At 44.4% G+C, this 103,168-nt stretch overlaps 2 protein-coding genes across 5 annotated transcripts; one reads left to right on the top strand and one right to left on the bottom strand.

Annotated features, from left to right (window-relative positions):
- Positions 1-34,668: 34,668 nt before the first annotated feature.
- On the top strand, positions 34,669-74,851 carry ABHD2 (abhydrolase domain containing 2, acylglycerol lipase). Of its 3 annotated transcripts, none has more exons than XR_014504586.1 (11): positions 34,669-35,021; positions 44,372-44,453; positions 46,673-46,874; positions 54,321-54,496; positions 55,671-55,838; positions 58,409-58,592; positions 62,308-62,400; positions 64,117-65,354; positions 66,717-67,243; positions 68,055-68,139; positions 68,985-74,851. XR_014504586.1 is itself a non-coding variant. In XM_083412165.1 (11 exons), exons 2-11 carry the CDS (start codon positions 44,405-44,407, stop codon positions 69,176-69,178), a joined length of 1,332 nt encoding a protein of 443 aa, XP_083268291.1. In that variant the 5' UTR covers positions 34,670-35,021; positions 44,372-44,404; the 3' UTR covers positions 69,179-74,851. The 3 variants fall into 3 exon arrangements, 2 of the variants coding, with proteins under 2 accessions (XP_083268291.1, XP_083268292.1); XM_083412165.1 differs by having other exon boundaries at positions 34,670-35,021; positions 64,117-64,227; positions 67,174-67,243; XM_083412166.1 differs by lacking the exon at positions 34,669-35,021 and adding an exon at positions 42,103-42,163 and having other exon boundaries at positions 64,117-64,227; positions 67,174-67,243.
- Positions 74,852-78,890: 4,039 nt separating this feature from the next.
- On the bottom strand, positions 78,891-96,627 carry RLBP1 (retinaldehyde binding protein 1). Of its 2 annotated transcripts, XR_014504601.1 has the most exons (9): positions 96,332-96,627; positions 94,794-94,833; positions 92,901-93,029; positions 90,118-90,322; positions 87,155-87,333; positions 84,670-84,828; positions 81,281-81,391; positions 78,962-79,645; positions 78,891-78,931 (listed from the first exon to the last, which is right to left on the bottom strand). XR_014504601.1 is itself a non-coding variant. In XM_083412284.1 (8 exons), the coding sequence occupies exons 2-8, from the start codon at positions 94,803-94,805 to the stop codon at positions 79,487-79,489; spliced, it is 954 nt and encodes a 317-aa protein (XP_083268410.1). In that variant the 5' UTR covers positions 94,806-94,833; positions 96,332-96,627; the 3' UTR covers positions 78,891-79,486. The 2 variants fall into 2 exon arrangements, 1 of the variants encoding a protein (XP_083268410.1); XM_083412284.1 differs by having other exon boundaries at positions 78,891-79,645.
- Positions 96,628-103,168: the final 6,541 nt, after the last annotated feature.

Below are 103,168 nucleotides of genomic sequence, written 5' to 3'. Positions count from 1 at the left end.
CTGCATTCAGATTCTCTAAAGCCCACGTGGCCCCATTATCTCTCTCCCTAGCAATCTTCCCCTCACCCTCCCCGCTTGGTTGCCGCCAATCTGACCTACAATGCTTAAGCAGACTAGGTCACACCGCAGTACAACGAGGTCTACATTTTATAACTCATTTATCTGAGCTCCAAGGAGATTTGCCAAGGCCTTCAAATTAAGCCTCCAGCAGCTATGTATGTGCTTGTGACATGGTGGGGGAGGAGGAGCTGCAATTTCCCAACAGTCTCAAAAAAGATTAAGTCCAATGCCTGCTACTAATCCTTCGGCTGGGACAATCAAAGCCCGCACTCAATTGCTGGTATCTCTTTCGAGGGACCAGCTACGCATCCTAGCCAGTACTAAAAATAACCAGGTACCACCAAGCAACAAGTGCCAGGAGGATAAAAGTTTAACAATGGCATCGTATGGGATGTGGAGCCAGTAGCATACAGTGGTACCTCGGGTTAAGTACTTAATTCGTTCTGGAGGTCCGTTCTTAACCTGAAACTGTTCTTAACCTGAAGCACCACTTTAGCTAATGGGGCCTCCTGCTGCCGCCAGGCCGCCGGAGCCCAATTTCTGTTCTCATCCTGAAGCAAAGTTCTTAACCCGAGGTAATATTTCTGGGTTAGCGGAGTCTGTAACCTGAAGTGTATTTAACCAGAAGCGTATGTAACCCGAGGTACCACTGTAGTGGCAAATTCAGAAGTCCAGGGTCTGTTCCAGACATAGGTGCCAACTCCCTGGAGGCCTTGTGTTCCTGAGCACCCACAAAATTCCCCATGAAGGGGCCGGGCACCCACAAATTTGGGTGCCAGGGCAATGCACACTGCATGGCATCCATGGCCCTGGGCACCTACAGTCGTGGGGCCAATGTGGCACTCCTGCTTCAAGATAGTCACACCATGCCCCTCACAGCCACGAGTCCTCCTAAGATTATACAGTGGTACCTCGGGTTAAGTACTTAATTCATTCCGGAGGTCCGTTCTTAACCTGAAACTGCTCTTAATCTGAAGCACCACTTTAGCTAATGGGACTTCCTGCTGCTGCCATGCCGCCAGAGCACGATTTCTGTTCTCATCCTGAAGCAAAGTTCTTAACCCGAGGTACTATTTCTGGGTTAGCGGAGTATGTAACCTGAAGCGTATGTAACCTGAAGCGTATGTAACCCGAGGTACCACTGTACAATAATCTTATAATTATGCAACAATAATAATTAGGGAGACTCCAATACTTTGGCCACCTCATGAGAAGAGAAGACTCCCTGGAAAAGACCCTAATGTTGGGAAAGATGGAGGGCACAAGGAGAAGGGGACAACAGAGGACGAGATGGTTGGACAGTGTTCTCGAAGCTACCAGCATGAGTTTGACCAAACTGCGGGAGGCAGTGGAAGACAGGAGTGCCTGGCGTGCTCTGGTCCATGGGGTCACGAAGAGTCGGACACGACTAAATGACTAAACAGCAACAATAATTAGGGATGCACTGCAATGATCAATGCAGATCTCCATGTGTTGCAGTATCATACCACTTTAAACAGTCACAGCTTCCCCCCAACAATGTTGGTGAGTGTAGTTTGTTAAGGGTGCTGAGAATTGTTAGGAGAACCCCCATTTCCCTCACAAAGTTACATTTCTCAGAGTGGTTTAACAATCACTTGTCACAGCGGATTATGGGAATTGTACCATCTGCACCATCAATTTAAAGCAGGCTTCCTCAACCTTGGCCCTCCAGATGTTTTGAAACTACAATTCCCATCATCCCTGACCACTGGTCCGGCTAGCTAGGGATCATGGGAGTTGTAGGCCAAAAACATCTGGAGGGCTGAGGCTGAGGGAGCCTGCTTTAAATTGATGGTGCAGATGAGGCAGCTTCCTGTGTTCCTTTTGGCTCTGCCTGTGATTGGCTCTAGCGCCATCTACTGTTTGGCCTCCCTGTCTTCCACCCTACCAGGTTCCACTGACTCCCAGCTACTGTTCCACCATTGATGTGACTTGACCAAAACTAAGAAGATAGCCAGCTTGACTCCAGCACTGGACTTCTTTACAATGCCATAAAACAGCAGTCACAGCTGGGAATAGCACCTCTTTCTCCTTCTCTCCAGTCTTAACCTCAAAACTGGAGAAGAAAATGCGAGCAAACGTTTGAAAAGCCAGATGGAGATGGGAAGTTCCCCAATAGTTCCACACACATTCCTTCCTCCGCAACACATGGAGTATTCTGTGCGCTTGAGAGAAAGTAGTCACCCAAACACAGCTGTACTGGGGAAATATTTCCGAGAAGAAAGGCAAGAACGCTTGGGTAATAAGCTTTCATTTGACATTCTGAGCAGATTTAATGCAGAGGAAACGATACGGCTCAATAATCCGATTCAAATTCCTGTTATTCTTTTTTTTAAAAATAAATAAATCATTTTTATTAATTTTCCAAATACAAAAAATACAGAAAAGAAGAAAATAGAGGGAGGGAAGAAAAATACAGAAATATCAAGAAATTCCACAGACCAGACCAAAGCATAGCTGTCAAGTGTCCCTTATTTGAAGGGACAGTCCCTTATTCCAGCGCCATGTCCCGCTGCTGTCCCTTATTGATGGATGTCCCTTAAATGTCCCTTAAATGATGTCCCTTAAATTTCAAATGAAGCAGCTCCTCTCCCTCCCTCCCTGCCGGCCAGGGAGGAGGGAGGCTCCAGCTGTGTTGCTTGGCTGTGTTGCTCACCCAATAAGAAGTCTAAGTACGACTGGGGGGTGGAGCTTGCATGCCTTGTGTGTGGTTAGTTAATGCAAGTTGAGTGGTTTTTTGAATGCTGGACGCCATTTTGTTGCACGTGCTGCTGCAAACTTTGCAGTGCAACGCCAGGCCGGGGAGCCATCTTAAGTTGAGGCTGCATTGGCCTTGTGGTGCACGTGATTCAGATTCTATTCATTTGAACTTCTGGTTACAAAGTTGGTTGGACAGTGTTCTCAAAGCTACCAGCATGAGTTTGACCAGACTGCAGGAGGACAGGAAGACTGGAGTGCCTGGCACAGGTGAGGCTGCAGGTCCCTTATTTTGGCTGCTGGTCCCTTATTTTCAAGGCTGCTGGTCCCTTATTTTAAAATCTGTGACAGCTATGGACCAAAGATCCCGCCCCCTTTCCCACCCATACCTTAACTTATACTTATAACAAATTTTAAACTAAAATATGACTTCCTTCCATCAATGCTTGACCTTATTTTACACTCTTATCTTTATTGTTGTGTTGGGTTTTTTTTAATTTCTCCCCCCCCCATGTAAGTTTTGTGTAAGCAAATTAGGATGAATACTCAATAAATAGGTCATCTGCAGTCCCCCTCCCTTGGATTTCCACAGGCACTCTTCAAATAGGAGCAGCAGCATGCAGAAGACCACCAACCCACGCAGGTGTGTGAATCATATAGATACTTGTATGTCCCCATCGCCTTGTCCTACCATGGAGCAGAAAGCAACTTGAGTTGGTAGCTGTAGATAGGAGAAGAAAGGGGCTAAGCATCTCCTTCCCCAGCACCACTCCCCCAGTCCTATCCGCCTTGCCCTTCCAAACTCATGCACCACAACTGTTTCAAATTTCAAAAATACCCACAAGAGATCTGATCATAGTTTACCAGCATCTCTCATCCGGTGTGGTTCTTCGAGGTCACAACCAAACAGGGAGCTGGAATCATATGCGGCCCAACCCTCCTGCAATTGACAAAGCCAGCAACTCAAATTGTGCCCAGAAGGCAATAGGGACCAAGTGGAAACTCTGAAATAGCCATTCCCCAGCTGGTTTCAAGCTAAATCCTCCCCCCCCCCCCCCGTAGATTCCCATCTGCAGCTTCATAAAATCACATATTTTGCAGGGCACTGAAACTGCAATTGATTCTGGCTTGCAGGAGCCCCATATTCAGGAAAGGCTTTGCCAGTGGCTCATTCTTCCTTCTTTATGACTACTCCTTTCCTTGAACGGAAAGGAAAATCCCCTCAAATAATCAAGTCCTCTCGAGCCAGCCATGTGTCCTAAATAAAAGCCATGTGTGGACTGCAGACGTCTCCCAGTGGGGCTCAAGCCCCTGAGGCTCTGACGCTTGTTATGCTGAGATTAGGGGTGGGGGAGAAATTTGATTCAGTTTGTGTTTACAGGCAAGCCTACCTAATTTACCTAATTTTCAAAACAGTGTACAAGCTGAAATACAGCTTTGCTTAAAAACTCGCATTCCCCCCCCCCCCCCGGACTTCTGCAGCCAAAAATTAATATTCTAGGGGAAGCTGCCAGGAGCAGACAGCAATAAAACACCCAGTGTCTTTAAAGTTAACTATTTATTCAAAGAAACTAAAACAGCACAGGCTTCGTGATGACAGCAACCTGTCCTGGTAGGTCTTGCCCCAATGAGGCAGCTGAGAGGATTGAAGGTCTCTGCCTTCCCACCGCTCTCAAAGGCTCTTTCCCTGGTTCCTTCATCTGCAGCCTAAGGCTCTGTCGCTTTGCATCTCATTGCTCAGTCTGCCCTCTTCATTTATCGGTGTGTTCTGGGAGACCAGGGGGGAGGGGAACTGGTCACATCAGGAGGCTGGCTTCTTCAGCAGCCTGCCTCCACGCTGCCTCTTGACCCACCTCTGCTGCCGCCCCTGGTTCTGGAGTGCTCTCTGCCACAGCCTCTTCCCACTCACTAAACCTGGCCACCTCTTCAGCTTCTGAACCTCCTCCCAATCTGCCTCCTTTTCTCCCTCTGACCACTCATCGCCATCCCACCACCAATCTCCTGGATCTGAGCCTTCTTCCCCCAGGGGTTCCCTTGGGGATTCCCCAGCTGGTGGCGCTGTGGTCTAAACCACTGAGCCTCCTGGGCTTGCCGATCAGAAGGTCGGCGGTTCGAATGCCTGCAACAGAGTGAGCTCCCGTTGCTCTGTCCTAGGCTCCTGCCAACCTAGCAGTTTGAAAGCATGCCAATGCAAGTAGATAAATAGGTCCCATTGTGGCAGGAAGGTAAATGGCATTTCCGTGTGCTCTGGCTTCCGTCACGCTGTTCGTTGCTCCAGAAGTCATGCTGGCCACATGACCCGGAAAGCTGTCTGTGGACAAATGCCAGCTCCCTCGGCCTGAAAGCGAGATGAGCACCGCAACCCCATAGTCGCCTTTTACTGGACTTAAGCATCCAGGGGTCCTTTATCTTTACCTTTACCTTCCCCAGCTGCTGCCTCAAACCACTCCTCTGCATCCAGCCAGTCCGTGACGGTAGCATGTGCACAAAAATGCACATATTTGTGGAAATAGCACACAAACAAAGCATGACAATTGGGGAACACTGCTTTGCAAAAAATGTGTATATTAGAGAAAATGACATGAAAATGTGCCCATGAGGAGAATTTTGCACTAAAATCCTGGTGGTTTTTTTATTTACCTGTCTAAACGGTTCATGCACCTGCATTGGTTTGTGGTCTACATGACGCAGGGATTGCGAGCCTTCCTTGCTGCTGCAGCTGTTTGAGCGGTGCCTGCGGAAAGCCAAGAGAGGGGATCCTGCTGCAGATAACCTATTTATTGTGCACTCATTCTGATTTGCTTAAACAAAGCTTGCATGGAAGAAGAGGGGAGAAATTCTGTTCAGATTTCATTTAAGGGAGAATCTACCAGCTCCACACTTATTGAAGCAACATGCAAACCACAAGGCAGTCATCCTCCGAAATACACACTTCCCTAAATTTTGCAGTGCAGTTCTCCAACCATGTAATGTGTACAAAAATGTCCAGATTCAGTGTCTATATATGAATGCATGTATTAGTGAAAATAATATACAAGATGCATTGCATCAGGGAAAGCAGTAGTTGCCAAAATGTGTGGAATAGGCAAAATTGCATATCAAAATGTGGATATTGGAAGACATTTGTGCTAAAATGCAAATGACTTTTAAAAAATAAAGAATCGCAAACTGAGGAGGGAATGTGGAGAACTGAATTAAAGATGGGGAAAATGAGAAATTGGGAGAGACAAAGCTTATGGCACATTTCAGAAGATGGTGTGTGTGCGTCTCAGTGTGTAAGGAAATGTACAGGATGTTTTCCATAGGCAGGAAAACTATAGTGTGCCATGTAAGCAATTAACAGAAATCCCCTTTCTTTCTACACTTCAAGTTGAGAAGGGATGTTTATAACTCCATTACACTCCTGTATGGCTCAGTTTGTCCCCCACCTTTCAACCGAGTAATCCTGACCACTTCTTATCATAATTGCCCCCTAGCAGTGGTGTAGTGGCAAATTTTGAAACACAGGGGCTTGTAATGACAGCCTACACAGCTGGGCCCCCACAAAGGCATATCCACAGGCACCAGACCGAAGCTGTCAGCCTAAACCTTTTTATTTCCAACTTACGGTACTTCCAAATGACGATGGTTAAATCTGAAATGCAAAGGCAGTAGTTACAAAAACTACATGTCCTTTCCTTTCTCTCTAGTGTGTATGTACCCTGAGTGTGCAGCATAACTGTCAACCGTCCCTTATTTGGCAGGAAACTCCCTTATCCCAGCGCCATGTCCCGCTGCTGTCCCTTATTGATGATGTCCCTTAAATTTCCTGGGTTTCATGCTCACCCGGCTTGGGAGGGAAGCAGCGGCTCGGGGTCCTCCACCGTGAGAGAGAGCACGAGCTGCCGCGTCTCCGTCTCTCCCTTTTCCTCCTCAGGGGCGCATTGTGAGGAGACGGGTGGCGGCTGGCGGGCAGGCAGCCCCTCTCTTGCGAGACTTCCACCGCGCTGCCAGGGGAAGCCGGAGGCGGCAGCTGAGGAGGCAGCCTGAAGGAGGAGGAAGAGGAGCAGATGGGGAGGGACGCAGAAGGGTGGCACTTCAGGGCCGCGGCGGTGCTGCAACCGCCTCATGCCGGGCTTGCGGGTGGCGTGGGCGAGAGTCTCCCTCCCTCCCTCCCTCTCGGGTGGGGAAGGGCCAAGGGAACTCCTCACACCAGGACGACAGCAGCCCGAAAGTGCTGCTTAGCATAACCTCCAGCCAGTGCAGCATCTTAATGCAGTGATTTTCCCCTCTGCATCCCTTTCATAACTCTATTTTTATAAATCATATGTCCATCCATAGTTCAAATTTTTACTACAAGTTTTCTGTCAATCCTACCAATGTATGTAACTCTTGACAATAGCTTTTCAAATAAATTATGAACTTTCCCTATTCTTTATTAAAGAGGTCCTCTTCCTGGTTCTAATTCTGCCTGTAAGCTTTGCCATCTGGACGTCGTTCATCAGTTTTGTCTGCCACTCTTCTTTGGTCAAAGTTGTAGACCCTTAGGATCATCTAGTCCAACCCCCTGCAAAACACAGTCAGTCACAGCAAAATCAGCATAGCTTCATCAGTGCTGGATGCTAAGCAAAATCCTTTATTTTGGCTGCTGATCCCTTATTTTTGAGGCTGCTGGTCCCTTATTTTCAAATCTGTAAGTTGACAGCTATGGTGTGCAGGCTTGACTTACTTACCTGAGTTGCTAGGGCTACTTATTGCACAGCCTCCCCACCCCACCCCCCACCCCGTGCATTCACTCTCTGTTTGGGCATGCATATTACTTGACGGATAGTCCTTTCAAGGATGGTGTTTCAGGAGAGGTGTTTATTGTTGCTCTTCATGGATGCAAGGATTTCCCCCTCCTAGCACCCATACAGTATTGCTGGCAACATGCTCCGAGGTCATGAAATGCTGACTGAGCTTTGGGGAAAATAAGAAGAAGAAGAGTTTGGATTTGATATCCCGCTTTATCACTACCCAAAGGAGCCTCAAAGTGGCTAACATTCTCCTTTCCCTTCCTCCCCCACAACAAACACTCCGTGAGGTGAGTGGGGCTGAGAGACTTCAGAGAAGTACGACTAGCCCAAGGCAGTGGCGTAGCGTGGGTTGTCAGCACCCGGGGCAAGGCAAGTAATTTGCACCCCCTAACCCGTGGATTTGCGCCCCCTACCCCTACCCCCCAGATGTTGCGCCCGGTGCGGCCGGCCCCCCCCTGCACCCCCCACGCTACGCCACTGGCCCAAGGTCACCCAGCAGCTGCATGTGAAGGAGCAGAGACGCGAACCCGGTTCACCAGATTACGAGTCCACCGCTCTTAACCACTACACCACACCGGCTCCCAGGTGGGAACCAGGTAGGAACCAGGAAATGAAATGGAGTATCCTGCAGGAAGACAGCTGACTGAAACCCTGAACACAAGCACTCCCCCACAGTGCAACTGTAGTAGAAGAAGTAGCAGCAGCAGAAACAACAAAAATAAATAACTAAATAAAATTCGCATATAAAGAGCATCTCTCAAATATCAGAAGTCTGGAAACTTGTTCTAAAAAAATAAATAAAAATGTCTCCAGCACTGTATCTCTGAAAGCAGGGCTTCCTTTTTCCTCACTATTTGTTCTAGATAATTAAGATGGACTTATCTGAAGTTCCGGGTGTGATACTATGACAACTAACAAAAGTAGCATCTCCAAATCAGTGATGATTCCTTCTCAGCCAAGTACCTATATAGTCATATGGGAAAAGATTAGCGTGAATCATAGAAAAACCAACAGCAATTCTGGGAATTAAGATTCCCTACGAGATTGTGGGCCAATGTGGAAATATGGCAATGTGCACATTAGCAGCATAAAATGCAGTGCAGTTGTCTTCCCAGCTGCATTTCAAGTCATTTTTTATTTTACTTTTTACGTTGCCCAGAGAAAAGACAATGGTGTCTTCGTCTAATGCACATTGCCAGTTTCCCCGCACTGAAGTCCTTCCTCGTCAATGAAATTGTCATTTGCGCACAGTGCCGGGTTTACGTATAAGCTAAAGAAGCTATAGCTTAGGGCAGGGGTAGGCAACCTAAGGCCTATGGGCCACAAGCAGCCCACGGGGGTCGTTTAACTGGGCCACAAGCTGGCCCCAAACTGAGCCACCCACTCGGCGAGTCCCCGTGCGCTGCGCTAACCTGGCACAGCACAGTGCAGGGACTCGCTTCTGCGGTGCTGGAAATCGCGTCTGCGCAGACGCCAATGCCAAAAACTGCATCTGTGCAGACGCAGACTCCCGAAATCATGGACGCTTACATGCGCTGGATCTCCGCTGGAGTGAACCGCCCCAGGCAAGGTAGACCTTGCTGACCCCTGGCTTAGGGCCCCACTGTCTCGGAGGCCCCCCCAAAAAATCGAAGGAAAAAAATGGATTTCCAAAATATAAGATAAAACAAAAACCTACATACAGCAACAGTGTTTTGTGTTGTGTAGGCTCCCGTGATGTACGTAATTACCATTTATAGCATATATTCAACACAAAACACAGCGACAATTTGTTGTTGGCAAAGGACAGCTGGACATATAAAGTGCCCCATTATCTTCAGTAGCTGAGGGCCTCATCAAACCTAAATCCGGCCCTGTCTGCGCATGAGCAAGAGGTGTCTTGAAAGCACATGCCACATCTTAACCGCAGCTTACCTTTTCAAATCAGATGGAAGCTGGTTTACGGGTAAATGCAGAAAACAGCAGCATTTCTTTAAAAGCTGCAGGATACATATGGACTGTGGCTACACACGGCTTCAAACACCAGAGGCGGGAGCACACTGGAGCCAAAGTAAAGTTGCAATGTGCGCACAGCCGAAGAAGGGTAAAGATGGCATAGCAGGGTTGGCTCTGTCCTGGAGTGTCAACACAAGGGGGCTTGTGAAGAAGGCGCAGCAGAGACTGTATTTTTTGAGAATACTAAGGAAAAACCATCTTCCGCAGAAACTGCTGCTTGCCTTCTATCACTGTGCCATTGAGAGCGTGCTTACTTATGGCTTATGTGTGTGGTACGGAAGCTGTACAACCCAGGACAGGATGGGGTTGCGCAGGGTTGTGAAGGCAGCAGAGAGCATTGTTGGCTGCCCACTTTCCACCTTAGAGCGGATTTACGCCACAAGGTGCTATAAGAAGGCACTGGACATAGTAAAAGATCCATCGCATCCTGGTCACTGTCTCTTCGAGCTCTTGCCGTCGGGACGGAGATACAGGACGATGAAGACAAGAACAAGCCGTCTTAAGAACAGCTTCTTCTCCAGAGCGATCTCGGCCCTGAATGGGAAGCCCGGACTTTGAAAGTCATCAAATCTCCTTTGCTGTATTTTACTATATTTTTTAATTGGTGTTTTATGTATTTTACTATATTTTTTTAATTAGTGTTTTTATGGAGCAGCCAAGTAATTTCGTTGTCCCCGAAGGGGGCAATGACAATAAAGATATTATTATTATTATTATTGGCGACTCCCCACCCTCACCTGCCCCGGGTCCTCTTTCTGTGCCTTTAATTCGCAGACATTGCATCTCTGTGCTGTGAAAAGTATTGTCGGGTTATTTCTGCAGCGCAAGGTGGTGTGAAAGGACGAAGGGCCAGGCAATGTGCAAAGCATCTGCCTCCCACGCGCTGCTTCTTTGGGTGCTTCTAGACAGGGGCTTCACCTGCAAAAGGGTCACTGGGATAGATCTCTGGTGTGGGGCAGATAAAGCCGCAGCTGCAAAAGGAACAATTGGGAGCGCTAGAATTCATAGAATCAGTGGTGTAGCGTGGGTTGTCAGCACCCGGGGCAAGGCAAGTAATTTGCGCCCCCTAACCCGGGGCAAGGCAAGTAATTAGCGCCCCCCCCCCCCGCTGCACTGTCCCTCCCCCAGATAGTCCCCCGCTCTCTCTCCGCACCGCACCGCACCGCACGCCTGGCACCCTCCCCTCCACAGTGGGCGGCAACCCGGCGGCTTGGATCGAATTCGCACAGCCAGCACTGCAGTGAGAGAGAGTGAGTGAGCCAGGTAGGGGCAGAGAGCTGCGAGTGCGAGCGCCCCCCCCCCCCAGATGTTGCACCCGGTGCGGCCGGCCCCCCCTGCACCCCCCACGCTATGCCACTGCATAGAATCATAGAGGGACGCTTAGGATCATCTAGTCAGACCCCTGCAGTGTGGCAGTATCAGTGGCGTGTGGTGGAATTTTTCGTAGGGGAACAGGGCCAGAGGTAGCAGCATGCGAGGGTGATTGGACAGGATGACATCCTGACATTTCGCCCTCCCTAAGCCGGGCAGAAGCTTTCTGGGCTTTGGGGCGGAGGTGCCAGGCTTTAACACTTTAATACTTTAATTTACCGGGAACATTTAGGGGGCTAGCTTAGTCCACTGATCGCACACCACTGAGGAATATGCAGCTGTCCCTTGCAGGGATTGAACTTGCAACCTTGGCATTAATAGTATCACGCTCTAACCAACTGAGCTATCAATTACAATTCAACAGCAAAGGCAAGTCGGCTGAGATCAATCCTTAGCATTTTCCCAGATGGTGCGAATCGAGACAGGAATCCTGAAAGGCAGAGCATTTAGAAAAGGCGCCTCTGTTCGAAATATGTCGAAGAAACACGGGCGTAATGCTCACCCTGTTTCTCTACGCTCTTTTCTCTTCTTTCATCTCTCATATTTCCTGTATCGTTGCTTGTCTTCCTCTCCTCCTCTTTTTCTTCTGTTTGCTTTTCTTTCCCCCTCTGCTGCTGCTTGCTGTTTTGTTTCTTTTACTTCTCGTTTTCCTGCTTCCTGCTTTCATCCCTGGCTGCTCCTTCCCAGGCCCTCAAGTACATCCTTCTTTAAACTTGTGAGGGGCTGATACACATCCAATGGATGAAACAAGAAGCCGTGTCCCCGGCGGCAGCAAGAGTTTTGATCGCAGGAAAATGGAAGAGTAATGAAATCCCCTCTATTCAAGATTGGATCCAAAAGCTGACAGAATATGCTGAATTAGATGGTTTATCAGAAAAAATAAAGAATAAATCAAAACAGGAATTTGTTTCTAAATGGGAGGTTTTCAAAGAATATCTGAAAAATAAATATAGTAGTTTAAATTCTGTTGCAGCATTCGAGGAACTTCAGTACTAGTTGCAAGGTAGATATAAGAAATTAGATTTAATGAGAATAAGTTTAATTATAAAAAAAAAAAGTGTATTGGCAATAAGTAATATGAATTTGAAGTATGGAATAGACGCGAGGTTGGGTCTTCAGTGTTAAGACCAACAGATGTTTTATTGTTTGCTAAGAATATTATGTGTCTATGGTTATTTTTGTAATTTGTGTATAATTTGGTATTTGTGTTTTTTGTTTGTTTGTTTTTCTTGTTGTATAAATAAAAAAACTTTAAATAAATAAATACAAAAGAAACAAGAAGCCGTGTCCCGAATGTCAACCTCAGTCTGCTGCTCATCTTTAGGGATATTTTTAATGTTTGATGTTTCATCATGTTTTTAATATTCTGTTGGGAGCTGCCCAGAGTGGCTGGGAAAACCCAGCCAGATGGGTGGGGTATGTATGTATATATGTATGTATGTATAAATAAATTATTATTATTATTATTATTATTATTATTATTATTATTATTATTATTATTATTATTGAAATGTATGGAGCAACAGTGGTTCCAAAGGTTGCACAGCAACAATCCCCAAATCCCCGCGACGGGGTGAGCTCCCATTGCTCGGTCCCTGCTCCTGCCAGCCTAGCAGTTCAAAAGCACTTCAAAGTGCAAGTAGATAAGTAGATACAGTGGTACCTCGGGTTACAGACGCTTTAGGTTACAGGCTCCGCTAACCCAAAAATAGTATCTCGGGTTAAGAACTTTGCTTCAGGATGAGAACAGAAATAGTGTGGTGGCGGCGCGGCAGCAGCAGGAGGCCCCATTAGCCAAAGTGGTGCTTCAGGTTAAGAACAATTTCAGGTTAAGAACGGACCTCCAGAACGAATTAAGTTATTAACCCGAGGTACCACTGTATTCCCCACTAAAATGAGACCTCTTAGATGCTTTAAAGCTGGTTGATGGTGGGCTTGCACTAATAAAATAATTGTTCATCACATTTGCATCCAGACTTCATTCCAGTGAGCTCTGTGCTAAGCATACTGTGTTCTTTTATTTGATCCTCACAGCAACCCTGCGAGGTACGGGCAGCTGAGAAACTATGATTAGCCAAAGATCAATTAGCTTCCTCCTGAAGGGCAAAGTACACATTGTGCACAAATTTTATTTTTAGAAAAGGGCGCAAGTTAAAGTGGAAAGGTGGCGAAAGAGAAGGCACTCTATTTTCAAGTGTTTAAAGCATAACTCAGTTTCAGTCAAAGTGCAAGTAGATAAGTAGATACAGTGGTACCTCGGGTTACAGACGCTTTAGGTTACAGGCTCCGCTAACCCAGAAATAGTACCTCGGGTTAAGAACTTTGCTTCAGGATGAGAACAGAAATTGCACAGTGGTGGCACAGCGGCAGCAGGAGGCCCCATTAGCTAAAGTGGTACCTCAGGTTAAGAACAGTTTCAGGTTAAGAACGGACCTCCAGAACGAATTAAGTTCTGAACCCGAGGTACCACTGTAAGTAGTGCAAGTAGATAAATAGGTACCACTCCGTCGGGAAGGTAAACGGCGTTTCCATGCGCTGCTCTGGTTCGCCAGAAGTGGCTTAGTCATGCTGGCCACATGACCCGCAAGCTGTACGCCGGCTCCCTTGGCCAATAAAGCGAGATGAGCGCCGCAACCCCAGAGTCGTTCACGACTGGACCTAACGGTCAGGGGTCACTTTACCTTTAAGTTAGAAATATGTCTCTGTTTTATTTATTTATTACATTTATACAGTGCTTTTTTCTTTAAAAAATGTTTAGGGGTACTCTCATTTTGACTCAGTAAAATCACCATTTTATAGTTCACATCGGGGAAAATAAATACAGTTAATGGACAAAAGTACAAAGATTCACAAAATATTTAGGGGTATGCGCCCCCCACAGAAAAAAAGAACTGCATTTATATCTCGCCTTTCCTCAAGGAGCTCAAGGTGGTGTACGTAGGTCTCCTCCTCTCCACTTTATGCTCACAACAACCCTGTGAGGTAGGTTGGGCTGAGAGGCGGGTCGCCTGGTGAGCTTCATGGCTGAGTGGAGATTCACTGGCAGTGAACATGTCTTGGGGGCTGGACTAGATGATCCTCAGGATCCTTTCCTGCAATTCTATGATTCTATGTTGGTTGCCTAACAATAGAACAGGAAGTATCATATCCCCCACTGCTGGTGTGGTATCTCAAGTCTAGACTAGAGAAGGGATCAATGATTGGATCTCCCACCTCACCCAAATTTTGATAAAAAGCAGTTGTGAAATGCAAGAGGAGGGATATGGATTGGGACTTTGGCGCTGGGGGAGAGGGAGTTTAATTCACTTCTCCAAAGCAGTTTTTCCTATGAAAATTGCCTCACAAAACTGGCGGGGTTTTTTTTGCCCTGTTAAAAGAAAATATACCCATCACCGCTCCCTTAAAATGAAAGTGACAAGAGTATGAATTATGGATCTCTGTTCTCTCACCAACTTTGTTAGTTTTTAAGGCAGTAGTTTCCAAAGTTTTTTAATAATAATAATAATAATAATAATAATAGCTTATTGGGATGAAAAATTGCCACAAGATAATATATTTATTTATATTTATTTTTTGTCATTTGAAGTACAGTGGTACCTTGGTTCTCGAACTTAATCTGTTCCTGGAGTCCGTTTGACTCCCAAAACTGTTGGAAAACCAAGGCGTGGCTTCCGATTGGCTGCAGGAGCTTCCTGCACTCAATCGGAAGCTGCGGAAGCCGCGTCAGACGTTCAGCTTCCGAAAAACGTTTGCAAACCGGAACACTCACTTCCAGGTTTGCGGCGTTTGGGAGCTGATTTGTTCAGGAGCCAAGCCATTCAACTACCAAGGTACCACTGTAATAATAGATTGATGGCGATGGTGATAATGATGGAAATTTTAATTTCAATTATTTCTCCCGGCAGCCAGTTTAGTATCGAGAGAGCCGGTAGAAATGTAGGATTGTACAAATTTCCGGTAGCGTATTGGGCTTCTAATGTGCAGGCTGTTCTAGAATCTGTCCAGACCTAGTGGCACAGTACAAAGAATGCAAACAGCATATTGATATCTCACTGCAAATTAAAAAAAACCAAGACCAGCGAAGTCTTGCATAGAAGGGAAATCACTGAGTCACCAGCATTTCCTGTGCCACAGTGCCCCCTAGCATGTGTACATGGTATTTTGTACATTATTAACTGGGCTTACCCATTTTAATTATAGATGCTAGCAGTTCTTTGGGCGTGGGTTGTAGGATTTGGTATTCATGCCTGACTTCCAGTTTCCTCTCCAAATATTTGCCAAATGTTACCCAGTGGCGGTTCTAGGGTATCTGACACCGACAAGGAGTGCTAATGGTGGACTAATTTCAAGGAAGGAACTAATTTGCCAAAAGAGAATCTTGTGATACTTTTAAATACTCGCAGTAATCATCCTCATTATTATATCATTATTATGTTTGTTGCCCACCCTTCGCCATGGGCAGCGTTATAATTTAAAACACAGTATTAAAAAGAGTTTATAAACAAATTACAGATGCAGAAATAGGGCAGGTCCTGAAATCACACACCTTGGGTGTCAAACAGACAGGGCAAAGAAGTGAGTCTTCAGCATTTGCTAAAAACTGTATAGTGAAGGTGACTCTGTAGGGAGGGAATTCCACAACTTAGGGGGTGCCACAGATAATGCCCTCTCCTGGGCTGCTGCCACCCTGAGCTTCTGAGGTTGGTGGAACTACCAATTATGGTGCAAGCTTTCATGGATTAGAGTTTGCAGACGCATGAAGTGTCATCCTCATTTGGCTTATTCTATTTCACAAACACACTGTAAGCAGTGGCCTGAGCTAGAAAAGAAAATGATGTACAGTCTCATTTATAAAGCATAGTTTTTGTGCACGTACTTAAGTAAGCAAGAATTACAATTCATCACTGATTTCATTTGAGCTCCTGGGAATCTTAATTTGTGGGTGAACATATCAAACGACACAGCAATTCTTCAAACAGCTCTTGTTTATTCACAGAACAGAACTGAACTGAAGGGTTCAGCCAGCCTGCTTACATAGAGCTCCACTAGAACACAACAGTAACCATTTTCTGTAACTATCCAATCACTGAACGTCACTTTCAATCCCTTATTTGCATATGTGGACCTGAGTGAAAACTATCTACAGTATCCCCCTCCTGGCCCAGGGTGAGAACTTCAGTACATAACACCCTCCCTTTAACATCATACTTTCACTGTGATCTGGGAATACCCGCCTACCTACCACCCCGGCAACAGGTTGAACAGGGGCTCTTTAGAATCTAAGAGCCCTGCTGGATCAGACAAAAGAATTTGATTTTACTTTTTTAAGGAAATGAATGTTGTGGGTGTTGTCTGGAGCCAGTGCTGCACCTGTTTTCGCAGGGTCCTTAAATACCGTATTTTTCGCTCTATAAGATGCACTTTTTCCCTCCTAAAATGTAAGAGGAAATGTGTGTGTGTCTTATGGAGCGAGTGCAGGCTGCGCAGCTATCCCAGAAGCCAGAACAGTGAGAGGGATCGCTGCGCTCCCTCTTGCTGTTCTAGCTTCTGGCTTAGCCGTGCTCTGTCCCTTCCCCCACCTCCCGGAAAAGCCCCCAAGAGCCGCGCTCCCTTTAAAGAGCCACGTAGAGCCCGTCAATGATGGGCTGCCCTTCTCCCTCCTCGAGGAAAAGCCCGCAAGCACCGCACACACGCTCCACACGGCTCATGAAAGGGAGAGCAGAGCCTGGGATGCATACAGGCTTTGATCAGCACTCCCTTTAAAGAATATTTTTTTTCTTGCATCCCCCCTCTAAAAACTAGGTGCATCTTATGGTCAGGTGCGTCTTATGGAGCAAAAAATACGGTATATAGAGCCTAACTCCTGCCAGATACTGACACTCCTTTGCCCAATATTCTTCGTGTTAAGAGAAAAAATGGCACACACAAATTGAGAAAGCAAAAGAGAATTAATTTGGGATCTGCGCTCAGTTTAGTTCCAGGAAAGGGCAGAACGAAACTGCTATGTTAGCCCCGTATTGCTATAGACACATTCTTATTTGGCACAATGCTTAAGATTAGGAGATATCCACAGAGCATTCAGACTCTAGAGCCAGCTCCTGTTTGCTAAATCTACCTTTCCTTACTTTGAAGCATTTACACCACCTCCTCCATGCATGCCTACTACCCAAACCATTAATCATGCTCACGCACATTACCCATCTTTAAAAGCAAGCCTCTGCAATTTTTTTAATAGAACTCGCAGTGTGTCATTATGCTGTGTGTTACACCCACAAATGCATGCAGAAACCACACACTTAGCTTGCATGGAATCGCTACTTGAAGGAATACAGGATGTGGTTGGTTTTGCAGCGTAATTATTATTATTATTACTATTATTAATCTAATCACCTTCTATCTACACAATCATCTCAAGGCTATGTACATTAAAAACATGATCATAGAGCTTGAGGAACTTATAGTAAATTTATGTTGGTGTTTCCTGAGAGCTGGAAGAAGTTTGCTTCTGAATTAAAATTAAAGCATAAAAAGAAGCATATTGCACCTGACAGCAGGGAAAGAACGTGCCTGTCAGAGTTTATAGCCCCTGAAAGTCTTATCCACCACGAATTTGTCTAATCCTCTTTCAAAGCCATCCTGCCCTCAGCCTTCTGCTTCAAAGCTGCCTTATTGATTAGGCCACACAACAGCTCTAAAGAAGGTGGTTTTGTTTATTTGATTTGTGGATATCAAGTCAATCACACCCCTCATTTCTCTCTCTCTTCTAAATTTTAAAATAACCTTTATTATACAACAATTTACATATACCGTATTTTTCGCCCTATAGGATGCACTTTTCCCCCTCCAAAAATGAAGGGGAAATGTGTGTGCATCCTATGGGGCGAATGCAGGCTTTCGCTGAAGCCTGGAGAGCGAGAGGCGTCGGTGCACACCAACACCTCTCGCTCTCCAGGCTCCGGGAAGCTATCCACAAGCCTTGCGCACCCGGGGGGAGTTCCCCCGGGTGCACAACGCTTGCAGGCAGCAGCCTGCAGCGCGGAGCACGGGGCGCCCTCCGGAGGACGCCCCGTGCTTCGCGCAGGTGTCCGCAAGCCTTGCGCGCCCAGGGTGAGATCCCCCCGGGCGCGCATGGGTTGTGGGCGGCAGCCTGCAGCGTGGAGCACGGGGCGCCCTCTGGAGGACGCCCCGTGCTTCGCGCAGGTGTCGGCAAGCCTTGCGCACCCGGGCCCCCCCCCCCGGGAGCGCAAGGCTTGCGGGCAGCAGCCTGCAGCGCGGAGCACACGTTATGATTTAGCTTTCCCATTATTTGTCAAGAAAAATTTGTTACATGCTTTCTCCATCTTTCAAAATTCAATCTAGGTCTGTTGGGAGATTTGCATTATCACAATAATTTTTAAGGTATTCTTCAAATATTATCCAGTCTTTTCCAACTTTCTGATTTGAATTTCCTCTTATTCTCCCGATCATTTTTGCGAGTTGTAAATACTCTATCATTTCCGCTTGCTAGTCTGTTTTGGTGGGGATACTGTTGCTTTTCCAATTCTTTGCTATCAAAATCTTAGCCGCTATGGTACATGAAGAGGGTTTTAAAATTTATCTTGATTCACATGGATTTTTTCCCCACACCCCTCATTTCTCAGTGGCTGAGCTCTTTGTAAATGCATGTTTGCAGAACACATGTTAAATTAACAGTGGTTCTGGGTGTTCCTCTCAGGGTTGGGCTGAAAGCAAACAATATTTCTTTGTATTGCAAATACGACTGCAAAGCAAGCAAACAATGGTAACCAGGAGGAAACAAATGTGGGAAGGTGGGAACCATCAGTCCTCACAACTGCTGGGATGTGTTGCTGTACCTACTAGGCCTAGCATTGTCAGTTGACCTTGTTGAATAAAGAGTTAACTTCACTGATGCTGTGTGATTTATCTCCTGGCACCTGCTCCTGATAGCGGATGAGGGAGCAGCCCTTTTTTTTAAAAAAAACCTGGGTGTCATGGGGGGATCTTTGTGTGGGTGAGGTGGGTACCTTTGTGGGTGTGTTGAGGTAGGGGAGCGGTTCATGACTCCATTTCTTCTTACTCCTTGTGGCACTTTACATTTTAACCCACTTCCCCAACCACTTTGTAATAATAATACAGTGGTGCCTCAGGTTACATACGTTTCGGGTTACATATGCTTCAGGTTACAGATTCCGCTAACCCAGAAATAGTACCTCAGGTTAAGAACTTTGCTTCAGGATCAGAACAGAAATCGTGCAGCGGCGGCGCGGCAGCAGCAGGAGGCCCCATTAGCTAAAGTGGTGCTTCAGGTTAAGAACAGTTTCAGGTTAAGAACAGACCTCCAGAATGAATTAAGTTCTTAACCCGAGGTACCACTGTAGTAATAATATATTATTTACAGTCATACTTCAGGTTACAGACGCTTCAGGTTGTGTTGTTTCAGGTTATAGACCGCCGAAACCCAGAAGTACAGGAACGGGTTACTTCTGGGTTTTGGCGGTCGCGCATGCGCAGAAGCACTAAATTGCGCTTTGCGCATGCGCAGAAGCGCCGAATCGCAACCCATGCCACTGCAGGTTGCAAAAGTGCATCCCACACAGATCACATTCGCAACCCGAGTGTCCACTATATGTATGTATGTATGTATGTATGTATGTATACATACCCCACCCATCTGGCTGGATTTCCCCAGCCACTCTGGGCAGCTCCCAACAGAATATTAAAAACACAATAAGTATGTCAAACATTAAAAGCTTCCCTAAACAGGGCTGCCTTCAGAAATTTTCTAAAAGTCAGGTAGTTGTTTATTTCCTTGACATCTGATGTGAGATTGTTCCACAGGGCAGGTGCCACTACCAAGAAGGCCCTCTGCCTGGTTCCCTGTAACTTCACTTCTCGCAGTGAGGGAACCACCAGAAGGCCCTCAGAGCCAGACCTCAGTGTCTGGGCTGAATGAGGGTGCCAACGCGCACCCAAAGATAGGGGGAGGAATTCAACATTGTTCCATGAGGGCAAGCATTTCAGCTTGCTACATGGAATGACCACATCCCTCTCTGCCCCGTGCACCGATCTGGGGTTTCTGCTGGCTCAGCAGATCCAGTTTTCTGGAGTGCTGAGAAAGGATGGAAGGAAAAGCTCCTTTGCTCCTCTGCTGATGGGACCCATTAGTTGAATCCCACCCAGGAATTTGTTGCTGTCATGTGTGGTTTGGACCTGAGCTGTGGTTCAGCATAACATAGCAAGGCATTTCCGTTTTTTCAGAACCTGAAAATGTCCCTCCCCCCTTTTACAGAACCCCCTGTATCATTCAAGCTTCTGTAGCACCACTGCAGTGGTTGGTGTTTTGGTTTGGAGGTTGTATGTCCAGTCCCTGTAGCTGAACAAAAAAAGGGGCTGGCCATGTCTCTACTGTACGACTTGTGGCACCAGTGGAGAATTGAGTTTGTACAGGGCATGAACATGGTAGAGAGAGAAAAAGCTTTGCCTAAGGGAAAAGAACATGCAGTACAGTCATCATAATCTAAATATATATTTAGGAAAGGGGCCTATTTTCTTTCGAGAAAAGTGAAAGAATGCCCAGAGCAAAATGTAAAGGTTGTTGTTCTTTTTCCTCCCTCTCTGTTGGGTTTAATCAAGCACCGAATTAAAACTGTAAAGAAAACACAAACTGAGGGATTTTCTTCTTAAATGAAATGGAAGTGTGCTCACTGGATTGTGTGGGGGGCTCTCATGCTGCTATGGCAGTGATATGGATGTAGACTAGGTAAAAAGGTAAAGGTACCCCTGCCCGTACGGGCCAGTCTTGACAGACTCTAGGGTTGTGCGCCCATCTCACTCAAAGAGGCCAAGGGCCAGCGCTGTCCGAAGACACTTCCAGGTCACGTGGCCAGCGTGACATCGCTGCTCTGGCGAGCCAGAGCCGCACACGGAAACGCCGTTTACCTTCCCGCTAGTAAGCGGTCCCCATTTATCTACTTGCACCAAGGGGTGCTTTCGAACTGCTAGGTTGGCAGGCTCTGGGACCGAACAGCGGGAGCGCACCCCGCCGCGGGGATTCGAACCGCCGACCTTTCGATCGGCAAGCCCTAGGCACTGAGGCTTTAACCCACAGCGCCACCCGCGTCCCTATGGATGTAGACTAGAATGTCCCTATTTTCATCTGAGGAGGGTATACTGTCTAGTCTCAGGTTACCAGATTTTTTTCAATGAATCTGGGGACACTTTTCAACTTCCTACTAAATAGATGAATTTTGTCAGGGGACTGATTTGCAAATCCGGGGACTGTCCCCGGGAACGGGGATGTCTGGTAACCTTAGTCCAGTCACCACTGTTGAAGTAAGAGTCAGCCATGAGTTCAGTTATCTTGTGTACATAGAACAGGGAGTGCCACCTTGGATGGCTGTAAAAGGGGATTAGAGAAATGTATGGAGGAAAAGGCTATTGATGACTACTGCCCATGATGGCAATGCTCTGCCTCCACAGTTGGAGGCAATGCTTCTGAATACCAGTTGCTGGAGAAGAGAGGGCTCTTGTGCTTGGGTCCTGCTTGAGGATAGTGGTGGAACTAGCTGCTCCGGCACCCGGAGCAGTGTGCACCCAGGGGGCAGGGCTAGCCGCCCACGGGGGTGTGGCTAGCGTCCCAGGGGGCGTGGCAAGCATCCTGGGGGTGTGCCACCTGCGCCGAGCATCCTGGGGGGGCAGGGTCACAATGTCACCCCCCTCTGTGGGGGTGTAGTGGTTAAGAGCGGTAGTCACGTAATCTGGGTAACCGGGTTCGCGTCTCCGCTCCTCCACATGCAGCTGCTGGGTGACCTTGGGCCAGTCACACTTCCTTGAAGTCTCTCAGCCCCACTCACCTCACAGAGTGTTTGTTGTGGGGGAGGAAGGGAAAGGAGAATGTTAGCCGCTTTGAGACTCCTTAAAGGGAGTGAAAGGCGGGATATCAAATCCAAACTCTTCTTCTTCTTCTTCTTCTCAGGGATGACACCCGGGGCACACCACAACCACCTTGCTCCACCTCTGCTTGAGGGTTTCCCACAAGCATATGATTAGCCACTATGAGGATGCTCAACTAGATGGGCCATTGACCAGATCCAGCAGACTCTTCTTATTTTTGCCAAGCTGATACCCATCTCCAGAGGTTTTGGACTATAACTCCCTCTGCGCTTGCTGGGGCAGATGGAAGGTGTAGTCCAAAACATCATGAGGGCGCTAGGTTGGCAAAGGTACCTGTGTCAGGAGTGAGCCGACAGTAAATCACACTGTGCAACTTGGAGTTAACTCTTTATTAGCATGAACATGACCTGCACAGACTTGGAGGAGTGTCAGGCCAACTGAACACAGTAGCTCTTCCCTGGTAGGTCTTGCCCCCGATAGGTCTTGCCACATGTTTCAGTTGCTGAGCCTATTAGTCCCTGCCTCCCCACAGCCATCTAAGTCCTCTCCTCTCCAGGGTTTTTCCCAATCAGAGACTGCGCCTGCGTGAAACTAACCTCGCCTTCACTCTTTTCATGCCTCTCTTCGTTCTGGGAGGCCAGTGGGGAAGAGAGCTTATTGCAGCAGGAGTGGAATACACCAGCCTAACTCATCTCTGCCTCTTGACATCCCTCCTCCCACTTGCCTACTTCAGATTCTGCTTTTGATTCTGGACTTCTCTCTGTCACAGGCTTTCCCGGCTCAATAAAGCCTGTTACCTTTTCAGCTTTCAACACCTCATCTTCTCTCTTTTTAAAAAAAATAATATTTATTGAAATTTTCCAAAGATATCAATAACAAAACTGCAAAACAGAATATATACAAAAAAGAGAAGAGAGAAAAAAGAAAAAGAAAAGAAAAAACAAAAACCCAAAAAGTACATATAAAGAAAACCCCCTTCCCCACCCCACCAACACAAAAATTTTGCAAAAACCAAAAACAAAAACACTCAAAACAAAGAAAAATTTCATTTTTCAAATTCCTTCTTTCATAACTTGGTTCCTCAGCCTCCTCCCACCTCCCTCTTTGTATTCCAGTTATTAATCCAGTCAGCAAATTCCTTCCGACTTTCACTGCTTATTCACTTTAAACCTTATTTCTTCCTCAACATCACCAAACAGATAGGCGTCCAAAAATATAAAATTATCCAATCCCCAATTCCCTAAATAGCAAAGAAAGATAAGAAAAAAGAAAGAAAGAAGCCTTAAATCTTATACTCTCAAAACCTAAAATCGTATACCCTTATATCCTAATGTCTTAAACTCTTTGTCTTGTTTTCCTGGAACCAACACCTCATCTTCTCAGTGTTCTCCCTCGGACCACTCATCATGGTCCCACACCACTCCCTGGGCTCTGAGCCTTCTTTCCTTGATGGTTCCCCAACTGGTTCCTCCCACCATTCCTTTCTGTCAAACCAATCCATGACAGTACTCCAGGCAGAGTCAGGCATATCTATGCTCAATTACTTCATTAAGCAAGCTTACATGTTCCAAATTACCATGGGATCAGGCTACATGTTTTAAATTTAGCCATTTCTTCCTTATGGCTTTGTTCCATTCCTCCATGGTGACTCAGAATCTTTGGGACTTAGTCACCTTGATAGACGTACTAGCCTTTGGAAAATGTGACTACATTCTTACAAACTTGTTTTTATAAATTACGCTTTCAGCAAATGCACACACAAAAAACCCCAACACAGTAGTGAAGGAAGGATATTTTTACAGAACTATGTCAAACACCCAGGATACTAATATAGTCAGAATTAATGTAGAATAGTACTGTTGAGACTTACATAATTTAGGACCAAGTCACCATTTTAAACTTGGACAACAGGGCTGCCTCAGACATTGACTATGGGAAAAGATTGTAGCTCAGGGTGATAGAACACGTGGTTTAGATTCAATCCTTGGCATTTCTAGTTTAAAGTATCAGGGTGCTGAAAGTCTCTGCACAAAGTGGTGCCAGACACACCTCTGTGGGGAAGGAATTACTGTATTTTTTTGCTCTATAAGACTCACTTTTTCCCTCCTAAAAAGTAAGGGGAAATGTGTGTGCGTCTTATGGAGCAAATGCAGGCTGCGCAGCTATCCCAGAAGTCAGAACAGCAAGAGGGATCACTGCTTTCGCTGTGCAGTGGTATTTTCCTCTCGTTGTTCTGGCTTCTGAGATTCAGAATATTTTTTTTTCTTGTTTTCCTCCTCCAAAAACTAAGTGCATCTTATGGTCTGGTGCGTCTTACAGAGTGAAAAATACGGTATACAACTTAAGGGCTGCAACACAGACTGCCCTCTCCTGAGGATTGTAAAACTACCAAGAGGGCCCCCTCTGCTGATCTTAACACCCAAGAGAGTCTGTAGGGAAGAAGGCAGGTTTTAAGACATTTGGAGCATAAGTTGATTAGAGCTTTATACGCTAATGTCAGCACCCAGAATTGGGCTCACGAACAAACTGGCAACCAATGCAATTAAAACTTAGGAGTTCTAAATGGAACCCTAGCTAGGGTTGCCATATTTTCAGTTGACTTGTCTAAGATTCAGGACAAAGTGCTGCCTTTCAGAAATTACCCCCGGACGTCAATTCCACCTTTTGAAATCCCAGTTATGTCCGGACGTATGGCAGCCCTAACCCCAGCCAGTAATCTGACTGCTGCATTTTGGACCTGTTGAAGTTTCCAAGTCATCTTCGCCGGCAGCCCCACATATAAAGCAACAATTGCTGTCTCCTTTTACACCTTCTATGACAATGCATCACAGCACAGCTGCCAGTCAATCAATGCCATCTATAGTTTCTGCTGCAAACTGACAGAAGAGTATTTCCTGAGCTCAAGTCCAAAGATGTTGCTTCCACAATAATTTGTATGCCCAAATAATGTACTTAATAGCCACATGGATCCTCTGCAGGCGCTGTCCCTGGGTATGAATTCTAAAAGAAAAGAGAGTCATTTATAGAGGAGAGTTAGGAACTCCTATGTCTGGTTTGGCACAGGGTCCCCATATCTTCTACCCCAGCCATGGAATATGCAGGCTAGAATAAGTATTATTTTTGGTCTATTTTTGCTTTTGCTGGTGGCTGTTATTACAGCTACCAGCTGCAGTTTGGACTAATCTACCAAACTGAATAAATGTTTACACTTGGTCCTCAAGCCATTTTGGAGCACTTCCACTAAATTCAGTAGGACCATTCTGAAATAAGTGGGAGGACTGCAGCCGCTGCTATCAAGAGGCAGCGATGAGAACATATGACTCAATTATTCTGTAAGCACATGAGAATCCAAGACACACAAAGGAGCTGTCACGTTGAATCAGCAAGTGCCACCTTTGGCAGTCGCTATGAAGGTCTAGTATAGCACTCGCATGCACATGATAATTTGAAGGCCAGGCAAATGTTAAGCAAACCATTCTTTCTATATTCAGGGTCCAAATGTGAGTGTCAGTGCTTTTGTGCCAAAATGTCACCATCCACACACAAGAGGGAAATATTAGCAGGCTCATGGGAAGCCCAAGCTTTGCAGATGTGCACATACAACCCTCCCCAAAAAACCCCCCAGAGAACACCTAATGGGGAGGGAAACCCCAAAATAGCTCAGAGGACTAGGTTTGCTAAGTGTCCATGCAATGCTGACTGACTGTTGGAGTGAAACAGTCCAACTAGAAGGGGAAATGGAATGCAGTAGCCAGAAGAAGTATAGGACTAGCCGACAGGAGCGCTCCAGCCTGCAATGTTCCACTGAAGGTATCACTTATAATAATACATTTTTAAAAGACATAACATTTGTTATTTTTATAAGGAAAATATGTGGATCACTGAAACTGAGTTATGCTTTAAACACTTGAAAATAGAGTGCCTTCTCTTTCGCCACCTTTCCACTTTAACTTGCGCCCTTTTCTAAAAATAAAATTTGTGCACAATGTGTACTTTGCCCTTCAGGAGGAAGCTCATTGACCTTTGGCTAATCATAGTTTCTCAGCTGCCCGTACCTCGCAGGGTTGCTGTTGAAGCCTTATTTACCTAGGGATCCATTAGCCACGCCATCCCCTGGACCTCGGAGGGAACAAAAGTACCAGGAAAGCAAAATCTTCTTTGGAGAAAAAGAGTTTATTGAGATCTGAGCACAGAGTCAAGGTCTGTACTCAGAGACAGCCTGCTGGTTAGTTCCTAGAAATACACTGGCTGTAAAGCAAGACACTTCAGCAGACTTTCTTATACCCCCAGACTTCCCCAATCGGCTAGCAAATATTGCTTGCTTAACACATTTTATTGCTTGCTAAACATTCCTGTCTTTCTGCTAAGCCAAGCACTCCCTCCCACCTCCTTGTACACGTGTGTGTTCGTATCTCTTCTTATCTTGCATTACTTAAAGCAGAAGCAAAGCAGGAAACATCTTGCTAGTGGTTTTTAGTTGACAGCAGTTTTTGGCTAGGCAGGAAACGACCTTCTGACCTGTAACTAACATCAGCAGTTTCAGATAGCTGGTTAGACAGGAAACGGCCTCCTGACCTGTCTGATTTAGACTTTTGCAAGCAACTGCAATTTTGGGCTGTTTTGACCATCCTAGCAGAGTGCAGGAATTTACTATGTGTAGATAATATTTGAGAGCAACAGAATAAAATATTGAGAGAAACCTTTCCCATCTCCCTTTACTCCGTCCTCTTCTTTTGAACAATCTATTACTTAGATTCGTTCTGGGGTAGGGGTCTATATTCTCTCATTACAGCAATCACGCGAGGTCCCATCATGCGAGACATCATCTTTTTCATCATATGTTGCAGGCATTGCATTAAGCAGGGTATACAGAAGCAGAAAAGCAATAGAAGCATTATTGGGCCTATTCTCCCCACAAATACGATACCGTTCATGCCAACAGAAATACGAGAGCATCCATATGACAAGGGCGGTACATATCACTCCTACCCACCAAACCCAATATCTCCATGGTTCCTCCCACCAATATTCAGGGGGTGTGCTCATTGTTGAAGAGCCCACTGATATTTGTGCCCGACTACCTGTTGAGCCTCAAGGATGAGAGCCTACCGGTGAGCTGATGCTCCCACTATGTGGGTCAATTTTTCTATTAGCCCTGTTGGGTGGATTGAACTCTCGTGCTGCCTCCCTAGTGACCAGAGCATATGGAAGCTGAAATCCTGGGGTGGCAATTCTTACTGGCACTTGTTTAGTAATTTCAATGCACACCTGGCTCAGGCTCCCATCTATCACCTGGGTTAAGAGTAGGACCTGGTCTATCAAATGAGGTTGGTACAGTGCTCTACCTTCCAGATAACAGTTGACTACCCTCCCACAACAGCAAGAGCGGTACAGAACTAGATAGATTTCGATCGTCTCTACAGCTTCCCGTAAGAGCACTGTCCACGCATGCTGGTCAGTGGTGTGGGAGAGGAGCCACAACGGGGCAGTGGGGTGTCTCAATACGGTAATCTCATCAAACCCCAGTTTCCAATAGCCAAGGAGCACGCCATCTCTTACCACCGGCAAGACGAACCAGTCGTAGCAGAGGCCAGCAGGCCAATAGGGTTGGTATGGTTCGGTAGGGTCAGGGCAATAAGACATAGAGCAAGTCAATAAAGAAAATAAGAGAGAAAAGAGAAAGTCTTTGTAACTGTCCTTGTGATGATTAGTCGCAGGATCTCGTTGCCCGTGGCCTAACGCTTTTTCCTGGTAGCGTCAGACACAAGGTGATGATCAACTTCAGAGGGTCAGCGGGATTTCTTTTGCAAGTCCAGACACCCTTCTTCAGATGCGTGTGATGTACCCAGGGGATCACCTCGACTACTTTCACTGCAGTTAGGGATGAGGGGGTCGCCAGACGCTGTCACTCAGAGGGACTGGTGAACCGGCTCAGCGAGACTGCCACGGGACTGCAGGTGTACGCTTGAGGGAATACCTGGAAAGAAAGCAAACACACACAACAAACACAGGGATTGCACTTGTTCTTGGGTGATGTGATCTCCCATCTGCCCAAACCGGCGGGGATGCCTCGGACGAAAGGGGTTGGCCTGCCATATAGAAGTTCAAAGGGTGATAGTTCTCAGTCTCTTGGTTGGCGCACAGGGCACATTTTGGGATATAGCAGCAGTTAGTTATAGCAGCAGTTAGTTGAGGTAGAATATTCTCCCAAGGTGCGCCTTAGCAGCTGGGCCTCCCAAATGGGTGGACTCGTGGTAATTCTTTACAATTGTGCTGGCCAGATGTTGGGGCACAAAAACACGGCTGTCCGGTCCTTCCTGGAGCGTTGCTCCTTCTTGGCTGGTCCACTGCTGTTCATCAAGGGTGTAACGTGGTTCCACATCGTCTGGAGTGAGTTCTGGTACCAATATCAAAAGTCCCGGTGGTGCCTCTAAATTGGCTGGAGAACAAATGTCTACGTTGGGGGCGTTGCCTGCGGGCGCCCCTCCCATCCAATTCTTCACCGTGCGTAGAGATATCAGCAAGGCGGTCGTCACTGGAGGGGATCTTCAGGATGCTGAGACACAGTCCAATCTGAAGCAGCTTTCTTATGTGGTGGACCCAAGGGGTGGTGCCAGCGACCTTCACAGCTGTGGGTGTGGAGAGCAGATGGGCCCTTCCAGCACGGCGGCAGTGGTGCCTGGGACCAGTCTCATCCACACCTCGTCACCTGGCTCAAACTGGTCATGCAAGAAGTTCGGGCCTGGGTTGAGAGAGAAAATCTCGAGAGAGAGAGACTGTACATAATTGTTCAATTCCACATCTTGAGCAGGGATAGGTGAAAGCATGCACACATAAGGAACCGGTCTCCCAAACATCACTTCAAAAGGGTGACAAGTGAATGCGTTTCAATGGGAGGCTACAGACTCTAAGCAAAGCCAAGGGCAACATGGACACCCAATTAGACCCTGTTTCTTGGGTCAATGGTTTTTTTTCAAAGTCCTGTTCATCCTTTCCTCTTTTCCAGAACTTTGGGGCCTATATGCGGTACCCACCATCTTCCTTCTTCACTGGCAACAGTGGGGTGTTTCACTGTGATTGGCATTGTTTCAAGATTCCATGTTGAAGCAATCGCTTCAAATGCACCCACACTCCTTCAGCTGCCTGTCGTGGGATGGGGTATTGGTTTTTATCTTTCGCCCATAGTCCAGGGTCAACATCATGAGGCAGGCTAACAGGGAGGATTCCCTCCTCTTCTTTTACCATCATCAAGCACCAATGGTCTCTCAGGGGCATTTCTAAAGAAAACTCTCCTGCTGGTCCAGTTGTCATCATTACTTCCCCCATTGGTTGGAAGGAAATCTGGGCTTGTAATTTTGTTAACAAGTCTTGGCCCAATAAAGGAATGGGACACTCTGGTATATACAAAAAAATTGTGCTGGACTACTTGGCCACCTAGGCAGCAGGTAACAGACTGCAAAAAAACGGGGCCTTTTGTGATTTACCTGTGGCCCCAATTATATTAACCACTTGGTTTGTGGGTTTTGTTACAGGCACAGGTAAGACTGAGTGGGCAGCTCCCTTGTTCACCTTCTCCTACCTGTAATAAGGTAGCTAGGTTAAGGGCTGTGGTAACCTGAAACTTCAGGCGTGAATGTAATAACAGCATCTGGCACTTCCTCATTTTCGCTTGTGATAGGAAATAGGTGCCTTTCATGTCAAGTAAGGCTGGGACTGCATGTGGAGTCACACAGGTGGTGTCCTGTCCAAACGTGAATTTTATCTGCCTTCGTGAGTAGGGTGGCCACTGCCACAATCGCTTTCATACAGGGGGGGGGCAATCTCTGTTCTGTTGGGGTTAGCTTCTCTGACAAGTATGCGACGGGTTGCTGCCAATTTTTCAGTTTCTGGCATAAGACTCCCTTGGCTACCCCCTGGTCTTCATCTATGAACAGCGTAAAAGGCTTCTTGGGGTTTGGATGCCAAGCACTGGGGCTTGTTGTCACTTTGAGATCCTGAAAAGCCTGCTGCTGTTCCCTGCCCCATATAAAAGGATCCTTCTCTATTCCCTAGTTGACTCATGCAGGGGCCAAGCAATGCTTCTGTAATTAGTAGTGAGTCCAGGAGATATTGTTCATCATCATAAGTGGGATTATAGGTTTAAAAAAAAATCCCTTCAAACAATTTTACGATCTTTGCTGGATTCTCCTCAAAAGAGGGGTTCTGATTTCTCCAATTACAAACATCTGCACTTGAAAAGGGTATATGCTGGACCGTGTAGGTCTGTGGTGCCTTCGCTTGTTCAGCTGGGACAGGGGCTGGTGGATCATAAACCCTCTGAAGGGGCATTTCTCCAGTTGCCTGATCCTTCCTGGTTTTCTCATACTATCTGTGAGACATAACTCTCTTCGCCGCCTGTCCCCACTTACGTTGCCATCTCTTCCTCTTTTCAGGGGTGCAGCATTCTGCTGCCTCAACTAACAAGGGGCTTACATCCAACTTCTTCCTCAAATGGCTTTACAAACTCCTTTAGTCTCTTTTTCTGTCTTTCTGTCCACATTTTCTTTCCTTGATTCATATCATCTAGTGTCTTCCTAAACTCTTCGTTATCTTCCTCATCTTCCTCTTCTTCCGTCTCACTATCCTCCTTCGCAGGTCCTCCTCCCCCTACACCAGCACCTCCCTGTGCTTCTTGATCTTGGCCTGGGGGGGGGGGGTTTGGAGGGGCTGTTGGTGGAGTGTAAGGTGGTGGCTTAATCACTCCCCCTCCTCATCTTCTGGGTCTTCTAACACCAGAGGCTTCACTGTACAAATCCTGTTCTGTGTGTTGCTGTCACAGCAAGACTTTAGCCATGGTAGATTCTTTTCTTTACATTGGTCTTCCATGTAGAGATATAGGGGATCTGGTCTGGGTGGACATTTAATATATTTTGCCACAGGGGGTTGATTTGCCACAGGGGGTTGATTAATTGCAAATCAAAGCCACGCAGTTCTCTGGGTTGGCAAGTCCACCTCACATAAAGTTTTGAGTCTCTGTTTTTTCAATGTGAATCATCACTCTTCGTGGCTGTTTTCCAGTTATTAAAAAAGCATTCCAGAGGAATACATTGGCTTGCTCCAGACCCTATTTTTTTTTTTTTTTTTTTTTTTTTGTTTTTTTTCAGATACTCCCCTCCTAACTGGGTTTTCAAAATTCTCTCACACTTCACATGCTACAGTTTGTCAGAAAATGCACAACCCTACAATCGCTCGGCCAAGGGGGCACTAAGCCTTGGCCCTCATTCAACAATTCATCCACTGGAGTATCTGACACACAACATGTCAACAAAACACTCAATTCCCTCTGCCCCATTCCCTTTCCCAAACCTTTACCAATTCCTTTCCTGGTGGCATTCTTACTGCCGGGCACTCTACTGCCAACTACCAGGTGAGGCTGATCAGGCCTCTGGCCCTTTCCCTCGGGCCCCTAGCCCTTTCCCTCGGGCTTACCTTTCTCCGCTGCGGACCTGTCCCCTCGGCGCCGTTCTGTCCTCTTGTTCTCCCTCAACTAGATGTCTCCGCTCCAGGACGGTGTGGCAATCTCCCCCTACAAACTGGCAGGGTGTGCACCGGAAATGCGAACGCCGATTGGAGCTGTTCACCTTGGTTGAGCCTGGCCCTCCGGTCCGTATTTGGGGAGGGGGCTGATCCCGGACGAGCCCCCAAAGAAATGAAGCCTTATTTACCTAGGGATCCATTAGCCACGCCATCCCCTGGACCTCGGAGGGAACAAAAGTACCAGGAAAGCAAAATCTTCTTTGGAGAAAAAGAGTTTATTGAGATCTGAGCACAGAGTCAAGGTCTGTACTCAGAGACAGCCTGCTGGTTAGTTCCTAGAAATACACTGGCTGTAAAGCAAGACACTTCAGCAGACTTTCTTATACCCCCAGACTTCCCCAATCGGCTAGCAAATATTGCTTGCTTAACACATTTTATTGCTTGCTAAACATTCCTGTCTTTCTGCTAAGCCAAGCACTCCCTCCCACCTCCTTGTACACGTGTGTGTTCGTATCTCTTCTTATCTTGCATTACTTAAAGCAGAAGCAAAGCAGGAAACATCTTGCTAGTGGTTTTTAGTTGACAGCAGTTTTTGGCTAGGCAGGAAACGACCTTCTGACCTGTAACTAACATCAGCAGTTTCAGATAGCTGGTTAGACAGGAAACGGCCTCCTGACCTGTCTGATTTAGACTTTTGCAAGCAACTGCAATTTTGGGCTGTTTTGACCATCCTAGCAGAGTGCAGGAATTTACTATGTGTAGATAATATTTGAGAGCAACAGAATAAAATATTGAGAGAAACCTTTCCCATCTCCCTTTACTGTGAGGATCAAATAAAAGAACACAGTATGCTTAGCACAGAGCTCACTGGAATGAAGTCTGGATGCAAATGTGATGAACAATTATTTTATTAGTGCAAGCCCACCATCAACCAGCTTTAAAGCATCTAAGAGATCTCATTTTAGTGGGGAATACAGTGGTACCTCGGGTTAAGAACTTAATTCGTTCTGGAGGTCCGTTCTTAACCTGAAACTGTTCTTAACCTGAAGCACCACTTTAGCTAATGGGGCCTCCTGCTGCTGCCGTGCCGCCACCACACTATTTCTGTTCTCATCCTGAAGCAAAGTTCTTAACCCGAGATACTATTTCTGGGTTAGCGGAGTCTGTAACCTGAAGTGTCTGTAACCTGAGGGACCACCATAAATAAAGCCTCAATGGCTGCAGTTGGGATATTTATAAAATTATTTGCTGTCTTTTTCTCTCCTCTTCCCCCAGTTATTTCCTTCTTTATTAATGATAGCAATAATAGGAAACACTCAGATCTGTAGTTAATTCCTATTTGATGTGGAGAACATTCCCTCCCCATGTTGTTATTCATTACTTTTTTTAGTGCTCAAAAAGGATTGCATGTGTGTAATTGCGAAGAGGACAATACTACTAATTTCTGGTAAGCTGAGTATGAAGAATTTTCAGTTGCTGCCCAGATATTTAGGATAGAAATTCCTAATGCATGCGACTGTTGCATTCTTTAAAAGGCACCAGCTCTTTCTTCATCCAAGAATAGCTGATGGAAGGGAAGATCTAGAGGTTAAAGCGTAGAAGCATGAGTCAGACCAATGTATCTCTCACCAGCTGCATGCCTGCCTTTCTTTCTCTCCTTGGAGGGGTTTGTAAAAGAAAAAAAAATCATCCCTGGTCATCCTTTTTAACTATGTTCACTATGGCTGCAATGAGAATAAGTCATGCCTAGTGAGTGAATTGTAAGTGCAGATGTATTACAGGACAAGGCAATCACAGGACAGGAACAAGGACACAATCATGGCATGCCCTTGTCTTTCCCAAAATACTTTTTGTTTTAATGCCCACTTGTCTTTTTTGACATGGCTTGTCACATGGAGTATGTCACTTGGGGCACACGAGGTGGGGTGGGGGAGATAGGCAGGGCCAGCTCTTTGTGGTAGCCCGCAGCCAAATGTTTGTACTGAAAGAGGAACTGCAAAGGCAGCTTTCCGATCTCATTGGCAGTCTGTGCACAGCAGCTGCCTTCCTCCTTTCATATCTTCTGCATGCAGCACGGGCCTGCACACTTGGATGAATAATGAAAGGGGCTGTTGCTCACTCTGTTTGGACCAGCCTCTCTGCACAGCCTACAGGCTGGCTTTGCACACAGAGGAGGAGAATGAATGGCATTGGACAAGGGACCTGTTCATAAACACATGAGCTGCCACGTGCAGAGGCTAAGACTGCACTTAAAGAGACCCGCAGGATGAATCATAGGGCATCACAAAAGGATCTGTGGAACTCCACCCTCTCTCCAGACAGTGTAGGCAACCACTTGAGAAAAGGTCAATAAATGGCTAGAGTTTTGCAGAGTGCTATTTAGGGATGAGCAAATATGCCACGTTCAGTTCCTCTCAGTTGGCCATTTTCTCCGATCTTGAATTGGTTCCACGCATTTCCGCATCAGTTTGTGATGCTTTGAAAAGCAATCATAAAAAAGTTAATCAGCATTTTAGTGCAAATGCCTCTTAATAGGCACGTTTTTGTATGCAATTTTGCATAATATACCAATCTTTGCAAAGCAACATGGCTGATATGCATTTCGTATGTTATTTTCACTAACAGAACATTTTTGAATTTTGTTTGATTTTACTGGAAAGCTGCCCTGATCCATTTGTTCTGGGGAAAGCTGGCAGTTTCCCAGTGGGGAGGAAACAAGTCGTGCACAGGCCAATATGCATTCTGAGGGGGAAACATGGCTTGCCTAACATTACAAGCTTTTCCAAGCCAGGCAAAGGCCTTCCTATTGGCCCATTTTTCAGATCTCCCCATTGTTTTCAACATCACACAGAAAGCTGCCTTGGCCCATGTTGCTCAGTATTGTCTACACAGATCGGCATCAGCCCCACCTGAAAACTGAACCTGGCATGCAAAGCACCTGCTCTCATAGTTGAGCTATGGCTCCTTTCTGTTCTATACAATATTTTGAGCTTTTGAAGTTTGTGGCTCTTTTTTATTTTTTGTATGTACAGTATGTTACTCTCTTGGAAAGGGTGGGCAATGAAGAAATATTATGAATGAATGATACAGCCTGAGGCAAAAGAACTGAGGCAGAATCTTCCACCTGAGGTAAAAATTAAAAAAACAAAAAACCCAACACCCAGCCCGCCCCTTTCCCGCTCATTCCCCCTTTCCCCTCAGCGCGACGCAACGCTCAGGCACGCGTCACTTCTCCACCCAGCCCTGACTGACACCCCTCCTGGCCCAATGGCGCCTCGTGTCTCCGCCCAACTGCGTCATAAGGAGCCAATGGGCATCCTCCTCCTCTTCTTCCTCTTCGCCGGACTGCTGCGGGGAGGGCAGGGCGGCGTCGGCGTCGTTGCTGCTACCGCTGCCGCTGCCGCCGGCGCCGCCGCCCTGACAACCTCCAGGCCCTCCTCTTCCCACCCCCTTCTCTTTCCCCGTTCCCACTCGGACGAAAGGCCGGCTTCCGACAGCCAATCCGGCGCCGGCTGAAAGTGGAGAGTGGCAGGCGCGGGCGCCAATGGAGTGACAAAGGCGGCGGCTGAGGAGAGGGAGCGGGGAGGGGTAAGCTGGAAGCCCGAACCAGGCGCGGGTGTGTGGCGGCGTATCTCGATGGGAATCGCAGTCAAGGCAGGAGAGAGCGGGAGAGCCCGGATCGGGCCTACGCAGGTGAGGCTGCAGCGTGAGGTGCGCCTGGGGGGTGGGGCGGGCACGAAGAAGGGGGAAGGGATGTCTGTTATGTGGGGGGGGGGGGGGCTGAGGCAATCTCCCAAATTGGGCGGCGACCAATAGACAACCCCCTCCTCCCAAAAAATGGGAGTGGGAGGATGTGGTGGCACTATTAGTCCCCTCGCCCTTCTTCCACTTGGACCGGGGCGGGGGGAGAAGCGGGAGGCCGAGGCACCTACGCACCTGCCTAATGTGGCGGAAAGAAGCAGGTGATGATGGGTGGGGAGGAGCGCGGCTGGTGGGCTTCTGTCGATTCCCCCGCCTCGCACCCCCCCCCATTTTGCCACCCAAAGCGGCGACAACGTGGGGGGGGGGCGGGGCTGGCTTTGTGACCTTGGCCCAGAGGCCTCCCTCCTTTCCCAGCCATGCCCGGGCTGCCCATCCATCATCATCGCCCTCTGCACGGAAAGGCAGGCCCCTTCTCTCCCCCCCCCCCCCAATAACAACCACCTAAATTCCTGCTGTTGATTTCTCCTATTCTCCTTTCCAGCTTCTATTTCTTCTCCTCCACCTCCCTCCTCAAACTGTTCGTTTAATTTAATTTTAAAGACATTTTTAATTAGATGTTTCATATACACACACACAGAGAGAGAGAGAGAGAGAGAGAGAGAGCCGTAGCATCTTATGTGGGCTTCTCCCTCTCAATCGCTCTCTTTCTCTCATAGGTTTTCCACAAGCATTTGGTTGGTCGCTATGAGGATAAGATGCTAGGCTAGATGGGCCAAGAGCCTGATCCAGCAGGGTGGTTCTTAGGTTCTCTCCTCTCCAACACCCCCACCCCGCCGCTACACACAATTATTTTGTTACTGTTCCATCTCTTTGAGTATTACTTAATAATCGAGTGAAGAAAGTAGCCTAAACAAAAATACTGGCTCCAGTGGCGTCCCTATAGCTTTCCTCTCTCTGCACGTTAAAATCAGCAGGTCCGTCACTTCAAAACTGGGGGAAGAGGGGGAGTTTTCAGTATCGGGGCTGTGTTTTAAAAACAGCCCCCCCCATCAGAATAAAGGTCTATTTAGTAAGCAAAGCCTGGAGGCAAGGGTCCTCCCCTGTTCAATAACAGGGGTTGCCTGTGCCCCAGAAAAGGTAGTAAAGAGGTACAACGATTACTCCAAGATTAAGTTGTAAAAGTTGTAAAAAAACCCAGCATTTTATGTGGTTATTCTTTGTCATAATGGAAATTCTCTTGAGAAATGATAGGGTCTACAACTCGAGAATTGTAACAGTCTGCTTTTTTCATCCTAAATGGTCTGTAACAGTGATGGCTGAGGTTCTGTCCTTTACCAACTGTTTCCTCTTTCACCTCTTACAAAGGCTCTTGTCTGTTTTATAGGTTTGGTTTCATGGGCTACGCCCGACCTAACATGCCCATTGTTGTTGTTTCCCCATTACTGCATGGGTTTAATATAACATGAAGTATTACTAGACTCGGTTTATCCTCTTCTTACATTATGGACTGGGGTAGGGGGTTGAAGTGAGTTTTCACATCTCTCTCCTTTTCTCCTATTCCCCAGTATTTTTGTTTGTGCAAGGGCAGCAACATTTACGGTACTGCCTAGGTTCGGCATCTTTTCCTCACAGAGTAAAAAATATTCTCCCTAATTTTTCTTTCAAATATGCTTCCCTTCCTGTCATCTTGTTTATTACTTTCTTGTCCAAACTATGGTTATCCAAGTGCTAGTCACCTCTATCCTTTGAGCCATGTGTTGCTTCTGCTTTGGGAGATTTCACTGAACTAGCCCGCTGTTCCTCCTAGGGTGTTTCTCTACTTCCTGCTGTTTCTGAATTGTACCCAAGACAGACTTCCTCTTATATATTGACTGGTGATTATGATCTTCTGTGCAATGCATACATGTTCGCCCGTATCCAGCCAGCAAAATGGTGCCCCACCAGGCGTGCTTCAGAATTTCATTGACATTAGTTGTTATCCCCTCTCTACAAGTATATGTTGCCGGAGGGAATAATGACAAATGTCAATGAAATTCTGAAGCAAGAAGCCGGGAAGGGCACTGTCTTGCAGGTGGAATGTGAGGTAATGTGTAGACATTTGTCTTCCTATTCCTGAATCTTATCTATTCCACACTTGTCTTATAGCTAGGCTTTATAGATTGGTTACTTAATTTAAAGACAGTTTATAAAGTTAGTTGCTCCAATCACCTGGGATTATTTGGATTAATTGATGTTGTTATAAGCCATAGAATAGATGAGATTACACTGATAGAATAAGACTTATTCTAAAATAATCCATGCACAAGAAGACTAAAAGGGGGCATTTCCCTTTCCCTTTTGCTTTTGCTCTTTTGTGTTATACAGTTATACTGCTTTAGATTTCACCCAATTGCTGTTTTGTCAATGATGACCTTGTTAGCTTTGCATGAAGAAATGAAAAGTACTGTAAATCTTGTATTGTGTCCCTTAAGGGTATTAAATACAACTGTACATATTCTGTAATATGTAGCAGTTAAAACAAATAGCTGGCAGGGCTTGTCACCCAGTGGTATATACATGTTCTGCATAGGCAATCCTAAGTTGTCTCATACAGAAAAGTGAGATGCAGAGATGCAGTGACAAAGGCCAGAGCGGGTGCTGGCTTTGAGTGGCAACAAATTTGGTTTCTCTGATCCTTCTGAGACTTCTTCGGCCATAAAGACCAAATGTCTCCTGCTGAATATGTGTCTTGTGACTCTTGATAATGCGCTTTTGTGCTTATATTCACTGTGGGCCTTGCCATCTTGCTATTTGCTTGATTTATCTGTTACATTTTATAAATGATGTTAGCTGTTTTGGGACTTTGGTTGAAAAATGGGATATAAATCTACTAAATACCTAAATACGTACTTGCATATTTTTTCTGTGTATCTGAGTCAATTTAAAACTGTCAATAAAGATCTATAATGGTTTGTATGAGTAGTTCTGAAATATGTTCTGTGTATCTGTAGTAGTACTTTCATAAATGTACTACTACTTTGATAAATGTACTACTAGCTGGACCATCACCTAAAAGATTTAGGTGATGGTCCAACTAAGTTTTACTCAGAGTAGACCTATTGATTCTCCTTGCCTTTTAATTGGTCTCTTAGTATTAGTATATCATACAATACACCCATAACATTGTCAAAGGATCATACTGCATAAATCAGAAGTTATGTTTAGACAATTCCTGCTTTTTCACTATTCAGGTTACAGACAGCAACTGCAAGCAGTCAACCTTTCTTGGACTTAAAAGAAACTCTCTTCTGAGAGTTATCTTGCACAGAGTCCAACAGTGTTGCTTCTGTTTAAGCAAACAGCATGGGTGTTTATCTCTTAAGAGTTCTGACACTCAAAACTGCTCATATAATATAATAAAAAATGTATCTGACATATTACTGGATCCATGTCTTCTTCACCGCGAATATTTTGCCCACAATATCACTTTGTCCCTCCCTTATAGGGACCCACCCAATTCTTCTGATTGCAAATTGCTTTAACTGATTTTAATATTTTATACTATTATACTCTATTTGTTTTAAAATTCATGTTCTACTCTTTTCTTTCTAAACTGTGTCATGTCATGCCATTATAACATTATCATTATAACAGAGTTTGGATCAGTCTGCTTTTATAAAGTCCTTCACTCTCCTGGGCAGATACTTTCATATCTTAAGGCAGCTGAGACAAATAATCATCTAAGCATTCTAGTTATCATGTAGGAAGTCTTGAGCTATTTTGGAAGATAAGTTTTTATTGTGGAATTATAGATTCATGAAGGCTTTGTTTGGTAGTTAGATTCCATTATTGAAATAGAGAGGGATTCCCCTTTGTTGGGAAAGGCGCTAAATGTGAAATTGCTTATTATTATACTTTGAAGGTGCTGGCTGGCTATGAATTAATGTTTATCTTTCAGCTTGGTTTATAGCATTCTTTCAAAGTTTTCTTCTCATCCTGAATACTGTGTAATCTTAAATTACTGTGACATTTCATAGAAGAAATAATTTTGAAGATCTAGGAGTGGAAACTTTGGGTTGTGCAGTAGAGATTACCAGAGCTCTTACATAGGAGAAGCAGGGTATTTTTGTCTTTTTAAAAAAATATTTGTGTGGCTTAAAATTAGTTGCAAATAAACTCATGCTGATAACTGGCATGTAAAAAATAAATGAGAACTATTTAGCATCACTGTTGGTGACCTGTTTGGCCTTGTGACTAATAATATTTACAGTTTAATTATATAGTAGGACATTTGGAACTTCCTGTCATTTAGCACTAAAAAAATGCAGATCACGTACTTGTCAGAATTATGTAACAGTTCAGCAATGAATGATTATATTCCAAAGTTCACTTTCTTTTGAGAACATTCTGTAGGCCTGAAAATGTATATAGAATGAAATATTGCTCATCATCAAACCAGTATTCAGAACTGCAATGGGGAAGTTAAATTGTATAGCAGCTTCTTTAGCTCAGCAAATGTTTCCAGCGACTGCAATTGAAAACGAAGAAGGGGCTGAAGTAGATAAGTCCATCTTCTGGCAAGCAGAAGATCTCTTCTAATACTAGTTCCATGTGCAGGACTGGAAAAATGTGTAGGTCATAGTGTTTGGGGTTTTTAGTTGGAGAGGGAAGGCAGGTGAGAAGCACATGATAATGGTTTATAAAATTTGTGAAGAAAGTGGATAGAGATTATTTTAATAAAGCTGAATGATTTGAGATTCAGAACAGTCAATAGGAAGTACTTCATAGGTAAAGGTACCCCTGACTATTAGGTGCAGTCACGGATGACTCAGGGATTGCCCGCTCATCTTGCTCTATAGGCCGAAGGAGCCGCCATTTGTCCACAGACAGCTTCAAGGTCATGTGGCCAGCATGACTAAGCCGCTTCTGGCGAACCAGAGCAGCGCACGGAAACACTGTTTACCTTCCCGCTGGAGCAGTACCTATTTATCTACTTGCACTTTGACGTGCTTTCAAATTGCTAGGTGGGCAGGAGCTGGGACCGAGGAACGGGAGGTCACCCTGTCACAGGGATTCGAACTGCCAACCTTCTGATCGGCAAGCCCTAGGCTCTGTGGTTTAGAGCACAGTGCCACCCGCTTCATACTTGCGTATAATTAAACTATGGAGTTGGCTTTTGCAAGATGTGGTGATGGCCATCAACTTAGATGGCTTTAAAAGGGTATTAGACAAATTTACGGAGGATAAGGCTATCAGTGATTATGGCACACATCCAGGATTAGAGATAGCATGTCCCTAGTTGCTGGGGAATATAATGCTATTGCCATCGTGTTCTGCTTTGTGGGTGTCTCAAATGCAGCTGCTTGGCCACGCAGAAAAACAGGATGCTTTACTTACTAGATAGGGTCATTCATAGCACAAGCAAATAGGCAGTCGTGAACGCTGAAAGCAGATGGGCTTCCTGAGGACATATTACCTAAGTGTCCCAAAATTGAGAGCCAATGCTGACTATCAAGCCTCTGATTGCTTATATGGAGTTTAAAAGAATGAGAAGTGAGAGATCTTAATAACAGATCTTCCACAAACTGCATTTAATTTGACCCTCATTGTATTCTCTGAGGTGTAGAATCATGAACTGAAGAATGTAAGCGCTAGTTAAAAATAGAAATGTATGTGGAATTCAGACTTGTAGTGGATTAGTCTTTGCATGTCTTTCAGATCTTCAGTAACTTTCAAAGTGAAATGTACATCTTTTTGAAATAGAGGCTGCAGATTTCCAAACCTTGGATATTAGGTTGTAGAATTTCTGTAGTGCTTTGGCATATAAATGCTTTCATTAACATCAGTAACTGGTGATCTCTATTTTTGCTTTTGACTGTACATTAAATGCTTCATCCATCCAGTCCAAAACAGTAGACCTTTATCATACCTTTGTATGATATACCTTTATAGCACCTTGAGAATAAAATACTTTGCACATTGCTTCTTTATCAAAAATCCAGGTAGAGACTATGCTAATTCCAATTTATGCAGAGGGAGATCTGAACTTAGATAGTGATCTTGTGCAATATTAGTGAGCAGTGACCTCAGATGTTTCAAATCTGAAACTCTGTCCCTCATACTGGGTCACTTGCACAATCCTTGAAAATACAAAGTCCATATATTAATAATCTATTTCCTCTTGATAATGAAAAAATGTTGAATAAAACCCCCTTCATATCCTATTTTCCTGATGGAGAAAATTATTTACTTTTCTGATACCTGACAGTTTATGCAAACACACATGGACTATGCCCCAAGCAACTGCGTTTCTGAACCCTGGTACCTTTGGCGGAGACGAGTGGGGATGGCATATGAGTTAAGAGTGTTCCACCCTGAATTGTAAGAAGTAGCTCTTATAAATGATGAAAGAACAGCTGTGAGCTCAAATTCCAATTCTTTGAACAGTCTTTCCCTTCCTTTTGTTAGCTTTTAAAAAGGGCATTGGGTAAGGAGAAAATGTTGAGCTGGTTGTAAGTACTGCTGTCTTCTTGGAGGAACTAGATTAACAAATAGAAGAGAGTGCTAAAGGTCTTTTTTAGATTATTTGCTTTCCACTCCTCTTCCTTCCTTTCTCCTGTCCCCTTCCACCTTTTCTCTAGATGAGCACAGTTGTGATTTGGGTATACTGTATTATAGACTGGCCCTAAAATTCCCCCTCCCATGCTTCTGACACAGCTTTGTTACTGGTAACTGCTTCCTCTCTTTGTCTGTTCCTAGAATGTTTAAAGAAGAGTCTGGATGTAGCAACAGCTCACTGGGGGATTCTGACTTTCCCATTGTGGTGCTTCCTAGTAGCGTTGGCTATGACATTAGGTAATGAATTGGTCATATGGAGAATAATAGAGAAAGAGCTCTTGTGAAGCCTCAAAGGCACTAATCTTTTTCAAAGATCTTGGGTGCTTTGGCACCTGAAACCTTTCACAAAGGTTCTCCCCTTTGAGGACTCACAAGAGCCCTTTCTCACTTACCCTCCTCAATGTAAAATGCATTGCTATTGGAAAGCATCACAATGGGGGAATACAGAAACCCCCAGAGTGAATGAGATGTCACTATGCCCAGCCACCTCTCCTTTTAAACATCCTAGGAGCAGACTAAAGAGGAATCAGTCAAAGGTAACTTAAGCTACATTAGAGATAACTAAACTGGTGATAATTAATGCTCATGGACATTAGCCTATTCCAAATTGGTGCCCTCCTGATGTTTAGAACAGCTCAAATCAGTTTCAAGTTAGAGGGCACACACTGCCTTTTGCTTCCCAATTTCTACCGAGCAGTCAGACTTGAAGCTACAGCTCCTGGATTCCTGCTGTCTAATTACTAGAATGCTTCCTTGTTAAAGACTCAATGTTCACCCAGCTCTCATGTCTGGGAGTCTGCTCTCCTAGGAGCATAAAAGCCTTGGTGGAGCAGACCAAAAGCTCATCTGGTTCAGCATTCTGTTCCCATAGTGGCCAACCAGATGGCTATGGAAAACCCACAATTAGCACTCTCCCTGCTTGTGCTCACCCGCAACCTCTAATATTGAAGATAGCACATAGCCATCATGGCTAGTGGCTGTTGAGAAGCTTGTCCTTCCCAGTCCTAAATAATGCACACTTGTGAATTCACCACTGTTAACTCGTCTTGGAGAGGCAGCACCCATTCTGAACTTAATGTCCTTATTAGCACTTGGCCTTCTTTGCCAGTTTAGTTGTTTGGTTAGTAAACATAGGGAATGAAAGGCATGCATTTGATACTTGTGGACTTCTCTGCTTTGTCAGGTAAGCAGACTCCAATTTATTTTTCATACTGTATCAGTGCCCATTGGAAGTACTCTCAGTACATTTGATAGCAGGCTCTGCCATTTATACCTTTGAAGGATATAGAACATATTCCAGTTTTGAATTTTGAATTATTTAGCTTATTAAAGAGGTGAATGACACTACAGCCATATTCCTTCCTCCCTTTTCCCTGGGTGCGGCAAGGGTGTATGCTCTACTTCTGCAAACATTCCCTTTAAATGTCAAGAGCTTGATTGGAGTTTGAGTTATTACTAACTTCCTTTGCTTTAGGCTGGTTTAGTTTCTTCTAGAGTATTTAATTGCTAGCACAGGGTGTTGCATTTGATCTTATCTCATCAGTCCCACCCTCCAATCTTTCCTTCATAGGGATATTCTACAAAGCATTATAATATCTATATGTTTCTGCTTTTATACTCTTCTACGGCAGGCTTCCTCAGACTCAGCCCTCCAGATGTTGAGACTACGATTCCCATCACCCCTGATCACTGGTCCTGCTAGCTAGGGATCATGGGAGTTGTAGGCCAAAAACATCTGGAGGGCCGGGTTTGAGGAAGCCTGTTCTACAGTATTGCCTCAGTTCCTGTGATTACGCACACCAAAGGTTTTATCCATTGTAACAGCCATCACTTCAACCATCTTTCATCCAGCAGATATTTTGCACAGTTTTGCATTAGCATTGACTTAACTTCAATGTAGACTTTCTTTGAGTTTTCTTCAGGTAAAACGTTGCTGCTGTCAGATATGTGTTGGGGCAGCTGATATTGAACAATACAAGTTTTGCTAATGTTAGAGGAATTCAGGTTGAACAACTTTTTATAGTTTATAGGTACAAAAGTTTTTATTGTCAGCTTAATTTTGACTCAGGCAGATGTACAACCTTGTTCTCCTATGTAGCATAAATATTATACAGGACTATATCTCGTGGCACCAGTATTGCTGATAATGCCAGCTTTTATTGGCTTTTTGTTGTATAAAATGGGAATCTACTACTGTTACATAGATTATATGTACCGTATTTTTCGCTCTATAACACGCACCCGACCATAACACGCACGTAGTTTTTAGAGGAGGAAAATCTGTAGGCATGCCACCCGTAGGCATTCCCTCCATAACACGCACAGACATTTCCCCTTACTTTTTGGGAGGGAAAAAGTGAGTGTTATGGTGCAAAAAATACAGTATATATAAATCTGTTATATAGATGTAACATACTGTTACATAGATGTAACATACTGTTACATAGATTATATGTATATATAAATCTATGTATAGATTATATCTTCTGCCATGCTGTTGTCTTTGCAATATGGTTTTGCCAAAACATGGAAGCAAATCATATTTACAGATTCATATGGTGGGCTACTGCACATGATTAGCTCTCTTCAACTTCAGGTGGCCCCTGGGTAGCTGGCTTGCATGAAGTGGACCTATGACAGCTATCCTCATGTGTTCTAGATGGGTTGTGCTCTGAGCCTGTTGTGACTTTTGCTGTGTTATTATTGCCAGTAAAATAACATTCAGTTTGTCTCTTATTTTATAGGTTAACCTTGATTTGAACAACATATTTGCTTAGATGATTCCCGAGTTTCCTGCAATTAAGAATAAGTGGCACACAGCACAAGGTGGGTTTTATGTGATTGAATGCATTATTTGAGAGTTGTCAAGGACTACTCTCAACATCCTGCAAATTATTGCTAAACAGAGTGCTGCTATTTTGGTATGTAATCTAGCAATGCTTTTTCTGCTGGTCTCAGCTGTGGCCGAGTCTATTGTGCCAAAATTGTTGTTGAGGTTTTATTATATGAAGCTTAGGTTGCCCGGGAGCATATGTATCAGCTCCTAACAAGTCCAGATCAGCTAACCAGTTAGTTAAGGTTTCAATAGAGGTGTAGCAAAACCTCTTACTTGAGATAAGGCATCTCCAGCCCCATTTCTTGCACTCTTGCCGTATGAAGAACCAGGTAGTCCATATAAGACAAATTAATTTCATCTTGCTTTGCAATTACTTCTGCCTCCCTTGATTCACACTAGTCAAGCATAGATTTGTGGACTAAACCTGACAAAGGAGTTCCAGACAATTTATCTAAAGCACTACGGGTCTGTGTTTTTGTGGTAACTGTATTAAAACTGTTAAAACTGCAGAGTCCTTCGTCGCAGTGAGCTTTTAAAAAGCATTCCTTACCAGTTGAATGCTAAATGCTACTCTCCCAGTGCCTGTCCTCCAATTAAAATATATTGCTTTTAAGCCCACGTAAAAGTAAAAGCAGATATGCTCCTTGCCTGTATAATGCAATTAACATTAGTGGCTGAGCCAACTGACTTTAAAACTATTCAAAATAACAAATTAAAACAGACCACAGAGCTCAAGGACAAGCAGCCTTACTCATTGCGATGTTCACGTGGACTTTTGTAGCTTGTTAGTTCTGGGGAAACTCTTAAAAGCTTCAACGAGAGAAACTGCAGTAACAAATTGAGCTTAGTAATAACAGATGGTTGTGTTTTTCACTAATATTATATTCATTTTACAAGCCCACCATTCATCATAATGATCCCAGGGTGGGATACAACATAAAAAGCAACATAAAACAGAGTGGGCTATTGCAGTGACGTTAACCATTACCATAACATGTCATCAGATTGTTGGATAAAAATTACAATGCAATTTTTACTAGTCCAGCAAGCCATGTAATTGGCCACATAACCTCAGCACTTACATAAGCCTTAGATCTAGAGGGTAGCCCCCACTTGTGGTCCCATCAGTGGACATTGCCTTTTTGCTGGCGATATAGGATAGGTACATCTCTGTGGCTGCAGCCTCAAAGCAGAACTCCTTCGTGGTAGGGTTGTGATTGTCCCTTACATCATAATTATTACACTGTTCCTGAGGACCCCACTTGTTTATCCAGGAAAGGAGAATGGGGCCAATGATTTCCTTTTCTGTTGTACTTGTGAGTTCTGTGTCTTAAATTGTATTATTGATATTATTTTGTGTTGTGTTTGTGTTTTTTTAATTGCTTTACTGATATTCTGTATTGCATTTTTAAGGTTGTAATGTTTGTATTCTTTGCTTATCTGTACTCTTCCTTGGGCTCTTAAGGTAGGTAGAATGGGATAGAAATTCAAGGTTATCCAACCATGTTTATGTGGCAAGTTTGTCAAGGAATGGCTGTAGCTGGCAAACCAGCTGGTGCTGACAATAGACACTCCTTGCCATTGACAGTTGCACAAGTCATCTCCTGCATGGATGCATTTGCTTCTACTCCTCCATGATTCAGCATCTTTGTGTAACTTCTCTTGTGATTCTTGTATCTTGTTTCAGTTAGCTGATTTTGTTTTTAGAATAGGCACCAGAATTGTTCCTTTGTATCATTTGCTTGGATAGGAGCTTTATCAATACTGGCAGAGTCATCAAACAACATTTAGACAGCATTGGGGGTTGGGGGTTGGAATAAATATCCTAATTCTAAACACTGTCTACAGAATTCTAGACACTGTCAAAGCAGCTGAGTGATAATTCTGTCATGCAGTTGTTCTTTGGAGTGTCTAATCTTTAATTGGTAATATAGAGATAAAAATCAAGATAAGGATTGTCAACCAAGAACAGAAATCTCTGCTTTGTCAAAATGTTCTGGTGTAGAGTCTAGAGATTTATTGTGTATGTACACATAGCTCTTAAGCTAAACTGGATAATCTGTTCTGTGTGAGCCTGCCCTGATCTGGGCTTTTTATGAATGTTTTTTATACATGAAAGCATTTCTAACAACACTGTTCCATGGCACCGCTTTGTAAGCATGTCTCAGTTGCTGAAAATAGATTTCTGAGCTTTATTTTTCTTTCATAGATTTCAAGATGAATTCCTTAATGGAAACCCCTGAGCTGCCGGCAGTATTCGATGGGGTGAAGTTGGCTGCTGTAGCTGCTGTTCTTTACATTATTGTCCGCTGCTTGAATCTGAAGAGCCCAACTGCCCCTCCAGATCTCATATACCAAGACACTCCTTTGTCCCGCTTTCTACTCAAGTCATGCTCTCTTCTAACCAAAGAGTGAGTATCCAGTGAATATATGAATGTTTAGGTGTCCAAATGCAAAAATTCATACATAAGAAGGGAATTATTTACAAATGGGAAGAGATCTTTTATTGGGAATAGAATGGAACATTTTTGTGCAAATATTAAGAACATAAAGGCTTATTATGTGAATGAAACATTTCTATCTTTGGAAACTTGTGTATCGTATAGAGGTGTTGGATTTAAGAGAGCGAGGCTGACTGCATCCTGTTGTTGAGTTCACACTTGGTAACAAGCCTGGGTTTGTTGCCATATAACATGTGGAAAGAACCTATTTTGCTTGATCAAACTCCAAGGCCCATCTAGTCCAGTTTACCATTTTTTACGGACAACCACATGTCTCTGGTGATCATAAGCAGGGCAATTAAGGTAATGACTTTCCCCTATTCAGTATTCAGATCTAGTATGGGGAATGATAGTGCTCCTGTACTTTTTGGAGCTATCAGTCTAGCATCAGGAAGTGCTATTTGCTGAAATGACCAGGTCATTGCTGTGTCCTTAGTTGAAGTTGTTTTGTAGCAATAAACTAATTTTGTTGAGTTGGATTAATACCCATTTGCAGTGAGATCTTTGGTTTGGAGAAATAGTATTAAAACAATATTACTGTGAAGCCTCAAAAACTACCAAAATAATTAGTCAAATCTACTTTCGTTGGGGGAGGCAGGAGATTTCATGGCAGTAATGCATTAAGCTACCTATCTGTACCTGCAGATACTGCACAAAGGTGAATGAACAATCCACATTTTAATCTACTGTGACTCCTCCACGCTAGGCAAAGTAAGAATCTTTGAGGAATAGATGGAAAGTCTGGCCTATAGGAAAATACCATTTTTATTTTAAGGTTTTGAGATTACTATTCAATGTATTAATTTTCTTTTTGCTGTGTTTTGATGGATATTTGTCTTTTATTTTTGGTGTGTTAAAGTGAATATATATTTTTTAAAAATGAAATTGTGCACAGCAGGAGGCCCCATTAGTGAAAGTGCACCTCAGGATAAGAATGGTTTCAGCTTAAGAACAGACCTCTGGAACAAATGAAGTTCGTAACCAGAGGTACCACTGTAATAGCAGGAATTTCTGCATCTTTATCTGCCACAACTCTGCTTTGATGCAAATGTACAGCAACCCCCTTTTCCATTATGGAGATATGTCCACTGTTACATCTCCTTACTGGTTGAGTTTCATTGAAAGAAGGCAGCAAATACAAAGGAAGAACCTCTCAGAGAAACTTATTATTGAATCCAGTAGTATAGAATTTCATACTTCATGGCTTCCTGTGGATTATCAGAGCTGAATATAATTATACATATATAATTATGTAGCTAAATAAAGTGTTGGTTAAATCATTAATGTAAAATTATGTTTGATATGTGTGGGAAGCAATAGCTTTATAGGAAGTTTCCTACCATTATGATACAAAAATCTGAAAGATTTTTATACAGGTAAACTATTGCAAGTCTGTCTTGTTTAAATGTGAATATAAACTAAATGTTGGGTTGGAAAATGAATATGTATTAAAACAGCAGAGCAGTAAAAACAGATTTCAGAAAAAAAGTGTCAGGTGCCTCTCCATAGGAAGGAGAGCTTTCCAGAAATGAGGCCTTTTCAAATACTGCATTGCTACCTGATCTAAACTGGGTTTTTTTGTTTTTTGTTTTTTGCCATTATAATCTGAGTGGGTTGAAGGAAAACCACCTTCAACCATCTGAATTTGCTGTACTGTATAGCCAAATACTTGTCATACACTTGTGTAGAAAAGCCCCTCCCCTTCTCTCATTCTGACTTGGTTCTGATGTAAAGCAGAAGTATGATTTTGTTTTAATGTCTAGACCAGAGCTGGTCCACAAACTGGTTGTTTGGGGCTGGCAAGCAGCTCAAAAATAAGGTAGAAAACAAAATGTTAATAAATTTTGTTTAATGTTAATTACACAAAATTAAATGTCCACAATTAATATAACTAAGTAAGATTTGATAATTACTGGACAGATTTGAGCAGTTTGTTTTATTTACATCAGGTGGAATGCAAATATTCATATCTGAGGAATGAACAAATTGGTTCTTAATTTACACTAATTTAGAGGAAGCATTGTATATATTTGGGAGAGACATTTATTTTAGTCAGACACAAACTGTAGGGCTAGCATACTGGATTCAGATTATTTAATGGTCTGATTTGAATTTTTAAAATCCTATTCAAAATTTTAAAATCTTAATATTTTAATTTAAACAATTATTTTTATCACTGAGACTTGATAATGTCTGCATTTGAAGGCTCTTTAATAGTTTAGTGAGCATGTTAGGTTTTTTTGGGTTTTTTTTAATCTACTTGGGTGTAAGCATTGAACACAGAGGAACCTTCTTCTCGAGAAACGTGCAGGATTGGGTTCCAGTTAACCAAGTAAAAAACTGCTGTTAAACCCTGTACAAAATGCATGGAATCTTAATTACTGTGTTCCTTGGGATATTCCAAGGACCTTACTGAGGCTTAAGGGATTTTGCATGCCTCTTCTAGCTTGATCTCCTGATTTTAAAGGACTGCTGGAACAAGTGAGTAAATACACACACAGGTCAAACTGTAATTTCTGTTTTAATCAAGTTAGCTTGTGTAGGAACTGGACTCCTGAGAGGAGCGTAAAAGAATGACAAATGCAGCACAGTTGATGAGGTTTAACTTCACTTTCCACCTGACCAGCATTTGTAGTAATTTTTGAGTTTTTGTTCTCTTTCCCCCAAAATCATTCAGCAGTAGTGAACAATTGTCATGGGGTGGCAGGGTCAGCAGGACTGCAAGCAGCACATGATAAAGTGTTTTAATCCTTTTGGTATAGTACATAGCACAAAACTTCTGTGTTCAACCTGGTTAAATATTTTAATGGATAGTGGGCCAAGCTGAGCTTTTTACATTCTATATTAAGGTAAAGTATGCAATTGGGTGGAAAGGCAAAGCACAATTTTAACAAGCAAGTAAAAATGGCTTTTGCTTGCTTGCTTTTGGATCAGCTCTCAGGGTGATATGGAATACATGTTGCAGGCTAGACAGTTGGTTTCCTGTGCTGAGATGGTGCAATACTGAAAAGCAAGATTTTATTAAACTTGTAATATTTCCATGTACATGATCCTGAGAGGCTTGAGAGGCTAAGTTGACTGCTAGAGGAATGTGATTTGGAAAGCAAAATACTAACACTCAAACCAAAAGAATATTCCATACATTCGCATCACTAGTGCTTTGGTTATGGGCACTTGGTTATGAGACACTCTGCATTGGCCTTGGGAAACATTGCACAGACTCATCATTATTCCCAATGCTCCTGGGCCACTTGCAGAATATGAGCTATTTTATATGAGACTCCTTGTAGTTGGATGTGAATTAAATTGCACGTTGGGGGCCTCTTGAAAAGCCCTTAGATATTAATACCATGGAATGGTGGCAAAAGAGGATTGATCCAAAGTCTGTTAGCGGTACAATAGAAACTGCTCACTGATAAACCACTCCCCAGTGACAGTGTTATCTGTTATCAAATGTAATTGTGTGCAGCTATGCACCGTTTCGGTGTTTCTCACCAGCATAATGCATGTTTGAACTGTGAGTAACTGCACTGCAAATACACCTTTATTATGAGAACAGACATGAAGGAGAAGAAGCTGTGTATTAGGCTGCTAAATGCTTTGCTTCATAAAGGAAGTGTAGAGTTTGGTGAAACTCTTGAGCCATATAAATGTATTGTGTTTGTGGTTGGTGAGAAAAACAGGAAAAGGTAGTTCCCGCTGTGAAATTTTTGCAAGAGCTACTTTGTGAGAAGAACAGTGCTGTGGAGCAAGTCAGTGGTAGTAAGACAACTAAGTCATTTTCAGAGTGGTCCCACTGATATCAGTGGTTTAATCAAAACACTTAGAACCAGTGACAATTAAAGTTAAGATTTTTTTCCTAAAAGTTGCCGTCAGCCTAGGGTGTCCTTCTGTAGCCTAGGTTTCTACAGTGTGCAGCATAGTTAATATTAATTTATATTTTTTTCCCCCTCTTAAACTGTTTCAGCTTGGCGATAATTCTGGATCAGTAATAACTTTAATGTGAGAGCTGTAGCACTAGAATCCTAGGACAAAAGCACAATTCTAGGTGCCTTCATTTGTTTGCTTATTTATTTATTTTTTCATTCTGAATCCTGCCTTTCTTCCATTTCGGAACCCAAGGCAGCATCTATATGGTTCCAAGGCGATTGCTGACCTGACCCAGACCTAATTAGCTTCAGCAAGGTAGAGTATAGGTAGCACAGTATCAACAAGACCTTGTAGCTGATGGCAGTCTTCTTAATTTGGGAAATGAGGGCTGTGCCCCAACTAAAGTTTACTCATAGCAGATCTTTTAATTCAGTCGTGTCCATTAGTGTCATTGGGTCAACTTTGATTATGACTAAATTTGGATAAAACTTTGGGTTGCTCAAATTTGGCTAATGATAATTCTACCGTAACATTTTTTTAAAAAAGATTCAGGCATATTCTTAAGCAGCATCTTAACAACGCTCTCTTAGTAAAGTTTCCAGACTTCGAAGTCTTGTCATATGCCTATAATGGGAACAAGTAATTTAAATGCTAGTGCAGCTCATTAATCTGAAGATCCTGTGAAATGCTCTTACTGTTGTCCACAGGAAACTAGGAGCATCTCTGGCATTCTTTTCAGGGTAGCATGACTGTAAGCAGCACAATTGCATGAATGCAGTGCTGTTTACTAGAGCAAGAAGAGGAGCTTTGTGTAGAAACTGAAGCTAAATGTCTGTGTACATATGTTCTACTTGCATATAATCAACATGACTTATGTATCGTTTGCACTACCGTTGTAGGAGCTGCCACAATACTGGTCTATATATTTTGGAATTATTAACCACAAGGCTGTTAAGAGCATTTAGAACACCAGTTTAGGACAGCTAACTGCATAATGGAAATTTCTTTTTTCCAGCCTGCTAAAAAACCACCAACACTCTGTATTTCCACTGCTGGTGTTTAATGTCTAATTAGATCATGCTGATGACCTTTCATGAATAATTCTATTAGCAACACCAAACATTGCACAGGATATGAAAGATGTATGAATGTGTTTGAACAAATTGGATAGGATTGCAGTGCTAGTCAATTGACTATCTGTTATTTGATTACTGTCAAAGATTCCAAAAAATCACAAAGTCTGTGTGACTGATAGCCCCCTTTTTCGTTGTATCATGCTGTCCTCTGATAGCAATACATTGAGGGCCCTTTGGCTTTACCTACAAGACTCAGTAAAGCCGTTTGTCTAATTTTAAAAGGAGGCAGGCACCTCTGCACTGCAACCCTGCTTTTCCTGTATTTATTTATTAAATTTGTATTCCCCCCTTCATCAGTAGATCTCAAGGCGGTTGACAACATGCTTTCCTTTATTGATCTACAAAGTTTTTCTATGTTCCTAAGCAATACTGGCTGGCTGACCTCTTAATAATGTTTACATTATTGGGAATCAGTTGTTGATTAATGCTCTGCAACAATACTATTGTGTGTGTGTGGTACAGTGTGACATAGCTGCAGCTCTGCAATAATTTCAATATGCCTACCTGCCCTCTTCCAAATTGGTAATCCATGTGGCCAACTTTCCCCACTGGCCATGTGCTATAAGTACAGCCATGTCTAATCAGAAGTGAGATTCAAGAGAAAGCATAAATCAAGCATGCACATGTTGCAAATGCCCCAGACTTGGGGCTCTCACTAAGACCATTTCATTTGCTCTGGGGTCATGTAGAAGGGATTGGGCTCTGATGTTTTCTAGAGCCACAGTATCTCTTGTAGTTTTCATATTCCTCTCTCTTCTAGTAAATCTGTGCTTCAATATTTGGCTATTGTTTGACTGGTCAGGTTACTGATTTATTTATTTATTGGAGCAGGTGCATGCACATGTGTTTTACTGGTCAAATATTGACCTGATCTCTCTACATAATGGGTTCCCAGGCCTTATAGGGCTTAGGACACAATAGGAATTGGAGCACCTCTCCACATAAGAAGGGAAGAGGGCTGTTTCTCTTATGAGCTCCTGGTTAAGGAATGTTGTCCCCTACGATGACTGTCAGGTGCTTATGTTAGCAACTTTACAGCACCAAGTTCATGTTTTCACCAGGCATTTGATAGAATGTGCTATTTTGACCATTTGCTTGTGTATTACTGGGAATTACTGAGAATCAGTTGCTGACAGTCAGTCAGTTGCTGTAGAACAATGTGTAAAGGTAAAAGTAAAGGGACCCCTGACCATTAGGTCCAGTCGTGGTTGACTCTGGGGTTGCGGCGCTCATCTCACTTTATTGGCCGAGGGAGCCGGCGTACAGCTTCTGGGTCATGTGGCCAGCATGACTAAGCCGCTTCTGGCAAACCAGAGCAGCGCACGGAAACGCCGTTTACCTTCCTGCCGGAGCGGTACCTATTTATCTACTTGACGTGCTTTCGAACTGCTAGGTTGGCAGGAGCAGGGACCGAGCAACAGGAGCTCACCCCGTCATGGGGTTTCGAACCGCCAACCTTTTGATCAGCAAGTCCTAGGCTCTGTGGTTTAACCCACAGTGCCACCCACGTCCCAGAGCAATGTGTAGTGACATTCTAATGCTGTTGTTTTCCTGTGTTTTGTATTTTTGCTCCAAATTAGTGATAGCTGCTCCGTTTTAAATTTTATTGAGTTTTATTCTGTTGTGAGTCACTTAGAGACTCTGACAGGTGGCAGGTAAAATCCAATGATAGTATAAGCACATAATTTAGACATTCATTATACTTTTATGTTGGGAGCTCAGTTTCTGATGAGCTCACCAGTGTCAGGCATGATTGTTCTCTGTACAGTCGAAAGCTTGCTTTTCACCATTTTGATATGCTCATGACCTCTGTATTGGTACCAAGGACAAACTTCTTTTGAGTAATGAACTAGGTTTCCTAATATGCATTGAAAAGGTCCCTCCTGTCTGGCAGCTTTGTATTGCTCACCTACTGATTCCTTCCCATTTAGATTGGTGTTCCTAAAACAGATAAAGTTATCAGCTTTATATCTTTCTCTCCCCCCCCCCCCAAAGTTTCTTCTTCAGTACACCAGGAATCATAAATCTGAGATAAAAAGCCATCTGCTTTAGCACCAGGCTGTACCACCTTCCTGATAAGCATAGTACAGATGTTCTCTTCTTTGAAAGGAAATGCTTTTGTAAGCATTCTGTAGTTGGTGTTTTTCAGAGGTCACTAAATCCTACCTGATACCAGATCAATAGGTTGGGGGCTCCAGTTCTATATCTCTTGGCCAATGCACTTACCAAGCAGCTGCTCCTTATTTTTACCCGTACACATCACAAAATACTACTCTAGGAAGGAAGTGCCCTTGTTTCAATAGCAGATCTGCTTTCCTAAAGCAAATAAATGCATTTGTTTTCTTTTTAGGTACATTCCACCTCTGATCTGGGGAAAGAGTGGGCACATTCAGACTGCCCTCTATGGGAAGATGGGGAGAGTAAGATCACCGCATCCTTATGGACTTCGCAAGTACCTCACAATGTCAGATGGTGCAACAGCAACTTTTGACCTCTTTGAACCACTGGCTGAAAACTGCATTAGAGGTGAGATAACCAGCTGTTGTGGGTTTTTTATTAGAAGTTTGAGTAAATGTGGGGGAAATACATTACTATTTTTGACTACCATTGGCAGGCTAGGGGGCCACTGCTTTCACAACTCCGGGACATGTTTAGATGGTTGTAAGCTTCTGCAGCTAGTGCTGTTATGAATCATGTACCAAAAAAACAGTTTTTACAACCAAGTGATAAGATACAAGGTTTATGGCCTAGATTTCCAGTTGAGTTAATGGGCATGAAATGCTATTCCTCTGACCCATAAATAACATAATGCTTAGGATTAAGGTCTCTAAACAGGCTGTTTTGCCTGTAGGACTTTTCTCTTGTGTATATGGGCTTAATCACATCTGGAACGTGTGTGTGTGTTTAAAAACAATATATCAAAATTTAGTGAGTAATGACATGTCTTTCTGAAGGTCAGGTATAAGGGGCCGTTGATCCTGCTTGTTTTGAAATGTTGCTCTAGTGCATAGGAAGCTGCTGCTAAATATTCTAAGAATTTCACTCTCAAATGTGGAATTGTACCAGATGCTGGAGGGTTGATTCTTACTACCAAGCATTGTTTCCCAATGTAAATAGCAATGCAGTGAGCTGTAGAGCTGTTCTCAGCAGTTGCTTTCTCAGCAACTATGATTTGATCTTCAAAAGAAGGAAGCATTGCTGACCAAATGGATATTTTTCAGATAGATGTATAAATCTGAACCCTTTATTTAGTCAACAGACATGCCAAAAACAAACAATTCCTTCTCTTACAAAGTTATTTCTAGTTAGCCTCAAAGACCTTCAGCTTTAATCAGATACATTACCTCAAGGTTCTTCATGAAGAGTTTCAAAATAATGTACCAAAACTGATAGAAATCCTCTCTCTCAGTGACATCGTTTGGAGTAACATCTGTAGTACCGTGTTAAAATAAACTCCTCTCAGTCAGATGAAAGAACCTAGATGAACAAACTCTGAAATTGTGCAGGGCATATTGTTTATTTCCCTTGATGATATAAACATAGCATATAAAACATCACTACAGATTGAACAATGCATGAGGAGCAAAAATAGCTTTGTTGTGAAATAAATGTGTTTTGTCTTTGTGGAATATGAAACTGGTATAACTAGCATGTATTCTTTTGCTTAAACTAACCTCTCCCGACCTTTTTCATTGTGCAGAAGATATCACAATGGTAATTTGTCCAGGAATAGCCAATCACAGTGAGAAGCAGTACATCCGCACCTTTGTTGACTATTCGCAGAAGAATGGCTATCGATGTGCTGTGCTAAACCACCTTGGAGCTCTGCCAACTATTGAGTTGACTTCACCACGCATGTTCACTTATGGTAAATATTGGCTCTTTCATCTTAACCTTTCAGAGTTACTTTGCAACTGGACAAAGTCCTCTAATGTCAAAGCACACTAGATGGTGCCTTCTGAAGCTTGAAAGTGTTGTCTGTGATAAAGCCTCCTCCTTTTTCCAAGCAGGATGACTTATTTGCTCAATTTCAAAAAAAAACAGTATTCGAAGTAGCAGCCATTACTTGTGCTAAGTCTGCATTAATTTTGTTTCCAAAGGTTGATTCCTAAAACCCCTCTCTTTACAGTACACTATATTGGGAAGCATTGGGAAGGGAAAATAGTAGGGACAAGATGACTTGGTGAGATAATACCATGATCACCTTGCCAATGTTTTGCCATATATAATGCTTCACAATTGGATGACCATGAGATAGCAATTGAAGATGCAACCACTATAGCATTACCAGCTTCCCAGCATCTGTTTGTCCAGTACATTCATCCACCTAGGAGAAAAGTAGCTATCTATTTACTCTGATTCTCTTTGCCAGAAAAGTTAGTGATGTGTAACTTTTCAAGATAGCTTTAGAGAGCAGGTGAGCATAAAGCTGATATCTATTATAGGAGAGTGGGGATCTCTTTAGCTGATGTAGGCCTGTTGGCTCTTGTCACATCTTGTATCTCAGTGCTTGTGATTAGAATTTCAAGCCTCCAGGGTGCGGTCTACTGCATGACTGCTCTTTAATAACCATAGTCTATTCCGCCCTCAGGAGATAATTCTGGAGTGTTGTTAAGCAGCCCAAAATGTTGTTGTAAAGCTCTGCACCGCCCCTCCTTCCTATGGGAGTTATTTTCTTTGAAGCTTAGGTATGGTGTTCATAAACAAGGCTTGAAAAACATTTTCAAGAATGAAAATGCATCCTCTCTACCAAAAAAGTGCTGTGCAATGTCTCTCCTCCCCAAAGTATTAAATATCAAGCTGTGACACATGTATCCTCTCAGGGGCTGGGAAATCAACTCAGTATATAACAGGCTGAGCATGCCCAGCCACGGAGCTGCCTCTGGTCCGAATCTAGCCACCCTATCCTCTTGTTCTTTTTGGGAAGACATCCTCTGAAAGGAAAGAGATGAAGTGCATCCAAAACCTTGGTATAGGGTTGCCATATTCCCAAATTGCAGTCTGATTTAAAAAAATTGCAGTCTGATTCCTGGACATGTGGCAGCCCTACTTTAGTGCAAAGCTAAGCACCCTTTCCTCTCCCAGAGAAGAAGGCAGGCAGGGAAAACAAAAATGAGGCTGCTATGTTCTAAGTTCAGGAAGCATGCTGCTTCACAGTGGTGGGAAGGTAAAAGAAAGTAAGATGGCAATAGAGCTGCTGCAGCCCCAAGACAGCTAATGAGAGAAGGGGTTGTGAGCCAAAGAGAAACTGCATCTGTAGCCAAGGGTCCAATATGAAGCTCACTGTCCAACCAATGTCTGAAATGTTTTGCCAAGATCCCCATCTCCCCATATTCTGTGACCCTCCAGAATATGGAGGTGAGAAGCTTGGCAGTAACTGTTTGTGCCCACCTAAGGTCTGACAGAGTATCTCAGAAACCCTGTTACGTTGCTTAGCTGGAACACAACATAGTCCTGTTTCAGTCATTGCAAGCAAGCCCTGGGGATCAGAGTGGTATTGGTATTAAGGCTTCTTGGTGCTGTCCCTAACTCTAAAAATTCCTGAAGTGTTATTATAATGCCTCTGAGGGCTGTAGCTCAGATGTAGAGCATCTACTTTGCATGCAGAATGTCTGAGATTCAGTCCTTATAATCTCCAAGAAGGGTTAGGAGAGACTCCATCTTAAACCATGGAGAGCCACTGTAAGTCATTGTAGACCCTACAGAGCTAGATGGACCCCATTGATCTTGAATCGGTATAAGGCAGCTTCCTAGGTTCCTGTAAATGTTTTTAAAGGAGTGGTCATTGACAGTAGAAAATAATAGTCAGGTCATGTTTGCACAGGAGTGCTGTGTGTATGAATACAGTCTTCAGTTCCCAAAGGTTTGTACAAATCGCTGCACATGAAGGATTACAGTCAAATGCACTTGATCGCTGAATAGCTGCTGGAAATCTGGACTGTGTGCAGCAATTTGTGGGGGTTTTTTGCAGGGAGGGGGATACTTTATAGATTTCTCTCCCAGTTCACAGTTGGAAGAAATAACAGTGTGTGTAGTGTTTTTAGTTACAGCTTTTGGCTGGGACCTGATGACTGCTGAACAGAGAATGAAATATTTTGAAAAACTTGCTTTGATCCTTGAAAAAAAAAGGGGGGGGGAGTTTGCTGCTGTAGCCGGCAGTTAAAGGTTCTGTTCATATGGCAGTAGAAAAGGCCAGAAAAAGGTTCTTTAGAAGAGCAGGTGTGGGTTTCACTATTAATGTTGGTGTATTCTCCCACTGTATGATCTTCTGGAATATCACTGTATATGTGCAAAAATGCCCATTGTGCTTCAATAATGAACAATGTTGTTAGAAATGTTGTCTCTTGAAGTGCATATGTGAGCTCTAGGGGAACATTGGGACTTTAGATGCATCTGTGATATGTCATGTTTATTTTTTTTATTTTTTCTGTTCTACAGGTTGCACATGGGAATTTGGAGCCATGGTGAACTACATCAGGAAAACTTATCCTCAGTCCAAGCTGGTTGTTGTGGGCTTCAGCCTTGGTGGAAACATAGTGTGCAAATATCTGGGAGAGAACCAGACTAACCAAGAGGGTGTATTGTGCTGTGTCAGCGTATGTCAAGGGTACAGTGCACTGAGGTAAGCTTGGTCTTGTAGAGCAGGAGAAACTTATGGTAGATGTCTAAGGAAACAATCTGCTGGTTATGGAAATATGATACAGATACCAAAAGCTTTCTTTGGGGTTCAGGGGCACAAAAACTTTAGTTGTGTGAAGTTTTGTTGCTAAACTGTGTTTTGAACTTTTTGCACAAAAAAGGGAACTGGGAACTTACAGCAAATTTCATCATTAAAATTGCTGTTGGCATACTCAGTTTCTGTAGGCATTTAGTTGAGAGCCAAGGGTGCAAACCATTTCCACATATACCCAACCTATTGATCTGTTCTCTTTTATTCAATATTAGCAGTCTCTTTTGAAGCTTTGTCATGGCCAAATTTTCTGATATCTAGTTATGCCATGTCATTTCTGCTAGTATCATTTCTGCTTACAGTTGTGCTGTGTATTTTGGGTTGAGAGCTGGGTCGAACTAATTCTCCCTGCAAAATACTATAACAGATTCCGGGGGGGGGGGGGGGGGGCGGAGAGGCGGTATGTGTAAGTGAAAAGTGGCATTGGGAGGCTGCCATTTTTAGCAGAGGACTAGGGGGAGACTAGAGTGTTCTTAACCTTGCTAGCATTTTTTCTGCAAAAATCCAGACCTTTCCCAGCTGCCACCTCCCTTTGCATAAACACAAATCTAGAACTCTGGTGTAAAATGGGGGTGCATTAGCTGGGCAGAGGTGATTATAATTAGGAAAAGTGCCAGTGGGAAGAATATTAGGCACACTCTTTCCTCCTGCTGTTCTGTTCTTTTGTTCAGAGTCACAGTCTCCCAAAACTACTTTGGCTCTGTGTATTTCCAGTGTTGAACTGAGGCTCCAAACAGGATGTATAGTAGTGTCCATGTGTGCACACAGGAGCTACATATATCCCAAGAGATCAAAAGTGACATTTTAAAAAAGGACCTTAAAGATGCTTGCTTTGTCTGTGCTACTTAGAATATTATATTATTATATTATATTATATTATATTATATTATATTATATTATATTATATTATATTATATTATATTATATTATAATACAATACTGCACTATATTATATTATATTATATTATATTATATTATCATATCATATCATATCATATCATATCATATCATATCATATCATATATCATATCATATTATTCTGCCCTATACCCGGAGGTCTCAGGGCGGTTCACAGAACAAAATCAAAATATAAAACCACAAAATACATAATCAAAATGAAAACAACAACCCAATAACCCCCTCCACCCCCAAACCCCCACATTTTAAAATGGCATAGGATGTCAGTCAAATCAACCAAAGGCCTGGTTAAAAAGGAAAGTTTTTGCCTGGCACCTAAAGTTATATAATGAAGGCACCAGGTGAACTTCTCTGTGGAGAGCATTCCACAGAAGGGGAGCCACTGCAGAGAAGGCCCATTCTCAAATGCCACCCTCTGGACCTCTCACGGAGGAGGCACACAAAGAAGGGCCTCAGGAGATGATCTCAAGGTCTGGGTAGGTTCATATGGGAAGAGGTGGTCCTTGAGGTATTGTGGTCCTGAGTCGTTCAAGGCTTTATAGGTCAAAATCAGCACTTTGAATTGGGCCCGGAAACAATTGGTAGCCAGTGCAGTCAGACCAGGATTGGTGTAATATGCTCAAGCCATCTTGCTCCGGTGAGCAACCTGGCAGCTGAATTCTGCACCAGCTGAAGTTTCTGAACCGTCTTCAAAGGCAGCCCTATGTATAACGCATTGCAGTAATCCAACCTTGAGGTTACCACAGCATAGACAACAGTAGTTAGGCTATCCCTGTCCAGATAGGGGTGTAGCTGGGCCACCAGCTGAAGCTGATGGACGGCACACTGAGCCACTGAGGCCACCTGAGCCTTGAGCAACAGCAAAGGATCCAGGAGTACCCCCAAGCAATGAACCTGCTCCTTCAGAGGAAGTGTAACCCCATCAAGAACAGGTGATCTCCACCCATCTGGTCTAGGGAACCACCCACTAACAGTGCCTCAGTCTTAACGGGATTGAGTTTCAGTTTTTTGGCTCTCCTCCAGTCCATTACCAAGGCAAGACACTGGTCCAGCGCTTCCACTGCCTCACCTGCAGATGTAAAGCAGAAATAAAACAGAGTGTCATTGGCATACTGCTGACAGTGTACTCCAAACCTCTGGATAACCCACCCAGCGGTTTTATGTAGATGTGAAGGTTCCACAGGGCTGGAAAGCATTCCCCAAGCAACACCCTCTAGGAAGTAGGACTGGAACCACCACAAAGTGGTGCCACCCAACCCCTAGTTCGGACAGTTGCATCAGAAGGACACCATGGTTAATGGTATCGAAAGTATTATAAAGCCAGATTACACTGGAATATTGAAAGATAGAGTCTTATAATCTTGCCAATCTCCAAATGATGAGTAGAGGTTTAGGAAGGGAATTTCTTGGTGTTCTTTCAGATCTGATTAGATATTTGTACATTTACAGTAATGTTAATTCAGGCAGAGTATGTAGCAACCATGCTTTTCATAGTCCTGTGCGCTGAGAGCAGTGTACTCTGAAAGAAAGGTTAAAAATCGGTTGACCTAACCTTGATGAGCTCTGGTGTATTTTAAGGTCAAAACCCAAGGGGAGGGTACTGTTCTAAAAAACAACAACCAATAATTTATTTCACAACCCACTTGCACAAATGAATTTAGAGTTGGAAGCCTTCCCTAGAATGACATTTAGTATGCAAAGTTCTGCTTATTAGGAAATAAATGCAATTGAAATCCATTAGTTGCAGTACTGCAGCTGTAACTGCACTTTAGCTAAAGGATGTTGTATCTGAATGTAAATGCTACACAGAAGGCCCTTCTGGTTGGAGAAAGTGTCAAGCAGGCTAAGGAAATGGCAACCTCCATATTAATAGAACTCATAGCAATTCAGCTCTGGTTCCAAACTGGACAACAAAGGCTCCCTTTATATTTAAGACTGTGCAGCTGCAGAAATCTTGTGGCAGGATTAATTTTTTTAAGCAAGAGGATTAGAAATTGGAACAACATAAGCTTAATACTGTCAGGACCATGTCTTCTCTCCTCCCCATCTCTAAAATATTTGTCAAACTTTGTTTGAACCTGAGAAAAATGTGAGGATACTGCATGTAACTGCAAGATAGATTATAGACTTTTACAAATTGCTTCACAAGACTGTGCCACCTTTGGCATGTGTACACATTCAGAGACTGCAATATTAAAAGGGAGGTGGGTATTGTGCAAAAACCTCTCATTCTTATAAGTACTAGTTGCTCTGTCTGTGTTTTCCTTACCTAGTTAACCTTGTTTTTTTAAAAATTAGCAGTTTGAAATACAGTTTTGAGTTCATCTGTCCATGCTCTGTCAATTTTTGTAACGCATGTTTGAAATTACCTGTTGAGACAACATAGAATTGAACCCATCTCTTCCTAGAAAGTTCTGTTTTGCAAGCTGTTGGCTGTTTTGTGCTCCAGTTTCTAATGCTTTTGTTCCCCCTGCTGGCTGAATCCTTTAATGACACATTTCTCTTACGCATTACTGTGCGTTTTACTGTGTACTTTTTAAACTGTAATAGCTTATAGGTGGCCCCTTGAAGTGAATCAAATTAGTTATGTGGAAATGCTGCCATCTATCTAAGAGTACTTTTTGTTGCTATGACCCTGGAAGCTTGCTTTTCCAGCTTTCAATTGATTTCCACCATGTCATATCTTTAGGGCACAGGAAACCTTCATGCAATGGGATCAGTGTCGGAGATTTTACAACTTCCTCATGGCAGACAACTTGAAGAAAATCATATTGTCTCACAGGTACAAAATGATGCTCTTTATATTCTAAATGGGCCTCTGTGTCAGCTGATAATGTGCAGTACCAAAAATTGTTCTTATGTGTCGCCAAGTTGAGCAGGGTACCAACAAAATTAATTCTCCTCTGGATCAGTAGCTACTGAAGAACTATGTGCATTAATAACCTTACTTTCAGAAACATCTTACTTAAGAAAGTCTGTGACACTTTGGCTGTGCTTGGGGAAAGGGTGTGAAATTACAATAACTGGTTGTTTGAACAGTTCCAGGTTAGCAGTAGTCAAAGCTTGGAACTGTAGTTGCTGTATTGCTTCCTGTTTAAGCCGGTATGGAAAAACAGCTTTAAGAGACTCTATGTATAGGATATAGAACCCCCTTAATTCATCCCAGATAACTAAATATTATGACAACTTAACTAAATATATTAATCTCCCTGTTAAAAGAGCTCTTAGTTGTAAGCATGAGCAACCTTTGGCAGGTTTGAAGGACGGCTTGTTAATCTACAAAAACACTTTTGTCTCCATAATGGATCTTTTGTGCTCCAAGGCCAACCCTCAAACCAAACTTCCTTTTGCACATTTTCTGCCCCACCTCTGCTTGTGGAGAACATGATCATGCATCTGATCCATAGTCTACAGCACACACCCTCTTGCATTGTTCTCACCAATGCTGACAGGGCTATTGCTTAGTAATGTAATTGCCCACAGGGCCTAGTGCAGGGAGTGCTAACCTCTGGCCCAGGGGCCTCATTCAGTCCCCCAAGCAGATTTTTCAGCCCCTGAAGACCCCACTGCTTTTTGCAGCAGCACAAAGGTGGAAATAAATTCCAGCACTGGGATGAGCAGAGAGATTCCTTCTTTCAAGGAGACCAAGGTGGCATATGTGGTTGCACCCGCCTGCCCGCGCACACACACTGCCATTTTATTTTTCAGCAACACTGTGAGAAAAATGAGACTGAGATGTCTGGCCCAAGTTAAGTCAACACCAGCAAGCTTCATGGCTGAGCAGGGCTTTGAACTGGGATCTACTGCTCTAAGGCCAACTTCCTGACTACTGCAGTACACTGATTCTTAAGCACTTCCGACCTTGGCTCAATTTTACTCCAATAATAATAATAATAATTTATACCCCGCCCATCTGGCTGGGTTTCCCCAGACACTCTGGGCAGCTCCCAACAGAGTATTCAAAACATGACAAAACATCAAATGTTAAAAACTTCCCCAAACAGGGCTGCCTTTCGATGTCTTCTAAAAGTCAGATAGTTGCTTATTGCCTAGACATCTGGTGGGAAAGTGTTCCACAGGGCGGGTGCCACTACCGAGAAGGCCCTCTGCCTGGTTCCCTGTAACCTCACTTCTCGCATTGCGGGAACTGCCAGAAGGCCCTCAGAGCTGGACCTCAGTGTCTGGGCTGAACGATGGGGGCGGAGACGCTCCTTCAGGTATACTGTTAGTATCTGCACCAGTTTCTGCACCAATGTCAAAATCTATGCCAGTATCAAGTCTTCAGGGCTGAACAAAACTGCCTTTTGTATTTTTTTCACACGGGACAGATTCAGAATTGTATTGGAGATGACTGTAACATGATTCTTAAGATCTGTGTCAACATAAAGCAATTTATGAAGTAACTTTCAGATCAGCAGTAAACCCAATAGAGTAGGTTCTCTAATAGTTACAGTATGTCTGTGTTTCATACTCATTCACTTCATTCTCTATGTTTCAGACACACCTTGTTTGCTGAGAGCCCTAAAAAGCCTCAGTGTTTATTAGAGTCAGACTTGAGCAGACTTCACACAGCAACATCCCTTATGCAGATTGATGACAGTATCATGAGGTATGGACATCAAGAAGCACATTTGGTAACTCCCCTCTGTCATTTAGACCTTCCTGAAATGCAGGCTGCTGTTATCATCTTTGTGCATATAACTCCCAATTCTTTCTAGATCTTATTGTTTACAGGTTTGTCTTGCCTCTTGTTCGTTACACTTTAAAAAATGAATTTACCATGCTGTAAATAGCAACGCTGTTGAGTGAGTAAAATTAGGGTGCAGGGTGACTAATCAGACTATGCAGTTGAGATTCTACAGTGTTTTTGTGGAACATATCTTAAGCCAGTACTAGAAATCTTTTCTGAATGGTTAGAAAACAGTGATCCTTGTCATCTAATTCCTTTGGCAAACTCCAATAATTTGAGTTACTTGGTGGTGCTACAGAAACATCTGAGGGGTGCTGGTAAAAGTTCATCAGAATAGAGCCAGGAGTGTCATTTTGTTAGAAGCACCAATGTCCCCAAATGCTAGCACCAGTGCTGAATCACTTTCAGTTATGGTATAGATGGAAAATGAAGCCAGTCTGCATGAAATGTTTATTTTAGATTTGTAGTTGCATCAAATTCTTCATATACTGATTTGCCAGTAGCCATTGGCATAAGCAAAAAGTTGTAATTCCTTATGATCAGTGCTTACCACTTTCTACATATTGTGTTACATAGCTCAACTTCTGTCATGGAGTTTCAAGGGTAGGTTTTCCAGTAGAAACTAGTTAAAGCCTTTGTTGGTTAGCCTTAGTTTCCCCTACACCCTATTGTGATATGGCAAGAAATCAACCCTGTCCTCAGAGGACACCCTCCTTTTTTTGGCTGCATACTTGTTCCTCAGTAAAACTTGCATTCCTAAATAGGCGGACTAGGAGTTGGTATACCTCCTATGTGTGTTTCCTTGCTTGTTTTTGCTTGCTTCTGTTACTTCATCCAAGGAGTCCTGGAATGTATTGTACACAAATAATTCGTAGGATGGCCTGTTTATGGCTCATGACCAGTACAAATAATATTTAGGATGAATGGGAGTAATTACTATATGAACATCAGCATTACATTCTACTAGTTGGGTAGGGGATTGACTTCTGTTCTTAGAAGAACTTGGGAACCTGATGTTGCATCTAAAGAGGGGCTAGTAATATACCGTATTTTTCGCTCTATTGGACGCAGTTTTTCCCCTCCAAAAATTGAGGGGAAATGTGTGTGCGTCCTATGGAGCGAATGCAGGCTTGTGCCATAGCCGCGCGCAACCCCTCCGGCAAGGAGAGGCTGCACGGGGCTATGGCTTCTTTAGCCCTGCGCAGCGTCTCCCGGCAAGGAGAGGCTGCACGGGGCTGAAGGGGAAGGCAAAACAGCGAGCGGAATGGATCCCACTCGCTGCCTTTGCCTTCTCCCATAGCCGCGCGCAACCCCTCTGCAAGGAGAGGCTGCACGGGGCTATGGATTCTTTAGCCCCACGGAGCCTCTCCCGGCAAGGAAAGGCTGCACGGGGCTGAAGGGGAAGGCAAAACAGCGAGCGGGATGGATCCCACTCGCTGCCTTTGCCTTCTCCCATAGCGGCGCGCAACCCCTCCGGCTAGGAGAGGCTGCACAGGGCTATGGAGTCTTTAGCCCCACGCAGCCTCTCCCAGGAGAGAGAGGCTGCACGGGGCTAAAGGGGAAGGCAGAACAGCAAGCGGGATCCATCCTGCTCACTGCCTTGCCTTCTCCCATAGCTGTGCGCAACCCCTCCGGCAAGGAGAGGCTGCACGGGGCTATGGAGTCTTTAGCCCCACGCAGCCTCTCCCAGGAGAGAGAGGCTGCGCGGGGCTAAAGGGGAAGGCAGAACAGCGAGCGGGATCCATCCCGCTTGCTGCCTTGCCTTCTCCCATAGCCGCGCGCAACCCCTCTGCAAGGAGAGGCTGCACGGGGCTATGGATTCTTTAGCCCCACGCAGCCTCTCCCGGCAAGGAGAGGCTGCACGGGGTTAAAGGGGAAGGCAAAACAGCGAGCGGGATGGATCCCACTCGCTGCCTTGCCTTCTTCCATAGCTGCGCGCAGCCCCTCTGCAAGGAGAGGCTGCACGGGGCTATGGATTCTTTAGCCCCACGGAGCCTCTCCCGGCAAGGAGAGGCTGCACGGGGCTGAAGGGGAAGGCAAAACAGCGAGCGGGATGGATCCCACTCGCTGCCTTGCCTTCTTCCATAGCTGCGTGCAACCCCTCCGGCAAGGAGAGGCTGCACGGGGCTATGGCTTCTTTAGCCCCACGGAGCCTCTCCCAGGAGGTAGAGGCTGCACGGGGCTGAGGGGGAAGGCAAAACAGCGAGCGGGATCCATCCCGCTTGCTGCTTTGGCTTGTTCCATAGCTGCGCGCAACCCCTCTGGCAGGGAGAGGTTGTGTGCAGCCTGTACGCTGCTCTTTGGGGCTTGGTGGGGGGGAAATTTTTTTTTCTTGATTTCCCCCCCCTTAAAACTGGGTGCGCCCTATGGTCCGGTGCGCCCAATGGTGCGAAAAATACGGTAATTAGTTTTAACTTCCTTAACTTAGGGGTTCTGCAGTTAAATCGGAAAGGATGTTTCCAGTGTATTTGATATGGCTACGGTGTGTGTACACTCCTTTCCACATATTTGTCTTACTGCTTCCTTTCCTGGTATTTTGTTCCCTAGGTAATTGTTTATTAAGTAGCCACATTCTTCTTTTGATGTTTTTCTGCAGGACAGACAGTCTTGGGGAGTGGAATTTAGATATTAAATCTAAGAACAAGAGGAACATATAATAGTTCCATATTCTCTGGATGTTTCACTAGATAGTTCTTTTGAAAGCCGAAGCAGAATTTTGGCTTTAACTTGTATAGAAGTAATCATTTCAAGTGTCTTATTTGGAGAACTATTGTAATCCTGTGTATAAGAATTAGAAGAAAATATGTGTGATTCAATAACAAGAAAATCTCTAAATGCATAAGCTTTCTTTTTACTGTGTCTCAGGAAGTTCCATGGCTACAGCACCTTAAAGGAATACTATGAACAGGAGAGCTGCCTGCATTACTTGCAGAAAGTAAGTTGATATGATATTGTTACTCTAGTTTTTGACATGCACCACATATGTCAGTATGTGAGATTTGTGGTGAGATGGAGAATGTCCCCATGTGCTTCTAGCCAAGTTTATAGCACATGTTGCTGAATAGTAGTTCTAATCAAAAGGCTTTATGTGGGGTCATCATAAATTAGCAATAATTTTCCTTGCCTTGGAAAATATGCTTATTTGTGGTATGGTCAGCAAGTGGAAATATGCATATCTGTGAAATTTTTACAACCAGTTTATTATCTTTTGAAGAGAATAAAGCTCCTCTATCTTATGGGACCAACATTTCTTATAGTATCTATTTATCTATTGTTTTTCTGTAAGGCAATTTCTGATTAACGTCTATGGAATAGGCTACATATGCCGTCATTAGTGCTCCCCCCAATTCTGTTTCCGTTTCCCCTAAATTTAGAAAGCAGCAGATGTCTGTCACTGGAAATGTTAAGTTTAAGTCACCGTAGCCAATTCTACACTCTTGAGTTTTATACTAGTTTAAAATCTTTTCCACCTATAGCAAAACAGTGAAGTGGTTTTGCCTCAAACCTAGCACTGCAGAAGATATGCTATTGACTGCTGCTTGTGGTAATAAAAACTTTCTGTGACAGAAATCACTTACACTGGTGCTAAAGAGCACCTCCATCAATTTTAAATGTGTATTATCTGAACAGTGGTGTTTCTGCAGGTTCAGGGCACCTACAGCACTTGATGTACTCAATTGTGACTTCATAACTAGACTGCAAGCAAGATTGTGTTCCAACACAGAATTCTTCTTTTTAATCTGCAGATCTTTGTTCCCCTCTTGCTGGTTAATGCTGCTGATGACCCTTTGGTGCACGATAGTCTCTTATCAATACCAAAAGCCCTCTCAGGTGAGCTGAAAGCTTCAGTAAATAGATTTCTGCAAGGCAGTGTAGTGTTGTGATAACCTAAAGATAGCCTTGGAGGGCAGAAGGCATGTTTGTTTTTCCAGACAAACTCGTAACCTATGCATGTGTCTCATATAGCACCATAATGTGCATATTCTTTACAGAGTCCAAAAGGATAGGCCCCTTCCCCAAGGAGTTTGCAACCTAAAATTTGACACTAAAGGAGCAGTAGAAGAGGGTAATGGGGTATCTTCCTTACTAGAAGGATCAGTGGGAAATATCCAACACAGACTTGATTTCATGTAGCTTGCATCTTGACTAATGCAACTGCCTTATAACTGGAGTGTCATGCCTACCTGGAACACAGGTGGCTGTATATACATTTTCCAGCCAAAATAATACAGTAGAGTATAAGGGACGTGGGTGGCGCTGTGGTCTAAACCACAGCGCCTAGGGCTTGCCAATCAGAAGGTCAGCAGTTCGAATCGCTGAAATGGGGTGAGCGCTCCCGTGGCTCGGTGCCTGCTCTTGCCAACCTAGCAGTTCGAAAGCACTTCAAAGTGCAAGTAGATAAATAGGTACCACTCCGGCAGGAAGGTAAACAGTGTTTCCGTGCGCTGCTCTGGTTCGCCAAAAGCGGCTTAGTCATGCTGTCCACATGACCCGGAAGCTGTACGCCGGCTCCCTTGGCCAGTAAAGCGAGATGAGCGCCGCAACCCCATAGTCGTCAGTGACTGGACCCTAATGGTCAGGGGTCCCTTTACCTGAGGTTTTACTGGACAGAGTACTGTAATTTGGTAAGATGCAGATCCTGTTGAGTTCTAAACTTTGTTTTTTCACTCTTGCAGAAAAGCGGGAGAATGTAATGTTTGTTTTGCCATTGCATGGAGGTCACCTGGGTTTCTTTGAGGGTGCAGTACTCTTTCCTGAACCCCTCACCTGGATGGATAAGCTTGTGGTCCAATATGCCAATGCCATCTGTCAGTGGGAGAAGAATAAATCACAATGCTCCGATACGGAACAATCATCTGGCCAAGAATAAACAGTTCCAAAGACTTCAGGTCGTTTCACCTTTAATCCCCATCTTCTGGAACTCTTAATCTCTTCTGCTTTTCCAGACCTAACTTCTGAACACGTTGAACTTGGGCATTGACCATAGTGTTTCATGCCAAAGTAGAGCTACGGCCAGAGAGGCTAATGACTGGCACTGAGCAAGTTGGGAGTATATTTGATCATTTGCAGTACAGTTGTGTATTGGAAGAACTGATGCACTGTATTGGTGGGTTGCCATCTATAGCTTGCTTCAAGGTTCTGAAACAAGTGCAACAAAAGAACATTTTTGAAATTAGCAAGAAGTTTTGATGCTCTTGACCATCTGTTCACACTTTCACTGATAGAAACTGAAACAAAAAAACCCACTTCTGGTTTTTGCAAAACTTGTCTAGCAGTCAGTGATGTGCGTTAGGAGTTACAGTCTGTTTGTGGTTGCATTTTTTCCCTCCCCACCTGGGGGGAGACATCTATATCTATCTGTAGAGGAAATCAGTCGTAGTTCGCTCTGCAAGTCATCGGAAAGGCTGTCCACAAAACAAGGGGAAAGTTGAAAGAATTTTGAGTTTCCGGAATTGCATCCCTTTGAGAAGGGGGGTGGGGGGGCTTGCCCTTTCTGATTAATGCACTTCGAGGGTTTAGATTGCTTTGAAAGTGTTTGATGTGTAATCAGCACTACAGTTGCTCCAGAATTCTGGAGTGATGGCTGGGTGTGTACAGTCACATTTTGCTTTTTGTTGAGACTTGGCTCAAAGATGGCTTCTGGGTTGATCAGTCCAGTGGATTCCCTGTTGTGTTACTACTCGAGACTAAACAAGTAGCCTTGTGATACTTGCCTTTTCTAGTATAAGGAATTTTTATTTTGACACAAGACATTTGTGTGCTCTTAACCCAGGCCTTTTAATACGGTCTCCGAATGGAAACCACTTGCTATCAGTTTGTAGGTGGCCCTTTTTTGTGTTTTGTTTTCTAGAGTACTTCTTAGCAAATCTATATGTATACTCTTAGGAACTTTTTGTGTGTGTGAAAGAGAGAATATAATATCCATCTATGCTTTTTAATTTTTTTTGGTCTTGCCCACATTTCATGTCTGCTAGGGAAGAACATAATAGATAAATAAATTAAATCCCCAGACTTCTAAAGCGTTGAACTGGCTATTTTCAGTCAGTATGCCTTGCCTTAGAGGAGATGGGGATTTGGTGTCTACAATACTGAAATGCTTAAAAGGAAAAAAAAAAGTTCTGTATCTAATGCATCTACAGTTACTAGGTTATATAGGACAATCTGATGAGTCTGACTTGTCTTTCAGAGCAAAGACACCAACAGAAAATTGGTGAATGATGCATTAGGTTGAGTTACAGTGAAAAAGTTTTTTTTACTACCACACAATAGACAGACATATTTCTTCACTGAGCTACAGAGTTTCCACCCTGGAAGAAAAATATTCAGCCATATGTATTAATAAGATTTTTTAAAAATCTGATATTTAGACATTACTTTTCTATTAAGACAGTGGAACATTGTAGTAAGACACTGGCTTCCCTTCAGAATTGTCAGCTCACTGTTGCCTCCTTGTGGTCCCTTTCACCTCTTTTTGCAGGAGTTCTCACGCACCCCATTTTTCATAACAGTTAGCACTTTATTGTTTAAACCTTTTTGGTTTCGCTTTTCAAGGCACTTTAATTATAGTGTGATTTTTTTTTTTAACATGGATATGAATCCTTTCTGAACTTGGATGCTTCATAGAACATATCCTGGAGCAGCTTTGAAATTCAGAAAGATGTATGTTGAGTTTTCGGGGGTTATTCTATTCTCTTCTAGTTTTATTTATTGAGCAATAATTAGCTACTGTAGCAGAGGTGCACTTCTCACATCAGGAATAAAAACTCCTTCAGCCTTAGTTCAGCAACCTTGACATGTCTGGCAAGCTGTGTAGAACTCATGTTCTATCCCCTCAAATCTGAGGGAGTGACCAAGCCTAGCAAGGCATGATTTGGCCAGTGCTTATGGCTCTTTCGTTTTCCTCAAAGAGTTAGCTCTCGATTCTTTTTCAGCCTATTTATATGTTATTCTTTGGAATTTTCTTCTGTATCCATAAACTGCCAAAATCCTACGTAAACCCTAGTGTGCGGATGAAATTATAGGTGCATAAGCAGTGCAGGTCACTAGAGTCCCCTTTCTGTTTGAGTGGAAGTAGATGTTGAAATCATTTTTAGTTACTGCAAATATATATTGGAAGTGAATGTAGCTTCTTTACCCCCACTTAAAATTTAGAAAGTTAGCTATGAGAGTGTCTGTTTCACATCAGTCTCCGCAATATTAGTTTTTTCCTCTTTAGTGTGCAGCTGTTTTGCCAAAAAGAGTTTGCCTAGCAGCACATAAGCATAGAAGTTCCTCTAGACCTGCCACTGAGAGCCATCTTTCTCATCTGCCCCACTTCTGGTTTCTCTTTAGATCATATAAATCTCATCTGCCCCACTTCTTAGCAAATGGGTGCTAAATAGCGGAATTTAACACTACCATTGACTTCTACCCAAGTCAGACATTTTTGATGCATTTAAAAGGGAAACTGCATTTTTCACAAAGGAAAGGCTTTTATTACCTTCTGCTTGAAGCTGGGTGTGAGGATGCAATTATTTGTAAAGGGCCCTTCAGCTATGGAACTAGTTTTGCACCTGAACAAGAAGATGAGTTGATGCCTGCTTTTGATGGCACTCCAGTGTTCATATTTAGGCATTCTTAAGCTTCAGTACTCAGGGATCACATGGCAATGCACCTATGTAATACAGCCTTTTCAAAGAAGATCACTTCAGTGGTTAAAATTCTTTTAAATGGAGGAGAGCATGAACCACTCTTGTCTAAAACTATCAAACCCTTGAAAATCATTAGCGCTCTTGTGAAATGTTGGAAGGGATCCCTTTTCCCTACACACACACACACACACACACACCAAAATGTGGAGCTGCTACAGAGTCTTTAGTTCTCACTAACATGGCCATATAGAAATTTGGAAACCTATTTTGCCCAATAACACTGCCAGTGAGACCATAAAATTGAGGTTCTCAGTCTGCTTGATAGACACACTTAGGGATACACTTAATGCTCCCCACCCTCCAGAAAAAAAACCCAGTAGGGGAAAGAACGAGTTAACTTGATCCAACAGGAGGAAGTGGCTTTACAAATTCCATTTTAAAAATATATGTGATTCTGACTTTCAGTTAGTATTTTCCAGTAAATCTGTGATTCTGCTGTAATGCATCTCCCTGCTTATCAGTAGGCTAGACTTCAGCCCCCCCCCCCCGAAAGATATTACATGGAAACAAACAAACAAAAACAAGGAAGCATCCAGGACACTAACATTTCTTCCATCCCGTTGTTTTTGCCAGTAAATTTGACCTTGGTGATGCTTTCTGTGTTACGATTTGCTGTTTGTAACTGTGCATAGGAGCTCACCAGATCTTGTTACTTAAAAAAAAAAAAAGCAGCACGCCACTTCAGACCTTTCTGTTTGAGGTGATCTGTTGCCATCAATTGGTTTGCCACGTGGTAAGAGCTGCCATGTTCAATTATTTTCAAAGCAGATTTCATCAGATGAAAGCATAAAGCAGCTCTTCACTGGTAACATCTGCAGCTTTCTGTAAGCTGTGCATCTATTTCAACATTCATATCTTCACTGTTTTGTTGATGCCTGCACTGAAGTGGCCTGGTTGTGGGTGAAATGTTTGTAATCCAGATATTCATGGACTCCTAAGGTTGGGCACCTTTTTAAGATTGGCTTCGGTCTTTTTGTGAAGGCTTATATTACTAGGTAGCAGGTCATGTTTACAGCTCTCTCTTTTTTTGTCCCAGACTCATGCTGAAAGTGTTTGGCATATTCTTTTCTAAAAGGGCATGCCCTACATTCAGTTACACAGACTGAGGTTAGCAGTTTTCTTCCAATTGTATTGTCATTGGCCTTTGAGTTTTCTGCCAGAATAGAACTTCCAACTCCCTGTCTGGGGACTCTTATCATAGGAAAGCATCTCTACAAGGAGAGGTCCAGGTGTGTAGCACTGAGTAGTCTTGACAAGAGTAACAACAAGATGGTTGTAAAGTATCTGAAACACACCACCGGCCCCCTCCCATATATCAGTTGCCTAAGCAATCCTCCTTAGCTACATGTTATGCAGACCTCTTAGTCGCACAGCAGGCACACTTATTGCCAGTGATATAAATGAGCCTGCCGGTTGTGTACTGAGCAAGGTCTCCATTGAAAAGGGGTGGTGGGTGCCATGCAACGCTGCTGGAGTTTTGTGGCCTTTGTACTATTCTAACATCTTGTTTCGCTGTCTCCACATGTTCCTTATCTGGAATTGTTTTCTTTTTAAAATCTCCTTTGCCTTGAAGCGCCTCTGGTTTGGTTGCTTGACAAAATGAGCCGGGTGGAATGCGGGGGCAGTGGGATCTTCCCCCCCTTTTTTAAATCAAGAACTGTACTGTATCTCATTGAAGCATCTGGTGTTCTGTTCTTTTTGCTGGTTACATTAAAGGGCACAACCATGAAAGGGCAGCATTTATAAAGCTGGAACTGAGAATTGGTATCCCCCCCCCCCCCCCCGCTTTTTTTTCCATTTTGCAACCAGAGCAACCATCCCTATTTCCTTCGTGCAAGACATTTCCTCAGTTTCTGGGACCACCAACCTTCCAGCACTTTTGCTGGTTCAAATCCTTGTAGAGTAACCCATTGTTTCAAAATTCCTAAGATGGGGATTCACTGTTTTTCAGCATAATTTTTTTTGCAACTCGCAGGAGTTATTATTTTGCTATATGCAGCAGAATGTCTGCTTGTACCAAACAGCCTTTTCCAGAATTGAAGTAGGTTCAGTTCCAGATCAGTGGCTGATAAAAGCCTATGCAGACATCACGGCTTAATTTGTGTGGCTGTTTCGTACTGGGAACCTCAAGAACTTAATCTGCCATTGAGATTCATCAGTGTAGTGTATTAGAATCTGTGAGTCTGTCCGTTCAGTTATTTCATCACAGCTATTTCGATTGCATTTGATAGTTAATTCATAGATTCGTTCTGACAGCCTTTCACCTTATTTAAGAAAGCACAACTTTAAAAGATAAACACCCCATTTTTCTCCTGAACACACAGAGGAATATCCGAACACCTCAGGAAGCTAGACCTGTACCTGTGCGCTCTTTGATTTCTGTCACTGCAGCTGCCTTATTGGAGTGAGTTGAGTGTTTGGTTTTTTAGGGTTTTTTGTTTTTTTTAAAGAAAATGTCTCTTCAACCTCAGTTTTTTCTTTTTTTCTTTTTTGGTAATTTTTGCTTCCAGACAGACATTTTGGAAAACATCACTTTCACATTCCTAATTCCTTTGGAAACAAAAATGCTGCCCTGAACAGGTTTCATGTGTGTAAGTGACTCTCATGGTTGCTGGTTCCTTTCTTGTCTCTTAGGAACCAGTTGCTGCTGAGATGAAAATTTGCAACTAGCAATGCAATTTTTCTAAATCTGCTAACGTTTCAAGTTATTAAAAGTGTGTCCTTGATCTTTTTTTCTTAATTTTTTTTGTTCTGTGTGTGATAAACAGAGTCATGCGGAACAGAGTAATTTTGTTATATTTGATTCAATGGAATTTCTTTGCTTAAAAAAATAAAGAACTTATTTGAGTTCAGAACACGTTGTTTTGTCTGTCATTGGTTTCAACTAGCATAGGAGGTACAAAATGGAAGTGGTATTATGACAACTATTCAGGGTGGATTGATTTTAAATCATAATTTTAAACCAGCAAGGGGGCGGGGAAACTGATCTGCAAGGAAATCTGACTACTAAACCAAGTTTAGTTTACAGCAAAGTAGAGTATTAGTTACAGTTTCATTCCTATACCCAGGCCTTCAAGCTCTTTGTCACACAGTATACAGTGGTTTAAGAACACCTTAGTTTATGAACAACTTGGATTAAGAAAGCTGCAAACCAGGAAGTTGGTGTTTTGGTTTGTGAACTTTGCCTTGGACTAAGAACATGTTTCACTTCCTGTTGAGTGTGTTCCATTTGTAAATTGAGTCCCCCGCTGCTATGGGAAAGATCACCTTGGTTTAAGAACGCTTTGGTTTAAGAACGGACTTGCAGAACGGATTAAGTTTGTAAACCAAGGTACCACTGTACATTGTGCATGCTTTCCTTAAATAGATAGCAATGAAAATCCCATACAAGCTCTTTCTACAAACAGCTTCCATAACATCTGTGAGGTTGGGTGTGAGAATTTAGGAACCTGTGCACTGGACAAGTCTTCTTTCCACACTTGCTCATTTCTGTTTTTCTATGCCTTGGCTAGCCCAACCCTTGCAGAACCAGCAGCAAACAAAAATGACTGCTATGTGTCTGTGATTAGCATTTTCCTTTCATTTGCCACTTGGTTTTTGTGAGGATTGAACTGGCCAAAGCACAGCAAAAGAGAAAAATCTGGGAGTCACTGGGCAGCTAGAACAGTTTGTTTCCATCTAGCAAAAATGAAAATGTCTGTGCATGGCACAGCAGATATTTAAGTATACATATTTTGAGAAATAATCACATTGATTCTTCATTTACATGGAAAAGCCTCTTAACTCACAATGTATCTAGTGGAAGCATTGCTACCCTACAGTTAATCTTTGAACTGAGTCAACTGTACTGGTAACATGCTTATATCCAGATTTAATATTAACCTAGTTATTTAAGAGAAAAGAAGCCTAGAGAAAGAGACCTGGGGGGAGGAAGTACAGCATTGCAGAGATGCACAATGCTTCAGTTCACAAATTGATCTGAAATAACCATCCAAATTTGGGGCTTGGGGCTTCTAGTCAACAACACACAACAAACTGGCTTTTTGTACTGCAACCTACTTAAGCCCCCAGAAATTCTAGGAACCAAGCTGTATATGACCCACAAAATCATGTGCTGCTCTTGGTGGGCTCTGTCACAGCAGACTGCAGGTCTGCATTGCTTACTCTGAATTCCCCGCATTTGGGAAAACATCAAGTCAAAGGTAGTGGTGCAGCTGGAACTCCTTTCTATAACTTGCTGATTTTTGTGATCCAGGGGGAGATGCTTATTCCGTATTGTCAGGGAACTGCCATCGGAGCTGGAGGCGGAGAGAAGGCTCCAGAGGGATGCCGGAGAGGGTCCCAGTAGGGAGAGAGGCAGCCCATCCGCTGGGGAAGGAAATCAGCGTAACACCAGTGGAGAAGGGGGGCAGATGGGGGAATCGGAGAGGTGGCTCCAGGACTCCTCGACGGAGACCAGCGGAGAGAGTACGGGTACTCCGCTGCCCACACCCTCCCTGCGCAGAAGACTTCCGCGCAGGGAGAGTAGGAGGAGACTGGGTGTCAAACAGCTTTTATGCTGGAAGAGGTTCAAGAAACGCCCAATGACGGATTCTGCCAGCGACTGAGGCAGCCACGAAACTTGAGGCTGTCCAGACAGAAAGGGTTCAACCAGGTAACCTAGCCAGGAGTGGCGGCAACTTACGCACGAGCAACCCCTAGAACCATTACACGTATACTAGTTATAAGGGTGGTGGAGTGATGGGTGCTTCTTTTATTTCTTTGGGAAACCTTAACCTGACTTAACATGGGTGAATTCATCCGAAAGAGTGGCAGAGGGACACTTGATTCCATCCACATCCCTTGCTCCACCTAAGTCATATTAATGCCTCTGGGTAGGGTGAGATTGTGATGCCGAAGCCGGTAGCTCAACCAGCTTCCACCCCACCCTCCACTCTGAAAGACCCCTGTCTTCTCTGCAGCATCAGAGTAGATATCCTGTTTGGCTTGAGTGGGAGCCAGTGGTCTAATGAATACACCTCTTGTAGGCTTCTTTGGAGCTTTTTCTGTTTCAGAGGGACCCCTGCTGGTTTGCTTTACAAATCAAACAGTCCTGGTATTTATCTCTAGGAAGAGGAAGAGAGAGAGGTGGGGATTGCTGTAGATCTAATTTCATAGAACAAGGAAGAGAACCCACTTCTCCTTGGGTAAGCATGTCTGCTTTCCAGCACTGCTGGTGCCTCTTGCCTTAATGAGCAAAAAGGGGAGTATGTACGAAGCATGGGTTGTATGAATGAAATTGGTCAACTGATCATATCACTACATACCCTCACCTGAAATTTAGTATTCAGAGAATACAGCGGGTCTGTGTGCAGTAAAAATGAAAAATCTGGCTGAGTGCAACAGTAAATCTTGCCACAGATTTGTTGCTGGGCGCCTGTGACATGCGTACGATGTGCGCCAACACCCCCCCCCCCGACTTGGGTGTAAGACAGCGCCTCTGTCTGGGGCCTTGGAAACCAGCATGGAGGACCAACAAAGACTATGTAAATGAAGAAGTAAAACAAGATGGGGAAACTTCTTTTCAACCTGAGGATTACATTTTCTTCTGGGGCCCACATGCCATTGGTGGTCAGGGCCAGAGGTAAAAATGGGCAAAACAATGAATGAATTTCTTTTATACCATAAACTAGTTTTTAAACACATTCCCCTTTGGCCTCATCCAGGCAAGCAAGAAGCATTTTCAGACTTCAAGGATATGTTCCAGCCAGGCAAAAACCCTCAGGGAAGATGCAAAGCAGGGCTGTTGAGGGCTGTGGCTGGTGAGAGTCTTAAGAGCCAGATACAGAGGCCTGAAAGGTTGCATTTTGGCCCTCAAGCCTCTGGACCTCCATCTCTAAAGTAAATCAAACTCATGATTGGGGGGGGGGGGGATATCTTTGTGGATGTCTTTTCTAGGAATCCACAAAACCTGGAGCTTTTTCTGATGGTGAAGCCACTTCATTATCTCCACAAACCTCAAAGCACATTCATTGATACAAATTACAATTAGCTATTTCTGGGTCTTTTGCTGAAGTTGCATTCAAAACGTTGAAGACATATGTTGAAGGCATGTCTCCTCTCCCAGTGGCTGCCATTTCCCCTCTTTCACCTTTTGCCCAGGAGTGATAGAGAGGGATCTCTCTCTCTCTCTCTCTCGCTCTGCAGTGGCGTAGCGTGGGTTGTCAGCACCCGGGGCAAGGCAAGTAATTTGCGCCGCCCCGCTGCACTGTCCCTCCCCCAGATAGTCCCTCGCTCTCCGCACCGCACCGCACGCCTGGCACCCTCCCCTCCACAGTGGGCGGCCAGCACTGCAGTGAGAGAGAGTGAGCGAGCCAGGTAGGGGCAGAGAGCTGCGAGTGCGAGCACGCCCCCCCAGATGTTGCGCCCAGTGCGGCCGGCCCCCCCTTCACCCCCCACTCTACGTCACTGTGTGTGTGTGTGTGTGTGCTGTGATTCGAGGAAGTGCAGAAAACTGTCGGAATGTGGGATCACCCACAGAATCCAGCTTCCTAAGAATTTAAGCTTTTAATTCCTTGAAACAACAACAGCACCTTTTTTAGGAGCATACACTTGAACATTTTGATCAATGCCTTCTGAAATCTTTGAAGCCGGAGGAATTGCACATTAGGATTTCTAGTGGTTGGAGTATGGGGCCTTAATGCCATCTATAGGTCATGGCATGGTTGCTGGGAACACAAAGCATGTAAAATAGTACACATTTATTGAAAATATCCTGCAAAAAATTCAACCGTAAGTAATTCTCATGGGCTGCACAACTGGGCTTCTCAGAGAATTTTGGTTTCTCCAAAGCACAGAGAAACTTGCGAATGTTGCTTTTTGTGACTCACAAATGAAGAAAAACACCCTTGCTGCTGTTATTTTTTTATTATTATTCTGTATTGAAAACAGTCCTTGGCTTGTGTGCTGCTGCAGTAATGGACTGTGGCTGTGCCATTTGCACTGCCTTTGTGACAGCTTTGTCTGTTTCCTCTTTCCTTAGCCACTTGCCCCCAAATCCAGCGACACCTGGGCTCTAAAATACATAGCTATATATGGGTGCACACTTTCCCCCCACCATTATAGGACAAGCCAGTAAATCTATGAAGGCACATCTCAACTACTTGACTACCTGGGTACTTGGTCAACAAAGCTTGTACTGCCTCATCTAGAATGTCCCCACCACAGACCATCTCTCTTTCTTCTTCCTTCCCCCTCTCTTTCATTCCACTTTCTTGTTTTTCCTGGGTGGGGGGTGAGGTAATAAAAGGAAAAAGGATTATTCTTGAGAGAAATGGCAGGGGACTTTTCATTGCTCTACTGCCATCTGGTGACAAAGAATGAGAGAGTGGCAAAGCAATGTACACCCAGATTTTATGGCCACGAAAGATCTTTCAACCAAAGCTACGTTTAACAGGATAGCTGGGGGACACCTCTGCGCCCTATCTTCTATGCCAAGATGTTGCTATTTAAAGAGCTGTGTCTTCAGCATCAGGTCGGGTCCCAAAAAGCAGCTCCGCGGTGACTTTGCCGTCGTATTTGGGCAGATTGCCCCCAAAATCTGCTGGCAGGATATCGGCATCGATCTCTCGGTAGAAGGTGTCGAGTTCGTCGCCATGCACAAACACCTGAGTGCGAAAAGGAAGGCAGAAAGGTTGAGCTGAGAGATGCTGTGTAACGGGGGGCAGAGTTCAGCTATTTGAGCTATTATATATAACAGGGGACGCAGGTGGCACTGTGGGTTAAACCACAGAGCCTAGGACTTGCCGATCAGAAAGTTGGCGGTTTGAATCCCCGCGACAGGGTGAGCTCCCATTGCTCGGTCCCTGCTCCTGCCAACCTAGCAGTTTGAATGCACCTCAAAGTGCAAGTAGATAAATAGGTACCACTCTGGCGGGAAAGTAAATGGCGTTTCCGTGCGCTGCTCTGGTTTGCCAGAAGCAGCTTAGTCATGCTGGCCACATGACCCGGAAGCTGTACGCCGGCCCCCTCGGCCAATAAAGTGAGATGAGCTCTGCAACCCCAGAGTCGTCTACGACTGGACCTAATGGTCAGGGGTCCCTTTACTTTACTTATGATTATATAATGATTTGAAATATATGTTTAAAATAACCTTGGCTTAAAAAAAACAAAACCTGAAGCTTTCCTTTTAGGAATTATAGGTGCCGAAATCCCAAAGGAGAAGAAAAGACTATGTAAGTGACCACAGCTGCGCAGATGTTATTGGCCCAGAGATGGGAATAAGATAAAGTCTTCTACCAGAGAAGAATGGCAGGTGAAGTTGATGGACTATGCCGAAATGGCTAAAATGACTGGAAAAATCGGAAATCAGGAACACCAAAATTTTAATAAGGAATGGGGGAAATTTATAACTTAAGGACCATTGTAAACAGCTAAAATCGTTAGCAGGATTGGAATATCACTTGTAGCTTAATGGTGAATTTTAGACACAATGGAGAGGTAAAAGATTTGGATCATCATAAAAGATGCAGGAGGAAATGATTAATAATAGGACCCACAAAGGGGAGGAGGGAAGTCCAAGAGATTCATTGGAATCATATTTTTATGTTCTATGTTCGATATATGACTAAAATTTTAATCTGAAAAACCAAATAAAGTATGTATGCATCCATGCATGTAGGTAAAAAAAGAGAGATTCTCAGCTATCATTTCAAAAGCGAAACATGTTTCTAGCCCATATGACTGAGTGGCTGGGTATAATATCAACAAGTGATGCAAAATCGTAACACTAGGAGTTTGCTACCCTTGCAAGCAGCAGCTAGGTGTGGGGAAACCTTTGGCCCTCCAGATGTTGCTGTACTACAGCTCCCATCATCCCTGACCATCGACCGTGCTTGCTGGGGCTGACAGGAGTTGCAGGCAGTGTGGTGTAGCAGTTAGCGTGTCAGGGTAGAATGTGGGAGACCAGGGTTCAAATCACCACTGGGCCATGATGCTCCCTGGGTGGGGGTGACCTTGGATCAGTCACTGCCTCTCAGCCTACCTTACATAACAGGGAGGGGAAGAACTATGTACACCACCTTTTGCTCGTGGAGAAACATGTGAGATACCAAAGTTGTTGTTTTATCAATAATAGATCAGCAGCATCTGCAGGGCCGAAAGGTCTCCACGCCTGCAATTCCTGGCAGAAGGTGCCCAATCCCAGTAACATCTCATTTCTGCCCTGGCATGCTTGCATTCCTTGACTGGCAATGCTGTATTCGTCTTCTCATTGCTCCTTACCCTTCTGCGGCATAACTCACCCTTTCCAGCAGTTTGTTTTTCAGGAACGGTTTCACCACATTGTAGGTTGTGGTGAAGTACCACGGCTGGTGGATGAAGTGGACGGCCTTGAAACGAGCTGGGAAAGAATCCTAGGGATTTCCAAAAAGAGCACATGGTTAAGGCAGCCAGCTGCAAAAAAATAATAATACAGTGGTACCTCAGGTTGCAAACGGGATCCGTTCGCAACATGAGCAGAACACAACCTGCGTCTGCACGTGCCGCGATTTGCTGCTTCTGCGAATGTGCCTGACATCATTTTGCACGTCTGCGCATGCGCGAGCAGCGAAACCCGGACGTAACCCTTTTCGGTACTTCCGGGTCACAGCGGGATGCAACCTGAAAACACACAACCTGAAGCAAACATAACATGAGGTATGACTGTAGTGCAAAGGTGAGACAGAGCAGCTAGGCAGAGGGGACTTTTATTGCTTCAAAAGCCTGATTTCTCCTTTTTGGATGGGTGGAGGAAGCGAAGCAGTTCCACTAAACCACCACTGAGGGCTGTGCTCTTTGTATGGATGTAAAGGGCAGGGATGAAGTACTTTGTGTCCAGGGGCCAAATACTCCATCTTTTTGGACTCTTTGGACAGTCATACCCCTCACTCAAGCACTTTCCCCCCTGGCTTGAATGTGTCTCTGAACTGTGATAATGGCTGTGTAGACACCAAGAATTTATTTATTTATTTATTTATTTATAAAGATATTTATTGACATTTCAACATATTACAAAAATAAAAAAGAAGAATAAAAAGAAAAAGAAAATACAAAATAAAAACAGTTAAAAACAGATCAGTCTTTCCATATCTTATCTTTCATTTACTTGTTTCCCTGACCTCCTCACACCTCCCTTTCTTGTATTCCAGTTCAATTAGTTAATTCAACAAATCCTTTCCCTCTTTGATTTTATCTTAATCTTTTATCTTAATATATTATAGCTTTAGATTATCACCTGTTAACAATCCATTTTTACATATTCCTTTATAACATTGCTGCTAAAAACCACTTAACTTCAATCCAACATCATTCTAACATTCCTTAATTTAGACACCAAGAATTTAAAGCACATTTCCCTGCCAAGGAAAACTGGGAACTAGTTTTGCTATGGGTGCTGGCAACTGTAGCTCTGTGAGGGGTAAAACTACAGTTCCCCGGATTCTTGGGGGAAGGTGTACACAGACAACATCTCTTGCTTGATGGGATATAGGGTGGAAACGGGAAGGGTGTCAACTGTTGGGTGGCTGGAATGTAGCTGCCTGTGCAAAAAGTTAAGAGTTTTCATCCATCATTAAATTGTAGAATTGGAAGAGGCCCCAAGAGTCATATAATTCAACCCCCTGCAATGCAGGAATCTCAGCTAAAGCACCCATGAGAGAAACAGCAATCTGGAAGACTGAAGGAAATACTTCACACATTTTTGAGCTAAAGGGCAAAAGTGTTCAGGGGTCAGCAGGTCAGCAAACTTTTTCAGCAGGGGGCCAGTCCACTGTCCCTCAGACCGTGTGGGGAGCCGGCCTATATTTTTTGCGGCGGGGGGGGGGTGAACTAATTCCTAAGCCCCATAAATAACCCAGAGGTGCATTTTAAATAAGAGCACACATTCTACTCATGTAAAAACACCAGGCAGGCCCCACAAATAACCCAGAGATGCATTTTAAATAAAAGGACACATTCTCTCATGTAAAAACATGCTGATTCCCGGACCGTCCGCAGGCTGGATTTAGAAGGCGAGTGGGCCAGATCCAGCCCCCAGGCCTTAGTTTGCCTACCTATGGTTTAGGTACAAAACCAGTCCATGTTCTTTTCCTTTTGGTTAAATGAAAGCTGAAAATGCGGGGAGGACAGTTCATCCAGCGCTAAGGAGGGGCATCTGCCTCCCCTTGCCCTCTCCATCGACTCCCAAAACTCTGCCTGACGCCCTGATTCCTCTCCTTGAATAACACCAATGCAGGTGTGGGATGATCGTTCACTTCTTCCCGTGATGACTTGCCTTGCCTTAACTGCCCCTCCTTTGCTCAAGAAGCAGCCACGCCAAGTCACGCAGCACAGCTGCAACTCCCCGCTTGGCGCCCATCCACAGGATCGTGCCCTTCCCCAGGCCGCTCAGAGAGACACTGGCCAGGTGAGGATCCAACCAGGTATTGGCACCTGGGGAGCACTGAGCATCTAGTGCTCTCGTGCCTCTGGCCTTGTTTACCACTGGCATGCATTACCTGGGAGGTTTCCCATAATAGGATGCAGTGCTTGGGTTCAAAAAGCACCACCACCAAGTGTAGGGCATAGGAAGATATGTTCCTTTGACCGTGCTCTAGATGCCTCTACCTTCTCCTTATCAGGAACTGTTCACTATCGTGTTCCTGGCTTTTTAGTTCATTCTTTTAGCCAGATCTGGATGCTTTCCTGTTACAGATCTCTTCTCCTGTCTGAAATTTAGCCAAAGGGCCAAATCGCACCATCACGCTCATCAGATTGATGTGATGACTTGCATGGGGTCGTGAAGGACCACATAGCCCTTTCTCTCCAGCACCTCAAATGTTCCTGTGAATGTTTCTGGTTGTGGATACATCATCTTTTTGTTCCCGTTCTGAGCACCAATAAGCAGCGGACTTTCATCACTCAGTTGCCTACATGCCTAGATAGAGGAAGTACCGTATTTTTCGTTCTATAAGACACACTTTCCCCCCTCCAAAAATTAAGGGGAAATGTGTGTGCGTCTTATGGAGCAAAAGCCTCCATGGCTTCAGCAAAAGCAACGCAAAGCCTCCGAAGTGCAGCAGGAACGCTCCCGCTGTGCTCCGGAGGCTTTGCGTTGCTTTCGCAGAAGCCTGGAGAGCGAGAGGGGTCGGTGCGCACTGATCCCTCTTGCTCTCCTGGCTTTGCTTTGCTGGAGAGGTGCTGCGCAGCTTTCCCTCTCTGCGCAGCGCCCCTTCAGCGAAGCGGGAGGAGAAATGGAAGGGGCTCCGTTTCTCCTGCCGCTTTGCTTGAAGGGGCGCTGCACAGAGAGGGAGAGAATTTTTTTTCTTGTTCTCCCCCTCTAAAACTAGGTGCGTCCTATGGTTAGGTGCGTCCTATAGAGCGAAAAATACGGTACTTCATAGGCGAAAGGACTTTGGCTCCAGTGGCAAGCTGGCGAGAAGGAAATTGCTGCCACCTGAATGAGTTTTGCATGGGGGGATATATCAGTAGAAGGCAGCTTCCTATGTTTCTACAAAGGAACTGTCCAAGGTTGACTGACATCATTGATGACACACAATGGTCATGTGGTATGCTGTTTGCCCCCTGGTTCTAGGAATGCCTCTTGCATAACCGGTATCTATGGGGTCCTGGTTATCTTCACTGATTTCTAGGGAGGGCAGTAAGGCAGACTCACCTGCAGCATGTCCACCATTTTCTTCAGTTCGGATGGTTTAATACCAGAGGCCTGCTGCATGGTGAACCCGTTAAAGTTCTCAATGATGCAGAAGCCATTGATTTGCGTCTCCTCGTTCTCTAGCAGTTTCTCTAGGATCACACAGTAGGCGCGAAGAATCTGGATCAAAACACATGGAGACAGGAGCTTATGTCCAGAACTCTGGCCAAGTTGATGGATTTCCTTCCTCCCATGCCTTGGGAAACAGGCAACCTTTCTGTACCAGGCTGCTGAAGTCAGTACAGTGGTACCCCGAAAGACGAATGCCTCGGAAGACGAAAAACTCGCTGGACGAAAGTGTTTTTCATTTTCTGAGGTGCTTCGCAAGACGGATTTCCCTAAGGGCTTGCTTCGCTAGACGAAACGGCCCTGCCTCTCGTGTCATGGCGACGGTCACTGCACGCACGCACGCACGCTCGCTTCCCCGCTCCTCCGGCTCCCTCCCACCTTCCGGTTAGTGCCTCACGCCGCTGCCCACCCCCCTCCCCCCTCAGAGAGCCGTTGCCGCCAGCGCCTCTCTCTCCCTGGAGTCGCGCTCCTGAGCCCCGCTGCCCTCCAGCAGCCGCGTCGCACGGTGGCCACAAGGCGCGGGTGAGTCTGAGGTACCGGCTGCGGCAGCTGTCCTGCTTGTCCCCGCCCCTCCCCACTATTGTCAGTGTTTAAATGCAGTGGTGCTTCGCAAGACGAAAAAACTCGTACAACGAAAAAACTAGCGGAACGAATTAATTTCGTCTTGCGAGGCACCACTGTATTTATTTTGTTAATTAAATTTCTCCTTTCATCCGAGGATCACGGGGCAGTTTACAATAGAAATACACACACACACACAAAACATAGTAACAAACAAAAACAATACCCACCCCCCAAAGCCCAAATGATGCTCCATCTTACAGAATGCAGAGCAGATGTGGAGAAACTTTGACCCTCCAGTTGGGAGCAGAGTTCAGCTATCTGAGATTCTCAGCTTTCATTTAAAAAGCTAAGTATGTTTCTAGCCCATATGACTGAGTGGTTGGGATATCTAACCTTAAAAACAGTCAACAACTGATGCAAAAGCATCACACTAGGAGTTTGCAACCCCTGCAAGCAGCAGCCAGGTGTGAGAAACCTGTAGCCCTCCAGATGTTGCTGAATTTAGGACTTGCATCGTCCCTAGCCATTGGCCATGCTTGGTGGTGCTGTTGAGAATTCAGCAACATCTAGAGGACCAAAGGTTCCCCACGCCTGTCCCGAAAGAACCTGAAACACCTTGATGAGAAGCAGTAGCTTGCAGCAGGAACGGGGAATGTTTTTGTATCGAGGGTTGTTTTCCCTTAGGGATAATCTTTCATGAGCATCCTTGCACTAGTGAGAGGCGCTCCCTCCTTGTCTAGTCAGTCACCAGAGGCAAGGCAGACTGTCCTTGCTAGAGGGCTAAAATAGTTGTGAGAGGGCTCCCACCACCACCACCTTCCATTGCTCCAGGAGTCGGATTCTAACACAAAAAGAAAATAGTCCTGCACAGATATGAAGCGCCTATCATATCAGGCCATTGTTCACTACCAAGCATCCCAAACCAGGAGGTGGGTCAAATATACAAGAAAAGAATCTGAGACATTCTGGTGTCTTATTTGGTTGCTGTGTATGCTTGTGCAGCCGCCCAGAGTGGCTGGGGAAACTTAGCCAGATGGGCAGGGTATAAATAAATTATTATTATTACAGTGGTGCCTCGCAAGACGAAAAGAATCCGTTCTGCGAGTCTCTTCGTCTAGCGGTTTTTTCGTCTTGCGAAGCAACCCTATTAGCGGATTAGCGCTATTAGCGGTTTAGCGGCTATTAGCAGCTATTAAAGGCTTAAGGCTATTAGCAGCTTAGTGCCTTAGAAAAAGGGGGTGGGGAGTGAAAAAAAATCGCAAGAATCGCAAGACATCTTCGTCTTGTGAAGCAAGCCCATAGAGAAATTCATCCTGCGAAGCGCATTGAAAAACGGAAAACCCTTTCGTCTAGCGGGTTTTCCGTCTTGCGAGGCATTCGTCTTGCGGCGCACCACTGTATTACAAACTTGCACACTTGACTCTCCAGGTGCCATTGAACTCCCAACTCGCATCAGCTCCAACCAGCATGGCTAGTGGACAGGGATGGTGATGCAGTCCAGGGGTGGAGAAACTCAGACCTGGGGCCAGTTGTGGCCCTCTGGGTTTCTCTATCTGGCCCATGGAACTCTGCAAAGGCCACACCCATCACTAACACACCACTGGCCCCCCTCCACCCCACCACAGGACCTTGGAAGGCTGGCCAGAAGGGAATGTGCCCCTCGCGGTGGAAAAGGTCCCCACTCGCTATTGTAGCTCAGTAACATACGGAGGCCACAGGTTACCCATCCCAGTGGTAAGTATTGGTTGTTTAATAGTGGGGGGGGGGGGGCACAAGTGCTTGCGGTGTAGGACCTCTGCTCGGAGACGCCCACCTCATCGAAGGTGATCTCCTCGTAATCCCAGTTCTCAATGTTGAACAGCAGCACCACCCGTCCATACTTGTCCCTGTTGGCCAAGATGCCTGGGTAGCCAGCCTCAATGGTGCTGCGCACAGCCTCGGGAGTCAGGTTTTCAAAGAGCTCTGGATACTGCTGGCGGAAGTTGACATAACCTGGTGTGAGGGGGAAGAAAGATGGAAATGATGAGCGTGGGAAGAGAGACTGAAGCATTGAGCTAGATTAGGAATGGGTGAAGCTGTGGCCCTCCTGATGATGATGTTTTATTATTTATACTCCACCCATCTGGCTGGGTTTTGCCAGCCACTCTGGGTGGCTTCCAGCTCATATAAAAACATAATAAAACATAATAAAAAATCATCCCCAGTTAGTATGGCCAATGGTCAGGGATGATGGAAGTGGCAGTCTAGCAACATCTGGAGGCCCACTAGTTCCCCGTCCTTGCAAATGTTCCCCATCCTTGCAAGGAGGCTGTGTGCTTAAATGGTGGGCCTATCAGGGCAGAATTTCAGGTCAAAAGCTCAGGACCTCACTTGGCAGAAGGAGGAGGGTCAGCTAACATAGCAGTGTTGTCTCATCACATATTGAGGTAAGTAATGAAACCAGGCAAAGATCTCAAAGGAAGGTCAGTCGCTTGGTGGTAATGTGTCTGCTTTGCCTGCAGAAGGTTACAGGTTCAATGCTCGACAGCTCCTGGTAGGTCTGAGAAAGAACCCTGGAGAGCTGCTGCCAGTCAGGGTAGACTATGGAAGTTTTGCAGTCAAATCTAACAATGCATATTTTTGCTAGTTAGCACATGAAGGGGTTAAGACCATAGAGCTGTGTTGCTGATAGGTAGACTCAGACCATAGAAACGTAATTGGTAGAGAATGCTGTGTGTGATGTCATTAACCCTCCTCTCCTGGGAGGGAAGGAGCAAATAAGTATTTCCTGATCCTTTCCCCTCCCCCTCTCTCTTCAACCAGTCATGGGAGCAACCATCTCTCCACTTGTTCCTGTATCAGGCACATGCCTGAAGTGGTTTTGGCTGTAAATAAAAGTATTTTTCTTGCATTAGTTTTTACTGCTGTTGCTGCTTGACTGTGAGTAAACTATACATTTTAAACTTGCTTTTCAGTCTGGAGCCTGTTTCTTTGATAAACAGGGAAACAAAAGGGGGACATCAGCCTAATGGCTTATTCCTGTGCTTCCGATTAAACTGCCTCAGAAGGGAGTTATAAACTCTGCTGAGAGGGCTTTCTCTCGTGGGAGTATCTGCAAAAGCCCTGTATTTTGCAAAAATGCTTGTAGCCCCATTTTCTCTTTGCCTCAACCCACACACACACATGGGCCTGCAGAGGGATAAAAGATAGTTAATGCATCCCCTCACCTACCTAATAAAACCCATCAGTAACCAGTGTGTTTCTGATGTTGTTGGACTCCATCTCCCATCAGCCCAACATGGCCAATGATCAGTGATGAAGGGATCTGTAATCCAACACTGAGAGATGTTGGGGAGGACAGGTTCCCCATTCCTGGTGCAGACAGTACTGAGCTAGATGGACCAAACATATCACTCAGTACAAGGCAGCTTCCGATAAGCCCACTCCCACTGCCCCCCCCCAATAATACCATGAAGTGCAAACTCTGGAATTATACTTGGGACAGTACTTGGGATGCAGGTGGTGCTGTGGGTTAAACCACAGAGCCTAGGGCTTGCTGATCAGAAGGTTGGTGGTTCAAATCCCCGCGACAGGGTGAGCTCCCGTTGCTCGGTCCCTGCTCCTGCCAACCTAGCAGTTCAAAAGCACACCAAAGTGCAAATATATAAATTGGTACCGCTCTGGCAGAAAGGTAAACGGCGTTTCCGTGCGCTGCTCTGGTTCGCTAGAAGTGGCTTAGTCATGCTGGCCACATGACCTGGAAGCTGTATGCCGGCTCCCTCGGCCAATAAAGCGAGATGAGCGTCGCAACCCCAGAGTCGGCCACGACTGGATCTAATGGTCAGGGGTCCCTTTACCTTTACCTTTTACCACAGTACTTAAAACTTGTTGCTTCAGGACTCAGGAACCTAACTGGGGTTATTTTTTCACCCTCCACCTGCCCATCTACTTTCCTTCTCAGTAAAAACTAAACCATTCTGCCTCCTTAATTTTCTCATGCTTGTTTATGAACAAGGGGGTGATCAACCCAAATTTCTATTCTGCAGGGGGCAGGGGTAGTAACTTGTTTCACTTGTTTCCTGTTAAGAGCCATCAGGCGTGGAATGAGGAAGCGTAGCTTGGGGTGGTTAAATAAAAACAGGCAAAAATCCTTCTCTTGTTCTTCATCTCCCTCGCTTGTTTTGTTAATTACTGCCCTGTTGCATAAACAAAGAGAGCTCTGAAATAGAGCCAAGCAAATATTTTTCTTCTTCTCCAGGATAATCTCTCCAGTTTGCCAGTAAAATCCCTCTCAGAGAGAGAAATTGGGGGGGGACACACAATACAGTGGTACCTCGGGTTAAGGACTTAATTCGTTCCGGAGGTCCGTACTTAACCTGAAACAGTTCTTAACCTGAAGCGGCACTTTAGCTAATGGGGCCTCCTGCTGCACCACCGCTGCACGATTTCTGTTCTCATCCTGAAGCAAAGTTCTTAACATGAAGCACTATTTCTGGGTTAGCGGAGTCTGTAACCTGAAGCGTATGTAACCTGAAGCGTATGTAACCTGAGGTACCACTATAAGGTAACAATACACAGCGGAAGAACCCAAACGGAGAAAAACCTCTTCCTACAACCTAACTTTGGGTTTTGCTGGCAATTAAAGGTGTTGCCCCCACACTCCTCCTTTTTTCTTTTTAATAGGCTAGATAAATAAGCCAATATCACCTGCCCACTCCCTATGCTACCCTAAGGAAGGGTGACTACAGCATACCAACAAGATTTGACTGGGTCTGTTTGCGTGCCAAGAACTCCCACCTTTAATCAGATCATAAGCCCTGCTGATGTCAAATTTACGGGCTCGGATGAAACGCAGGAAGAAAGCATCATCTTTTCCTTTCACTTTCTCAGCCACCACCTTGCAGATGTCCTCTCCTCCTTTGGCTTTCTCCTGCACCAGTTCCCGCAGCTCTTTCACAGCCAGCTCGCGCTTCTCCAGGGTCTCGTTCAGTTCATCCTTGGCCTGTGGAGGAGAAGAGAAGCCGGACAGTGTCTCAAAGGTAGAAGATGTCACAGGAATGGGACAATACCTGCTTTCCCTTCTCTCCCACGCAAAATAGCACTTGTGTGCTCATATTCAAGGAAGTGTTCTCCTAAACAGAAACATGTTCGCTAGCTGTGGCCATTGGTCTCATGATACCGTATCTGGCACGGCCCTCAGTGCTCAACCAGTTATTTGTTCTTGCCCTAAACCTAATGCTGTAGGTTTCAAAATTCCTTCCATCGCTGAGCCCTATTCTAGATCAACTTGTCTTCTAAGCAACACCAGAACATCTGCCATACAAGCCCAGAACATAGCAAAGGATTCTGGCCTATGTTCTTAATATTTCTATGGAGTGACGGCCTGTTGACTAACACCATTGCCCTCTGCAACCAGAGTATATATAGAACAACACACCTAGCATTCCACTTGTGGTTGTACTATTCAGGAAGAAAATTGGTGGCAGTGAACTAAAATGGCTTTTGTCTGCTATTGCTAGGCAACTCACTGAGGAGCCACCAAAGGAAACACTTTTGCAGACAACTGTATGTATTTTGGCATATCAAGCAGTAAAATAGGCAAAGAATGTCCAGCCCAGCTTGCTTTAATTAGTTTTCCCTGTAGAATCCAAGTGCTGTCATTTCACATAGCTAGTATGAACAAAATCGTATCATTTCCTGGATATTAAGTGGGCTGGTTCACAGATCCTATATTGAGCAGCAGGTTAAACTAAAAGGCCTCCAAGATACCACACAACTCAAAACTTCTATGGGCATTCCATACTTTTCTTTTTACATTTAATCCAGATTTCCTCCCTTGCAATAAAATTCCATTAATTAAAAATGACCCATTATATACCCACATGGTATACATGCCACTGGTATGGAAGAAAGGGCATTCACAAGGTAAAGGTAAAGGTAAAGACCCCTGGATGGTTAAGTCCAGTCAAATGCAACTATGGAGTGCGGTGCTCATCTCTGCTTTCAGGTCGAGGGAGCTGCCATTTGTCCGCAGACAGCTTTTCTGGAGCATGTGGCCAGCATGACTAAACCACTTCTGGCACATGGAACACTGTGACTAGTGCCAGAGTGCATGGAAACGCCATTTGCCTTCCCACCACAGCGGTACCTATTTATCTAATTGCACTGGTGTGCTTTTGAACTGCTAGGATGGCAGAAGCTGGAACTGAGCAGTGGGAGCTCACTCCCTCACGGGGATTCGAACTTCCGAACTTCTGATCAGCAAGCCCAAGAGGCTCAGTGGTTTAGACCACAGTGCCACCCGCATCCCAATGAAGAAGACTATAATGTGATTGATAGCACTTCCACCAAATAAGTATATTGACCCTTAGATATGCTACAGGACTCCCGTGAAGGCTATATAAATTATGTTGGTATACAGATTCCAACCATTTCAGGCCCTGTGCATTATATTTATTGTCCAATGATCAATGTGAGCTTAGAAAAATATCTTCCAAAAATACCTTCCAATCAGCAATGTGAGCTTGGAAAAATATCTTCCAAAAATACTTTCTGAACAGCAAGCCCAAGAGGTTCAGTTGTTTAGACTACAGTGCCACCCACGTCCCTGGCATTCACAAATAATCCCTTGGCAACCTCAAAAGTAAAGTGAGTGTGACCAAATAAACCATGCACTGAGCGCCCTGAGCGCTTCCTCTCCCCTTTGATCATTTTCATAACGCAATTTATTTTCTCATTAATTGATGGAGAATGGTAAAAATGCAAGAGTGGGATTTTCAGCACAGCAGTAGGAAACCCTGAGATAGACATGGCTTTGGTCTGACCTAACAGGACTTATGCTCTTAATTAGCGACTGCTGCCTTTGATACAATTGTATGTAGGAAATTAAACAATGGGCACATTGCAGCCCTTTGATGATTCTTGCATAAAGCAGCCACCACACTGGGCCTCCCTGTAGGGTTGTCTCTGCCTCTACATCAATGGCAGCATCAAATCCGGAGCGCCATTTTTTCAACCTTCTCCTTTAGCTCTTTGTGCTTTTCAAGGGAGAACAAGGTAACTGCTGTAACAACTGTTAGGACTCCAAGTGATGGACCTGGGCTGTGGTTCATCTCTGTGGCTCAGGGCCTAGCAGAAGCCCTGGTGGACTCAGGACCCATGTGTGTCTGTGTGTGTTCCCCTTTGTCTTCCCCCTGCTATGACCCTCTGGTCTTCACTGAATGCTACATGACATGAACAGAGGCGTACTGGTTAAATTGCAGTGGAACAGCCATGCAAAACAGGGGCAAACTTCAAAGAAGGGTCCCTGATACAGGCCTTGAAGGATTCTTAGGGAGACGAGGCATAAAAATTCAGTTTCTGTTTTCTCAGGAAGGTAAGGCAACAGTCTCACAATGGACCACTGCTCATCTTGACAGTACTAAAACCTCTTGTTCTCTCTCACACACAGAGCTACGTAAGTAGTTAGTTTTTGAAAGGTTAATTAGCCACGTTGAGCTCCATGAACAGGCCACCCTCTGGAATCATTAACAGCTCTCAGTCTTTGGCCTTCCCTCTCCACCCCGCCCAGCGATGCTCACCTTTTGCAAGGTATAGTCAGGGATTTTGTCACACTTCCCAAAGACGCGGCCATGGTCCTTGGTGGTCAGCCTCTCAAGTTTGGAACGCAAGGCTTGCTCCTCCTCAGAAACGATCCTGAATGTGCCAGTCTGGGGGTGAAAGCACAAGGGGGAAATGAACTCCTGACTTAAAACATCCCCCATCATGTCAACTGCTCATGCAAGAACTGACAAAACTTGCATAATACTTGACTCTAAATATTGACTCTAAAAGGAGAAGACTTGTGAATATTTTTGCAGGAGAGTTCCTTACAGGTATCTCAATCATCATCATCATCATAATAAATAAATATTTGTACTCTGCCCATCTGATTGTGTTTCCCCAACCATTCTGGGCAGCTTCCAGCATATACAAAAACATATCAAAACATTAAACGTTAAAAACTTCCCTATACAGGGCTGCCTTCAGATGTCTTCTAAAGGTGGCACCCAATCAGCATGAAAGGGGAGTTTTTTCACCACTGTACACCCAAAGCAGAGCATTTAGGAACTGAAAACATAGTGTTTTCTCTTTCCAGAGTTTGGTGCTCAAGTTCTGTTATGTACAATCAGACTTCATGGAAAACACAGCTTAAGACACTCAGAAAGAAGTTAGTGGAGCATTCCAAATCATTTTTGCCCATGTACCCGCACAGAAAATTGTTGATCTATCTGAAAAGCAACTCGTGGAGATTTGCATTGATCATTGCAATGCATCCTTAATTATTATTATTGTACAATATTACTATATAAACTTAGAAGGTTGCATAATGTTTGAAGGGGTGTGACTGTCAGGGGAGATGGCTTTAACTATCATGACCCTGCGTGACTGAATTTGCCACTACACTACTGGCTGTAGATCAGTGGCAAAGCGCGTACTTTGCACCTAGAAGGTTTCGGGCTCAATCCGGGGACTGGTGGCAGGGTGACAATGAGTGGTCAGAGAAAGAGGGAGAAGACTGGGAGGAGGAGGTGTCAGAAGTAGAAGAGGTAACAGGGTTTAGTGAGCAGGGAAAAACTGTGGCAGATAGAAGTACAGAATTGGAAGCAGGGGTGGATGCAGGGAGGAGGGCGGCCAAGAGGCAGAGATGAGTCAGGCTGGGTGTCTTCCCCTCCTGCTGTGACAAGCTCCCCTGCCCCCTTGTCTCCCAGGAATAGAAGAGGTCTGAAGAGGGAGGAGCAGAGACAGGCACATCGGTGGAGTCTCAGATTGCTTGGGAAAGACCCGAGGAAGGTGGAGATTTAGGCAACTGCCTCATAGGGGCAAAACCCACTGAGAAGAGTTGCTGTCCTCATTAGGCCTGGCATTCCTGGGTAGGTCTTATTTCTTCTGAATCACTTACTCCATGTGATTTATTCCTGACATTATGCATCTTAGAGGCAGAGCTCCCCAGTTGCCTGTTACTGTTCATCTACCTTTTCCTTTCATCTGGGCTGAAGCAAGACAGAAGCAGGTTTTTATTGTGGGCTCAATGCTGCTCACAAATGTAAGGTTTTTGCATTGTGCCCACTCAATGGCATCATCCTAAAAATGCCAATCCAGATTTACCCTATCCATGGAATATCTTTCCATTGCTTTGGATGGGCTAAGATGCTTTGGAAGGGCTTTCCCCCAAAACTGCAGCATATAAATATTCAACAACATTTTCACATGGTAGGCAGCTTCCTGGATGCAGCCACTATTTGTCCCATGTGGCAAAGCCAAAGTGACATTGTCATCAGGGCTGGTCTCAGCATTGGTAGCAGCCTGAGGATGTAGAAGACTGATGCTAGCCCTGCTGAGAGCAGAAATGAATCAAGATCTCCTTAATCTAAGCCCGATTAGAATCAGGAAAAGGGAACAAATGGAATGGAACAAACAGGATTTGTACTCACCACTGAAGTCATGTTGTCGTTTTCCTAATCCACGCAACCACTGAAAAGAGAGAATGAGGATTGTCAGGCTAACATCAACAGGAGGCAACACACTGACACCTGTTGCAGTTCACTCTCTGGTCCAGAGAGATCTGGCAACTTTCCGCAGGTGAGGATCCTTCAGAATCCCAAGTCCGCCTTGAGGGTTCTAGAGGAGACCTAGTGAGGCTGTCATCCCCGCAGGAAGTCCCAGCCTCTTCTCATTACCAGGAACTTAATTTTCAGAGAACATTGCTGGGCCACCTCCTTTAATTATGTCTTATACAGTCCCCAAAGTTTACTTTCTCTCTTAGGTTGCTAAAGGCTTCCAGCTGCTAGCCTTTGTTGGTTGTGGAACTTCCCAATTATATGGCTTTTACCACTCCTCCTGTTTGTTCGAGTCTTTATCTACTGATAAGGGTGGGGCCAACATCCCTATCCTATCACCACGTCAGCTAATGTCCTGATTGCCTTTGTTTATCCTTGGCCATGATGAGTACATGAGTACAAGACTAGCTAGCAGGACCAGTAGTCAGGGATGGTGGGACATACAGGAAGTCCTGTTAAACTTGGTGGCAGTAAACATGCATTGGAACTGGCTTTTTTGTCTTATTTCAGTGCCAGCGCAATATGCAGAAGGTCTTGGGTCCACTCCCTGACATCTCCAGTTAGAAAGAGATGGGATAGACCTATTTCTGCCCTGGAGAGCAGCTGTCTGTCAGAGCCGGCAGTGAAGTGCCAGATGAACAAACAATCTGCCCTGGTATAATGTAGCTTTTAAGTTCCCGTGTCCATAGACTCACAGGTTTGCTACATATGAGACTACATTAACAGGCTGCCAGTAACTTGTTGCACAAGATTGTGTGATCTCTTGCACCACGAGTTTCTGCTAGTGCAACTGTTGCACTGGAGAAATAGCACAGGACAGGATAGTACGCACCCCGGAAATGATCTCTTTCAGCTTCTGCCTTCTGGAAGTAGGTATAGGGTTATAAAAGCCAGGACTAGCCGCCTGAGAAACAGTTTCTACGCAAATGCAGTTCTGGTTCTAAACACAGCATAAGGAGTCTCTATAGTATATTGCATTTTAAAATGGGGTTTCAGAGTTTTTAGGGGGTTTTGAATGTTTTATGTAGTTTTTCAATTTCATTGTTCTGTATGGGACAATGACAATAAAGATATTGTATCATATCGATTCCTCCGTTGTGCAACACTGAAACTCGCCCATCTGCTAGCTCAGCAGCCCTGGACACAGCTCACAGAGTTTGAATGGGTACATAGCGGTTGTCTAGTCCAACCCCATGCAATGCCGAATCTGCAATATAGGGTTCCAAGCAGAGCATCCCTGACATGTAGACATCTAGTCCTTGCTGAAATACACCCAGTTGTTTTTAACGGCTGGGCTGCGTTTGCTGTGATTTGAAGCAAACCTGCAGCACCTATACTCTCCCAACCGACAGTAACAAGAAGGGTTGCAGCAGCAGAATCTAAGCTGAAAGAAAGAATCTCGAAATACTCACCAGGGAGGTGAAACTGTTCCAAGAAGGTCAGTGTGCAATCCAGGCAGAATCACCGTAGTGAATAAATTGAACATGCAACAGGCAGCAAAGAATCGAGAAAAGGCTGAAGTGCAACAAGAGGAAACCCAGGCAAAAGCTTTGTAGAGTCACCGGGCTGGGATTAGACCATCACAAGGCATCGCTCGCAAGAGCTCTCTAATTAGGTCAGCACAAACCAGGCGAGGGACCCCATTAAAAAATTACAAAAGGCCGGCGAGGAGGGGGCGGGGGAGAGAGAGAGCAAGTGGTCTTGGCTCACAGAAGTTCATGGCGGGGAGGCTGGCAGCATTCTGGGGCCGATTAGCCAAGTATAAAAGCTTCTTATTGTATAACTGGGCCACACTCATTAGTGTAACATGCAGGGTGGAAGGAAGGGCTTTGGGGGACATTGCAGAGGGAGGGAGGGTAGGAGGGAAGAGGGTCCATAACTTCAGCGGGGAAGGGCTGTAGCTCAGGAGCAGAGCACATGTTTTGCATGCAGAAGGTCGCAGGTTCAAACCCTGGCATCTCTAGTTAAGCAAAAGTGGGAAAGGCTTCTGCTTTGGAGAGCCAATGTCCGCCAGGATATCCACCAGCCTAGATGGACAAATATAGGCCCCATCTACACAATATGTTTAAAGTAGAATCATGCCACTTTAAAAAGTCATGGCTTCCCCCAGGCCAGCCTGGGAGCTGTATAGTGGAGTAGGATAGCTGGGGGGGGGGGGAAATCACATCTGGCAACCAATGTGCCCCTTTGGTTTCAGATAGTACATGGGTAGACAAGTTTTTTTAAAGTGGTATGACACTGCTTTAAATGTACAGTGCAGATAAGGTCTTATTTAAGGTAAAGGTAAAGGGACCCCTGACCATTAGGTCCAGTCATGGCCGACTCTGGGGTTGTGGGACTCATCTCGCTTTATTGGCCGAGGGAGCTGGCGTACAGCTTCCGGGTCATGTGGCCAGCATGACTAAGCCGCTTCTGCCGAACCAGAGCAGCGCACGGAAATGCTGTTTACCTTCCCACTGGAGCGGTACCTATTTATCTACTTGCACTTTGACGTGCTTTCGAACTGCTAGGTTAGCAGGAGCAGGGACTGAGCAACGGGAGCTCACCCCATTGCAGGGATTCGAACTGCCGACCTTCTGATTAGCAAGTCCTAGGCTCTGTGGTTTAACCCACAGTGCCACCCGCGTCCCGAGGTCTTATTTAGGGAAGTTAAAATGCCATTCTCTGATGTACATTTAAACAATGGGTTGCATCCAGTGCCAGCCCTACTGAGAGGAACCAGAACTGAGGGATTCATTCATCCCTAGTGTAGCAGCAAGCCATGCTGAAATTCCCTCTTCTATGGGTCAATGCCAAACCAGGCATTTAACATCACTATACTTTGGCCCCTAGGTTCAATTTCAAGGGTGCTTCCAGGCTGCTGCTACTTTGGGGTGGGATTCAGTCGCTCACTGACAAATTCAGGCTGTGCAAATCAGGTTCTTCACCGCCTTGTGTGATAAACCCCAACGGTGGAGGCGGCCTTGGCTCAGCCCTAGTTCTCATGAAACCCTATAGGAGCTCCTGAGTTCTTGCAAGATGGGACATGGCTGGCCGCCCAGAATATACATCTTTTCAGCGCAGGTTCATCCCAGCCACCCTTCCTTGTTTGCCCATAACTGTGGACTTGGTTAGTTTCTGATCCAGAAAGAAATTTTGATCCCAACCACAATTTGTCTCTTAGTTGGGAGGTTTTTGCTTTTCCCTTAGTCAAGGACAAAATGTTTCTTGTTAGGTGTTAGTCTCTTCCTTGAAATTCCTGGGAGTTTACCTTAGTGAAGACCTCACTTGGAAAAACAATATAACTCAGGTGGTTAGGAAGGCTCAACAGAGACTCCATTTCTTCAGGGTCTTGCGAAAGAACAATGTTAAACAACAATTGATGACCTCCTTCTACCGGTCCACAATAGAAAGTGTCCTCTCATATTGTATCATAGTGTGGTACGTTGGCTTGACAGCCACAGACAGAAAGTCTTTACAGAGGGTGGTGAACACAGCACATGATATCATGGGCTGTCCCCTGAGCCTGCTAGATGATATCGCAAAGGATCGTTGCCTTAGGAGAGCAAGAAAAATTCTCAGGGATGATTCACACCCTGGCCAGCACCTATTTAATCTTCTTCTCTCGGGCAGGAGATATAGAAGTATAATCAGGCTAAAAAGGCTAAAAAACAGTTTCTATCTGTGGGCTGTTAGGCTGCTGAAAGGAAAATAATATAGTGCAACTGACTTTCGGGGTTGGTGTTTGTGCGACAAGCACACAGAGTGCAATGAGTTTGAGTGTATGTGTGTGTGGGGGGAGAGGCTCAGTTAATTTCATTGTACACAGGTTGTACATTGACAATAAAGGTACAGTGGTACCTTGGAAGACGAATGCCTCGCAAGACGAAAAACTCGCAAGACGAAAGAGTTTTTCGTTTTCTGAGTTGCTTTGCAAGACGGATTTCCCTATGGGCTTGCTTCGCAAGACGAAACGTCTTGCGCCTTTTTTTTTTAAACCGCCAATGCATTCCTATGGGAAACCGTCAATATACAGCGGTGCTTCGCAAGATGAAAAAATTCACAAGACGAAAAAACTCACAGAACAAATTAATTTCTTCTTGCGAGGCACCACTGTATTAAATTAAATATTTACATATTCTTGTCAAAATTGATCAGGCAGGCAGAGGCGGAGCTAGCTGCACCCGGGGTTGAGGTTAGCCGCTCGTGGGGGCGGGGTGAGCGTCCCGGGGGGGGGCGATGTCACCACCCCCTCAGGGATGACACCCGGGGCAGTCCACACCCACTGCACCCCCTTCCTAAGCCTGTGCAGGATCTGCTTAAGACAAACCCTCCTACGTAGGGTTGCCATATTTCAAAAAGTAGAATTCCTGACAACCCCAGATATAGTGATTTTAAGCTTTTTGAGCTGTTTCTGATGCTTTTCCCATTGCATACGTCTGCTTTTCCCTTACATTTTGCCGATTCTGCAAAATTCCTCCCCGATGCCATTTTTACACCCGAAAACCAGGACATGTCAGGTTTGCACTATAGGGTTGCACTATGGGGTTGCACTATAGGCTGCAGCCTGGCTTGATGTTATTTTTTATTTGTTTTTTTAAAAAAAAATAGTTTAACAACAACAGCCACAAAAAAATGCAAACGTAACTCGATTCCATGTTTCCTTCCCTTTTGTTATATATGCACTTTGCTGTTGTTATTCTTTGGATTGTCATTTGTTTTAAAGTGCATTTCATGTTGAAATTTTAGATTGCTGTGGGACCTCAAGGAGAAGGGTGCATAATAAACAGAAATATTATAAATAAATGGTACTGTGCATGATTTCTTCAAAATGTGGCAAGCCAGCTCTGCTGTGTTTGGGTGGGGGGGCTCCTGATTATTTTGTTGAATGGATCTCTGGACTTCTGCGCTATTCTGGCAGCACCACTGGTACAGAGTCTCTTTCTATGTAACCAGAACAGAAGATTCTGCTGAATTCTGACAGAAGAGAATCGGACAAAGTGTGTATCTTCACTGGCAGTAAAGACAGCCGTGAGTATCAACAGTCACTGTTGCCTTCCTCTTTCAGTCCAGAGAGCTTCACACCTAAGGGGACACAGTGGCAAAAGGGATGGTGCAATGCTATGGGGAGCTTATGCAAGGCATGTTTTGTAACTGTGTTGAGGTTTTTATTTTTATTTTTTATATATAGTTACATATTTGAACGAAGTAATAATAATTAATAAATAAAAATAAATATGTACAGCCCACCCCTGAGACCATTCCATTGTAACTATCCAACATCCCAAAATTTCAACACCTCTTGTGATGGTTTAACCCCTTTCTGTTTTAACAGTACCAATTCTACAAATGCCTCTCATATCTCCTCAAAACCATTTCTCCAGTGGTACCTCGGGTTAAGTACTTAATTCGTTCTGGAGGTCCGCACTTAACCTGAAACTGTTCTTAACCTGAAGCACCACTTTAGCTAATGGGTCCTCCTGCTGCCGCCGTGCCGCCAGAGCACGATTTCTGTTCTCATCCTGAAGCAAAGTTCTTAACCTGAAGCACTATTTCTGGGTTAGTGGAGTCTGTAACCTGAAGCGTATGTAACCTGAGGTACCACTGTATTCCCCGTTTAACCTTAATAGCACATGTTAATTTATCATTAACAGCTATATCCCACACCTCTTTATACCATTCTTCCATTTTATATTCACCTTGCCCCTTCCACTTCCTAGCTGTAAAAATTCGCACAGCTGTCAATAAATCTGTGAGAAAGTCCTTTGTAGCCTGCGAACCTTCCACCCCCCATGTGTTGAGATTTAAGGATTTGAATTCCATTATCACCAGAACTGTGGCTGGAAATGAGTTCCCACTGTGAGACAGGGAGAAAGGGGGAGAGAAGATGTACAGGACTATTTATTGGTGGAGCTGTGTGAACAAGGCATGGATGGGGTTCAGCCAAAAGCAAAGCAACTGTTAAGCAACTGCATGTTTGAACCAGTCTTCAGGGCTGCTGCTTCACGCAACCAACTTGGAAGGGTGTTTTTTCCCCCCTAAAATAAATTGGTGCAAACTCTTTTAGCACGTGAAGATACGATGGATTGGATATAGGAGAATGAAGCAAACTGGTTACTGGCTTCCAGTGCTGTTGCAAGTACAGTATATACCGTATTTTTTGCTCTATAAGATTCACTTTTTCCCTCCTTAAAAGTAAGGGGAAATGTGTGTGCGTCTTATGGAGCGAATGCAGGCTGCACAGCTATCCCAGAAGCCAGAACAGCAAGAGGGATCGCTGCTTTTGCTGCACAGCGATCCCTCTTGCTGTTCTGGCTTCTGGGATTCAGAATATTTTTTCTTGTTTTCCTCCTCCAAAAACTAGGTGCGTCTTGTGGTCTGGTGCGTCTTATAGAGCGAAAAATACGGTAATCCACATTTGGGCACCCCCCCCCATATAACCTAGATGGGTACAGTAGCAAAAAGTGAAAAATTGCTCCTTAGTCTAAAATTACCTAATTGCGCCACTGATAGCTTCTGTTCTCTTGTGTTAGCTCCCATCTCTGAACAGTTCAGGCTTTTGTGGAAAGCTTCAGAAATAAGCTGGTGTGTTTGCAACAAGAAAGGCCACTTAGGTTAATCTCTGCTTCCTTTTAAACATAGGTTGAAATCGCCTCATGGAACAAAGGCTTCCCCTTGTTGCTGGGTACTTAGGGGGTTTGTACAAAATGATCCAAGCCACGCGTGAGGCAAAAAAGAAATCCAGGAAAAGGCCAACCTGCAAGAAGTGTTACCCTCACTCTGATTTGGTTTCATGATGGTGATATTATTATTGTTATCATCCTTCCTGGCAGGTCTTGAATGGGCTTTCTGTCCCAGCTCTTGGCAGTAAAGAAAAGTCACTCAAGGGTTAAGGCTGCACGGGATAACAGCAATTGGAACAAATGTTATGTAAATGAAATGTTTTTTAAAAAATCAGATTGTTTTGCAGAGAGAGGTTGGATGAGGTCAGGGTAGAAGCAGATTCCCAGGTCTTGCTGATGTGACCCTCATTTGGGATGGTGGAAGAGAGAATATGACAGAAGGACTATGGGTTGCTTTCAACTAACGTATACTCAGAGTAGATCCACTAAGATAAACAGCCATTTGGGTCCATTAATTTAAGTGGGCCTATTCTGTGCGGCTTATTACAACACTATACTTCATTGCTTCACCTCCTGGCAAATAGAAGGGGAAGAAATGGAGGCAGTGAGAGATTTTACTTTCTTGGGCTCCATGATCACTGCAGATGGTGACAGCAGCCACGAAATTAAAAGACGCCTGCTCCTTGGGAGAAAAGCATTGACAAACCTAGACAGCATCTTAAAAAGTAGAGACATCACCTTGCCAACAAAGGTCCGTATAGTAAAAGCTATGGTTTTCCCAGTAGTGATGTATGGAAGTGAAAGCTGGACCATAAAGAAGGCTGATTGCCGAAGAATTGATGCTTTTGAATTATGGTGCTGGAGGAGAATCTTGAGAGTCCCATGGACTGCAAGAAGATCAAACCTCTCCATTCTTAAGGAAATCAGCCTTGGGTGCTCACAGGAAGGACAGATCCTGAAGCTCAGGCTCCAATACTTTGGCCACCTCATGAGAAGAGAAGACTCCCTGGAAAAGACACTGATGTTGGGAAAGATGGAGGGCACAAGGAGAAGGGGACGACAGAGGACGAGATGGTTGGATAGTGTTCTCGAAGCTACCAGCATGAGTTTGACCAAACTGCGGGAGGCAGTGGAAGACAGAAGTGCCTGGCATGCTCTGGTCCATGGGGTCACGAAGAGTCGGACACGACTAAACGACTAAACAACAACAAATACTTCACTGCCATCAGCAGAACCTACTGAATGACACCCATAGCCCAATCTAGTCCAATCCCCTTATAAAGCCATCCATGTCAGTTACCATCCCTGCCTCCAGTGGGAATGAGTTCCATAGTTTAATTACGTGCAGTGCTGAGAAGTATAGTAGTACCTTGGTTCTCAAACGCCTTGGTACTCAAACAAGTTGGAACCCAAACACTGCAAACCCGGAAGCAAGTGTTCCAGTTTGCAAACTTTTTTCATAAGCTGAACGTGCTCCGTTTTGAATGCCACACTTCCATTTTGAGTGCCACACTTCCGTTCTGAGTGTTATGCTGAGGTCTGTCTGTTTTTGCTATTTTGCGTTTCTGTTTTTGCAGCTTTTTTGTTTTTGTGACTGTGTGGGACCCAGTTCAGCTACTGATTGATTGTGTGACTGCAGTACATTGT

The sequence above is a fragment of the Podarcis tiliguerta genome (assembly GCF_965153285.1).
Source record: "Podarcis tiliguerta genome assembly, chromosome: 14".
NCBI lineage: Eukaryota > Metazoa > Chordata > Lepidosauria > Squamata > Lacertidae > Podarcis > Podarcis tiliguerta.
This window is presented reverse-complemented; position numbering and strand designations above follow the sequence as displayed.

Coding starts and splice junctions, on each gene's coding strand:
- RLBP1 (XM_083412284.1), bottom strand. Junction 90,323..92,900: donor CTGACTATACCTTGCAAAAG/GTGAGCATCGCT, acceptor TCTCCTCCACAG/GCCAAGGATGAACTGAACGA. Junction 81,392..84,669: donor AAATGGTGGACATGCTGCAG/GTGAGTCTGCCT, acceptor GGAAATCCCTAG/GATTCTTTCCCAGCTCGTTT.
- ABHD2 (XM_083412165.1), top strand. CDS start 44,405: ATGATTCCCGAGTTTCCTGCAATTAAGAATAAGTGGCACACAGCACAA. Junction 55,839..58,408: donor ACCACGCATGTTCACTTATG/GTAAATATTGGC, acceptor TCTGTTCTACAG/GTTGCACATGGGAATTTGGA. Junction 64,228..67,173: donor ATTGATGACAGTATCATGAG/GTATGGACATCA, acceptor ACTGTGTCTCAG/GAAGTTCCATGGCTACAGCA.